The 142,369-nt window shown below is 40.4% G+C and overlaps 14 protein-coding genes and 2 long non-coding RNA genes across 34 annotated transcripts in view; 6 read left to right on the top strand and 10 right to left on the bottom strand.

The window, feature by feature from the left end:
* Positions 1–2,093, bottom strand: part of LOC119477437 (leukotriene B4 receptor 1-like) — a 2,651-nt gene extending 558 nt beyond the window's left edge. The window contains exons 1-2 of the mRNA XM_037751527.1: positions 2,067–2,093; positions 1–1,960 (exon numbers count right to left, since the gene is read on the bottom strand). The exon at positions 1–1,960 is cut by the window's left edge and continues 558 nt beyond it. Of these exons, the coding sequence (XP_037607455.1) occupies positions 956–1,960; positions 2,067–2,093 (1,032 nt within the window). The 3' untranslated portion in view covers positions 1–955. The remainder of the gene's footprint in view (positions 1,961–2,066) is intronic.
* Positions 2,094–2,900: 807 nt separating this feature from the next.
* Positions 2,901–4,330, bottom strand: LOC119477436 (leukotriene B4 receptor 1-like). The gene is made up of 2 exons (XM_037751526.1): positions 4,325–4,330; positions 2,901–4,219 (listed from the first exon to the last, which is right to left on the bottom strand). The coding sequence occupies exons 1-2, from the start codon at positions 4,328–4,330 to the stop codon at positions 3,215–3,217; spliced, it is 1,011 nt and encodes a 336-aa protein (XP_037607454.1). The 3' UTR covers positions 2,901–3,214.
* Positions 4,331–5,198: 868 nt separating this feature from the next.
* On the bottom strand, positions 5,199–6,996 carry LOC119477435 (leukotriene B4 receptor 1-like). Its single transcript, XM_037751525.1, has 2 exons — positions 6,990–6,996; positions 5,199–6,731 (listed from the first exon to the last, which is right to left on the bottom strand). Exons 1-2 carry the CDS (start codon positions 6,994–6,996, stop codon positions 5,752–5,754), a joined length of 987 nt encoding a protein of 328 aa, XP_037607453.1. The 3' UTR covers positions 5,199–5,751.
* A 3,166-nt stretch (positions 6,997–10,162) lies between these two features.
* On the bottom strand, positions 10,163–11,297 carry LOC119477434 (leukotriene B4 receptor 1-like). Its single transcript, XM_037751524.1, has 2 exons — positions 11,271–11,297; positions 10,163–11,164 (listed from the first exon to the last, which is right to left on the bottom strand). Exons 1-2 carry the CDS (start codon positions 11,295–11,297, stop codon positions 10,163–10,165), a joined length of 1,029 nt encoding a protein of 342 aa, XP_037607452.1.
* Positions 11,298–12,021: 724 nt separating this feature from the next.
* On the bottom strand, positions 12,022–13,275 carry LOC119477433 (leukotriene B4 receptor 1-like). Its single transcript, XM_037751523.1, has 2 exons — positions 13,270–13,275; positions 12,022–13,163 (listed from the first exon to the last, which is right to left on the bottom strand). Exons 1-2 carry the CDS (start codon positions 13,273–13,275, stop codon positions 12,162–12,164), a joined length of 1,008 nt encoding a protein of 335 aa, XP_037607451.1. The 3' UTR covers positions 12,022–12,161.
* Positions 13,246–15,396, bottom strand: LOC119477432 (leukotriene B4 receptor 1-like; the record flags this gene model as incomplete). The annotated part of the gene is made up of 1 exon (XM_037751522.1): positions 13,246–15,396. A coding segment is annotated over one exon (996 nt), but the record flags the coding sequence as incomplete, so codon positions are not given.
* On the bottom strand, positions 15,346–17,732 carry LOC119477431 (leukotriene B4 receptor 1-like). The gene has a single exon (XM_037751520.1). The coding sequence runs from the start codon at positions 17,730–17,732 to the stop codon at positions 16,620–16,622; it is 1,113 nt and encodes a 370-aa protein (XP_037607448.1). The 3' UTR covers positions 15,346–16,619.
* Positions 17,733–19,521: 1,789 nt separating this feature from the next.
* Positions 19,522–22,290, top strand: LOC119476971 (serine protease 23-like). 3 transcript variants are annotated; one of them, XM_037750702.1, is made up of 2 exons: positions 19,522–19,708; positions 20,276–22,290. In XM_037750702.1, exon 2 carries the CDS (start codon positions 20,287–20,289, stop codon positions 21,709–21,711), a length of 1,425 nt encoding a protein of 474 aa, XP_037606630.1. In that variant the 5' UTR covers positions 19,522–19,708; positions 20,276–20,286; the 3' UTR covers positions 21,712–22,290. The 3 variants fall into 3 exon arrangements, with proteins under 3 accessions (XP_037606630.1, XP_037606631.1, XP_037606629.1); XM_037750703.1 differs by having other exon boundaries at positions 19,522–19,712; positions 20,283–22,290; XM_037750701.1 differs by having other exon boundaries at positions 19,522–19,716; positions 20,283–22,290.
* A 1,626-nt stretch (positions 22,291–23,916) lies between these two features.
* LOC119476969 (clathrin coat assembly protein AP180-like) lies at positions 23,917–57,529 on the bottom strand. 13 transcript variants are annotated; one of them, XM_037750687.1, is made up of 25 exons: positions 56,905–57,527; positions 56,500–56,790; positions 47,158–47,300; positions 46,599–46,674; positions 45,119–45,221; positions 44,866–44,959; positions 44,650–44,761; positions 44,456–44,562; positions 43,772–43,813; positions 43,205–43,278; positions 42,989–42,994; positions 42,449–42,461; positions 42,222–42,349; positions 40,785–40,858; positions 40,630–40,644; positions 39,872–40,042; positions 37,496–37,606; positions 35,715–35,789; positions 33,834–33,899; positions 30,178–30,264; positions 29,248–29,309; positions 28,370–28,423; positions 28,124–28,201; positions 27,904–28,016; positions 23,917–25,407 (listed from the first exon to the last, which is right to left on the bottom strand). In XM_037750687.1, exons 2-24 carry the CDS (start codon positions 56,627–56,629, stop codon positions 27,930–27,932), a joined length of 1,908 nt encoding a protein of 635 aa, XP_037606615.1. In that variant the 5' UTR covers positions 56,630–56,790; positions 56,905–57,527; the 3' UTR covers positions 23,917–25,407; positions 27,904–27,929. The 13 variants fall into 13 exon arrangements, with proteins under 13 accessions (XP_037606615.1, XP_037606617.1, XP_037606619.1 ...); XM_037750689.1 differs by having other exon boundaries at positions 30,178–30,249; XM_037750691.1 differs by having other exon boundaries at positions 29,278–29,309; positions 30,178–30,249.
* LOC119476972 lies at positions 40,049–46,704 on the top strand. Its single transcript, XR_005204140.1, has 4 exons — positions 40,049–40,417; positions 40,752–40,918; positions 45,381–45,446; positions 46,578–46,704. It is a non-coding gene; the product is annotated as an uncharacterized LOC119476972 (long non-coding RNA).
* A 987-nt stretch (positions 57,530–58,516) lies between the features above and the next one.
* pgm3 (phosphoglucomutase 3) lies at positions 58,517–70,624 on the top strand. 3 transcript variants are annotated; one of them, XM_037750580.1, is made up of 14 exons: positions 61,347–61,448; positions 62,803–63,011; positions 64,079–64,263; positions 64,443–64,510; positions 64,634–64,767; positions 64,895–65,090; positions 65,655–65,812; positions 65,890–65,973; positions 66,058–66,156; positions 66,345–66,464; positions 67,489–67,611; positions 68,136–68,309; positions 68,394–68,521; positions 70,606–70,624. In XM_037750580.1, the coding sequence occupies exons 1-13, from the start codon at positions 61,421–61,423 to the stop codon at positions 68,481–68,483; spliced, it is 1,668 nt and encodes a 555-aa protein (XP_037606508.1). In that variant the 5' UTR covers positions 61,347–61,420; the 3' UTR covers positions 68,484–68,521; positions 70,606–70,624. The 3 variants fall into 3 exon arrangements, with proteins under 3 accessions (XP_037606509.1, XP_037606508.1, XP_037606507.1); XM_037750581.1 differs by lacking the exons at positions 61,347–61,448; positions 70,606–70,624 and adding an exon at positions 58,517–58,659 and having other exon boundaries at positions 68,394–69,099; XM_037750579.1 differs by lacking the exon at positions 70,606–70,624 and having other exon boundaries at positions 68,394–69,099.
* ngs (notochord granular surface) lies at positions 69,131–75,154 on the bottom strand. Of its 3 annotated transcripts, none has more exons than XM_037750583.1 (11): positions 74,860–75,154; positions 73,417–73,579; positions 72,983–73,132; positions 72,734–72,853; positions 72,009–72,104; positions 71,427–71,561; positions 70,691–70,801; positions 70,489–70,599; positions 70,092–70,216; positions 69,662–69,961; positions 69,131–69,557 (listed from the first exon to the last, which is right to left on the bottom strand). In XM_037750583.1, exons 1-11 carry the CDS (start codon positions 75,054–75,056, stop codon positions 69,461–69,463), a joined length of 1,605 nt encoding a protein of 534 aa, XP_037606511.1. In that variant the 5' UTR covers positions 75,057–75,154; the 3' UTR covers positions 69,131–69,460. The 3 variants fall into 3 exon arrangements, with proteins under 3 accessions (XP_037606511.1, XP_037606510.1, XP_037606512.1); XM_037750582.1 differs by having other exon boundaries at positions 73,417–73,582; positions 74,860–75,152; XM_037750584.1 differs by having other exon boundaries at positions 69,131–69,552; positions 73,417–73,582; positions 74,860–75,150.
* Positions 75,155–75,932: 778 nt separating this feature from the next.
* On the top strand, positions 75,933–84,652 carry ccnc (cyclin C). The gene is made up of 12 exons (XM_037750587.1): positions 75,933–76,121; positions 76,329–76,435; positions 77,819–77,903; positions 78,538–78,607; positions 78,710–78,761; positions 78,864–78,919; positions 80,646–80,681; positions 80,766–80,857; positions 80,950–81,017; positions 81,125–81,204; positions 82,404–82,522; positions 82,828–84,652. Exons 1-12 carry the CDS (start codon positions 76,090–76,092, stop codon positions 82,880–82,882), a joined length of 852 nt encoding a protein of 283 aa, XP_037606515.1. The 5' UTR covers positions 75,933–76,089; the 3' UTR covers positions 82,883–84,652.
* A 1,320-nt stretch (positions 84,653–85,972) lies between these two features.
* Positions 85,973–97,944, top strand: faxca (failed axon connections homolog, metaxin like GST domain containing a). Its single transcript, XM_037750585.1, has 6 exons — positions 85,973–86,490; positions 89,994–90,129; positions 90,450–90,646; positions 90,930–91,147; positions 92,616–92,732; positions 93,659–97,944. Exons 1-6 carry the CDS (start codon positions 86,204–86,206, stop codon positions 93,949–93,951), a joined length of 1,248 nt encoding a protein of 415 aa, XP_037606513.1. The 5' UTR covers positions 85,973–86,203; the 3' UTR covers positions 93,952–97,944.
* An 8,053-nt stretch (positions 97,945–105,997) lies between these two features.
* Positions 105,998–109,677, bottom strand: pou3f2a (POU class 3 homeobox 2a). Its single transcript, XM_037749973.1, has one exon. The coding sequence runs from the start codon at positions 109,099–109,101 to the stop codon at positions 107,851–107,853; it is 1,251 nt and encodes a 416-aa protein (XP_037605901.1). The 5' UTR covers positions 109,102–109,677; the 3' UTR covers positions 105,998–107,850.
* Positions 109,678–112,651: 2,974 nt separating this feature from the next.
* LOC119476671 lies at positions 112,652–116,965 on the top strand. Its single transcript, XR_005204065.1, has 2 exons — positions 112,652–115,539; positions 115,938–116,965. It is a non-coding gene; the product is annotated as an uncharacterized LOC119476671 (long non-coding RNA).
* The last annotated feature ends 25,404 nt before the right edge of the window (positions 116,966–142,369 follow it).

Below are 142,369 nucleotides of genomic sequence, written 5' to 3'. Positions count from 1 at the left end.
CAACCAACGACATTAAAAAACTGCTTATCATTTATGCATCAGTAACAGTTACTTCAAGATATAATATATAATCATATACTGTAACAGTCACAGGGGCATTTTTCTGCATTTTTTCATAGTTGAAGTGTATTTTGCTGATAATACTTCTGTACTACTAATATGTGTATTTGCTTTCTTGCCGAGAGTTAGACGAGAACATTCTCATCCAACAAAATGTCAAACTTTTCCTTTACGTATCATTTTCAATGCATAACTTTTACTTGGAGTATTTTTACAGTGTGGTATTATTGCTGATAATAACACTTTTGACCGTGAAATTACAAAAGCCCATTTATCATAAAGCAATATAAGATATACATTATATCTTTCTTTTTTAATAATGTTAATGTGTTGTAATTTGCATATGTTTAAAGTGACATGTTGCAATGTCTCATCACAGTTTACTGGAGGCAAAAATATATACAATATACAAAAAAAAATATTACAGAGGTAAAATAGTCTGCCTGAAAATGTTTCTAGACTCCAGTGGTCACAAACAAAATATAGAAGAATAAATTAATGAATGATTTTACACATCTGCTTGGATTATCCGTCCAGCACACTCTCCCTCTCTCTTGTCTGTCTATGTCTCTCTGTTGCTAAACATTGGAGACAAACATTTTTCTATTATATCTATTTGTACAGCTCTGGCTGAAGACCAGTTATAATCAGCACACAGTTGAATTTGAGGGGAGACTTTGCATAACCTCAAAAATCACCATTAAACCACAAATCTTGTGCAGCTCTCTGTGACAAATGAAAGAACCACACCCTCAAAGTGCGTATCAGCGTGAGATCTTTGACTAAAAACACCTTTTTGTTCCACAAGAACAAAAATGATTTTTTTCTAAGCGTATCATCATCGAGGTTCTTCACTCTTTGGTGTTTTTTTTATCGATCATACTATATCAAATGATTAGACTTCCTGCAACTGCTCTTCTGCATTAACAGTATGTTCCCTTTTTCGGCAAAAAGTGCACATGTTTCTAGAAGCAAACGCATAGAGGAGTGGATTCAGGCAGCTATTCAAAAATATCAGTGTTCCAACAATGTTCCAGCTGGCCATGCAGAACTTCAACAGGCCGTCATTTTTGAGCAAAATTGCTGCCACATTGAGCACATTTGTGATATGATATGGTACCCATAGGATGAAGAACGTCACGATGATACTTGTCACCAGCCGGGTCGTCTGTGGGTTGCTGAAGAAAACCGCCTGGTTCACTTTTCTGTGGAGGCCGCTGTATGCAATTATCACGACAATAATTGAAACAAATCCCGGCAGAGACTCTGCCAGCAGGACGGCTATCTGCTGGGCCGGGGAAGAGTAGTGAGATTGGCAGATTGTCCAGTTCTGGTATGTGGTCAGCTGTTGAACCACTAAAGGAGGAATGGACAGGATCATCGCAACCAGCCAGAGCCGAACCAGCAGCCTCCTCTTTCCTACCTGACTGTAGCCCCTCTGTGGGTACACCACCTGCAGGTAGCGCTGGACACTCAGCGCCGTCACAGTCAGCAGGCTACTGTAAATGCTGCAGTACGTGAGATACTTCATGAGCTTACAGGTCACCAGGCCGAGGGTCCAGCTGTGCAGTAAAATGTAAATCAACAGCGGCAGGGTGAGCAGGCAGAGCAGGTCTGATATGGCCAAATTCAGCATCAAACTCTGGCTCGGAGTGGACAGGTGCTGCCAGTTTGGTCTGAGGATGATCACAGCGATGTTTCCAGGAACTCCCAGCAGGATGCAGAAGGACAGCACTATCGCAGGGATGAGACCCCTGGACACCCAGTAGGCAGGAGATGGATGTCCAGGAGAGGATGTGATGTTAGAAGGGACAACAGAGGAGTTGAGTTGTTCCATGCTGCAAACTTGCTGGTACACAAGCTCAATGTTTAGCGCTGAGTGAGTGAAGATGGAGACAGTCTGTCAGAGTACCAAAGATGACTCCACTATGATGCGTTAAAAGAGGAACGAATTACAAATGAACTGATAAATGACAATGAACTGAAGTCCTGTCTGGATATCACACTTCCTTCATAGCTGGCTGGTTTTGCATAGCTTCATATTCTGAGGCATTTTTCCATATTCTGTTTCCTGCACAGGGAGCTTTCACCACAACACCTCCAGTGAAGAAAAAAATACAACCTGAACACTACTTTTCATATCTAGATATACCGCAACAGTGACGACTCTACATATTCTTGGACATGATGTCAAAGCAAAAGCATTTTCCACACAATAATCCCAATGTGTTTCCCATCCAACATCTCTCATCATGTATATTTATCATCAAACAGTAGTGGATGTAAAACAACAAATGCTTTCTTCCTACATGCTACATATCCATTTTTTGGAAATATTGTTTAACTTGATATTTACAAGTGAAATAAAACTATTTTAATAAAACCTTGCATGTTTCTAGACTCCAGTTTTCCCAAACAAAATATAGAAGAATAAATGAATGAATGATTTTACACATCTGCTTGGATTATCCGTCCAGCACACTCTCCCTCTCTCTTGTCTGTATGTCTCTCTGTTGCTAAACATTGGAGACAAACTGTCATTCCTCTTGTTGGATGCACTCCAACACAAACATTTATTAAATCTTTTCTGTTGTTTCCTGGGACTGGATCTCTCCCTTAAAAGCTAAGATGCTTAGATAGACAATGCCATTATCAGAGAGAGAAGTGCTGGATAAAGCTTGTTTACAGTCTTACTACACACACATCCACATTAAAAAAAAAAAATACATTTATGATGAAGTAGAAGAAAAATATTTCTGGAGATTATGATTTAAATTCACTAAAAATAAATTGTATCGTAAACGCAATAGAATCTATTATTTCCATGTTGAATTTTTAGACTCTTTGTCTGATTAATTTTTCTATTACATCTACTTTTACAGCTCTGGCTGAGGACCAGTTATAATAAGCACACAGCTGAATTTCAGAGGAGACTTTGCATAACCTCAAAAAGTATCATTAAACCACAAATCTTGTGCAGCTCTCTGTGATAAATGAAAGAACCACACCCTCAAAGTGCGTATCAGCGTGAGATCTTTTGACTAAAAACACCTTTTTGTTCCACAAAAACAAAAATGATTATTTTCTAAGCGTATCATCATCGAGGTTCTTCACTCTTTGTTGTTTTTTTTATCGATCATACTATATCAAATGATTAGACTTCCTGCAACTGCGCTTCTGCATTAACAGTATGTTCCCTTTTTCGGCACACAGTGCACATGTTTCTAGAAGCAAACGCATAGAGGAGTGGATTCAGGCAGCTATTCACAAATATCAGTGCTTCAACAATGTTCCAGATGTCCACGCAGAACTTCAACAGACTGTCGTTTGTGAGTGAAATTGCTGCCACAGCGAGCACATTTGTGATATGATATGGCAACCACAGGACAAAAACTACCACAATGATACTTGTGACCAGTCGGGTCGTCTGTGGGTTGTTGAAGAAAGCCGCCTGGTTCACTTTTCTGTGGAGGCCGCTGTATGCAAATACCACGACAATAAATAAAACAAATCCCGTCAGAGACTCTGCCAGCAGGACGGACATCTGCTGAGTCGGAGAAGAGTAGTGAGGTTTGCAGGTTGTCCAGTTCTGGTATGTGGTCAGCTGTCGAACCACTAAAGTAGGAATGGACAGGATCATCGCAACCAGCCAGAGCAGAACCAGCAGCCTCCTCCTTCCTACCTGATTGAAGCACCTCTGCGGGTGAACCACCAGTAGGTAGCGCTGGACACTCAGCGCCGTCACAGTCAGCAGGCTACTGTAAACGCTGCAGTAAATGAGATACACCAGGATCTTACAGGTCACCAGGCCGAGGGTCCAGCTGTACAGTAAAGTGTAAATCAACAGCGGCAGGGTGAGCAGGCAGAGCAGGTCTGATATGGCCAAATTCAGCATCAAACGCTGGCTCAGAGTGGACAGGTGCTGCCAGTTTGGTCTGAGGATGATCACAGCGATGTTTCCAGGAACTCCCAGCAGGAAGCAGAAGGACATCACCATCGCAGGGATGAGACCCCTGGAGACCCAGGAGGCAGGATATGGATGTCCAGGAGAGGAGGAGATGTTAGAAGGGACAACAGAGGAGTTGAGTTGTTCCATGCTGCAAACTTGCTGGCAGACAAGCTGAATATTAAGCGCTGAGTGAGTGAAGATTGAGACAGTCTGTCAGAGTACCGAAGATGTTCCCCTTTGATGTGTTAAAAGAGGAACGAATTACAAATGAACTGATTAATGCTAATTTACTGAAGTCTTGTCTGGATATCACACTTCCATCATAGCTGGGCCCTACTTCTCATAACTAGATATACTGCAACAGTGACGACTCTATTCTTCGACATGATGTCAAAGCGAAAGCATTTTCCACACAATAATCCCAATTTGTTCCCCAAATGACATGTTTTTTTTGTGGGCACTTTAAGGACTAATTGTCCATGTTGGCTTAAAATGTGAGATTCAGAGTTCACTTTTGATCTTAGAAACAGCAGCTGACAAAAGACTTGTTGTGACTTTTGGCGTTTCCTCGGCCTCTGAGGGCACGACCAACAGAGTTACTACAGGAGAGAGAAAAAGCCCCTCTTCTCAGCCACTCACACACTGGAAGACCCCCCCTAGACCTGCTGGTTCACCAAACATATCAAAGTGTCAGTTCCAGTCCCGCCGGAAATTAATGAAAAGGAAGCACTAAAGGTGACGGCCGGAGAGAGTGTAAAGGAAAGGAGAACAAAAAGATGCAGTAATGGATGTAGCCAGCTATCACAAGACACATCAGTAGAAGAACAACAAAGAGCTTTATTGAGAATTATTTGTACAGAGACTAAGCGTAGTCACAGAGGTCGTAAAGACAATTAAGTGAAACATTTTACAATAACAGAGAAATTGTCTGGAAGTTATCTTTGGAAGCACACTGCTACTGTGCGGGAGCACTGTTCATATACCTTTAAGAAGACATTACAATAGCCATGTTTGCATTCAACCTTTAAGCAAATTTTAAGGGAAATTTTGAAATGTCACAAAAAAGATATGCAAATTAGTCGCATTTTACAGGTTTGGAGTGAATAAACTCTGCTACAGTGTAGTTTGTACAGAAGTTGGAGCTATAGGTGACGCATGGCTGTAATCCGCCAATAAGAAGAAATAGAGGTTGCGAACTGGAAACGAAACAAGTCAGCCTTCCGTCTAACCATCTACGAGAGAAAAATGGAGAGAGGTCTTCAGGAATTTGTTTCAATTGGTCAAGTTTTAATTGTTCTTTCATGTCAGCTAGTATTGATCATGTTTCATGTTGTCTGGAGACGAAGACAAGCATTGACACATTATTGGAATATCTGAGAAGGCGCCGACAGCGGAAACAGCTGATCAGTCATGTGAGTTAAATGTTCGCTACGTCAGAATTTATTTGGCAAAGGTGTTTCCATAATCCATTTAGAGCATCAACTCTTTTTTGATAATCTTTCTATTATATCTATTTTTACAGCTCTGGCTGAGGACCAGTTATAATCAGCACACAGTTGAATTTGAGGGGAGACTTTGCATAACCTCATAAATCACCATTAAACTGCAAATCTTGTGCAGCTCTCTGTGACAAATCAAAGAACCACACCCTCAAAGTGCTTATCAGCATGAGATCTTTGACTAAAAACACAATTTTGTTCCACAAGAACAAAAATCATCATCGATCATACTATATCAAATGATTAGACTTCCTGCAACTGCGCTTCTGCATTAACAGTATGTTCCCTTTTTCGGCACACAGTGCACATGTTTCTAGAAGCAAACGCATAAAGGAGTGGATTCAGGCAGCTATTCACAAATATCAGTGCTCCAACAATGTTCCAGCTGGCCATGCAGAACTTCAACAGGCCGTCGTTTTTGAGCGAGATTGCTGCCACACCAAGAACATTTACGATATGATATGGCACCCACAGGACAAAAAATACCACGACGATACGTGTGACCAGCCGGGTCGTCTGTGGGTTGTTGAAGAAAACCGCCTGGTTCACTTTTCTGTGGAGGCCGCTGTATGCAAATACCACGACAATAATTGAAACAAATCCCGGCAGAGTCTCTGCCAATAGGACGGATATCTGCTGGCCCGGGGAAGAGAAGTGAGGTTTATAGGATGTCCAGTTCTGGTATGTGGTCAGCTGTCGAACCACTAAAGCTGGGATGGACAGGATCATCGCAACCAGCCAGAGCAGAACCAGCAGTCTCCTCCTTCCTACCTGACTGAAGCACCTCTGTGGGTACACCACCTGTAGGTAGCGCTGGACACTCAGCGCCGTCACAGTCAGCAGGCTACTGTAAACGCTGCAGTAAATGAGATACGCCAGGAGCTTACAGGTCACCAGGCCGAGGGTCCAGCTGTACAGTAAAGTGTAAATCCACAGCGGCAGGGTGAGCAGGCAGAGCAGGTCTGATATGGCCAAATTCAGCATCAAACGCTGGCTCAGAGTGGACAGGTGCTGCCAGTTTGGTCTGAGGATGATCACAGCGATGTTTCCAGGAAATCCCAGCAGGAAGCAGAGTAACAGCACCATTGCAGGGATGAGACCCCTGGAGACCCAGGAGACAGGATATGGATGTCCAGGAGAGGAGGAGATGTTAGAAAGGACAACAGAAGAGTTGAGTTGTTCCATGCTGCAAACTTGCTGGCAGACGAGCTTAATGTTTTGCGCTGAGTGAGTGAAGATGGAGACAGTCTGTCAGAGTACCGAAGATGTTCCCCTTTGATGTGTTAAAAGAGGAACGAATTACAAATGAACTGATTAATGACAATGAACTGAAGTCCTGTCTGGATATCACAAGTTCGATCATAGCTGGGTGGTTTTGCATGGCTTCATTATCTGATGCATTTTTCCATATTCTGTTTCCTGCACAGGGAGCTTTCACAACAACACCTCCAGGGAAGAAAACAATACAACCTGAGCCTTACTTTTCATATCTAGATATACTGCAACAGTGACGACTCTACATATTCTTTGACATGATGTCTAAGCAAAAGCATTTTCTACACAATAATCCCAATTTGTTTCCCATCCAACATCTCTCATCATATATATTTATCATTAAACAGTAGTGGATGTAAAACAACAAATACTTTCCATTTTTGGAAATATTGTTTAACTTGATATTTACAATTGATATTCAAATATTTTTTTTTTTTTTTTTTTATTTTTTGGGGTGATTTTTAAGCATTTATTGATAGGACAGTGGATAGAGTGTTGGAAAGGGGGAGAGAGAGAAATGACATGCGGAAAGGACCATAGGCCGGATTCGAACCCAGGTCCACCGCTGCTAGGACTGAGCCTTGGCGATACATTGGCGCTCGCTCTACCGACTGAGCTAACCAGCCGCCCAATATTCAAATATTTTAATAAAACCTTGCATGTTTCGACAAAATAATCTCCCCTCATGGTCCTTTTAGTAGCTGTTTAGTAGCCGTTCTAAAGCCTTCAGTCACATCATATGATCTTTTTTAGTTTTGACACTTGTCATGGAAATGTTCAAATTACATTTTTTTTTTGTGGGCACTTTAAGGACTAATTGTCCATGTTGGCTTCAAATGTGAAGTTCACTTTTGACCTTAGAAACAGCCGCTGACAAAAGACTTGTTGTGACTTTTGGCGTTTCCTTGGCCTCTCAGGGCACGACCAACAGAGTTACTACAGGAGAGAAAGCCCCTCTTCTCAGCCACACACATACTGGAAGACCCCCCCTAGACCTGCTGGTTCACCAAACATATCAAAGTGTCAGTTCCAGTCCCGCCGGAAATGAATGAAAAGGAAGCACTAAAGGTGACGGCCGGAGAGAGTGTAAAGGAAAGGAGAATAAAAAGATGCAGTAATGGATGTAGCCAGCTATCACAAGACACATCAGTAGAAGAACAACAAAGAGCTTTATTGAGAATTATTTGTACAGAGACTAAGCGTAGTCACAGAGGTCGTAAAGACAATTAAGTGAAACATTTTACAATAACAGAGAAATTGTCTGGAAGTTATCTTTGGAAGCACACTGCTACTGTGCGGGAGCACTGTTCATATACCTTTAAGAAGACATTACAATAGCCGTGTTGGCATTCAACTGTTGAGCGAATTTTAAGGGAAATTTTGAAATGTCACAAAAAAAGATATGCGAATTAGTCGCATTTTACAGGTTTGGAGTGAATAAACTCTGCTACAGTGTAGTTTGGTCAGAAGTTGGTGCTATAGGCGTAATAAGAAGAAGAAATAGAGGTTGCGAACTGGAAACAAAACAAGTCAGCTTTCCGTCTAACCATCTACGAGAGAAAAATGGAGAAAGGTCTTCAGGAATTTTTTTCAATTGGGCAAATTTTAATTGTTCTTTCATGTCAGCTAGTATTGATCATGTTTCATGTTGTCTGGAGACGAAGACAAGCATTGACACATTATGGGAATATCTGAGAAGGCGCCGACAGCGGAAACAGCTGATCAGTCATGTGAGTTAAATGTTTGCTACGTCAGAATTTATTCGGCAAAGGCGTTTACATAATCCATTTAGAGCATCAACTCTTTTTTGACAAATGCAAAAACCAGCTCAAGCGAGCGTCAACATTTTTTTTTCCGAAGATGAGGAAGTTTTATTGAATTATGGCGTTTTCATACAGCTTTTCTAATGCAATATTTCAAAATGGGAATAAATATATGTGAATGGCAACACAGCTAATGACCAACATAATATGAGCACAGTCATACTAAGAGTGGATAAGAAACATTGAGCTTATAAAAATATGTTATATGGTTATAGATTGAACAACAGCAACAGCAAACTAGTTAAACATTAGATCCACCTCAACCAACGACATTAAAAAAACTGCTTATCATTTATGCATCAGTAACAGTTACTTCAAGATATAATATATAATCATATACTGTAACAGTCACAGGGGCATTTTTCTTAGGGGCATTTTTCTCATTTTTTCATAGTTGAAGTGTATTTTGCTGATAATACTTCTGTACTACTAATATGTGTATTTGCTTTCTTGCCGAGAGTTAGACGAGAACTTTCTCATCCAACAAAATGTCAAACTTTTCCTTTACGTATCATTTTCAATGCAGAACTTTTACTTGGAGTATTTTTACAGTGTGGTATTATTGCTGATAATTACACTTTTGACCGTGAAATTACAAAAGCCCATTTATCATAAAGCAATATAAGATATACATTATATCTTTCTTTTTTAATCATGTTAATGTGTTGTAATTTGCATATGTTTAAAGTGACATGTTACAATGTCTCAACACAGTTTACTGGAGGAAAAATTATATAAAATATACAACAACAAAAAAAGTTACAGAGGTGAAATAGTCTGCCTGAAAATGATTCTAGACTCCAGTGGTCCCAAACAAAATATAGAAGAATAAATGAATGAATGATTTTACACATCTGCTTGGATTATCCGTCCAGCACACTCTCCCTCTCTCTTGTCTGTCTATGTCTCTCTGTTGCTAAACATTGGAGACAAACTGTCATTCCTCTTGTTGGATGCACTCCAACACAAACATTTATTAAATCTTTTCTGTTGTTTCCTGGGACTGGATCTCTCCCTTAAAAGCTGAGATGCTTAAATAGACAATGCCATTATCAGAGAGAGAAGTGCTGGATAAAGCTTGTTTACAGTCTTACCACACACATCCACATTAATAAAAATAAATACATTTATGATGAAGTAGAAGAAAAATATTTCTGGAGATTATGATCTAAATTCACAAAAAGGAAACTGTATTGTAAACGCAATAGAATCTATGATTTCCATGTTGATTTTTAGACTCTTTGTCTGATTCATTTTTCTATTATATCTACTTTTACAGCTCTGGCTGAGGACCAGTTATAATCAGCACACAGTTGAATTTCAGAGGAGACTTTGCATAAACTAAAAAATTATCATTAAACCACAAATCTTCTGCAGCTCTCTGTGACAAATGAAAGAACCACACCCTCAAAGTGCGTATCAGCGTGAGATCTTTTGACTAAAAAAACCTTTTTGTTCCACAAAAACAAAAATGATTATTTTCTAAGCGTATCATCATCGAGGCTCTTCACTCTTTGGTGTTTTTTTTATCTATCTTACTATTTTATATCAAATGATTAGACTTCCTGCAACTGCGCTTCTGCATTAACAGTATGTTCCCTTTTTCGGCACACAGTGCACATGTTTCTAGAAGCAAACGCATAGAGGAGTGGATTCAGGCAGCTATTCACAAATACCAGTGCTCCAACACTTCTCCGGCTGTCCATGCAGAATTTTAACAGGCCGTCGTTTTTGAGCAAGATAGCTATCACACCGAGCACATTTGTGATATGATATGGCACGCATAGGATGAAGAACATCACGATGATACTTGTGACGAGCCGGTTCGTCTGTGGGTTGTTGAAGAAAGCCGACTGGTTCACTTTTCTGTGGAGGTCGATGTATGCAAATACCACGACAATAATTGAAACAAATCCCAGCAGAGACTCTGCCAGCATGACGGCTATCTGCTGGGCCGGGGAAGAGAAGTGAGCTTTGCAGGTTGTCCAGTTCTGGTCTGTGGTCAGCTGTTGAACCACTAAAGTAGGGATGGACAGTATCATCGCAACCAGCCATAGCAGAACCAGCAGCCTCCTCCTTCCTACCTGATTGAAGCACCTCTGTGGGTACACCACCTGTAGGTAGCGCTGGACACTCAGCGCCGTCACAGTCAGCAGGCTACTGCAAATGCTGCAGTATGTGAGATACTTCATGAGCTTACAGGTCACCAGGCCGAGGGTCCAGCTGTGCAGTACAATGTAAATCAACAGCGGCAGGGTGAGCAGGCAGAGCAGGTCTGATATGGCCAAATTCAGCATCAAACTCTGGCTCAGAGTGGACAGGTGCTGCCAGTTTGGTCTGATGATGATTACAGCGATGTTTCCAGGAACTCCCAGCAGGAAGCAGAAGGACAGCACTATTGCAGGGATGAGACGTCTGGAGTCCCAGTAGGCAGGAGATGGATGTCCAGGAGAGGAGATGTTAGAAGGGACAACAGAGGAGTTGAGTTGTTCCATACTGCAAACTTGATGGCAGACAAGCTCAATGTTTAGCGCTGAGTGAGTGAAGATGGAGACAGTCTGTCAGAATACCAAAGATGACTCCACTATGATGCGTTAAAAGAGGAACGAATTACAAATGAACTGATTAATGACAATGAACTGAAGTCCTGTCTGGATATCACACTTCCTTCATAGCTGGCTGGTTTTGCATGGCTTCATTCTCTGAGGCATTTTTCCATATTCTGTTTCCTGCACAGGGAGCTTTCACCACAACACCTCCGGTGAAGAAAAAAATACAACCTGAACACTACTTTTCATATCTAGATATACCGCAACAGTGATGACTCTACATATTCTTGGACATGATGTCAAAGCAAAAGCATTTTCCACACAATAATCCCAATGTGTTTCCCATCCAACATCTCTCATCATGTATATTTATCATCAAACAGTAGTGGATGTAAAACAACAAATGCTTTCTTCCTACATGCTACATATCCATTTTTTTGGAAATATTGTTTAACTTGATATTTACAAGTGAAATAAAACTATTTTAATAAAACCTTGCATGTTTCTAGACTCCAGTTTTCCCAAACAAAATATAGAAGAATAAATGAATGAATGATTTTACACATCTGCTTGGATTATCCGTCCAGCACACTCTCCCTCTCTCTTGTCTGTCTATGTCTCTCTGTTGCTAAACATTGGAGACAAACTGTCATTCCTCTTGTTGGATGCACTCCAACACAAACATTTATTAAATCTTTTCTGTTGTTTCCTGGGACTGGATCTCTCCCTTAAAAGCTAAGATGCTTAAATAGACAATGCCATTATCAGAGAGAGAAGTGCTGGATAAAGCTTGTTTACAGTCTTACTACACACACATCCACATTAAAAAAAGCTCTCTGTGACAAATGAAAGAACCACACCCTCAAAGTGCGTATCAGCGTGAGATCTTTTGACTAAAAACACCTTTTTGTTCCACGAGAACAAAAATGATTTTTTTCTAAGCGTATCATCATTGAGGCTCTTCACTCTTTGGTGTTTTTTTTATCGATCATACTATATCAAATGATTAGACTTCCTGCAACTGTGCTTCTGCATTAACAGTATGTTCCCTTTTTTGGCACACAGTGCACATGTTTCTAGAAGCAAACGCATAAAGGAGTGGATTCAGGCAGCTATTCACAAATACCAGTGCTACAACAATGTTCCGGATGTCCATGAAGAGCTTCAACAGGCTGTCGTTTTTGAGCAAAACTGCTGCAACTTCGAGCACATTTGTGATATGATATGGTACCCATAGGATGAAGAATGTCACGATGATACTTGTCACCAGCCGGGTCGTCTGTGGGTTGCTGAAGAAAACCGCCTGGTTCACTTTTCTGTGGAGGCCGCTGTATGCAATTATCACGACAATAATTGAAACAAATCCCGGCAGAGACTCTGCCAGCAGGACGGCTATCTGCTGGGCCGGGGAAGAGTAGTGAGATTGGCAGGTTGTCCAGTTCTGGTCTGTGGTCAGCTGTTGAACCACTAAAGCAGGGATGGACAGGATCATCGCAACCAGCCAGAGCAGAACCAGCAGCCTCCTCCTTCCTACCTGATTGAAGCACCTCTGCGGGTGCACCACCTGTAGGTAGCGCTGGACACTCAGCATCGTCACAGTCAGCAGGCTACCATAAACGCAGCAGTAAATGAGATACTTCATGAGCTTACAGGTCACCAGGCCGATGGTCCAGCTGTGCAGTAAAATGTAAATCACCAGCGGCAGGGTGAGCAGGCAGAGCAAGTCTGATATGGCCAAATTCAGCATCAAACTCTGGCTCAGAGTGGACAGGTGCTGCCAGTTTGGTTTGAGGATGATCACAGCGATGTTTCCAGGAACTCCCAGCAGGAGGCAGAAGGACAGCACTATCGCAGGGATGAGACCGGTGGAGACCCAGGAGGCAGGAGATGGATGTCCAGGAGAGGAGATGTTGGAAGGGACAACAGAGGAGTTGAGTTGTTCCATGCTGCAAACTTGCTGGCAGACAAGCTCAATGTTTAGCGCTGAGTGAGTGATGATGGAAACAGTCTGTCAGAGTACCGAAGATGACTCCACTATGATGTGTTAAAAGAGGAACGAATTACAGAGGAACTGATTAATGGCAATGAACTGAAGTCCTGTCTGGATATCACACTTCCATCATAGCTGGGCCCTACTTCTCATAACTAGATATACTGCAACAGTGACGACTCTATTCTTTGACATGATGTCAAAGCGAAAGCATTTTCCACACAATAATCCCAGTTTGTTCCCCAAATGACATGTTTTTTTTGTGGGCACTTTAAGGACTAATTGTCCATGTTGGCTTAAAATGTGAGATTCAGAGTTCACTTTTGACCTTAGAAACAGCAGCTGACAAAAGACTTGTGACTTTTGGCGTTTCCTTGGCCTCTGAGGGCACGACCAACAGAGTTACTACAGGAGAGAAAGCCCCTCTTCTCAGCCACTCACACACTGGAAGACCCCCCCTAGACCTGCTGGTTCACCAAACATATCAAAGTGTCAGTTCCAGTCCCGCCGGAAATTAATGAAAAGAAAGCACTAAAGGTGACGGCCGGAGAGAGTGTAAAGGAAAGGAGAACAAAAAGATGCAGTAATGGATGTAGCCAGCTATCACAAGACACATCAGTAGAAGAACAACAAAGAGCTTTATTGAGAATTATTTGTACAGAGACTAAGCGTAGTCACAGAGGTCGTAAAGACAATTAAGTGAAACATTTTACAATATCAGAGAAATTGTCTGGAAGTTATCTTTGGAAGCACACTGCTACTGTGCGGGAGCACTGTTCTTATACCTTTAAGAAGACATTACAATAGCCATGTTTCCATTCAACGTTTAAGAAAATTTTAAGGGAAATTTTGAAATGTCACAAAAAAGATATGCAAATTAGTCGCATTTTACAGGTTTGGAGTGAATAAACTCTGCTACAGTGTAGTTTGGTCAGAAGTTGGAGCTATAGGTGACGCATGGCTGTAATCCGCCAATAAGAAGAAATAGAGGTTGCGAACTGGAAACAAAACAAGTCTGCTTTCCGTCTAACCATCTACGAGAGAAAAATGGAGAGAGGTCTTCAGGAATTTGTTTCAATTGGTCAAGTTTTAATTGTTCTTTCATGTCAGCTAGTATTGATCATGTTTCATGTTGTCTGGAGACGAAGACTAGCATTGACACATTATGAGAATATCTGAGAAGGCGCCGACAGCGGAAACAGCTGATCAGTCATGTGAGTTAAATGTATTGTGAATCAAATGATTAGACTTCCTGCTACTGCGCTTCTGCATTAACAGTATGTTCCCTTTTTCGGCACACAGTGCACATGTTTCTAGAAGCAAACGCATAAAGGAGTGGATTCAGGCTGCTATTCACAAATACCAGTGCTTCAACAATGTTCCGGCTGTCCACGCAGAACTTCAACAGGCCGTCGTTTTTGAGCGAGTTAGCTGCCACACCGAGCACATTTACGATATGATATGGCACCCACAGGACAAAAAATACCACGATGATACTTGTGACCAGCCGGGTCGTCTGTGGGTTGCTGAAGAAAACCGCCTGGTTCACTTTTCTGTGGAGGCCATTGTATGCAAATACCACGACAATAATTGAAACAAATCCCGGCAGAGTCTCTGCCAGCAGGACGGCTATCTGCTGGGCCGGGGAAGAGAAATGAGCTTGGCAGATTGTCCAGTTCTGGTATGTGGTCAGCTGTCGAAACACTAAAGCTGGGATGGACAGGATCATCGCAACCAGCCAGAGCAGAACCAGCAGCCTCCTCCTTCCTACCTGACTGAAGCACCTCTGTGGGTGCACCACCTGTAGGTAGCGCTGGACACTCAGCATCGTCACAGTCAGCAGGCTACCATAAAGGCCACAGTAAACGAGATACGCCAGGATCTTACAGGTCACCAGGCCGATGGTCCAGCTTTGCAGCAAAGTGTAAATCCACAGCGGCAGGGTGAACAGGCAGAGCAGGTCTGATATGGCCAAATTCAGCATCAAACGCTGGCTCAGAATGGACAGGTGCTGCCAGTTTGGTCTGAGGATGATCACAGCGATGTTTCCAGGAACTCCCAGCAGGAAGCAGAGTAACAGCACCATTGCAGGGATGAGACCCCTGGAGACCCAGGAGGCAGGAGATGGATGTCCAGGAGAGGAGGAGATGTTAGAAGGGACAACAGAGGAGTTGAGTTGTTCCATGCTGCAAACTTGCTGGCAGACAAGCTGAATATTTAGCGCTGAGTGAGTGAAGATGGAAACAGTCTGTCAGTGTACCGAAGGTGTTCCCATTTGATGTGTTAAAAGAGGAACGAATTACAGAGGAACTGATAAATGCTAATTTACTGAAGTCTTGTTTCGATATGACACTTCCATCATAGCTGAGCCTTACTTTTCACATCTTGATATACCGCAACAGTGACGACTCTACATATTCTTAGACATGATGTCAAAGCAAAAGCATTTTCCACACAATAATCTCAATTTGTTTCCCATCCAACATCACTCATCATATATATTTATCCTTAAACAGTAATGGATGTAAAACAACAAATGCTTTCTTCCTACATGCTACATATCCATTTTTTTGGAAATATTGTTTAATTGGATATTTACAATAAAAAAATATATATTTTAATAAAACCTTGCATGTTTCGGCAAAATAATCTCCCCTCATGGTCCATTTAGTAGCTGTTTAGTAGCCGTTCTAGAGCCTTCAGTCATATCATATGATCTTTTTTAGTTTTGCCACTTGTCATGGAAAAGTTCAAATTACATGTTTTTTTTGTGTGGGCACATTAAGGACTAATTGTCCATGTTGGCTTAAAATGTGAGATTCAGAGTTCACTTTTGACCTCAGAAACAGCAGCTGACAAAAGACTTGTGACTTTTGAGAAGCCCTTAAACTGGTCAGGAAAATGCAAAGCAGCAACGGGGCAACCTCCATCTGCTGATGAAGATCATGTGATCCAATCGAAAGCGCTCAAAATGCTGTACCCAAGGCCAAGGATGAACATTGAACCTCAACTTGCTTAGCTTATTTGCAATAGAAACCTGTCGGTGATTTACTCTAATGAATCCTGCCATCCACAAACATCATCTATTAGTATGATAACAGTAGTAGTTGAGCCTATGAATGATGTGTGTGTGCTGGTATCATTTCCACATTTTGACTATTTGCCTGATTCATTCAAACCTCTATTTTTACAACTCTGGCTGAGGACCAGTTGTAATCAGCTCACAGTTGGTTTGAGGGGAGATGTTGCTTAACCTCAAAATCATCATTAAACCACAAATCAAGCACATCTCTCTGTGACAAATGAGAGAACAACACCCTAGGACTGTGTGTCAGCATGAGATCATTCATCTAAAAACACCTTTTTTCAGTTCAACAAGAACAAAAATCATTTCTATAGTATCTTTTATCATCATCATTGAGGTTCTTCACTGATATTTGGTGTTTTTTTCATCGATCATACTATATCAAATGATTAAACTTCCTGCAACGGCCCCTCTGCATTAACAGTATGTTCCCTTTTTCGGCATAAAGTGCACATGTTTCTAGAAGCAAATGCATAAAGGAGTGGATTCAGGCAGCTATTCACAAATACCAGTGCTCCAACAATGCTCCAGCTGTCCTCGCAAAACTTCAACAGGCCGTCATTTTTGAGTGAAATTGCTGCCACAGCGAGCACATTTGTGATATGATATGGCACCCATAGGACAAAGAACGTCACGATGATACTTGTGACCAGTCGGGTCGTCTGTGGGTTGTTGAAGAAAGCCGCCTGGTTCACTTTTCTGTGGAGGGTGATGTATGCAAATACCACGACAATAATTGAGACAAATCCCGGCAGAGACTCTGCCAGCAGCACGGCCATCTGCTGGGCCGGGGAAGAGAATTGAGCTTGGCAGGTTGTCCAGTTCTGGTCTGTGGTCAGCTGTCGAACCACTAAAGCAGGGACGGACAGGATCATCGCAACCAGCCAGAGCAGAACCAGCAGCCTCCTCCTTCCTACCTGATTGAAGCACCTCTGTGGGTACACCACCAGTAGGTAGCGCTGGACACTCAGCGCCGTCACAGTCATCAGGCTACTATAAAGGCAGCAGTAAATGAGATACGCCAGGATCTTACAGGTCACCAGGCCGATGGTCCAGCTTTGCAGCAACGTGTAAATCCACAGCGGCAGGGTGAGCAGGCAGAGCAGGTCTGATATGGCCAAATTCAGCATCAAACGCTGGCTCAGAATCGACAGGTGCTGCCAGTTTGGTCTGATGATGACCACAGCGATGTTTCCAGGAACTCCCAGCAGGAAGCAAAGGACCAGCACCATCGCAGGGATGAGACCGGTGGAAACCCAGGAGGCAGGATATGGATGTCCAGGAGATGAGGAGATGTTAGAAGGGACAACAGAGGAGTTGAGTTGTTCCATGCTGCAAACCTGCTGGCAGACAAGCTGAATGTTCGCTGAGCGAGTGATGATGGAAATTGCGCAGTCATTCAGAGGAACAAGATGTTCCCCTTTGTTGTGTTCAAAGAGGAACGAATAACACAGAAACTGTTTGATGCCAATGAAATCTTTCCAAATGTCACGTTTCATCATGACGACATGGTTTTGCAAGTCTTCATTAACTCCTTCTGTTCACATCTTACCTCAAGGGCCGCACTTCTGTGTCTGAACCTTGTAGCCTCAGTACTGGGGTCCCTCAGGGTTTTGTTTTGGGTCCCCTGCCCTTTTCTCTTTACACCAAGTGACTTGGCTCTGTTATTCATATACATGGCTTTTTCCTATATGCAGATGATACGCATGAATTTTTGCGTATCTGGCTGACATCTCTCTGTTCTGTGGAAGTCTGCACACAATCTGAAGCTCAACTTTGACAAGACCGAGCTGCTCTTGCTTCCACAGAGGTTATCTCCTGTCTATGACCTCTGCATCAACATTGAGAACTCTGTGGTGTCCCCGGTTTGGACCCCAAGGAACTGGGTGTGACACTAAATGACCAGCTGACAACCCGCTCTTGCAGATTCATTTTCCACAGCATCAGGAGGATATGTTCTGTCCTCACCCAGGAGGTGACGCAGAGACACCGAGATACCTGAACTCCCTCGCTTGGGGCAGAAACTCACTCCCAACCCGGTGGGCGCAATCCACCGTTCTCCAGCAGAGAACCATAGCCTCAGACGGGGAAAGCAGGGCTTGGCTCAGGCTGTGTTCAGCAGGGGAGGAGAACTGTGGACCCGGACTGGGGATATTGTCAAACGGTGGAAAGAGCCTACACCCGAACGACACGTCCGAAAGCTCTGAACATTGTTTAGTTGTCTTGGCTGACATGCCTCTTTAGTGTCGCGTGGAGGTCGGGGACAATGCCTGTGGAGTTGCAGACCAGAAATAAAGTTTATTCTAGGGTGCTGAAAAGGAGGCTCCAACCGATTGTCGAACCTCAGATCCAGGAAGAGTAATGTGGATAACGTCCTGGCCATGGAATATATATATATATATATATATATATATATTCTTACTTTAAGGACTTCTTGTACATGTTGACCAAAAATTTGAGGTTCAGAGTTCGCTCTTCACCTTGGAAACAGCTGTTGACAAAGGACTTCTTGTGACTTTTGAGAATCCGTAAAAGTTCTCTGAAAAACGCCAAGTGACAACGGGTCAAACTCCATCTGCTGATGAAGATCATGTGATAAGATCGAAAGCTCCAGAAAGCTCTCAGAATGCCGTTTCCAAAGCCAAGGATGAACTTTGCATCTCTTATCGAATCTCATATTATATAAACTTCACTCTAACTAAACCCTGCTATCTTTGCAAATGCAAAAACATCATCTGTCAGTCTAACAGTAATAATTGAGCCTTTGATTGATGTGTGTGTGCCTGTAGGTGCATGTGTGTGTGTGTGTGTTGGTGTTACAACATCTTATCAAGGAGGAAGGAGGAGTTTCTGCTCTGAATGAACTCTTGTTGCACCAGGCGGAGAAACACTTGTCAAAATAAACCAACAGGGGTTAATATACAGGCTCCCCAGATCTGAGAGGTGTAGAGCCGTGTGTGTGTGCGTGTGTGTATGACACCTGGCATAAATCTAATCTTACATTTTTACCGCAAAAGCACCAAATAAACACATGCTCAAAGGCAACATTTTGTCAGTTGATCTCTCTGTAAATAGCTTTACATCTATATTAATTTCCTTCTATTGAAAGCATCACTGTTCTGTGCGTATTTCCGACGTAATCAAAATATTTGCGGAATCTGAGAAAAATACCCCAAATTCTCTCCACACGGCTCAACTCCTGACCCAGAATGTCATGTCATCACATGTTCAAAACCTTCATTCATGCTTGCCCCCTCCTGGCTGACTCCCCCCTTTCTGCCTGTTCGCTTTTTTTTTTCTGCATCAGAGTGGGATGTAGATTTCTATGAGGATCTTCTTGCACACAGCTTCTCCTCACGCTCCAGTCCTTTTTTAACCCAGTAAATGATGGAAGTCAGTCAGCTGGAAGCCGTTTCGATGGAGAGGATTTTTTATTGCTGAGACGGAGAACAATCACTGGACGATTTGGGGGTGTTTTTTTTGTAGGTAGGAATGGTTTCTTGACAATCTTTTCAAAATAAAATCACCATCAATCCTCTTGATATTGTTAACAAAAGCTATGTTTTCTCTGTTTCTTCTTTTTGATTTTAACCACTACTGTTTCCTAATTATCTTGGGTTTCAGACTGGCTTACTTCTTTTCTAAGATGCATAATATAGTATAACTCTTTGAATAAGCTAATAGAATAATATCAGACTTCTAAACTTTATTAATATCAGAAAATAGTTATGTCAAAAATGTTTTTGTGTCACTAAATATATGTTGCATGTAAAAGCGATAGCATTATCTTCATTTTGAATTATGTATACTCTGTTGCAGTTAATTTAAAATAAGATATCACAGTTCCACTTTGCTGCTGAGTGGTGTATTGTTCAGAAATTGAGCTTGTGTGCCCTCTGCTGGCCATATAACATATAAAAGCAACATCAGTGCTACTAGTATGAGCTGTGACAACATGCATAGGATTTTTCTCTTGGGCTGATTAAAAGTTAATATACGTTAAGAGGCTTGGATCCATGGTATTTCTCTCTAACACCTTGGTTTCTTTTCAGTGGGATGGGACTCAATCACTTCCTGTGTCTGCTGCTCTGTGCAGCAGCCCTGACAGTTTCTGGAGTTTTTGGTAAAGATGAGAACAGCGAGGCTCACAGGTGGACCAGACAGAGCCTCCCGGTGCTGCTGGACACACACACCGAGCCCCTAAACACGCCTTTGTTCAGAGGGCAGGAGGAGGATGAAGAAGAGAGAGGAGGGACAAAGACACTCTGCGGAATCGAGTGTCAAAGCAGCCTCCCACTTATTGACCACACTGAGCAAGAGAGGATTCTGGGATATGAGACAATGTATGAGAATGGCACTCGCACGCATACAGATATCAGTTTGCAGGGTTTCAACAAGACGTCTGCGGGAACACCAACCCACTCACCGGCTCGCACCCGCAGAAAACGACAGGTTTACGGAGCAGATGGACGCTTTGTGATCTCAGATTCTCATTTCGTCACCAACTATCCTTTCTCCACCGCTGTTCGTCTCTCCTCCGGCTGCTCCGGAGTCCTAGTATCTCAGAAACACGTGCTAACAGCGGCACACTGCATCCATGATGGGAGGGACTACCTGGAGAGTGCCAGAAGGCTGAGAGTAGGGGTGTTGCAGCTCAAGACTAAAAGAAGAGGGGGCAGGAGGAGAGGAGGGTGGCAGAGGGGTGGGAGGAAAGGAGACAGGGAGAAAGGTGAGGAGCAGATCATGGAGGAAGGTGAGGAGCAGAATAGTATAGATGGAGATGTAATTCGAGGGAGAAAGGGAGGCAAAGGCAGGAGGCGCAGAGGAAGAAAAGAGGGTGTAGCTGATTATGGGAATATAGGTGAGTTGGAGAGAGGAGGAGGAGGGAAACAAAGAAGTCTCAGCCGTATACGACGTAGTGCTGAACCCAGGAAGCAGCCCGTCTTTCGTTGGACACGAGTCAAACAAACTAGAATCCCTCAAGGATGGATCCAAACCAAGAGCTCCACCAGCTCAGTGTCCCCCGACTACGATTACGCCCTCCTGGAGCTGAAGCGACCCCTCAAACAAAAGTACATGGAGCTGGGAGTGGCGCCCTCCTCCACTCCCCTGGCACGGATCCACTTCTCAGGCTATGACTCTGACAAAAGCCTGCTGGACGGGCGCGGAAACGAGAAGGTGGTTTACCGGTTTTGTTCGGTGACAAACGAGTCTGACGATTTGATGTACCAGCACTGCGATGCGCAGCCGGGTGCCACGGGTGCAGGTGTTTACGTTCGTCTGAGACAGGGAGTGGGAGACGCAGACAGGAAAGGGAAGTGGAGGCGGAGGGTGATTGGGGTGTTTTCAGGCCATCAGTGGGTGGAGGTGGAGGGAGGTGAGCAGAGGGACTTTAATGTTGCAGTGCGGATTACTCCACCCAAATATGCCCAGATCTGTCACTGGATTCATGGAGATCCAAGTCTCTGTAAAGAGGTTTGACTGCAAAGCGATGGATCTAGAAAAATATCTGTTGAAACTTATAAGGAGACTCAAAGATCTGGGTCTGTGTGTATAAAACTTTTTTTAAAAAGACTTTTGAATGGTCCTAAACTTTGACTTATGAGTTGAATTTATTTCAGTAAAAAGTAGGACTTAGAAGCTTTGTACAAAGAATCTAACTTTTAGTGAATCTTAAATGCAGACTGCAGTGTTGTCAATTAAGGACTACAATCATGTCTACCCAAAATGCACTTCCTCAAGCACTAAAACAGCCAATAGCACGCCTCCAAAGGTTATGTTAGGTTATGTTATGGGTCATGGCTGCATCACAGCTTAAAGTTTATAGAAGATATTTCCCCAACAGCTATAATGACAATATTAATATGTAAATATTAAATAAGGTAAAAAAGGATATCGTAACCATTTTAAGAGATACTCATCAGTGGAGGTCCCATAAAAAAAGTTTTTATGTGAATTAAAGGTGCTATTGATAACATTGATAACATTCAGCCACTAGATGTTGCATTCTCTCTCCCTCGTTCCATTGCATTTACTTCACAACAGGTCGTTGCCAGACACTTACCGTCAATTTCAGCCATTTATTTGTTTTTTCCTCACTAACTTGACGACCCAGAGATACCACGTGATACCAGCGTTGTTTTACTGTTGACTCACAAGCCTTGTTAGAAGTGAGAATCGAACATTATCCTCCACAGAGATAAACAAAACATTCATTTTGGACCTGCCAAATTTTTTAAAATGATTAATTCACAATCATAATAATTTTCAGGAATAGCAATACTTTTATTCGACACCTTTCGAAAGGCTCCGTGGATGTATTTTTTTTTAATATATATATATATATATATATATTTCAACATAAAAATCAATAAGACCTTTAAGTACATATTTAATTGTTTATTTTTCCCCAAATCAAACAGCACATTTTCACCATCATATCACAAGCTTTTTCATGTTGTATGAGTTGTATTAGGACAGATGCATCTTAATTTATCACCATACATTTCCAAAATATGGAAAGTGTGTAGCCACTGCCTCTGCTGGTCACTCTTAACTAATGTAGCAGGGACCTCTGGAGAACCGGGACCAAGTCTTAACACGTAATATTGTTTATGCATGACACTTATTCTTAACTGTAAGAAGTAAGAGCTAATTTACTGTAGCCTATGTCATTTTTGACACATTTAAGACCAAAATTTAACTCTGAGCAGCTTCAGGGCCATAAGGGGGTAAAAAGGGGAAATATATGCAAGCAATGAAAAACAAATTTTATTCTGAACCAAAATATTCACCATTACTTATTAAAACAACAAAAAATATGTTTTTATTATTGCTTTAATGTAGCCTGTTTCATAATGAAAACCCCTTCTTCTGAAAATGGTATGAGTCTTTCTTTTAAAAATTTGTACACAACCCGTTGCGAAAAACAACAACAAAAAAAAACACGTCACGGCCGGTCACCTGAGAAATTTACTGATCTGAACTATTAGCTAATTTATAAAGCAGATTTGGGGAGGGGCCATTCACTGGACCTTCTCAGGGGCCCAGACATTTCTGTAGGTGGGCCTGAGCAGCTTTATACATACCGGCCCAGGAATGCTGATCTGAAACCAGCTCATCTCTTCAGTGACAGAGTCAGGCACATCTATAATCCAGGAATACTGTACATGTCCCTGGTTCTGGATCTGTGGCCTATTCAGCCATTTTTCATTTAATTAGAGTCTGTAGGAGTCAAAAAGGGCTAAAACATGACAAAGTATTTAAATTTGACATTAGTTTGGTTCTTCAGTTTGTGAGAGAAATTCATTGTTACCTTTTTCTGAACACAACATTTGTTTCTCTCTGAAACACCTAACTTATGTCACTTTGAAACTGTAATTATGTAAAGGAAAATCCTATGTTTCGCACAATGTAAACATTTTGCTTTGTTTACTTTTGTTTAGTAAGTAAGTAAATAAGTAAAACCTGTTGGTCCTCATTTCACTTCATGTTAAAGGGTCTACACAACATATGTATTTCCTGATGTTTCAAATATCTTGTATTGTACTTTTCTTGTCTGTTATTGAACAGAAATGTTCATGCCACAAACACATTTTTTTTGTCAAACCAAAGAATTCATGCCGATAACAAATAAAAGACAAAAACAAAAGCAGAACAGAGATAAGTGATGAGTCGTGACGGTAGTTTGGATCAGTGTATTTGTCTTTTATTGCATCTCATTTGGACTCACATGCAGGTGGGGGTGAGGGAGAAAGAACGATGCCATCCATAATAACCTCCAAAAAAAACAAACAACACAGCCTTCATTTGAATACTTAGCAAACATCATGTATCCACATTCTTTTTGTTTTTTTTTATGTGTCATAGTCATCTTTATTTTTCTTTCAACACTTTGTTAATGCCACAATGGATTAAGTTACAGTCACTTTTGGAAATAAACAACACACAGAACATCCAGCGTATACTTGAGTGCTTTACAGTGAGAGTCCTTGAGACTTCCAGCGGCGGCACGTGACCAAATGTACCGACCGCTGCTGACGTCACTCAAAGAAGACTGAGGCCACATCCCAATCACATACACAAATGCTTCCTTGTCCCTTTTGATTTCCACCATGTCATCTTGTGTGGAGACCGGGACAAGGAAAGGAGCTCTCTGAGAGTATTAGAATGCATCCCAGATTGACCTGTGTCGCATGCTACGATGCAGTACCACTCCACACCAGCTGAGGGCGCAACAGTAAACACTCGGGGCAAAGTTTCCATTCAATACTGCCTCTAATTACAGATTGAGAGGTATGTACAAAGAAGGCGGGAATTTTTTTTTTTAAGTCTACTTGCCTTATTTTCAACCATATCATTTGACGTAACTAAAAATATATGATACATTTTTTTCTCTCAAAATAAAGATTAAAGAAAATATGTAGAATCTATCATTTAAAATAGTCTAAAATGCATATGTCAATTTGAACACAGTTCACAAATTTTTTGCATGTTTCATACGATCTTGAAAAAGAAAAAAGAAAAAAGCTGAACACAATTTGTGATAAGTCCAGATTTGCAGTGCAAGTTGTTTTCAGGTATATTTTGAATTCTCCCAAAAACTTGAAAGTAGACATGTGGGAGGATGGACGGCCAAGCAGATATAGGTACAACCAAGTTTTTAATGACATAAACATAGCTCAGTATTAGTTTGGACAACAGGGGTAGAGGAGTGGGGGTTGGCCAGTGAAGTTACATACACCGAACACAGTCCACATTTAACAACACAGTCCTCGTCTGGGAGATGCGCAAAGAAACCAACATTTATCCACCATTCCAAGTCAGCTGATATGCGGAAATCCAGAATGAATCTAAATACACAATAATTATTTTTTTTTGTTCATTTTTCCATAGTATATTAAGTAAAGGTTAACACTGAATTACACGCACACCCACACACACATAAACAGAGTTTTGTTTTTCTGTATCTAGGGTTCACATTCACAGTTGTGCTACAACATTAGATAAGGAGGGCAGGTTTTTTTTTTATAGGGGTCGCGGCTGGTAGGAGGTCAGAGGGCAAAGATCGTAGATGTAATGGCTGGTTGGCTGAAGGGGCAGGGGCATGACTGAGGGGAAGGCAGTGGGGGAAGTGCAGACATCCACATCCACAGAGTTCCAGACACAATGACAAACCTACAGACGAGGGAGAGAAAAGGAGGCTTGATTAAAACAAGTGCTCTCGATAGAAATAGGTGAAATCTAATTATGTGTGCTCTGATAAGACACACGGAGAAGGAGATTCAGAAACGTGGAGACAAAAACTATGTTCAGACTGGCAGCACCAAGTCAGATTCCTGGCACATGTAAGAGATAGAGGGAATGGTGACGAGAGATATCCTGACTTTTAGTCAGTAGTGTGGGTTCTGAAAAGTGAAGCCAATACTGAAGTGCCTTAAACTTGTATTCTTTCTAATAGCCAACAGGGGGCGACAAAAAGAAGTCTGATTGTATAGAAGTCTATGAGAAAATGGCCCTACTTCTCACTGGATTTATTACCTCAGTAAACATTGTAAACATGAGTTTATTGTCTCAATTGCTAGTTTCAAGTCTTCTTCAATACAGCATGATGTTCATTTAGTAAATGATGGTCCCATTTATAGTAAAAATAGACCATAAAGCAGGGTATGCTTTAGGGCGTGGCCGTGGTCGCTACCACGGCGCTGTCTGGGAGTTGTCCGTGTATTTTGTCTTAGAACTTTAAATGTGCTCTATATGATATTCAGAGCATTAATATAGCATCAAACAACTATTTGCTATGTAAATATATAGTGGAGTAATGTCTAGCTGAGCAGAGAATGAAGTCACTCTCCATGTGTGTGTTGTAATCTGAGCTTCTCCATGCTTTATTGATATAGCCGGGCAAGCCATGCTTGCTTTTAGTGCATGTTTGTGCAGGTGAGAACCCTCCGGTTCCCTCCAGTTAAACACTTTTAGCTCTGTCCGCAGTGTTGCCTTTGTTTATACTGTTAGCACTGTTAGCACCGTTAGCTACGAGCCACCAAGTCAGCTGTCGCCATGTTGAGACGATAAATATGCTCCCAATCAATTAACACTTTTAACCCTTTCACAGTGTATTTTCAGTTCATGAAAGTTAACTGTAACATCTTGGTCGCCTAAAAAGGTCAGCGTTGGGTTGTACTTAGCTCCACCCTCTTGTGTCATTTCTGGTTCTAAAAAAATAAGATGGTGATGGCCAAAATGCCGAACTCGAGGCTTCAAGATCGTAGTCCACAAACCAATGGGTGACATCACAGTGACTACGTTCACTTCAGTCTATGGTGAAGCTGGATCTTATATTTCCTGTAATGCAATCAATCGTATCTTTTCATTGGAACCTCCCAGCCTGGTAAATTCATATCTTTCCACACCTCTAGTTTGCAACGCCAGCTTCTTGTTATAAATCTGTAGTCTCCGAGGCCAAGCCGAGATAACCCAGATGACAGCGCTATGATTATCCTCTCAGACCTGACAAAGCTCCCTCCAGAGCCACAGAATACATCATACAACTGTTTTCACAGGTGGAGTAGTACTCCTTATGACCTTTATAAGTTCCCCATTAAAACAAGATGATGTCTACTTGTGATCTCTTGTCACAGGTTGTGTCTTTAGTGCAGACATGGGTTGTGTGCAGTTCAACTAAAAAATACTTTTTCCTACTGTCTCATTTGTAGTATTTTTAAAGGCCTGAAGAGGTGAAAGTATCCAGTATTTCATAAGAAATAAAGGAGAATTGTCACACGCTTAAATCATCTTGGGACAGTTCAGATTCTTCTTGGAGAGTCACATTCAGGACGCATTAACCTTGTTAGTTAGCCAAGACTGCAGGATGTTCTCATACATTGTTTGTAGCTATACCTACGAAAAATAAAGCACTGTATTTTGTATTTATTCCACAAAGTCTTATTCCACGTGATCGTAAACCAGGAAGTATAAAGAGCGACAAATGCTGCATAGGGAGGAGATCGGGGTGGATGGGTGGGTCAAGAAACACCAGACTTTTGCCCAGGAGACCCTGTTTGTATCCCCTGGGAAACCAAAGTCAACGTTGATTTATTTGTCACGTAACTCCCGTACTTAACTTACGCCACTTCCATAGTTATTTTAACTCAAACGTTGACTTATTTTTCAAGTAACTTCCATAGTTATTTTAACCCAAACCACAGTCTTTTTCTAAACCTAACCAAATAGTTTTGGGTCACGTCTAGAGGGTAATACGCAAATTGCGAATTTTTCGCGAGACGGTTAAGGTTGGGCAATGACCTTGAATGTGAGACCTCACTAATTGTGCAAGATTTTGCAAGTTTTTGCAATTTGCGTGTTACCTTCTAGACACGACTGTAGTTTTGTTCCCTAAGTTGTTTCCTGTGAAGACAGAAGTTTATCTTGAAAAGACTGTAGGCATGTAACGAGAAGAAATTTGACACATGTTGCTAGACATTCGTAGGAAAACGCACAAAAAATGAGCAATAACTTTTCTTAAGATATCGTACGAACCGTTGCATGAGGATATGTTGTTCGGATATTGTCTGATGCAACAGAGGATTCTGCTCCATAACCTTTGCTTTGACATGAAAACAAATACATCTCAATTCTTTAAGTAGCAGCTTTCTATTTTCTGTTTCTATATACCTTGGGGGGTTTACAGGTCAGTCAGTCTACATGAAGTCCTTAATGTTGAGGTCATCCAGAGCGTTCCTCGGGGGTGGAGGCTTCCTGGGGCTCTGGGCTGCTCCAGGAGACATCTGCACACACATTTTAGCACTTAAACTCCTTTTGTCATAGCAGCTGTAACCCTTATGTATGAAATTGTCATGAGCGTGTATAATCCATTTAAGAGTGAGCGTGTTACCGGTGCTCCGGGGGCTGCTCCGGTGGCGGGGAAGCTTGGCCTCACCATCGGCATCATGGGAGCTCCTTGTGCCCCGGGCTTACACAGAGACAGACGGAAGGAAAAAGAGACAGTAAGACACAATGTCGGCCATCAGGGTGGGTGCGGAGGCCAACCGAAAGGGGTAATTGTCCTTCAATGCCCAGTAATGTCCAGACTGGTTAAGGGACATTACTAACTAGACCATTACTGGACTGGTGGTCTTACCATGCTGAAGTTGGGGTGAATCCCCATAAAAGGAGGAACACCCATGGGTACGGTCTAAAAGTGTGGAGGGGAGGGAGAGGAGGAGTTGGGATGTTACTACACTACATATAAAACAGACACACACACCACAAACCAATGCACAGACAAAACTTTCAAAATAAATGACACAATGTGTAAAGGATTTCTAAGTGATAGTGAAGACAGACGGACTGACACGTCAAACCTCAACAAAAAAACAACACAACAAGAGCCCTAACTTAACCTAGTAGGCCTTGATTTACACATGCACAAGAGTTTAGAGAGCAGAGAGGAAGCTTTTTGCAGGTAGCTTTCAGATGAGAGTGTCATTTCTGTTGTTGCCAAAAAGACAACGGAAATATCCAGAATGAAGCAAATGTGTCGATGAAGGTGTGAGTTCAGCTATGAACTTGACTCTAAAAGAAAAATATAAACTTAAGAGAAGAAGAAGAAGCTGTTTCCAAGCAACAACTTCTTAATTTGGCACTATTGTTTGCCACTTCATCACTCTCCAGTAGATATTCCAGAAATATACATACAGTACTATCTTGAAACCTGCTTAAATTGCAGCCTTTGATTTGGGCCATTTTCTAAACATGTACGATTAGTGCATGTGCTCCGTTAGAGCTTCTTTTAAATAAAATAACCACCAGTAGCTTTAGTTTAATAACTAGTTTGCTATAGGTTGCTATAAGACTAGTTTATTTTCTTCACTGCCACGCCTCTCAGTTTCCTGGGTCTATGGTCTATGATTGGAACCTGGAGAGCCTGATGAAGGCAATGCTCGTGATTGCTGCTATGCCCTGTCTGTCGCTGCCATGCGGCTCCACTCCATGCTATAAGACACAGACAACATTTACCATGGGAGCACCCCAACAGGGGGGAGCTACCTGAGGTGCCGCTGGGGTCCCCATTGTGAGATCTGAGAGAAGGACAGAAAGAGAGAGAGGAGCTGCAAAATTACTGTTTTCATTTACTGACATTATAATGACCACATAGGATGAATAAAGGGGTTACTAAAGCTGAATCAATACAATAGTTAGAAATACCCTTACTAGCTTTTTTTTTTAATGAGAAGATCGATACCACGCCATAAATAGTGAATTGTCATCTTTACACTTTGGTTATTGTACTGATAAACAAGCAATATATAATGTATTAAAGAGGACCTATTATGCTTTTGTGCTTTTCCCTTTCCTTTAGTGTATTATATAGTTTTTCTGTGCATGTTAAAGGTCTGCAAAGTTACAAAGTCCACGCCAAAGAGAGTTACACTGCTCCTGAACTGCCTGAAACGCCTCGCTTCAAGTTCTGCCTTTTCTTCTGTAACGTGGTGATGTCACCAAGTAACACATTAGCATAATACCTGCCCAGCAGCTTGTTTGTCACACCCTCAAACAAAGATAGTTAGAGCGGAGCTGGAGCGGAGTCCGAAGAGTTTGGGTCGATTGACCAATCGGAGCAGACGTGTCAGGACGTGTGACAGTGAAAAGAGGTGCTGCAGCACAGTCAAATAAAATGTTTTTTTGAACATTTAAGCATGTAAACATGTTCTAGTAGAAACCCTAAAATACAAGAATGCAGCTGAAAATGAGCATAATAGGTCCTCTTTCATTAATGAGCTTTATATGTGCTAGTAGGCAGATTTTGTCACAGTTGACAGAACCAGGCTAGCTGTTTTCTCACTAACGGAGGGAAGTGAGAAAACAGCTAGCAATCTTCTCATCTAACTCTCAGCAAATAAGCGTATTTCCCAAAGTATTTAAATCAACATCTAAATGACTACTTACTACTCGCCATGTTAGCCATGGAGGTGTCAACATCCCCCGTCTGAGGGGTCAAAGTGGGCTTCATTACATCCCCTAGTCCGTCAAATACTACAGGAAGGAGGGAAGGGAAGGGAGAAGGAGACAAGGAGTGGAGAGTGAGGGAGATATTAGCGTCCTACAATGCAAGCGATCCTCACACTAGCAGTCCTCCTTACTACTGGGGATTACCATGACAACCGATAGATGTCTCCATGACAACAGGGAGGAGAGAGGGGCATTGGAATGTGAGCTAGAGAGCCGGTTAATATCGTTTAATAATAAGAAAGTAAATAACATCTTCGGCAAATAGTAAAATTCAGTGTATGAAGATGATGATAACTGGTTTGTCATTTAGTGCAGCCTGTGTGTAACATACAGGAGACATCTGTCAGGTCAGCTTCTTACTACTATGGTAATTTGCAATATGGGCATAGGAAATAAGAACTAGTCCAACTTTAAAAATATGTATGTGGGATGAATATAAAGCAGAATTTGTGACCATATATGTGACAAATGTTACTGCATCATACCGTCATAACAACATGCACAGTGTCAAGAGTACATTTCCAGTGCTTGTTGGGGAATTTTAGTTATTCGGAGGCTTTTATTGTACGTGTGTGATTGCTGCAGAAATTATGATGAAGGCAAAAGCACTGCAGCTACAATGAAGCCGGGTTAAATGCTAAAGAAGCACTAAATAATACGGCTACTTCACACACACTCTCTGTAACCGTCAAGCATCTCGTGGTGGAGGGGACAGTGCAGCTGAGCTTGCCTTGCACCTCACCACTGCAATGCAGCAGTGCACTGTGGGAAATTAGCGTGTTAAAGAGCAAGGAAACTCACCCAATCAAATGGCAGGAAGCAAGCAATGAGCCAGCCCAAGAGCCAGATGGAGAGGGAGAGTGAGGAAAAGAGAAAAAGAGAGAGAGAGAGAGGGAGAGGAAAGTAAAAAAGCACAGATGCCAGAGAAAGAGAGAGAGAGAGAAAATGCAGTGAGGTTTTAAAGGAGCGGGTGACAGTGAAACCATTAGAGTTTATTGCATGAATGATAGAAAGAGAGGGGGAAGAAAGAGTTAAGCCTTAAAGCAGTAGTATTGCAGACCGTCAGTTATATAACATGAAGACCAATGGCACAGGACGGGAGATGACTGGGAACCAGGTGAGCAGGGTTCATGTTGCCATGGTAACAGTTACCACGGTTGCCAGTGAAAGGTGGCAAAGATCGGAGGAATTCCCCTGAAACTAATGAACCACAGTAGTACTATGCAAATGAGGTGATGCGACGATGGCGTCAATATATAACCATATATGGACATAGCTTGAATCTGTAGGACTTTGAACCGATGACAAGCAGTCGAAAAAAAATCACACCCAAGCTTTTAACCGAATAACAATTTGGTATTCAGTGTGATAATCAGCAAATAATGCAAAAATGCAGATTAGCTAACAGAAAACTATTTCATTAACCGTTACCAAAGTTAATAGAAACAGTGACTGATTGACAAAACACAAAACATTTTGCAGGCTACCACTGTTGTAAACGATTGAAAGGAAGATGGCAATAAAGTGGCTCTAAAGTACACAATATAATAAGGGCAATAACAAGGCGTCATGCAATTAGCCTATTAATGAATTACCAATAGCTACAGTCATGGATGGATTAAGAGGCAAAAATACATGTAAAAGGCCCCCCACCCATCCTGCATAGGAGCAAGCACAGCACTGTTATCAGGCCATTAAATAGGCGTTACCAGTCACTATAAGCACCATAGATGTGGGTCATTAGGGGCCTACTACGCCTACTACGTTCTAAAAGTGAAAGTGAAACTTTCTAACACGTTCTAACATGTTGTAAAACTGAATGATACGTTATGTTTTGAACACAAAAAAGGGCGTCTTTAAGTTTAGGCAACAAAAACATTGTGTTTTGGTTTAAAATAGCATACGATACAAAGGGAAAGTGAAACTTTCAACAACAACTACACGTTGTTGGTTTCGGTCGGGATGCGAACCCCAGCGTCATCGCCCAAGACCTCCACCCCATATGGATTGTCTATACCAAAGTGCCTCACTTCCGCTTCAACTCCTGTCATAATTACTACGGTCGCTAGAGGTCGCTGTCGTCTTCTTTTATACCTTCTTTCGGTGATAGACCATGATAATAGATGATAAAACCTATTATTGGGTGTAGCAGAGCCACACTGACCCACATCTATGGGATTTATAATCACCGATAACGCCTTTTTAATGGCCTGATAACAGTTTAATCAGCTGGAGCAAGACACCCAGACTGAAAGACAACAAACAATGCTGTGTCTCAACAACATTTTGCAGGTGAACCAGTGCTTTCAGGTTCTGCTTTGGGTTGAAAAACTGCAACTGAATTTCAGTATTCAGTTCACACTGGAGATGAAGTAGCACTAAATATAGGAAACCATCAAAGAAAGTCTGAGATACAGGTTCTATTTTCTTAAATAAATTGATTTTTAATAGCTTTACTAATGTGACTGTATTTTAATTAAATGTCACCGTAGCCTCAGAATACTGTACAAAGAAACTAAAAAACAAAAACAAATATTGGAGTTGTATACTGGATTTGGCTTACAGATACTCGATATAAAAAGACTCTCAGAATCAGAAGCAAAAAAACACAATCAGGGCATCTCTGACAGGAAACAACAGTCACGTCATGCAGAGGCTCTGGCCCAGGGGCTCCTGTAATCCATCCATGGCCACAGCACAGTGTGACAGGGAATACCAATATGTTGCAGACATTTCACAAAAATGCAGTGGTGGAGAAAGTATTCAGATCTCTACTTAAGTAAGCACTGTAAAAATACTCGACTACAAGTGAAAGTCATTGAGAATGTTGAGTAAAAGTATGTAAGTATAATCCGGAAAATGTACTTTAAGTATTAAAAGTAAAAGGAGTCAATGCAGAGAAATGTCCCCTGTTCTACTATTATATATTCTATCATTAGATTATTATTACTAATGCATTAATGAAAAGGCAGGATTTTACTGTTGTAGTTGGTTGAGGTGGAGTTCATTTTGAACTATTAACTAATGATTATTTTCAGTATGGATTAATCTGCTGATTATTTTCTCCATTAATCGACTGATTGTTTGGTTTGTAAAAATAGTGAGAAATGGCGTCACAATTACATTTATGAATTTGGAACCATGAAATGTTTTTATATGAAAATGACTCAAACGATCAATATAATTGGCAATTAATTTCCTGTCAACCGACTAATCGATTAATCAATCAATCATTTCAGCTGTACTTACAGCTTTACATACTGTTAATTCATAACAAAATATCATACTTTAAAAAACCTCATATATGTTTTGTATGCAAAAATCTTAATTTGTAAAGTAACTACTAACTAAAAGGGTAAAACGTACAATATTTCCCTCTGAAATGTAGTGGAGTATAATATAAAGTAACATAAAAAGAACTTACTCAAGTAAAGTACAAATTTGTACTTAAGTACAGTACTTTAGTAAATGTACTTAGTTACATTCCACCACTGCAGAAATAGTTAAATGTCTGCAACATGTTTTGTTCCCTCATTGTACACATTATACATGCAGACTGACATTTCAAATTTGAATTTCTTTTTTGTTTTTACCTGACATGAGCTCAGCGCCGGGGGCAGCAGGAGCAGCAGCGGCTGTGGCGTCTCCTCCTGTGGATTCTGGCAGGTCAAACCCAAAATATACCAAACCATGCCATGCCAGGCCAAAGTAGAGCCGTTCCCATCGCAGCATAAGGGCAAAGAAGGGGTAATAGTCAGCCTTCGGCTTCACGCTGGTAATGCCAAACAAAGTATTTAGAGTTAGATAGGAAGGCTGAACACACAATTACATGTATATTTAAATAAACCAGGAAACATTGCTTTTAGAAAACACACACACTCATACACACACATACACACGTCAGCATAGTGCCATTCTCATTTGACAGTCGCGGTAAAGCGTCCACGTGCATTTTTCAAAGAGGCCAGGAAAAAAGAGGAAAGTAAAAAACCCTGAAAGTCTGAAGTCGTAGCTTGCAGTTCATAAATAATTTGACTATTTCAACGTGATCAAGTTCATCTCAGGTATCTGCGACCCACAAAGAAATAATTCCCATTGTTACAAGATATCGATGAGTTTCAACACAAAAGTACAATATGCAACAAAATAAAGACCCAGTATTTATGACCACTGATAAAATCAATATTAGTTGTTTAATTTGATGTTTCCCAGATTCTACTCCTCTTCTCTGACGATGCATTCATGAACAGGTTAAGCAGAGTGAGGGCACCCTTACCAAAAAGAAGTTTATTCAAGTGTGCTATTAGTATACTTCTTTTAAACCTAAAATAAGAGAGTATGCTTTCAGTTTACTTTTTATGTACTTATTTGAGATATGCTTAAAAAAATTATACTTAAGTAAACTTGGCTCATACTGAAAAGTATACAGGGAAGTCTAAATATACTTGGCTTACACATACTTTTTGATAGAGTAGCCTATTCGAGTGTGTGAGTTTGTAAATGAATGTTTTGATGTGAATTTACTTCAATTTATCAAGAATTTTCTACATTTTTGCATTCTCCGTTCACCGTGGAGGCATGCAAGAAAAACGTATGTTATTTATTTTTTTAAATCTCATCACAAAACATCAAGTCAAATATCAAAAGGAGAAAGTCTCTTTATAATTATAAATACTGTATATACTAAATATCTCTTTATAGTATACTTTAAAGTGTACTTTCATAGTGGGCTACAAGTATATAACTGTAGTAAACTAGCAGTACACCTATAAGTTCACTTGTAGTATAGTTGCAGTACAAAATACACCTTAGATGTAAAACAGTTGTGTTCTCAAAGTTTACAATTCTTACACTTAAAGTAGGCTTAAAAGTATACTTTTATAAACTAAAATGTGGGCCAATTTAGTCCCAAGAAGTGTTGAAGTAGTACACTACTAGTACATTGATATTAGTATACTTACTACATAAAGTATTCCTGGGAAATACACTTGAACTTTACTTCAGTTTACTTAATAAAATAAACTTGAAGTATACTACTTTTTCGTAAGGGCAGGCAGTCATGTGAGTTACCCACCACCAAACAGGTTCATGATGGCCCCGCTGTCAATTTTGGGTGGGGATGCGGAGGAGAGGATGGGGGCGGGGGAGCTGAACACATCCGCTGGGGAGGGCAAGGTGGAGATGGTGTTTAGAGCCCAAACACACTCACAAATACACACAAACTATTGACTGTGATTCATCATGATGCACATTTATCAATTGCAGTTGCAGTGCACGCAGTACATGCTGGAATGGGAAAGTAGGTGAGAATGATGTTGTAAACGTTTCAGACAGCTCAAGAGCCTTCAGCTGACCCATAAGAGAGCAATCTCATTTCCTTTCCTTCCCTGATCAAAGCCAAGGACAAAACAGACACGGCAAGACAGGATATGAGAGCGAGAGTGCACAGGAGTATATAGGTGCAATAGGGGTACCTGCTGTAAACAAGTCAACACTGGGAGCGAGGTCTGCTTTGGTGAAGCTCGTGTCTGGCATGGAATCAAAGAGATCTACGAACACATGCGCACCCACAGACAGGAATATTAAAACACTTTAAAATGGTGAGGATGCTCTGACTCACACACAGCAGCCGACTGACAAAAAAGGCCTTCAATATGTGCACATTAGTCTTGATGATACCAATGAAGAACAAAAGAGAGGAGAGGATGACAAGCAGCATCAGATGGGGGAAATCATTAGGATGCTAATCAATAGATGGAAGAGCACAAGCCTCTTAAAGATTGATACCAGACCACACACATCTCTTTACCGCTGAAAAGGTCAGTCGCAGGGTTGTTGGTGGCGCTGGGTGCTGAAATGGTTGCGGTGGTGGTGATGGATGTGGAGGTGAAGAGCGGTGAAGGGGAAGGGGAGGGTGATGGCTGGGGCGCCACAGAACTAAAACAGGCATCCAGCGAACTACCCGGGTTATTATTCTCCACTGTCATCATGCTGAAAAGGTCTAGACCTGAAGGTGCTGCGTTGGTGCTACCATCCGCGGGAGCAAAGGGGTCTTTGGAGAAGGAGTGGAGGATGAGATGTAACACATGAATAGGAAGGGAGGATGTTAGTCAATGAGTTTAACACAACATACAATAGATACGTTTTATGTGACGATGATGAAAATACTGAAAGCTGAGGAGAAAAAGCATCAGAGAGGAATGATAGGAGAGAATGTGCAGAGCTCCAACACACTCCTGCTGTCAGTCGGAACAACTCAAAATAGCATCTGTGATGGAAACATATGACGAACAAATGACGTGAATATAAAACAACTTCACGGTATATAAACTTGAGGAACGAACCACAACCAAAACCAGAGAACTGCCACAGGCAACCTTCTCCATAACAGAAAATGCACAAATCTGCCAATGCCAAAAGATAAGAGACAAGTAAGAGCATTGTCCTCGTCATCGCCATGGTAACAACAATAGTACTGACCAGACACCAGCAGTAATGAACCAAAAAAATCTGTCCCTGCACAAAGCCTTGAGATGAAACCCTGAAATTGAGACCAATCAGGAAGCCACACATTCACACCGACACAAACCTTTACCAGAATGTTTTTACATTCACGTGATGGCACTCAAACCAGTGGTGGAAAACGTTTTCAGATCCTTTACTAAAAGGACCAGTGCGTAGGATTCAGTGGGATTTATTGGCAGAAATGGAATATAATATTCATAACTATGTTTTCGTTAGTGTATAATCACCTGAAACTAAGAACTGTTGTGTTTTTGTTTGCTTAGAATGAGCCATTAGTATTTACATATGGAGCGGGTCCTCTTCACCCCCCTGCAACTCAAAAATGGTTTGTCCTAAAACCATGTGACCAGCATTACAGGATGTCATTTATATAGTGTATATATTACACTGAAGGAATATTTTAACTTAAACTACTGATTGTTTTTTGAGAAAGCACGTTACTTTTGTACTTTTATGTTGATGTGAAATGTGCCCCTAATTATAGAATGATTTTTAAAAATCTTTCCGGCTGACTCGCTTTAAAACGAGGACCCTAAAGTGATCCTAAATATGCATTTGTTGGATGCATAACATGATGTAATGCTATAAGACCAAAGCAGCAGTGTAGAGCTAATTCAGTTGTATGTACTTTGTGTACTCACAGTACACATGTACTTAGGTACTTTCCACCACTGACTCAAACTCACTCACACAAACAGACGCACACACAGACAAACTTTCTGTCACCCACCGGCTCCAGCGTTGGCAGCAGGGGCGGACGTGGCGGCGGCGGCGGCGGCAGCCCCACCTTCAGCGGCTGCTGCAGAGGGCTCAGTGGCAGCAGCAGGTGTTGCAAAGGCATCTGGGGTTCACACAAACCCCAGCAGAGGACAGAGACACCCAGAGAGACAGAGACAGACGAAGAAGTAGAGATGAAAAGAGAAAATCAGGAGTCAAGAAACGTCAGGAGGAAAAGAGAGCATCATGAAAATAAAGGTAAGCTATACGAGCATCATCAGTATTCATCTGTAAAACATGGCAGCTTGCAGCAGGACATTAATGACCGACAGGTGAATGGACAAATGGGAATACAGACAGGAGGCACTACAGCAAGTTAATCTACTGCACAACGAACAGAATAAGCCTGAAATCTACAAGTGTTACAGCTGCCATCTGTAGCTGTAGCCATGTGACAGGGTTTGATAGAATTGCTTTTCACTGAGGTCACAGAAAAGCATGTCGGCCTATCAAACAAGACACATGCGGAGAATGACTGTGGCAGTATGTTTATGTGCAAGCCCAAGGTGAGTGTGTGGCTGTACATAATCACATAATGCAGAAATGTCTGTGAGTATATGGAGTATTTGTGGAGGAATGTTGTATCTGTGTGTGTGTGCAAGAGAGAAAATGAGATTGTGTGTTTCTGTGTATTATCATCCTATTTTGTATGGAGGCCCAAAGTGGTTATATTAAATAAATTAATAATTATGCCAATTTTTTTAAAGTCAGTTTTTTTATTTCATAATGGAATTTTCCCCAATGACACTTCGATGTCATGTCACATTTTATTCCATAATGTCGCTTTTCATGACAGTGGTGTGATCACAAATCACAGCCCTCTCATCTTTTCAGCCAATCACAAGACTTCTGCCTCAAGCTGAACAACTGCTACCAAATTTAGCCAAATGGGTCCATTGTTAGGAGCAGCTAGTTGTTAGTTTCCCAGTTACCTCTGCAGTGTTTTGATTTTAAAGATGTTCTTCAAAGAAAGATACACAACTACAGCATTGAGCAAAAAGATAAACAGCCTATATTTGTGGTCAGTCTTTTCCCTCTGATGCTGAGTAATAATAATCTAAACTCACAACCACTGAGAAGTGATGCCAATGCGGAAAAACCTTAAACTTGCATTCTTTCTAATAGCCAGCAGGGAGCGACTCCTCTGGTTGCAATAAAAGAAGTCTGATTGTATAGAAGTCTATGAGAAAATGAGCCTACTTCTCACTTGATTTATTACCTCAGTAAACATTGTAAACATGAGTTTATGGTCTCAGTCGCTAGTTTCAAGTCTTCTTCAAAACAGCATGATGTTAATTTAGTAAATTATGGTCCCATTTAGAGTCAAATAGATCATAACGCAGGGTATGCTTTAGGACGTGGCTACCTTGTGATTGACAGGTCGCTACCACGGCGTTGTCCGTGTTTTTGTCTTACAACTTTAACCCTTTCACAGTGTGTTTTCAGTTCATGAAAGTTAATTTTAACCTTTTTGGTCGCCTGAATATATCCTATTCAGTGTTTGGTTGTACTTAGCTCCACCCTCTTGTGTAAATTCTGGTTGCAAAAAAACAAGATGGTGACGGCTAAAATGCCGTACTCAAGGCTTCAAAAGGGCAGTCCACTAACCAATCACGCCACTACGTCCACTTCTTACATACAGTCTACAGTATGTTAGGTAGGTGCATGGTAGGTACAGTAGCATGTAAACATGCCCACCTAACAAGTTATTGTGTCTGTGTATTGTTTATTTACGGTAGCAACCTCTAGTTTGTTGATTCAGAATAACTTTGACATTGTTGTTGCTCTGGCTGAGGGAGCTAACGGGCTAGCAGTTAGTTGTAGAGGCTGAAGACATGTGATTGGCTGAAAGGGGAGGAGGCGGTACTGTTGAAAACAACACTGAAATGGGTCATTGGGGAAATGCCATTAGGAAATAAAACACACTTTTGAAAAGGGGTATTTTTAAATGAAAATGTCAATGATGAAATAACAATAAAGTCAATTAAATGACATTTCTATTGAATTGAGTTCTTCAATTATTTTACAATTTACACAATTTTTGTTTCATAATTATTTATCTATTTAATATTGGATGCTTTTGTAGGCACACTAGGCAGTTGATAGCTGAACATGATGGTGGTGTGCATCAATGCATCGCTGTTTTTGATGATGCAACTTCGTTAGCAGAATACAGACAGTATCAGTGATAAATCAGCATAGTTCTGTCTACATACTGTGTGTGTTTGAGCATGCAGTCGTCTTTGTGTGATCATATTTGTGTGATGGTTTTAGGGTTGAGCTTCCCAGAGTGATTCTTTCGTAGAGAATTTTCTGGAAGCCCACTGACCTCCCAACAGATCCATATTGGCGGCGGCAGGGGTAGTGGCGGCTGCTGTGCTAGTGGGAGGAGCTAGAGAGACCACGGGTTCTGCTGCTGCAGGAGTGGGCGTTGCTGCTGCAGAGGAGGGGGCGGGCTCTGCCGTGAGGGTGGGTTCAGATAGCAAGGAATCGCCCATTTCTGCGAGTACCAAAGGGGTGTTTTCGAAATCCCCAAAGAAAGGTACCAAAATAAACCCCAAAAGAGCAACCAAAATAACCAGTTGAGTCACCGTCACAACGGTGAACAAAAGCAAGCCAAAACAAATTCAAATTATAGCAAGTTAAGGAATTTTGGAGTTGACCAAGCAAAGCAAAATTCAAATTTAAACCAAATTAAATTATCCAACACCATCCAGTCATAACCAACAAATAAAAAAAACAACCAACCAAAAAAGCCCCCGTTGTAAACCAAAAACAGACAATGGAGTATGTGGAGGGAAGGGAGAGAGAAGGCAGAGAGAAACAAAGACACTACTCAGACTAAAGAGAACAGCTTGAGGAGACAAACAGGGAGGTAACCACATGACATTTGTACATTACAGTCTATGTTTGATTTGGATTAAAACACTGACATTGTTTCCAGGTCACCTCAATTTCAGATTAAGAGTATGTTTAGAAAGAAAGTCATTGAGTGACATTGAGGTGTCCTGGAAGATGATTTAAGACAGTTACAGTTTACACCAGTCTAGACTAGAGGCTGGAGGTAAAGTGAAGAGTGACACTCACCCGATCCAAGAAGATCTATGGAAGCAGAAAACAAAGAAAATACATGTCAGTTCAAGCCCAAGATGAAACAGTTTTTGACAGTTCACTAAAAGAAAACAGATTAATTATTTGGATTCTTTCAGATGAACCATTTGACAGGAAGGAAGGAGACTTACCTCCCCAAGACGTGGGGGCAGCTGATGGTCCTGAGGGACCCGAGGAGGACAGTGGATCCAGGTCCAACAAGGAACTGGAGAAGGAGGCAGAAACAGAGAGCGATCGACAGTCAGTTCATCATCCTTTGCAGAAGGTAATTATTCTACATTTGCTTGTTGCAGAAAGAAGTAAATATTGTTATCAGCGATAGCCTGAAACAAGACTGTATTTACAGATGTTTTAACATGTTAACATTTGCTAATAAGCAGTTACGCCCAAGAAACGCAGGACGCAATGACCAGCGCGTGCGTCGCAGAACCTCTTGCTTTTTATTTTGGCGCCCATGTTAACACGTTAGAGAAGCCACACAGCCCGCATGAGCAGCACGGCTCAGCTGCGTCTCTTCTTGAGATTAGAGTCTTGCTTATTTGTTTTGCGTGCCGCACGCGGTTCAAAGCATATATAGACAGTGAAAATTATCTTTAGACTGTATATTGACATCATACCAGAAACATTACTACAGTTTCAATGTCTTTATCTGTAGAACATGTCACAGATATGAAAACATGAAGTCAATATCTTTTTTAACTCAATACTTCCTGTTTCTGTTTCAAAATAAAAGCCCTCTAGCATTTTTTTTCTGTGGACAAAATTCCTTCATTTGTTAAAACACTTCTGTTATTCTGAAATAACAGGACAGTGTTGTGGAAGATGCAGTGACTTGCACGGCTCCAAAAATGAATAGAGTAGAGTACCGGCTTTTAATCGTAGATTATTATTATTTACAATTGAGCACAAGCTTCTTAACCTTTTTCTGTCTAAAATAAATATAAATGACATTTATAATTAAATGAAATGGCCATTATGAAAGGCAAACTGTGGCCCGGGTGTTAGCACAAACTACATCTGAGGCCGATGGGAATATCATGAGTTACACATGACATAAAAATATTGGACAAATTCAAATTTTGACACAATGATGGCAATAGATGGTTAAGGGGTCATCAATGTGATTACAATCCATCCTCTATAGGGACCATAAATCAATGTAGTAAATTTCATGGCAATCAGTCCAATAGTTGTCAAGATATTTCACTCAAAACCAAAAATGGCGACCTCATTGCGCTCAAGGAAAAGTCAGGGGATCACCAAAGGCAGTAGGATTTATAATGTCCATTAAACAGTTGTTGAGCTATTTCAGCCTGGACTAAAGCGGTGGACCAACAGACTGACATCCATCCCTAGAGCCACAACGCTACCGTGGCTAAAAATAGTATTGGTACATCCAGAAACTTTTTAGCATTTATCAAATACATTATCAGCAATAAGTCCAAATAATCACTGCAATATGAGCTCTTCAGCATGGTTTACAAAAGTTTCAAGGACCATTTATTGCCAAATGAATCATTGAAAAGCAGAGCAGAGAGGAGGAGGTCACAGAGTTTACAGACACTCACTCTTCAACTGGCTCAGCAGCAGCAGCGGCGGCGGCGGCGCTCTCCCCAGGAGGAGGCTGCAGTGTGGGAACAGCGTTTGAAGATTTGGCCGGAGTTGATGTTGGAGACACGTTGTTCGTCGGAGACCCCTGAAGGATAGACAGAGAAGCCCCGTTTTCAGTGGTGCATCAGACTGGAAGAGCTCAATAAAAAAGAGAAAATAGACTGTTTTGACTTTTGCATCTCACCTTTGTTGGAGACCTGAAAAAGTGAAAGAGCAGAAGGAATTGTTAGTTCTTTTGCTTGAAATAGACAAATCTCCTGGACACAGACTGAACATTATTGGGTGGGTCTATTTTTTAAAGGTTAAATAAACCTCAAGAACAAATATGCAAGACAGATTGCATCATATGTGATCATATGAAGAGTTAATTTCCAAAGCAATATGTTTAAAATACTCTGATTTGGTCAACTAACGTTTTAAATTTTGTGCAACTAAACCATTTAACTTTGGAAAAAAAAACGTCATATACTGATTCACATTGCAATGTCTGGATGTGATAATACACATGAGGTGTTTCTCACATGTAATCACATCATTTTTCACATGACCTAGTTAGTTGTGGTGTAGCTGTATTTCTATTCACATGGATAGATCACCTTCATAATGTAATTCACATGTGAATAATGTGTAAGTAAACCTGGCGGGGAGGGAAATGACAGTAAAATAAATCACAGTTTTCTAAGAGGTTAGTAAACTCCAAACAAAATATACAGTATATGCTCACCCTTCACTGGTGATTCCAAATGAACATAAAGGGGGATAAAAGAGAGGAAGGGTTAAAGGAAATTATAGAAATATAGCACTTGTTAAGGCCTGTTTCTACCAACATTTATCTTGGTTATTCATGGAAAAACAAAGAGGGAGTTTCTCAGATCTCAACTTCTTTTACTTTTGTTGTTCCTAATTCTTTTAATCTGGCTTCACACTGACAATGCCTTACCCCTTCTTTCCACCCTTCACATCCTCCAGACCGTTCATGTGTGTTTCCAGACTCTCCAGGATACTGCTGGGAGCCTGACAAAAAAGAAAAATCGAAAATGGAGCAATCAATAAATAATCCTTTCCGGTTGTCTCCTACATCGCAATGTCAGGCTGTGCAAGTCCAAGAAAAGTGGTACAAATTGAGAGTGACAGGGCTTTGGGAAATCTCACTGCAATACCCCCATGCATGTATAAACACACACACACATGATTTGTGTGTCTGAAATTCAATTAACATGCCGACACTCCATCCTGCAAACAGGCACTCAGCCAGGGCACCCTGTGTTTCTGTTGTTACCGGGTCCTCGAGAGGTGTAAAAGGACAATCTTCGTCGTCTGAGTCTGCTAGATCCACTACCACCCCCGGGTGGAGACACTGGGGTGAGGGGAGATTTAGGGTGGGTGAGTCGTGGGTGTGTGTGCGTGAGGTGGGATGGGTGGTATTCATGTGCATTACTTTCTTGGTTTGCAATCCTTCCAGGAAAAAAAAATATATATATAAGAGCCACGACATGTTTTAACTTACGTAGTTGATGTCAGGAATGTCGTTTTTGTCAACTCCGACTGTCTGTTAAAGGGAAAAAGAGTTTAAAATCTGCTTTGTCATGACGTATATCGGTAACTTTGAGCAAATATGATAAAAGGTTGTTTTTATAAAACGGTCACTATATCCAGACAGTAGTGCGTGAGACAGATAATCCGAAAAACTAATGTTCCTCTGTGTCCTCCTGTGCTCCTTATGGCATTTGCAGGATTTCAACACCCAGAGGGATGTTCAGAAACATCTTGTAGTGTACCGTTTAGCTGTAAAATGAGAAAGTTGAAAGCCATGTTGACATCAGTTGAGGATACCAAGCACCGCCCACCAGTTGGAGCAACTTTCTCATTTTACAGCTAAACAGTACACTACAAGATGTTTCTGAAAACATTTGATATGAGAAATAGGCATTACAGTAACAGAATATTGATTCATAATTGACCAGCGCTGCCTAGTTTTACAGTTTGATCGGAGTTTGCGAGTTTTGCGAGCGGTGATTGACAGCTGCTGTAGAGATTTCTTGGCTCTCATTGGTTGTTTTCTTTCGGGTGCTAGAAGGAGGCAGAGGAACCTGATTTTTTTAGGATAAAGTGACCGTTAAAAAAATATATATTTTTATTATATGCTCAAAGTTACCTTCTGCAGCTTTAAAGACTATTGGTTGCCTCTTACCTCAGCCAGCTTCAGGAATTCCCCAATCTTTGTCACCCTGGTCAGGAACCTTTTGTAGATCTCCAAGGCCTCCTTACAGTCACCCTTCTTCATCTTGAAGTATTTCTCTACGTACGGGAATCAAAAGGTTTTCAGGTTCAGATTCTCTGCAGCGCACGTTTTCATCTATGAGGTACCAAGTGAAATATACCGACCTAATAAGTTGATGACGCCGTCGTTGTAGGACGCGAACAGTTTGACCAGATCCTTGAAGAGAAGCAGGAACGCAGCATTGATGATCCCATTGTTCAGCTCCTTGGGATGAATCTGAGAGGAAGAAGAGAGCATGTGAGAAGTGGAAGATCTGGGAAACCCTCTGTCCTGTGTTGCTGCTCGGTAATGTGCAGATATCGAGCCAAAGTCTGACTCACATCGAACTCCAGGAGTGTGTCAATCTGAGTCTGCAGAACAGGCATGCCTTTCAACAGCTTCTCAGTGGTCATGGTCCTCATCACGCCCTCAGCACTGAGAGAATACAACAGAGTGTTAGATGCTTCACAGGGATGAGAACAGCTATTGGAGATATAAAAAAAAAAGCCGAGACTGTCTAGACGGTAGAAAGTAGAGGTATGAGGAAGCAAAGGCCTAAAAGCACAGCCTCTCTGAACACCATGGTTGACTCACCCTTTCTTGACTCTGGTGAAATCAAAAGCCATCTGGCGGTAGGCGAAGGCTTTTTCGTTCAGGTATCGGCCATATCGTCTGATGAATGTAGACATGTCGTAGCCTAAACAGGATGTCAGAAAGCAGGCAGGGTTCATTATTTATTTATTTTTTTTAATTTTTAGAAATAATCTACAAATCAATTGGTTTTTATTTTCAATATTAAAAAGTTGTTTTTCATTTATAAATAATTAATTAATTTTTCTCCTCACTTTCTCCTAAGCTTTCCTTGCCCAAATGGGACAAAAGTTTTCTACAAACTGGGTTGAACAGTGGCTTCTTGCAGCAGGTAATGTAACACTTTTTGACACCATGGGGAGATAAAATCTGAGTAAAACAATTATTTTCATCGTAGATTAATCTGTTGATTATTTTCTTGATTAATCGATTAGTTGTTTGGTCTATAAAATGTCAGAAAATGGTGAAACATGTCGTTCAGTGTTTCCCAAAGTCCAAGATGACGTCCTCAAATATCTTGTTTTGTCCACAACTCAAATATATTTAGTTTACTGTCATAGAGGAGTAAAGAAACCAGAAAATATTCACATTTAGGAAGCTGGAATCAGAGAATTTAGACTTTGAAAATTGCTCAAACTGATGAATCAATTATTAAAATAGTTGGCGATTAATTTAATAGTTGACAGCTAATCGATTAATCGTTGCAGATCTACTTTCAATTAATCAGTTCCTTTGTTTCAAGAGAAAACCATAAAAAAACAATGAGCTTTAAAAACTGGGCTTAAAAGTAATACTACACATGCATCCCAAAGTTTGTGAAATTCAGCAGAAACCATTAAGAACTGCAGATTTGGCATTTGTGACAACCATTATTACATCGATAAGTTATTTGGCGGTAACAGTTATCTCCACAAAATGCTGAGAAAATACACACTGCTGTCTTGTTAACAATTTCTTCTTTTATCCCACATGGACATGACGATATTTGTTTATTTATTTTTTTTTTAAGATTTTTATTTATTTTTTTGATCGAGATTGCGGTAATGACTCAGCCTTAGTACATGGGGCACTTGCTCTACCAGGTGAGCAATCAGGGCACCCCGACATGATAATATTTCAAACACAAATGATAATTTTTGGGATAAACCAAGCCTTTCATTATTTTCTTTAACATCTACATTGTGGTTGTAGATTAATTTTCTCATATATTTGAAAAAGAAAAAAGCACAAAAAAACAGAGCAACCTAATACGGCTTGACTAAGAATGTAACCCCCCACCCCCCTGTAGTAATAATATGTATGAATATGAGACAGAAATTGCAGCATCTGTTTGCATGCATGTGTGAATGTGCATGAGTGTGTACAATTACATATACAGTATGTGATCACATCCAGTCCTTCCTACATATTTGCCAGATGGCTCTCGTGTTGATCTCTTCCTGTTTCTTTTTTTTTGCCACAGATACTGTGATATAGTTCTTACCGTGAGAGCCGGTTTTGTCGATAAAGTTGCTGAGGTTGAACAGGGAGGTCCTGGAAGCCAAGTACTGAATGAACCTCTGAGGAAGAGAAAGGGAAACACAATAAACATTATACCTATCACAGGCAATGGAGGAAAGAACGAAAGTTAAAGGTAAACACTACAACAAAACACTTGTTATTATAACTTTTTGAACAGTATTTCAGTCCATCACATAGCGGCATTTACAGATCTGATTGCGTGGATGACTGCTCACACTCTGAACCCACAGGACTCATTTCATTACTTTGAGGAATTGTGGTCAAAGCCTTTATTTATCTAGCTCCCCTCAGCACCACACACAACCCTCAAAGCACTCAAAAGATCAATTTCAGCTCTCCAAAGTGATAACCTCGCAAGTTAATTATCAAGACATTTACAGATTGGGTGATAATTTAGCAAAAAAAAAAAAAAAAATCCTCAAACAATTAAATCAATCCTTTGTATTTATCTCTTATCTCTAAAATAAAACTGGACTCGAGCTTGAACTGAATTACGCCAGATGTGATTGGGTCCCACTGACCTCGTTGCCGTGGACACACATGTGATGACTGGTGACAAGGGCCTTGAAGACGACCACCCAGCTGGCGTTGGTGGCTCGCTCAAACAGCGTGTCAGCCATCTGAGGGATGTTCACGTTGGTGGTGTTGGTGGCTGACACCAGGTCTGCAACAAAGATACATCATCATTAACATTATGATGACATGAAGTAGTTTTCTAGAAGGGGAAATTTCACACGAGTTGGTATGTAAGAGGAGAGTCTCGGTTAGTTTAGTCTTAGACAAATGCCTGCATAATTTGAACAGCTCTGATTAAACTTTAAGTGGGCAGGCTCGGTGTTCGCTGCAGAGCTGCTCTAGACACCCATGAGAATATTAAGCCAAGACGAAGACCTGATGTACATACGGAATGATGTTGGTGCACGAGCCAACGCACACACACACATATGCAGGTACATACACGCACGCTGACAATGCAAAAAGACAGAATAATGCTTCGTCAGCTCTCCTCCCGGGGTGCCAGACAGACAGAGAGGTGTCCAGCAGTGAGTGTCATCAGGACAAGGTGGAATATAAGTGAAGTAAAGTGTGGTGCATTTACAGTAATTTCTTAATCCATTTCAGGCACAATTCCTTTTAGTTCACTCACACATACATCTGCAATATTTTCTGCCAAACTCTTCCTCCTCTAGTAGCCATATCTCCTTCTGTTAGTCAAACAAGCCACTGCTACTTAGACGAAATACTAACAGTTAGCCAGTGACTAGAAAACCTCTCTCAGTCCTTTCCTACTGAGAACATTCATATTTAAGTTTATTAGACAAATATTATTTTTATGTATAACATACTTTGGTAACACTTTATTTTACAGGTCCGCAAATTTCATGGTGATTAGGTGATAATTAGCAAGTAACCTATTTGAAATTTCTTTGGAATTACTGTCAAATTACCCCAATATTTACCTGCAAATTTATTAAAAACATAGCATGTAATCGTTAAAATAGGGCCCTTAGGATTGAGAAGCGACTGTGCGCTGCTCTTCATCAGAGGTGGAAAACTAATAGAAGACACTTATGATCAGGCACAAATCTCACCATTGTGTGACTTATTGTCTACACAAATGTAACCTGGTAGCTAATGTAATGATTATGGGAGTTTTTTAAGAAATTTAAAATAAGTTATTAGCTAATTATTATTTATTTATCAGCAGATATTTGCTCTTCTGCCTGCCTGCCTGCCTTCAGTCACACACCGCGCGCGTTCTCGCTATTTCGCTCCACTCTAACGTGCATGCGCGCACACTACACACTGCAGAAGAGTTAGTAGCTCTGAGAATATCCAGTGAATGTACAGTGGACGTTTGTGCAGAAATAAATGCTGCAGCTCCTCCAGACCAACAGAGGTTTCCCGTGTCTTGTGAAGTGACGGGGCTCTGCAGCGAGAAACGTTATCGTCTCTGACCAAAACTCCGGCATTTCTGATTCTTACAAACAGTCCCTTTAACTACTTGAATAATTGACTAATTGTTTCAGCTCTATACTACAGTATATACACAGTTTTGCGTACCTTTGGGTCCGCCAGGTACCCAGTTTGCAACATGCAAGCTGCGATTTGCAACATGAAATAATTTTTTCTTTTTCATTTTGACACAAACATCATACATAAATTTATCAGGCATTTGTGACCAATGATCATTTTTGAAAAATGATGCTGCAACCATTTGCAATCTGCATGTAAGCAGGCCCCTGACTTCAATAGATAATCAACATATCTAACATTTTATTCATTCTTTGGGAGTTTCTTCTTAGATAAAAAGAGAGAGTCAGGGAGGCGGACGGCCACAGAAACGGTCATGCAGATATAAAAAAGAGGGGGAGAGGATTTGGTCAGGCAAGTAGGAGGTAACTCTTAAAAAAAAAAAACATAGATGGCATTTTACTAATGAGGTATATTGCAGAATGTTTGCAAATCATGCAGCACTACTAGAGGCCCTAAAAGATGTTTGACATACCTGACATAAATGGATACAGAGGCACATATTGCATTTTTTTAGGTAGAAAAAGAACAGAATAATGATATTTTGTTAGTCCGTCCCCCTGACATTGACAGCTGACCAACAAGGGCAGGACTGAGTGTATCCACACAGAGTGCAGAGAGGAATGCAGCAGATATTGGCAGGCACCTCTGATAATGGAGGGAGAGGAAGGCCGTTATATCGAACAGGCCTTGGCCTTGCCTTGAGCAGGTAGACACCAAACTGTAGACCAAAAATAGAGAGCGAGGGAGGGGCAAAAAGAGAGAGACCCTCAAGAGAAACAGCAGGGAGTCTGTCGAGAAGCACTGATGTAGACATGAATGTGTAAGAAATGACTGAGACGTGACTGGTGGAAAGTAAGTACATTTACTCATGTACTGTACTTAAGTACAATTTTGAGGTACTTGTATTTTACTTGAGTATTTACATTTTATGCTACTTCTTCTACTTCTACTCTACACCTCAGAGGGAAATATTGTACTTTTCACTCCACTACATTTATTTGATAACTTGATTTACTTTGCCAGATTGATAATAAAAAATATAATCAACTAATAAATGATGTTGTAATATTAGATCATATTAGTAAAATATCCCCAAAATATTAGTAAAATATCCAAAAATCATAAGTAAAATAGCTGAAAAAAAGTAAAAGTATAAGACATAAATTTGTAAAATGTCCAAAATACTATCAGTAAAATATCCAAAAAGATATTAGAAAAATATACAAAAAAACATTAGGAAAATATGCAAAAAAACCTTAGTAAAATAGCAGAAAAATATTAGTTAAGTATCAGACATAAATTTGTAAAATATCCAAAATAATGTCAGTAAAATATACAAAAATATATTAGAAAAATATACAAAAAAAACATTAGGAAAATATGCAAAAAACATTAGTAAAATAGCAGAAAAATATTAGTTAAGTATCAGACATAAATTTGTAAAATATCCCAAATATCAGTAAAATATATAAAAAGATATTAGTAAAATATCCAAAATAATATCAGTAAAATATCCAAAAAAGAAATTAGCAAAATATCCAAAAAATATTAGTAAAGTATCAGTCATGAATTTGTAAAATATACCAAATAATATCAGTAAAATATCCAAAAAGATATTAGTAAAATATCCAAAACACATTAGCAAAATATCCCAAAAATATTAGTAAAATATGAGAAAGTTATTAATAATTTATCAGCCAAAAATCATAAAAAATATCCAAAAAATAGTTAAAAGGAGCTCCACCTTTACCAGCTGCAACATTAAGGTGATGAACACATTAATGCATCAATAAAAATTATAATAAAATAATATAATATATATTATTATGCATAATGACTATTTTTATTTTTGTTACTTTAAATATTTTTTCATGCTAATACTTTTTTTTTTACTTTTACTTAAGTAAGATTTGGAATGCAGGATTTTTACTTGTAACAGAGTATTTTTACACTGTGGTATTGTTACTTTTACTGAAGTACAAGTACATGTCAGTACTTCTTCCACCTCATGCTGAGATATGAGAGGTGAGAGCTGTGAGGCTGTTCAAGGTCATAACAGGGCTGGACAGAAGGGTTAGGAGGTTAAGGGGAGTCTGGGGGGGGGTTGTAAACAGATTATTACTAATCACTGGTCCTGGTCCTGGTCTTCCTGTGGTGGCTGCCTCACTGCCCATCCCCCCTGTACAGCACACATACATGCACACCTATCTTGGCACCACCTGTTTCACACCATGCTCACCATCTAACACATCTCAGCTCTTTGTCACCAGTGCTGTCAGCCAGAATAATGATTCAGATTTATTTCAATATCTTCCTAGCACACAATGGAATAGACAATATCAGCTTGAAGATCCCCACATTAGCGTTTTATTACATCCTCTATTTTTTGGATTTTTCTCTTCTTTTTTTTTTGCCATTCCTCATTTAGCTTCACTTCTCTGTGAAATGGCTGAAGATTACACTCCCCTGCAGCCTTTTTCAGATGACACACACACACAGAGACATGGCCCACAATGGCTGAAATGTGATTATGTAACATTATCATGTCACTGGCACAGCTACAAGTTAATATTCATACTAGCACGATGAGCGCAGCGCTATCCACGGCCATTCTCAGACTTCCAGCTCATAATACCCCAATAATAACTGTGTATGCAGATGTGTTATTATATCTGTTTACCGGTGTCTAACGGGCCATATTGTGGGATATAATCCATGCTTTCTGTTGTGGTATCATAACCTGAAATAAACACACACTGACACGCGTGTGTGTGTCTAATGAGGATTGGCTGAGCTAAATAAAGACTGTACACGGTAATCCACGGCCCACAGGAGAGCTCTAAGAATGAACTGAGGCTTCACACTGTGTGAGTCTAGCCTGCGTTTGTGTGTGACAAAGTGTGTCTTTATCTAGTCTGTGTGTGCTGTGATTGTATTTTATAGTTACACAACAAAACCTCTCTGGTAGTAGCCAGAACATTCCAGATGAAATTAGACAGTACGCACACGTTAACATCGTGTTGATGTGTAGATTCATCCAGATAGCCTCATTCCTGTCAGCAGTGCCAACAGTGCCATCCTGACAGCCCTTCTCAGATGGTTTCACACCAAGTCACTCCCTCGTTGACTCATTCACTACTTCCTATATAATAGACACTCAGCAGTTTACTCTATAGTAAACAGTAAATTGACATTTTGAACACTTGCACAGGTGTAGAGTTGTACACCTGCTAATCTTAACATCTACAAAATGTAAGGAATTGCATTGTGGGATTGTTAGCGCAATACTAACATTTCATTTAGTATTAGTAGCATCGGTTTGTATTGCGGTTTTGGGGTCACGGTTTTCGGTTTGTTTTGCACATTTGGGAGAAAAAATAAATAAACATTTCCATTGTGTTTGAACTCCAAAATATATAAATTGATTGATTGGTTGATTGATTGATATTTCTATATTATATGAACACTGATTTTACACATGAAATAAGGCAGGCTACCTAATGGTCAAGTAGGCCTATGTTCAGATAATTGCCTCTTCTATGTCTCTGGCACCTCATCAAATAATTAGCAGGCCTGTATTTAATAGCCCACGGTTCGATTTGTACAGTCATTGAACGTTTCGGGTTGTTTCAGACAGAAATATAAGGCTACACCCAGCAGCCGGTTAGCTTAGCTTAGGATAAACACTGTAAACGAGGGGAAACAGCTAGCCTGGCTCTGTCTGAAGGCGATAAAATTTACCAACCAGCCTCAGAGTGATGACAAGACTTCAGGATGTTACTGCTCCCTGCCATAGAAATAGTCCAGCACATAAAACAGCAGCTTGTTGTTTTTACAACCGGCTGCTGGCTGTAGCTTCATATTTACCGGACAGATATGAGAGCGGTATCAATCTACTCATCTCGCAGCAAGAAAGCGAATAAGAGTAATTTCCCAAAAAGTAAAAGTATTCCTTTAACCCCTTAAAAACCCACCTGCCTGCCAGCGGGTTAAGGTTAGAATTTAGAGTTGGATGATTGTCAACAATGTTTTGAATGATGGTAAAAGGTTTTTATAGTCAACAAAATGCAGTATGTGCCGATTGATTTTACCCACTTCTGTGATACTGGAAAACATACTGAAGCATTTTGATGACTATTAAACCTTTTACCATCTTTCAAAACATTGTTGATCATCATCTAATTCTAACCTGCCGGCGGGCAGGTGGGTTTTAAAGTGGTCAGCCCTGCAACTAGTTTAATTTCAACTAGACATCCAGAGATGTTAGCTGTGGCTCCAGCAAAAGTGACTCACACCGGACTATAGACTGGACACATAATCTAACTCATGTACATGTGGTCACCAAGCTTCCTGTTCAGGTCGACACATTGATTCCACTCCTCAAAAAATAGCTATTTCTACACCCAGCGTATCTTCAACATGACCTCAGATGAATTTAAACCTACTGCCTTTGGTGTGAACTCCTCTCTTTTGACCTTGCATGGACCACATGTTCTCTAGAAATTTGTAACACGTGCCCTCCGGTGTTCCTTTCACTATATCTACTGTGTCTATATATACAGTACACGACTAAACAAACAGGAATATGACATTCAATAGCAAGAAATAACACACCTTTGACTCTGGAGTTTCATTCCCTGCACTGTGGGCCTCATTTAGCAAGAAACCAAAAATGCAGGCATCAACGCCAAAAGAAAATGAAATGTTTGCTCTCCATATGGAGGAAAGTCCTGCACACATATATTACCTTTCAGCTTTTATTTTGTAGTTGAATCACGGGTCAAAAAGGCACTTGTGACACACCCGCATTCACACCAACCACATCAGGCTTGTTCATCGTTTACATTTTGCCATGTACAATCAGAAGAGAGTATAAGGGCCATAAAGTGCATTAGTGTAAATGTTTAGTCAGCTACCCAGCACTGAAACACCATTACAAACACAGTGTATTGGTTCCAGTTAAAGACATATACAATCATTATGATTGTCTCTGCACTCTAAAGAGATGACCGGCCTGTCATTTGTCCTCTTCCTTCTCACAATCGCCCTCTGTCATTACAGTGCCATCCCCCTGACACTCTCAATCTGTTGCCATGGCAACTGCACTGCACCACCGCCGCCACCAACACACCCACGCCCACCCCAAGGGTCACTGATTGTGTCACTGTGACAAAGGAATAAATACGACCCATCGGCTTTTATATATATACATATATCATCAAAATACTGTCATCCATCAAACATACTGAAACATAGCGAATTATTTAGGTGGCCTTTACTTGTACATTTCGATGATTACTTTGCAGTTACTTCCTATTTTTTAGCCCTAAACGATATCAAGACATACAAAATTAATCAACATTGAGGTTTTTTGAGGTTAGGAATTTCCTCCAGCACAACAACACACATGCAAGGGAAGCACAGTGGCCTACATACAGGAAGCTTGTTGAATTGCCCCAGAAATGGATACAGCATAACCTCGTAGGCTAAAAACCCTCATGGAAGACAACATAGCTTGCTGAATCGTCTCCTAAATAAAGTGTATGAGGATATTTCTGGAGTGTTTGTGGTCTCAAGAGGTCAATAGAAGCGGTCTCATGGTTTGTACCAGTGGCAGTTTGCTCAACAGTCCCAAGTGTGTCCAGTCTAAAGTTAAAGACACACAGACACAGCAGAGAGCGAGGAAGCTAATGGTCCCTGGTGAATCGCTAGCATCTAGCATTGTCACCTTTGGCTGTGTAAATAATGCAAGGCAGTCATTGGCTGATTATTCAATTATTCAGCAGGGGAGCGGATCACAAGATATAAGGTCCTAGAGCCCAAGACACCAGACGGACCAGACCTGCCCAGAGACCACACACACACAGACATAAAAAGAAAAAAGACATGAAGAGAGCCAATGGGACCATCTGTATGCAGCGCCACACCACGCCACTGCTTTGGTCTGACTCACTATTTGTGGTAGATGACAGCGTTTAATCACGATTTGTCATAAGGTGGCCCCTGCTGTCATCTGGAGATGTGTCAATAAAGCTGTGAGGTTTGATAATGTTATTCCGGCTGTGACTTTATGGCCTTTCACCGGCCCTAAACTCACTCATATGTGACACCCAAATATAGGTGTCTTTGCACGTTAGATTGGATACTTTATTATCCAGACTTGCAGGCCTTGAGCAGTGGAGATTCAATGTGAAGTTAAGGGAAGTGGCTTTGCAAGGAGGACAAATTAAAATACTCTTGTTCTGAGGATGGCTTGTCAGTTTGCTTTAAAATATGACCTTTTCTCCCTCCCTCTCTCCTATACTCTCCCTTTCTCTCTCTCTCTCTCTCTCTCTCTCTGTGGGTTTCCATCATCTTAACTGGAGGCAAAGGGGTCACCAGATGGGGTCATCACCGATTGGCTGCATCAATTCATTATGGCACCACACCCCATTCAAGCTATATCCTCCTGGGAACCGAGTTAAAAAAAAGTGTCTTTCAATTACTTTTTTTGTGATTTCCTTCCTATTTAGGGTTAAAAGAAAATCTTAACAATTTAGGCTTGTTAAACTTTATTTTTATTGTCCACTGTATAGTGGACTACAGGACTATTTCAGTGTGAAAAGACTAAACAAAATGAACAGATTATGGCTGTAGAGTTATATTAAACCAAGAATACATTCAGATTGATAAAATAAAAAAAAAACACATGCCATATTGACTGGAAAGCCTAGGATGTCCTCTTTACAATACACCAGGGGTTGATAGAGTAATTCAAAAGAGTAAGAGGATATGCATGTGGACAAAATGTCCACTACAGAGGACACATGTGCTGGGTCTCAGGAGGATATGGGAATTAGGAAATGACATGGTCATAACTGTATAATGGCATGTGGATGCAGCCTGTTAAAGCTATATAGGCCCTCCTGCCTGCGTGCAGTATATAGGGAAAGAGGGCAGACTTACACTCCAGGTGCTTTTTTTTGGGCGCCATCACTTCATGAGTGGTGTCTTTGCACGTTGTCCAGACAGCATTAGATTGGATACTTTATTATCCAGACTTGCAGGCCTTCAGCAGTGAAGATTTAATGTGAAGTCACAGGAAGTGGCTTTGCAAGGAGCACAAATTAAAACGCTCTTGTTCTGAGGATTCAATTCAATTCAATTCAATTTATTTTTATATAGCGTCAAATCATGACAGAAGTTATCTCGAGACGCTTTATATATAGAGAGAGCAGGTCTTAGACCATACACCATAGTTTAAAGACCCAACAAGATCCAAGACTGACAAGAGGATGACTTGTCAGTCTGCTTTAAAATATGACCTTTTCTCCCTCTCTCTCTCTCTCTCTCTCCTATACTCTCCCTTTCTCTCTCTCTCTGGGTTTCCATCATCTTTACTGGAGGCAAAGGGGTCACCAGATGGGGTCATCACCATCAATTCATTATGGCACCACACCCCATTTAAGCTTTATGGGAATTAAAGAAATTACTGGTCATAATGGCATGTGGATGCAGCCTGTTTAAGATATATATGGGAATTAAGAAATGACTGGTCATAACTGTATAATGGCATGTGGATGCAGCCTGTTTAAGCTGTATATGGGAATTAAGAAATGACTGGTCATAACTGTATAATGGCATGTGGATGCAGCCTGTTTAAGATATATATGGGAATTAAGAAATGACTGGTCATAACTGTATAATGGCATGTGGATGCACATGTTAAAGCTATATATGGGAATTAAGAAATGACTGGTCACAATGGCATGTGGATGCAGCCTGTTAAAGCCACATAGGCCCTGCTGCCTGCGTGCAGTATATATAGGAAATAATGGAAGACTTACACTCCAGGTGCTTTTTCTTGGGCGCCATCACTTCATGAGTGGTGGCTTTGCAGACAGCCCGGGCCATGTCTGATCCCGTTAGCTGGTACTGCGCAGCGGCGATGCGATCCGTGAGCGTTTGCCCCGACATTTTCTCCTCTCTCCGTTGAATCAACCACCTTTCAGGGATGTATTTCACCAAACGATGAATAAAAATGTGTGAATATAAAACCCTGCAAGCTGGCTCAGTGTGCGGCGGATCCTTTCCTCCTCTTCTTCTCCTCCACGATTGATTGATAGGCCTGTGACCTTCTGTGTGGGCGGAAAGAAAAAAGCGCACAAAATGAGCACATAAAACGTTATTTTTTTTGCATCAAATCGTGCAGCTCACGTTGATAATACGCGTGGTTGCATGAGGAGACTTACGCAAGGTTGTGAATTCCCCCTCCTCGGCTCGTCCCTGTTATTAGAGGCTTCAGTTCAGCACCTTGGACAGCTCTAATGCCACTCCGGTTATGTAACACTAAAACTGGCAATGAAAGGCTATTTTTTTTATCACCCCTGCAGCAATTTATTATTATTAAAAAAAAATAGGCCAATGATAAAAAAAGAAAAATGTGGTGCAAAGAGAGGCTCCTCTAGTGTCCCTAGAATAAAATGTATCCTAAGGAATTGTAAATCAGCACTCCATAGGTCGGTGAGATATCCAGTTTGGAGGGGGCATCAGTGTTCGGCTGTGTTTCCTCCCTGCTTCAGTGCATTAAAAAAAAATCCTTTCAAAATAAGAGAAGAAGAAGCCTTTATTTCCTCCTCGGGTGGTCAGATTTCCTGTCCGTTTCGGCTCCAGAAAACGCGCTCCTCAGATGTGCTGTGAAAATGCGCACCGCTCCTCTGGTGGTGGTGTCGCCAACGTTAACACTGCGCAGCGCAAAGATGCTCAGGAAGAAGAAGAAGAAGGGAATTTCCTTTTTCCTCTTTACCACTCACCTCCTTGTCGTTTGTGTATTTATTTGGCCTATCTATACGTCCATCTCCTCCTCCCCCCTACGGGTGCTTGGACAGGGTTGGATGACACACTGTCGCATCTCTTAAAGGGGAGTCACTATATATAAGAAACTCAGATCACTGCGCCAAAAGGGTTAATACGAGCGTGACTGTGTGCTTGTGTGCTGCTGCATATAGGCTATATGTATCACACAGGTTTACACGCACAGCATGCAGATGATGGAGGTGTAACAGTTTTTGGTAGATATAAGACTATAACTGCCCAATGTATGCCATGACATGTTTAGATTTGTGGTTATAGATCCGGGTTATATCTCAGAATCAGAATCAGAATCAGAATCGTGTTTATTGCCAGGTGTAAAAGGTATACACTAGGAATTTGCTTTGGTTTTGTTGGTGCAAGTAAACAGTATAATAACAAAAGAATAGATAAAAACGTTAGAATAAAATAAGAATAAATTTTTTTTAATTTCTACCAATATACAATATACAAAATATCTTGGCCTACACAGACAAGAACAATATTCCATATTAATGCTGGGTTACATAGGCCAAAATTAGCGTCTAAATGCTTTTCTTGGAGATATTCTGCATAAAATTGGTCTAAAATGCACTAAAAGCACAGCATGCAGATTGACAGATGATGGAGGTGAAACAGTTTTTGGTGGATAAGACTTAACTGCCCAAGTATGCCATGACATGTTTAGATTTGTTGTTATAGATCCCGGTTATATCTTGCCCCACATAGACAAGAACAAACAGAGCAGATTTAAATGTGTGCATATTCCATATTGTATGCTGGGTTATTATATTGGCCAAAAATAATGCTTTTCTTGGAGATATTCTGCATAAAATTGGTCTAAAAATGCACTAAAAAGCAAGCAGATTTTTGTTTTTTTATCAACATGCATTGAAAAAATAAATTAATTAATTAAAATAAACAATTGCATAGAGATTTGGCTTGGTTGTATTGTTCAGGGCGTTCCCTGCAGATCAGAGCACTTTAAGAGAAGAGAAGGCACGCTGTCTGTGCGTAATTGCGTCACTAATTGCGTGATATACGCGGAAGTAGCCACGTCCTCAGTCTTTAAAAAAAACCATGTGACAAACCCGGAAGCGTTTCAATGAATTTACTACAGTCACGACTTCACTGCTGAAAAGCCAGAAAACAACACAGTAAGTTGAATTAAAAACCATTTAATGCGCTTACAGTTATATCTTGGGTTTGTCTCTAACGTTCAGCGCTGGAAACACTAGTTTTTGCTGTGTTATAATGTGTTTTCAGTCAGTTTAATGTAAGTTTAAGGACGTTGCTCTGTCATTTAATTGATGTGATTCAGTTTATTGCTTTGTTTATCTATTCAGTTACCCGTAATGTTCTGCAAACTTTGCCCTCTTCTTGTCCTTTGACGTGTTATATAAAAGCCTGGTATAGGCGTTGTTTCCAGTCAGCGTTTTAAAAATGTTTATTATGTTTTAATTCATCTAGAAGAAGCTCAAAAGATTTCTCAGTATGTTATCTATATAAAACAGTATGTTATCTATATAAAACAGTATGTTATCTATATAAAACAGTATGTTATCTATATAAAATAGTATGTTATCTATATAAAACAGTATGTTATCTATATAAAACAGTATGTTATCTATATAAAACAGTATGTTATCTATATAAAACAGTATGTTATCTATATAAAATAGTTCAAATTCATTTAATTTAAAAATTTATTTCGAACATGTAGAATACAAAAGAATAAAAAAAATAAAGAAAATAAAGAAAAAGAATGATCATACCAACAAGTGGACAGTCAGAAACAAGTACATACAATGAAAAGCATAAGAAAAATAAATTGTCAAACACTTGATGCCTTGATTTACATATTAGAAAAGGAGTGAGAAGAAGTATAAACTTATTTAATCCTACCCCTTCTCCATAAGTCAATTATTAATTATTAACCAGCTTCCTTATTGAGCCATACATATACTGTAATTAAGTTTTCCTAAGATTTGTCTAACTATAATTATTATTATTTATAATTATTCTAACTATAATTATTACCTTTCATCTGTGTCATACAGAAATATAAATTAGTTACTGATATAATTATCCTTATCAAAATATAAATGTGTTATCAATCCAGAATACCAATTGATTACTTACATATTTAACTAAATCATATTGACTATTTTTTATCTTTTCTTATATGCACAAATTATTATTTATAATATACAATTTATAATATACAATATGCACATGCAATTCAACATGCAATATATACATGCACACACACATACACATTCGCACAGCCTCAATCACATACAACATCAAAACACTTCTTTGTGTGCTAATAATAGTGGTATAACTACTTAATTTCATATAAAAGCACTTAAAGGGTAGTAAAAAAACCATGGTAGATTGTTGTTTGCAGACCTGTAAACCTCAACACCATACAGCCTCACCTGCTGGTGCAGAAACTTAAAGTGCGTTGTGTTGGACTCTAACATTGTGGGATGGATTTTGGACTTCCTCACTAACAGGACTCAGAGCGTGAGAGTGAATAAACATCTATTTCAATCAAATATTGAAAATTTAAAAGATCTATTTCAATCAAATTTCAATCAAATATCAGTCGTACAGCTAAGAATCTTGGTATCATATTTGAACGGAATATGACTTTTGACCATCATGTCACTAAACTTGTCCAGACCTGCTTTCTCCAGTAAAGAATCATTGCAAAAATCAGATGCATCTTGTCCTCCACGGATCTTGAGCTTTTAATTCACATGTTCATATTCTCCCGTCTAGACTATTGTAATTCCCTCTACACCTGCCTCAGTCAATCTGCTTTAAATCGCCTTCAGGTGGTTCAAAATGCAGCGGCCAGGTTATTAACCAGAACTAGCCGTCGGTCTCACATCACCCCTGTTCAGGCATCCCTCCATTGGCTCCCTGTAAAATTCAGAATCAACTTTAAGATCTTGCTATTTACATATAAGGCACTGCATGACCTCACCCCCAGTTACATTGCTGATCTCCTTGTTCCATATTCAACCTGTCGAACACTTCGATCCTTTAACTTCGGCCTTTTATCCATCCCCTGCTCAAACTGCAAAACAAAAGGTGATCAGACCTTTTCTGTCTTAGCCCCAACTCTCTGGAATCACCTCCCTCCCAATCTATTAGAGCTGCTGAATCTCTGGACTGTTTTAAGCAGCTTCTAAAAACCCATCTCTATAGGCAAGCCTTTCTATAGGCCTCATCCACATGTGTGTTTGTTTTTGTTTGATCTGTTTCTCATTGTTTCTGGGTGTCATATTGTAATTCTTCCTTGTTTTTTTCATTGTTTGATGTTTCTTCTTGTGTGTGAAGCACTTTGTAACGGTGTGTTTTAAAAGGTGCTATATAAATAAAACTTTACTTACTTACTTACTATTTGGATTACCCATAACATCAACTGGCTCCCCCCCAACGCTGCGTCCTCTCTTGTATATTATGTGCACTAATGATTGACGTAGGGAGTTTGATAACCAGCACATTGTGAAGTTTGCTGATGACACAGTTATTGTGTGCCTGCTGAACAATGCTGAAGTGTCTCATGGTACTGCTTTTTACCATTTTTTAAACTGGTGAAATTAAGTTTTTTAGGATTGAATGTGACAAAAACTAAGGACGTGTATTGATTTCAGACGTCAACATTTGGGCATCATAATTGCCAATAAGTTCACCTTGAAAGGAACACAGATATGCTGAGTAAGAAAAGCCAGCAGCGACACTTTTGTCTGAGGAAGCTAGCCAATTTCAAGGTTGCCAAATCCCTGATGACATTGTTTTATAAATCTTTTATAAATCTTTTATTTGCTAGTAATCATCCCTCAACTAAGGTGACCAGATCCCAACAAACCAAATGTGGGACAAAGAGTTTGTTTGTGTGGGACAATGTGGGACACGTTACCAAAGCCGAGAGGTAGTCTACAATTTTGATATAATGTCTATCTAACTTGAATAATAAATATTCCTATTCTGCCCCTTATCTTGTAACATCTCTATGCTTTGCCTGAATGCATCCATAGATCGGCACATCTCTTTTTGAGCCGCACATTTCTTGTGAGACTCACATGAACTGTGTCGCTTCATGTCGTATTACCTCTGTATGAAATTGACAAAATAACTCACAAAAAACTCTGACAATCGCCTTCCACCGGCTTATAAATGCTTATAAGTAGTTTCACAGTCTTTGTTGTAGCTGCTCTTCCTTTTCTTTGTGGTAGTTTCCATCATATTCCGTCTAAATCTGCATAGCTTGTGACTCGCAATTTTCCCTGTTGGGCGTAGTGTAGCAAAGACGGTGACAGGTCAACCTGCACTTGACCCAGGTGTGCGCAGTTTGATTGACTGCAAACACAGCGCCGTGATAACAGTCTTCCCTGCTTTCTTCACAGCCATTGGATGAGAGCCAGATTTTAGAAAAGCGTCTGTCCTGCAGTGGTTTGACTTTTGAAAACTAGAGCCAATGAAAATGCGGGATACCATCTCAATATGTGGGACATGGGACAAAGGATAAAAATGCTGTGCAGTCCCTCGTAAAGTGGGACACCTACTCAGCCTACTTTCAACCTCAAACAGAAAAGCTAATTTAAACGAAATGAACAAGGGTGATTAAAATCAGCAGCAAAATCATTGGCGCCCAGCAGAAATGTCAACCTGAACTGTACAACAAGCTGCTGATAAGGAAAGCAGTAATCATTATCTCGGACAGTCAACCCCCCCCCCCCCCCCCGATTCCCGTCTCAGGCAACCATCAGTCAAAACTATTAGATATAAAATCTCTTTGATACCTACCCTCTGCCATTTCACTGCTTAGCTCCATAAAGTACAGGTAACATCACGCACATGCCTGTTGTTTTCACGAACTAATATATTGTAACATTTTTGTACCTCAAGGTTTCACCTTTTTTACCCCTGTATTTGAGTGTTTTTAAGTGTTTTTTTAGTATGTGGTGATGTATGTGTACGTATATTGTATTATGTGATGAGCTGTTGTTGTTGTTATTACTTCTGTGGCAAAGCCAATTGCCCCTCAGAGACAAATAAATGTCTTGAACTTGAACCTATAAAGTAATGATAAACCTCTAACATGATGATATAACTGTGACAGGGATCATTCTACGGCACAACAAGTATACCTTTGATACTATAAGTACATTTTTGTAATAATACCTCTGTACTTTTGTATTTAATTTTTGCACTGTTGTGTTTGACATTAATACTTTTTCCATCACTAACTGGTCTGTTTGTTATGTCTTTATAATGTGTGTCAGAGATGGCCCAGTTTCAGGAAGTATCAAAGCAGTCCGGTCTGCATCCCAAGCCTGCAGGGTTGCTTTCGCAGTATGGTACCGCTGGTTTCAGGACCAAAGCCGAACTGCTGGACCACGTCATGTTCCGATCGGGACTGCTGGCCACTATCCGCTCCAAAAAGACCAAAGCCACCATCGGAGTCATGGTCACCGCATCGCACAACCCTGAGGTGAGAAAGGCATTCGCAAATATTAACGTCTCTTTGCATCTCGCCATAGATCTATGATATAGTTTTTATTCTGTGTGGATATTTTCTAGATTATTGGTTTTATTTTGGCATTCACGGTTAATCTTTCCAGTCAAAGCTTTTTGTTATTTGACCCCATAACGTTGTGGGGCTGCACGATTATGGCCAAAATGATAATCCCAATTATTTTTTATCAATATTGAGATCACGATTATTTATCACGATTATTCATTGATTTTAGGGAGAAAATATTTTTATTGCAGTTTCATATTTAAATAAATTCACTTCCATGTTGTGTTCATGCTCATGTACTAAGATTTAAAATAAGGTTCTTCTTCACCTGAATTCAGTGCATTTTCATTTTGCCCGTCTCCTCTCTGTTGAATATTACTCTTCTGCTCTGGACTCGCAGCTGCAACATTCAGGAGTTTTTCAAGGGCTGTCGCTGTAGGGTATGTGCTAGTGATATGTGGGTCGACCCACAACCTGTCGGGCAGGTTTGGGTGAGCCTACTAGAAAGTATCGTGGGTTTGGCTGGGCGGGTAAAATGTGACAAAGCAGCGTAAGTTATAAATAACTTACAGAAACATTGTGTGCAATAGTCCACATCCTCGTCCTCTCTCTGTCTCCCTCTCTCTCAAACACACAGACACCAGCCGTGGTGGCGGCATGTCATTTTAACACACTCCGTGCCACCACCATGTAATGCGCTGTCAAGAGGTTGTGCTCATTTCACGTATTTCTGAGAGATCACGTTGTTTAGGAAGCGCTTAATTTGATATGCAGCAGAGTTTTCTATGAGCGGACACACATTTTCAATATCGGAGTCGATCACGTTCATTTGATTGTGGGAAGACCGAAATCGTGATCGCGATTAATATTCCGTTAAGTGTGCAGCCCCGTAATGTTTTCTTTTCATATTCTTAATAGAAAATGTACAGGTTCCACCTCTGCCTTTCCCATGGCTAATATTATGTGATCCTACTGGTTTAAACAATCCTATAAATGCATCATAATCCTCTTCCTGTCTGTCTCTTTATATTATGTAGGAGGACAACGGGGTGAAGCTGGTGGACCCCATGGGGGAGATGCTGACTGAGACATGGGAGGTCTACGCCACCCAGCTGGCCAACGCTGAGCAGGAAGATTTGCTCGCTGCTCTGAAGGACATTATAGAGAAGGAGGCCGTAAACATGAGCCAGGAAGCTAACGTGTTTGTGGGCAAAGACACCAGGTATGTGATCTTGAGTAATCTCTTGTTTGGATTTCATAGATACACGTGGGCCGAAGGGTAAACTACACACACTTTTACCAGACTTTTTACGCCTTTTAGTAATTATTAATTCTCGCTGTGGTAGCTAATTATTTCACTCTACAAAAGACTGTAAAAACACACGTGTCCTCCAACTATAGAAGCAGCAGCGCCAGCCTTTCACAGGCAGTATTGGATGGAGTATCGGCACTTGGTGGTCACAGCAAAGGTTGGGTTAATTAAACTTGTGTACTCATATTTTAAACTAATTTGTTTAATTACTTAGTTTCATTACTTTCTGTACCTTTTTGTCTTCTCGTCTTGCTCTTTATCTGCCCTCTGACTCCATCAGACTATGGTTTGGTGACCACCCCACAGCTCCACTACATGGTTTGCTGTCAGAACACACAGGGTAAATATGGAGAAGCCACAGTGGAAGGATACTACAAGAAACTCTCCCAAGCTTTCATTCAGCTCTCAAAGAATGTAAGAGTGTCATGTGTTCTTGTGACTCTATTCAAAACTTGTACATTTGGGTGTGTTTTTGCAACAATATCCAGTCCATCCAGGAATCACTCCTTTCTCCTTCCCTCCATCTTTTTCTCTCTGGCAGGCCTCCAATTGCACAGACGACCAGAAGCACCTCTCTGTGGACGGCGCTAATGGAGTCGGGGCTCTAAAGGTCCGTGAGATGGAGAGTCACCTGAAGGGGGAGCTGCATATATCGCTGTTCAACGACGGCAGTAAAGGAAAGCTCAACCACGAGTGCGGGGCTGACTTTGTCAAAGTGCAGCAAAAACCTCCAACAGGTGCGACCATGCTTTCTGAACACATGTTGTGATGCAGATGGAAATGATGTGTCTCAAAAGGAAAATCCTTTTTATCCACTTACTAAGTATAGTATCATATAGAGTGACTGACATCAAAACAGTAGATACGATATATGAAATCACAGATGCAGTGTTTGACCACAAGATGGAGACTGTTTATCAGCTAATAATACACATAATATACTCACTTTATATGACATCTGTGCCGATTTCTGTGTCCCTATAAATGTAGCTTTTGTTAGAGAAGTCCAATTTATTTATAAAGCATATATAAAAACAACAAATGTTGACCAAAGTGCTGTACAATCAAAATATGGCAAAAACCATAAAAACAACACAGTAAAAAACACAAAAGACATGTGGACAATAATACAGAGAGGCAACTCTCTTAGTGAGTTAAAAGCCAGAGAATAAAAATATGTTTTAAGATGGGAGTGCCAAATGAACGTATACGACCAAGAGAAAATTTGAACATTACAAAGATAGATGCTGTTTTTAATTTACCACTTCCATCTCTCTCTCCTCTTCTGTCTCTGTGTGAAGGCGTTAAGTTGAATCCAGGGGAGCGTTGCTGTTCCTATGACGGTGACGCTGACCGAATAGTTTATTACTACGCCGACGCTGGAGGAAAGTTTCACCTGCTGGATGGAGATAAAATCGCTACTCTCATCAGCACTTACCTTAAAGAGCTGCTCACACAGGTATACTCTCAAATATAAACACGACAACAATACATGTACACAAACCTTTAGTAAATAGTTTGTTTCTGTTCATACAGGCTGGTCTAGACTTGGAGATAGCAGTGGTGCAAACTGCTTATGCTAACGGGAGCTCAACAAACTATTTGAAAGACACTATGAAGGTGAGAAAACACAAGGGCATTTCTTTTGTTTCTTTTTTATTTTTTTTAAATATTAATAACTTCACACATTTTCATGTGCTTCAGGTGATAGTGAGGTGTACTAAAACCGGAGTGAAGCATCTTCATCACGCAGCTCAGGAGTTTGATATCGGTGTGTACTTCGAGGCCAACGGTCATGGCACTGTGAGTAGATCAGACACACTTAAACACATCACATAAAGCACCAATCTAGCACAATAATAAGAGTGATTATTATTTTCTGTGTCAATGTTGTAATACATCTGGTGTCATTAATGAATAAGTACTATAAATCTTAACATTATGTGACGTGTTGAGGCGTGTGTCACGACGTGTTTGTGTTGCGGTTGCAGGTGTTGTTCAGCAAGGCAGCTGAAGAGAAGCTCCAGCAGCTGGCTGAGGACTCCAGCACCAACGACGAGAGGAAGAGAGCAGCTGTCCTGCTGCGGAACACCATCAACGTCATCACCCAGGTGGACATGCACACACTAACACATTTCAGACGAGGACATGCATATATGAGCACGCTTCATACAGTAACCTGTACGAGTACTAGTCAATCATTTCAAACATCATCCCGATTGTGATCCTGACGCCATTATAGAGCGTCAGCGTCTGGTTTTCTGCTCGCTGTTCAAACAGGAAACAACATGGTGGCCTGCTCATAAACTTTCAGTTTTTTCATCTAAACAATCCACCAAAGTCTATTTCTGAAAACCTTTGGGACGAAAAATAGGCAATGCCACTGCTGAATCTTGTTTCATTTTAGAACTTTATCACCTAATTTGACCATTTTGGTCCAAGTTTTGTGAGTCAGACACGTCGCGCTGGACGGGATCATTTTGCATAAAGTTGAGATTTTTCAACTTCATGCAAATACAGACTCCCTCCAACTCGGTGCAACACTCCCACCATGCACTGCTTTCCATAGGAAATGAATGGAAAGTGTTGAGAGGCCCTCCGTCACCGGAACTGGTGGAAATACGCTGATAGAGAGATGGAGAGAAAGTGTTACTGGTAGTTTAGCCTCCTGCTAGCCGCAGCCATCTCTGAAATGCTTTGCTGATATTGTCATTTTCGGACTCTCTTTTTGACAAGTCCGTCTCCCTTTTTTGGGTTGCTTTGCAGTGTAGGCAGTTGTTGCCAATGCTGGAATAGCAACTTTTCCTTTAGAATATTCCACTGTTGAATCAGGCTTTCACCATCTAAAGGGACATGCGCGTGCATCTGCATTTGTAGAACAGCCAATAGGAACGCTCTCTCTCTCTGAAATGACCTGTGAGTGGCCATAGATTTTTTTAAAGAATGAAAACAGCCATGAGGAGGTTTTCTTTCGGACCACTTGAATTACAATATGTTGAAAGGCTAATATGGAATTTTTGCCCAAAGATGCCAAACATATACTACCTGCCTACCCCGGCTTTAACGCAAACACAGCAGTATCATTAAAGTCATTGGCAGTTCTGACCATTCACTTTGTGTTTTTATCCTCTAAAGGCTGTAGGTGATTCCATTTCTGACATGCTGCTGATCGAAGCCATATTAGCCATCAAGGGGATGACTATCCAGCAGTGGGACGCCATCTACAGTGACCTGCCAAACAGGCAGCTCAAAGTCAAGGTACTCATTAATTTATGTATTATAATGTATAATATTTCTGATAGTTAATCCTGTGAAATTGTTTTTCTTTGCCCCTCTATGATTGCAGAGGCTGCTACAAAACAGGCCTCGGAAGTCCTTGAATTTTAGGGAAATGTGTAGTTTAAAAAATGAATGGATATGTTATACTGTATAAAAAAATATTGTACCTACAGTATGCCTCAGTTCTCTCTCCATCATTGTATCAACACTTCTGATAGATATTTTTTTTTATATAATAGCAGTTTTAAAATGACAGCTTTGTTGTGATTTCTTAACTTGACAAGTTAATCTGATATACCTGTGACTGCAGTAACCCTAGACCTGGTAGGGTGTCAGTGTCTTGCTCAAGAACACGTTCAAAGACTCTCAGGAGAGTAGAGATGTTACCTTAAATTGACCTCTTTTGCTGTTTTGTACATAATCTGTACTCCCATCACTGCCACTGCCACACAAATATATTGTGCATATAAGCAGTTATAGACAGCTTGATTTTGTTTCTGTAGGTGGCGGACCGCAGGGTGATAGACACAACAGACGCAGAGAGACAGGCAGTGAGCCCAGCAGGACTGCAGGAGGCCATCAACAGCTTAGTGAAGAAGTACAGACAGGCACGCTCCTTCGTGAGACCCTCCGGCACCGAGGACGTGGTGAGAGTTTACGCCGAGGCAGAAACGCAGGTGAGAATTTCTTTTTTTGGTCCTCTTTTGGACATTTTCTTGTCAATTTTGCTTTTATTCTTTGATACATATTTGTGTTTTTAGGAGAGCGCTGATGCCCTGGCACATGAAGTCAGCCTCGCGGTTTATCGTCTCGCTGGAGGAGTGGGGGGTGAACCCAAACCATTGCACTAGAAACACACACACACACACACACACACACACAATCACACAATGCTGACTAGTCAATCGGTGCTTTTTGAATGCAATCCCAACTGACAACATTATTTTCTAAAGTTATAATCTATCAAAATTGCTCCTTTTCGGAGAAAAAAAAATATTTTGTACTGTTGATTGCACTTGGTACTTCACTCTAGCTCTCTATTTCTTTGTATTTGTCTGTCATTGTGAAGATATGGGAGAAAATGAAGGGTTTTTATGATACTTTAAGTAATGCTACTCATAACGGTTATTGTGTCTCAAACGGGCTACTATGTGTCTCTAAATCATGTTTTTTTTAATGTAAAATAAATGAACTACTTTCCTGTATATATTCCATAATTAAAACATAAATTGTCTTCACACACAAATTAAGAAGGTTTTGATGGTTTCAATTAACTTTCAGTTATTATGTAACTTCCTACTAAATGGAATCTTTTTCACCGGGTACTGTATGTAATTTCTTTTTTGTTTTTTTTTAAACGGTTAAATCACAAGTTTACATGAGGAAAGTCATAGCAATTGTTCTTCCCCTGAATGTCTGTAGGAAAGCCTTTGCGGCTTTGATTTGAATAAATAATGGAAAAGAAAACGTCTCTTTTGATTTAAATGAAAACCAAAACTATGATTGCTTGCTTTTTTATTTTGTTACTTTTAAAAGACACGTTCCCGACACACAGGAGGTTTAAAATAGCAGAAAAGCATTGTGAGTTAGTTGCAGGCAGAGCAGAGTGACTGGACACAGTGTGTAGCTTTCTTAATGTAAAGTCTCCATGGAGGATAAACACAATCCTTGAAATGGGCTGCTTGAGTACAAGTTGTGTGTTTTTTTCCCAATACAATATTGAATTCTAGGATTTTTTAAAGCATTGGAAAAAAACAGAATAACATGACATTTGCACAGCATATAGTTAGCATGGGTCGCTCAGTGAGATTTGGGGTCGATAAACGGTTTATTCTTCTTCATCGGTGTCGTCGGCTGCTCCAGAAATGGTGATGGTGCGCTCCTGTGTGTCGCTCTCATAAGTGTCCTCATCTGTCTTAACTGTTCTGGGAAAAAAGGGGTGGAAAAATAAGAAGTTTTACATTATCAGCAAGAGATTCTGATTGAAATCATAAACGTTATACGACAGAAATTCTGTGCCACCGTCTACCTGATTAGGACAGTCTTCCTCTCAGACGTCTCCGTTGCCTGCTCCTCTAAGTTACCATCTGTCTGGGTGTCTGATGAGGACACCTCCACTCTGGGAGCACCCGCAGCTTTCTCAGCACCGCTACTGCTCGTGCCACTGGGGTTTCCGCCTGGCTTTGAAGTGGCTGAGCTATCAGAGACTGAAGAAGCTGAGGCTGAGGCAGCACGCATGCTTACACTAGAAGTGAGATGCGAGCCTCCAGTTATGCACAGGTTTTGGACCATGGTGCCAAGACGGCTGTCCTCCCCCTCGATCAGCTTCCTGAGAAATAAACAGAGGGGAGTGAAGTTAGAATGAATGCTGCATACGTAACTGTGTGTCTTACATTTTCTACTAAATGTAAAACAGGTTTACATTCTGTAGAAATGGCATGAGGTTATGTTTTGTTCACCTGTAGGTGGTGATCTCAATCTCCAGAGCCATCTTTACATTTAGCAGGTCCTGGTATTCCCGCAGCAGCAGGCCGATCTTCTCCTTGGTTATCTTCAGATCCAGTTTAATCGCCTCTATACGCTCCTGGTAAAATACAATACAACAAAATAGAATTTATTTTAAGGAGTTTCGGGTCAGAGGATGACTAGAAAAAGGTCTTTATTAGGGCTTTCAATCAATTAAAATATTTAATTGTGATATTTAATTGTGAAAATGTACCTTAAAGGGAGATTTGTCAAGTATGTAATACTCTTATGAACATGGGAGTGGGCAAATATTCTTGCTTTATGCAAATGTATGTACAGTATATATTCATTACAATGTCTCATATGCATCCTGCAAATTATGTCAGTAACCTGCAAGTCCTCCTCCTCCTTCTTGTATTTTTCCACCGCATCGCGAATCTGAGCCTCCAAATACTCGTTCCTCGTCTTCAGCGCCTCCAACTCACGTTCCTTGCTAAGAAGCTATATACACACACATACACACACAGCTGTTACTATATGCTAAGAAGTGGTAGTATAGTAACCATAAACAAGAACAGGAAATCATACTCACATCCTTCTTATAGCCTGCGATTTCCTCTCTCACACTTCGAGTGCTTTGAACGTGTTTGCTGGTGGCACTGCTCAGGTCCTGAAACTTTGTCTTGTACCAAGTGTCCATTTCCTGGAGAACAACAAGTATTTATTTTTTAAACTTAATTATGAAAATATAGTCAGACATCATTGACTAAAAAAATAGAACGCATTTTAAAATTGTATACTAGACATATCACCAAATAATTGGTTATAATTATGTATAGTAGACACACTTTTCTTATTATTTACATGTTTCAGAGACTGCATTAAAATGATAAAATCTATTTAAAAAAATGTTAAATAGGGGGAAGACTTGGCAAATTTAGATTTGTGTGTATGAAATTTTACAAGCAGGATCATGAGATGTATCATAAAATTCAATTAATTGTGTCCAGTGTTCCTTAAAATGTATATTTCCATATCTGTCCAAAATTGAATAGAATGAACAAATGTGTCAGCGTTTCAGGTTCACTATTGCAAAATGTAAGAAATACAGAATTTGAAGGTACAAAGCCTTCCGCCACTCAGTGTCAGATATTTGTGAGTTCCAATATGATTTCCCTCTTGGTCATTAACAGTGTTTATAACCCAAACACACTAATGATCGTATGTCAGTAATGCACACCAGTATTTGTCACAGTTCCTTCATGGCGGTTGAAGACTGTTGTGCATTAAAGGAGTTGAAGTGAACATGATTCATTGTTGCACCCTACCTGCAGGTTCTTAGCGGCGATGCTGTCATACTGAGACTGAATCTGCTTGAGAGCAGAGGAGAGGTCCGGGAGGCCAAAGGTCATGTCCACCTTGGCGGTTGATGAATAGATCTGCTGCACCAGCTCCTCAATTTCCTTTCAGTGGATCACAAACAACCAGAGTTAGAAGAATAGCGATAGACGCAGCATTAAAACAGTGTGGCCTGTATCTAAAATTAAGTTTAAAATACATTACTTTTATAAGATAACTAAGATTTTAGAAATACATGGAAACAGTATTTGACCTGGGTAAGTAACATGGAAACATTTATTTATGTTGTTAAGGAGCTCCACCGCTCTGCTCCACACGTTAGTCACAGCTTTCCCCTTTAGCTTCCTCTGAGCCCTTCACACCACGCTGATAATTACCACGTTTACTCACTCTATCCATCAACCAGGTCTCCGTTTAACTATAACCTGTCAGTGCAATAATTACCAGCCCATTAAACCGTTAATGATAAAATGAACGGCATCCCATCCAAAAGCTACTGACTCATATACGGTACATAGTATGCAGTGAATGGAGAGACCAGCAGGCTTTACCTCTTTTTGAACTCTCTGCAGGAAGACCAGCTCCACCTCCAGGTTTTCCAGCTGTTTCTCCAGCTTAATCCGGGCTGAGGTTGCTTTATCCACATCCTGGGACATTTGAACCACATGAGGTTTGAATGATTTGGTAAAATAAAAGTTTTGTTCACAAACCTTTTATTAAAGAGGACCTATTATGCTTTTATGCTTTTTCCCTTTCCTTTAGTTTTTTTGTGCATGTAAAAGGTCTGCAAAGTCCAAAGTCCAGGCTAAACGGAGTTACTCTCCCCCATAGAAACACTGCACCTGAACTGCCTGAAACGCCTTGATTCAAGTCCTGCTTTTCCTTCCGTAACGTGGTGATGTCACCAAGTAACACATTTGCATAATACCTGCTTAGCGGCTTTTTGACACGTCCTCAAACAAAGCTAGTTAGAGTGGAGCGGAGTCCAAAGAGTTTGGTTTGGTTGAACAATCACAACAGAGTGGGCCAGCTGACCAATCAGAGCAGGTCGTGGCTTTTCAGGGGGCGCAGGAGCTCAAACAGAGTGTTTCAGACAGAGGGTGAAAAGAGTTGCTGCAGCACAGCTGGTATGAGAAAAATAAAGTGTTTTTTGAACATTAAAGCATGTCAACATGTTCCAGTAGAAACCCAAAATACAAGTATGCACCTGAAAATAAGCATAATAGGTCCTCTTTAACTTCTAGTTGTGAAAAAAAGACTTTCCACTGTTTCTTACCGGACGGAGATTCTCAATGTCATGCTCCGTCTTTTTGCGGGCATCCACGGCCTCCTCGTATTTGGCCTTCAGCATGTCCAACTGGCCCAGCATCGCTTCCTTGGCTGCCAAAGACATATCCTGCACAGAACAGATGATCAAGCAGTTGTTAAATGGAAAAAATGCAGCAGATAAATGGGATGAAAAGGAGTCACAAGAAACCATGATCTAAATATGTTGCTGCCTGCCATGAGATATGACCTCCCTCACCCGCTGGACTCTCATTCTCTCTGCGTCCCTGTTGAGCTCCTTCAGCTGAACCTCGTACAGCTGCCTGAGGCCTGATGGTCTGACATGGCGGCTCTTCAGGGCCTCAATCTCAACCTCCAGCAGCTTGTTTTTTGACTCCAGGGTTCGCACCTACAAGAAGAAATGCAAGACGTAGACATGATGATTACAAGTTGAAAGTACAAAAACAAAGTAATTACAGTATATGGTTTTATACATGTTTTGCTTTTTTGTTATAATGCTTTATAAAGGAATAATTAAAGAAAAAGTTATGGGCTAAAGACCCAAAGAGTTCAGGGTGGAAAAAGCTAATAAAGAGGTCAGATTGCAAAGTTCAGATGTCAAGAATTTGAAAGATGATGATTTGTGTGAGTGAAACGTGCAAATGTGTGTCAGGGTGTGGCCGGTCCTCTTGCCTTTTCAATATACGCTGCCAGGCGGTCGTTGAGGTCTACCATCTCCTTCCTCTCAGTGGTGCGAGTCATCATAAAGGCCTGGTTCTCTGCTGCTGCTGCATCCAGGTCCAGTTTGGGCCCGAGCCCCATGGACATACCAAAGCACAGAGCTCCCATACTCACACTGCTGTAGACGGGAAAGAGTTCCCATTAGATTACTCATTGTCTTTTCATTTTATGGATTTTTTTTTCTTTTCATTTTGACACATTTACACCTATTGCTTATTATGCACGCATACTGTAATAATTATTCTTTTTTTTTTTTAAGATTATTCTTTTTTTGGGCTTTTTGCCTTTATTTGATAGTGACAGTGATAGTTAAAAAAAAAAAGGAGAGAGAGGGGCAAGAGGGTCGGTTTCAAACACCGGGCTGCTGCGCTAAGGACTCAGCCTTGGTACATGCAACACTGCAATAATTATGGGATTTAATCTCTCATTAAAGCTGCATTGTGAGCATGAAAACATAAGATTATAGTGATTTAGAATTAAGTATTTAATTTTGCTGCACACTCTATATTCCACTACATTTCAGAGGGAAATATTGTATGTTTTTACTCCACTACATTTATTTGATACATTTAGTTATTTGCAGATTCTAATTATTAATATACGAAATATAATCAACAAATGATGATGTATTATTATGGATAAAGATAATAAAATACTTTATTGATCCCTTGGTGAAATTCACAGTAAGAAATAATCCCCACCTTTACCAGCTATATATACATTAATGCACCAATACTTCCAATTCAATAATATATAATTTATAATAATATGCATTATTCTGAAATGGACCACTTTGCATACTGAGACTTTTACTATGGGTACTTTAAGAATATTTTACAATAGAATAGAATAGAACGCTTCATTGTCATCGTATTAAATACAACGAGATTCACAGTTGCCACTTCTGGTCAGTGCTTTAAAACAAATACTTGACAAGACTAAACGAGGCAGATAAAACATATAACAGGTAAAACACACACACAGTTATAAAGCAAATAAAACAGGTAAAGTAGAAGTAATAAATAAATATGAACAGAAGTGTTACACTAGAAGTATAAAATATAAAAATAGATGTAATGTAAACAGAGGTAATTGCACTAGTAAAATAGGTAGGGTGGATGTAATAAATAAAATGTAAACAAAGTTACACTTGAGGTGTATATTGCATCAAGGATATATTGCACACATAAATGTATTTCACATTCAGTGTATTAATATTGCACAGATGTATTGTTTGTTCAGTGTCCCTATGGCCCACATACTTGTACTTTTACTTGTTAAAGTTTCATTTTGCATGCATGACTTTTACTTGTAACTTGTATTTCTACACTGTGGTTTTGCTACTTCTACTTCAGTAAAAGGTCTGTGTATTCTTCCACCCTGCAGGTGACTCACCTGGTCATGCGAGCCTTGTTGGAGATGGCCCTCCGCCCCATCGAGCCTCCGCTCCGGGTGAAGCTGACCGACCGGTGGCGAGTGTCCCTGCGGCTGGGAGAGGGACTGGACACCCGGAGCTGGTAGGCAGGAGGGGCGGCCCAGGCGCCCTCGAAGTGCCGGCGGTATGAGGACATCCTCTCTGGACTGCGGCTCATGTTGACGCTCCTGTCACTTCTGCAACTTCAACTGGGGACTGGAGAAACTGATGGTCTCTTGCACCCTTTTAGTCAATGTTGGGGTCTTTATAGGCCTCCTCTCAGCCCTTCCCTAAAACACTACACAGGAATGTTGAACCTTCCCAACCCAGAGGTGAATGTCCCTACAAACATGTGTCAAGGTTGCGCCAATTAACTTATTATAGGCGGCTGACAGAATCTTATAATGATGACATCATCTCTTGACTTACCTGCATAGGAATATACTGTACTGTACATTTATTCATCATGATGCGTTAGAAGTTCTGCTCATAGTAAATATATAAAATCATATTTTTTTATTTTTCATATTACCATGAATTTGTCAACCCACACACCCAACAACCCTTCCATCCATTCACTCCATAATTTTCATATTTTTTCTAACTGAAATAATGCAAACGTGTATTACGCAATTTAATAAGAAAACATACATATATAGGCAAGCCTATAAACTTGTTGAATAAAAAAAAATCGTTTTTTTTTTTTTATTACATTTATCCTTTGATATTGCAATATATTGTTATTAATTGTTTTTTATTTGTTTGTTTGTTTTATCGACACAACAAACATTTATTACTTCTTCATTGTTTTCTTCCATTTACATGCATGTTCTTTTTAATTATCTATATATTGTAATTTGCTTAATGAATTGTACATATGTATATATATGATTTTGTTTTTATTTATTTATTTATTTAATTTATTATTGAATTGACGCTTTGGCAATATTGTTCACCTGACAGTCATGCCAATAAAGCAAATTGAATTGAATTGAATTGAAAACAAAACATTTGACGTTTTTAAGTGCGGAACTAAAATTCCGGAACCATTCCTTTTTTGTTCTCTCTCCTTCTCCGGGGACGATTTTGACGTGACTCCAGTGTCTAGGTTTAGCACAGCTACTTTGCCTGTGCTAACTGTGCTAACCTGCTTCTTTGTAGTAAAGTTTTACTAATAAAAAAGTGTCTTTCTCTACCTCAACTACTACGAGATGGCGGGAAACTTCTGGCAAAGTTCTCATTAGTAAGTTTTAATAAAAAAATGGAGTTAATACGTGTTTATTTAGTAAAGGACCGTGTTGTGTTGAGAGGCCTGCTGCTAGCTGTAGAAGGATAACTGGTTTATAGTGATGCTGTTGTTGCTACCCGCTAGCCTGGTTGGTAACTATGGTTGGTAACTATAGTAACTATGGAGTTCTATTGAATTAATGTATGTTTTCTTTTGTGAAAGTCTGCAGTGGGTTCTGGACAAGCAGGACCTGATGAAGGAGCGACAGAAGGATCTGAAGTTTCTCTCAGAAGAGGAGTACTGGAAGCTGCAGATCTTCTTTGCCAATGGTGTTTGTTCAATTTATATTTCATAGTGTGAGATCTGCACTCATTTAACTCCTTAGAATACACTAAATAACACAGCATCATATGTAGATAGATAGATAGATAGTTAGTAACTTTATTGATCTTGAGGGAAATTCAAGTTTCCAGCATCACAGCTCCATAGTGCAAACCATGTTAAAAAAGTTAGTAGTAAAAAGTAAAAAAAAATATATATATGTATACCAGATATAAAAATACAAGGAGATGAAGAAAACTGTTAAAACTGAATATAGTGCAGGTTAACAGCTGTGATACATGACTATGAAAAAGTGCAGAAGAGACTGTTAAAAATGAGCATCATATGTATGTTACTTGCACTGAAATTCATTTTGTATCCATAGGCAGCTCAGTTTGAGACAAAAGTACACACACAATAGACATACTGTTACCATAGACGGACATACAAGTAAGACCCATCAGACAAAAAACAAAACACATCACAATTATTCATACATAACCCATTACAAAATTACCATCTGTCCTCTGGATTTGCATGTCTTTAGCAGCACATTAATTATTATTTAGCAACTAGATGGACTGATGGACAAAAAGCCTTCTTCAGCCTGATGCGATATACAGTCCAACTGAAATATATTGGATTGTATTTTGTACTTTAAAGGCAAGGCAGCTTTATTTGTATAGCATTTGAGCAACAGGGCAATTCAAAGTGCTTTACGTAAACATTCAAGAACATTGCGACAAAGTGCAAAAGAACATTAAGACATAATTAAAACAGTAATAAAAACATTAAATATTAGAAAATAAAAACAAGCTACAAATAATAGCTAGGATCAAAGCTAAAATAGAATATAATACACAAGAGTAAAAGCTCTAGTGCAGTATATAAGATCATTATCTGGTTTAATAAAAGGCAGCAGCAAACAAGAAAGTTTTAAGCTTTGATTTAAAATAACTCAGAGTTGGAGTTGGTCCTGCAGTTTTCTGGGAGCTTGTTCCAAATAGTTGGTGCATAAAAACTGAACGCTGCTTCTGCATGTTTAGTTTTGACTCTGGGGACACTAAGCAGACCTGATCCAGATGACCTGAGAGGTCTGGATGGTTCATAACATAAGCAGAAGTTCAGAAATGTATTTTGGCCCTAAACCATTTAGTGCTTTGTAAACCAGCAGGAGTATTTTGAAATCAATTCTCTGAGAGACAGGGAGCCAGTGTAGAGACCTCAGAACTGGACTGATAGGCAACTACAATCGTCATATATAGATATGACGATTGTAGTTGCCTTTCAAAAATTCTGTAATTCTCAACCCAACGAGTATTTTTAACTAGATAATGAAGTCAGACTATTTTACTTTTAAGTTATTGAATGTTTAATTCTGTCTCTTTCAGTGATCCAGGCTTTGGGGGAACACTTGAAGCTGCGGCAGCAGGTCATTGCTACTGCAACTGTTTACTTCAAACGCTTCTATGCCAGGTAAGGAAGAGGTATCAATACTGATGAAGTGAATCTGATGAAGCCACGTGCGAAATGCGTACTCTAGTTCGCTCTTTCTTGTTTTTAAATGTAATTTTCCAATAAAATTGGGTCTATGCCAGTCCCCTGGTGTGCACTGGAATTTAGATTTCCATCCATCTAGTGATATTAGAATACACAATCAACTGGGACTTTGGTTGTAGTAATGTGGTTGTACAACTTAAATGCTGTTCTGCCATTACAGCTGGCACACTTACTGTATCTGACACTTTTATCTGTATAGGTGAATATGTCTGTCTGCTTGGCCATCATACCCACATTACTAATGCTATTGTTTTCTCTGAAACCATATCACCCACCTCTAGTTTAGATTAGAATATCATATAGATACATTATTATCATTGTCCAAAATATATTACATTATTTTTATTTAAACTAGGGAGGCAATGATGTTATATTTGATACTGTCAATAATACATAGCCTGAGATAAAACCTTTCCTTTATCCCTTAATTTATAATACATACTGTTGCTCAGAGCAGTGTAGTATGATCTTCATCATCACCTACTCTCCACTGCATTTTTTTTTGCTACTCTTACATACATTATACATCTTTATCTCCTCTTGTTTGCAGGTATTCCCTGAAAAGTATAGATCCGGTGCTCATGGCTCCTACCTGTGTTTTCCTGGCTTCTAAAGTTGAGGTATGGAAGTTTCTGTGGTACCAGTAATACAAGAAGTTTACACTGGTAAAGTATTTGTGCTCTGTTTATCTGTTCTGAGCTCAATTATGTATGTCCTTTCAGGAATTTGGAGTTGTGTCCAATACCAGGCTGATCTCTGCAGCAACATCTGTGTGTAAGTAATGTATTTCCTAAATTGAAAATAGTACAAATCTCTCAAATTGTGTTTCTTCTGCAGTGAAGATGGTATAATCATGTTTTGTTTTCCATAAAACAGTGAAAACAAGATTTTCTTATGCCTTCCCAAAGGAGTTCCCTTACAGAATGAACCATGTAAGTAAATTGTCTGTGCATTTTAGGCATTTAGATGCTGTTATCCAGAGCGACATACTCTAAGTGCAACATCAAAATTATTATTTGAAACAACAATCATTAAACAGTAAATGCAGCAACGTAATGAAGCAAAGTAAAGTTATAACCCTGTCGTCAATCTAATAACACAGTGACAAAGACAAATGACTAATTAGAGTGTTCAAATGTGTGTTTGTGTTAAAGGGTTGCACATGACACTGACAAAGTTTGAGCAAGGGTCAGACTTGAAAGGAGGGCTTTAGAGCTGCAATGATTGATCGATTAGTTGTCAACTATTAAATTAATCGCCAACTATTTTGATAATCGATTAATCGGTTTGAATAATTAAGAATTTTTTCATGAAAAAAAGGGAAAATTCTCTGATTCCAGCTTCTTAAATGTGAATATTTTCTGGTTTCTTTACTCCTCTATGACAGTAAACTGAATATCTTTGAGTTGTGGACAGAATGAGACATTTGAAGACGTCATCGTGGGCTTTGGGAAACACTGATCGACATTTTTCACCATTTTATAGACCAAACAACTAATCGATTAATCGAGAAAATAATCGACAGATTAATCAACAATGAGAATAATCGTTAGTTGCAGCCCTAGTGGGCTTGAGAAGAGCGGGGGCAATGCAGAGTTGAAAGCAATGTGTTTCGGCTTGATCCTGAAAACAGACGGACTGTAGTTCAACCTTAAGAGTAGTGCGCCCATCCTAATACAGAGCAAAACAAAGGTCGATATAATTCACCAGTTTAAACCTCTCAAATAACCGTATGCTAGTGGATCAGCAGCAGCCATGAATCAACCACCTGATTGTTTTCCTGCTTCCTCTGCAAAGTTATTTATGCACTGCCGTGCTACATTACAGCATACCAAGAGCCCTTTACAGCGTATCATAGTGTTGCCACGTCGGTGTCTATCACCACGTGAGATTCCACAACTAATGTTCGCAAACCTCCGGTAAAAATCTTGTTGCTGTGGGACATGGCTTCGACCACGGCGACCCGTGAGCACGCATTCGCTCCGCGCAGCATTTCTCTCTGCGGTGTTAAGTGGTGTCCACCGTCAGTATTTTATTTATCCAGCATCTCCACCCAGTTGCCAGGACGTCACCGGGGCTGTTCTGACACGCTGCCTGTCTGAAAGCTGTGTAAACTATTATTTATAGTGAGCCACCACGGAGCGATAAAAGGAGGGTGTGGTTCACACAGCGGAGAATGAGTTAGCGGGCTGCTGCAACTCCTACACATTAATTTTCATATCCAACCTGCAGACATCGTTTTAGTGATGATGGCATGGGGACAAATGGGGGTAATATAAATGTAACAGTTGTAGTATTGTTGAGGGTAATAAAAAAGTTTGTGTTATCGTTTTTCCTTTTATCTGGCAATGTATAAAGTAATTAAAAGCAAAATATAGATTTTGCTGGATATTCGGCCCGAATGAAATGATTGAGCAGACTACCTACCTATTTGCCTGCGCGCACTCTGCCCGCGCACTCATTGCGCGTCACCGGAGTCTTCCACAAGCAGCGTGTACTAACAATAGCCATGTTAGCCATTCAAGTTCATTATGATATGTTCATGTTTCTGTTGATAATTGTGGGGGTACGGTACTCTTGCTAGTTTCTCAAGATCACCGACCCTGCCTTTAACTGGTCTGATATGTTGAATACAATTTAAATGTGTGTCTTTTACAGATATTAGAATGTGAGTTCTACCTTCTGGAGTTGATGGTGAGTGGAGAGAGAGCTTTGTGTCATTGCCACTGTACCTGCCCTTTGCGCGATTGGATAACTTATTGTTTATCTTTTTTTCAGGACTGCTGCCTGATAGTGTACCACCCATACAGACCACTGTTACAGTATGTACAGGATATGGGACAGGAAGACATGCTGCTGCCCCTGGCCTGGTACGATACTGTCTTTTTTTTGACATCCTTGAATACTAGATTTAGCTGTTGTTGGTCGGCTTACTAAGTGGTGTTATCTATATCTGAACCAGGCGAATAGTGAATGACACCTACAGGACGGATCTGTGTCTGCTCTACCCTCCCTTCATGATTGCCTTGGGTAAAAATTTGTCCCCATGCATTTCTCATCGCAGCTATTTAATGCAGTTAACTGACTTGAAATAAGATTCATTAGATGTAACCTGATGAGCTCTCTTCCTCCCACAGCCTGTCTGCATGTCGCCTGTGTGGTCCAGCAGAAAGATGCCCGGCAGTGGTTTTCAGAGCTTTCCGTTGACATGGACAAAGTAAGAACAGTTGTATTCTCAAAAATCCTTTTTTTTTTAAAAACATTTTTTTAAATGTGTTGTAGAATCTGAACTTATTGAGACACATTCACATTCATCCTTGACACATACAGAAATGTTTCTCACAATGTTGTATTTGTCTGGTGAAAAAGAAATAAATATCCAGAATCAAGAGCTGTACAACTCTGTGTATCTATCTTATCTCTCTGAGTAGCTTGGCGTTGAATGGGCCGTTTAAGTGACACTTCCACACCGTCGCACAACTCTGCGCAAATCGCCGCAACGCCTGATTCGGTGTGAATGCAGCCTTAGTCGTCTCCTAGTTCCCCAGTTGATCATCTTCATGGGATGTCTGCCTCAAGCTGGCAGCCCAAAAATCACCACAGTTGTTGTAAAAAAGCAGACGAGGAATGCAGGCAGTCTGTGTTTTATAAAAATAGCTGATGTTCATCTCTTTTTTTGTAATGGGTTTGCACATTTAGCTTCATTGTTTTTATTACAACATTGGCCACTGTTGTTTTTGGCATGCCTTTGGGCATTGCGTGGCCACAGTCTGGTTTCCTGCTGTCGGTGTGTTTGTCATGAGGCTTACAAACACAGTTAATTGCGTTGTCCCAAAAAGCAAAAAATAAATAAATAAATTGCCAGATTCAATGGGGATTTAGGCATTTACCATATAGAGTCAGACGGACACAGACTGATCATACACTGTATAATATATCCACTTCATGTATAAATATTTTAACATCAGAAACGTTGTATAATGTTTGAAATCTAAGAACATCTGACTATGACTGGTTGATTCACTGGTCACTATTTCTGGGAATGTCCTGTTTGAGCAATGAAACAATGAAAGCCATGTTTGTAATCCATCTGAAGGGGCTTAGTAGGCACAATATTATGCCTATTATAATAATAATAATTATTATTATTAGGCTTATTGGGAACTAGAGCATGGCCTTGTAAGACTTCATTAAATAAGGATGTATAATAAATTATATAAACCTTTTTAGATCATCAAAAAATGGTCTGACTTTGCCGCTCTGAACTTAAGACTTGAACTACAGTAGCGGTTTTATAAACATCATTGGACAATATATATACAGGAAGAGAACCCATTTTACTTTTTGACTATTTTGTATTGAACAGCTGTGGATCCACATAAGTTTAACTTCTGTTTTTGTGTGTTTTCTGTCAAGATCCTGGAGATCATCCGTGTCATTCTGAAGCTCTATGACCAGTGGAAAAACTTTGATGACAGAAAGGAGATAGCTGCCGTGCTCAACAAGATGCCTAAGCCCAAACCTCCTCCTAACAGGTAAACCTGACTCGGTTCTGTGTGTAGCCCTGCCGTCATATACACTACATACTAGGGCTGCACAATAAATCGCGATGTCAACTTGCGCGATAAACACATAAGAGACTGCGATATTCCCTGATCGCTTTTTCAAGTAAAATATACAGTAAGTAAAGAATAGGTAATTGTTTGAACCATACATAACAGCACAAAACTGCATTTAGTTAGTGTCATTTTCACATAACTATACTGCGTATTGGCAAACCAGACACCTCGTACTATATCTCAATGAGTTGTATGTAATTATATCTTCCATGTGTCTGCAGTGAGAGTGACCAGAGCTCCAACGGGAACCAAAGCAACTCCTACAGCCAGTCCTAGCGTGGCGTCTACATTTCTGTGGTAATCCATGTAGAGAGAGGGGTGGATCTTTTTTTAAAATGTCACACAACACCACCTTTGTGATGTTAGCTGAAAAAAAAAAAAAATCACATTTCAGCAAACCCAAGATGTCCCCTCATCTACGACCAAAACCCCCCAACAAACACTGAGAGCCACGTCTTCTCTTTTCCCTCCTCTGATCACTGTGGGTTTATGGATTGAGCGAGCAGCCACTGAAATGTCTCGATGAGGCTCTGTACTCTGTGCTCCAGACTTGAAATGAACTAAAAAAACTGAGGAACATTTGGAGGTAAGGTGGTGCAGAGAGGGGAGCTGGGAATGTGGTGGGAAAACAGATGTGATGGTTCAGTAGAAACCTGCTTTAATGTCATTGTGATTATCCTGACATCCTTGAACAGCCCAGAGGAGCGAGTCCCGAGCGCTCCGAGGGATTCGAGAAAACTTGATCACAAGTACTGTGTGTGTGTGTGTGTGCGTGTGTGTGAGTGTGTACAATGTGAGTAGCCAGTCTGGGTTGGGTTTTCATTCCTCAGGGAGTATAGTAGTCTTCTCTGTAAAATGATTTGATCCTGTGTGGATCTGATTGGATACCCCGACCCTGTGAGGTGTCTGCTGGTTGATCATGAACCATGGCAGGTAAAATCCCAAGAGAGGCTCCTCGCTATGGTAGAAATTAACTCTTTGAATACAATAATTTACTGTTTTAGAATCATGACAACTCCACCTCCTCCATCCCATTCCCTCTTTGCTTTTGTAAATATCCTTATAATTTTATTCATTTATTTTATCTTTCAAGTTTTTTGGCTTAATTAATGAAACTTAAATCAAAAATCATGAGCTGTTTTTAGCTTTGTGCTTCAGATAAAAAGGGCCCCCGTTTGTTTGTTTCACCGTCATGATTCTGTCGGCTGCAAATCTTATTCATTTTATTGTAATTATTTTTTTTTTCCATTTATTCTGCTTTAGTTGTAGAATAATGTGTTGCTTAAAAAGCTGTATTTGGTTGTTTTTAATTTGTCAAAAAAATTGCTTTTTTTGGACTAAACGCAAATTACAATCGTTCTAGATTTGTCTGCACACTTTTGGTTGTACATTCTTCTTATTTACCGCCATCTATTTAATCGCTGAATTGTGGCAACGTATGTGTGCATATACCTGTCATATCGATGTCTATATTTTTGTGATGTAATTACAGTGGGAGCTGTGTGTGTGTGGCTGTGCTCAAAACAAGGTGCTTGAAAGCCTTACAAAATGAAAGCTGCTGGTTACAGAGAAAACCCTTCATAAAAGCACACTGTCCCTTTCAGGCGAACTGTAAAATGCATTTTTAGGGCTGAATGTTGTCGCATTGCTGGGATGCATCTTCATTTTTTTTTTCCTCAGTGGCTTCCTGTACACATCAATTTTGTCACTATCGGTACAAAAACATGGTGTTTGAACGCCACTAGCCCGTCACTTTCTCATACTGAGTGAAAGAGACAGAAGCCACTGAGGCAAGTTGGATGCAGCCTTGTTCTGCTTCGCCTTCTGTCATTTTTTCCTGCCCTTCAGCAGTCTCCATCTGCTGTACGACAGTTCACATGAATGGGTGTGGAAATTTAAAGGGCTTCACCCCGCCTAAATAATTCTACTAGTTCTGGTAAAAAAAAAAACACATGGCCCAAAATTGTTTTATTACTTGAAAGTCTTTGTTTTTTAATTTTGGAGGATGAATTATGGTAATAAAAATGTATGGTGTGCATAACAAAAGTAGTTCACTGCTGTTATTCAAGCTGGTCTTTTGGGAATCTTCCAGCATGTTACAAAAGTCTTATTCAGTCCCATTACCTAACTTCAATGTCAACACAATGGCTGTGGTAGGACCCCTAGTGGCAGAAACAAAGAATATGTAATATATTACATATCAGTTTTGACATTAATAAAAGTATATATTTTAGTAACAGAGGGGTTGGAGTGAAGTGGGTATAGTACACACAATACATTATATTTTCCCCCTGTTTGTGGTTTAAAAAAAGAAAGAAAGTTAATTCATTGAATAGTATCAGAGGATGTGTTTACCTGTAGTTGCCTCTAGTCTAGGAGATGGTACCATGGGGAACAGTCAGTCCCCGTGACGTCACTTTAGCTGCTTGAAGCCAGCAGAGAAACACGTTACGGGAAGCTGGAGCATTTCCCCTTCAAAATAAAACCATCTAATTTGTTTTACTTCAGGGGAGAACAATATAAAGTAACAAAACCAGTAGAATTATCAGATTGAACAGTGAAACGGTGGCAATAAACTGGTAGACCTTATTCATGGAGTTCAGTTTGACATGTTGCAGTTGCAAATAATACAATGACAGCATGATGCAATGCGATATGGGTGAATTTAAAGCAAATTAATATTGGAACAATTGTGCCACAGTGATGGGATAACGGATAACATTTATTCACATTTCCAGAACCCAACAAAAGTAAACCTATAGGACTTTTGTGGCACCTGTGATGTCTGGGGCCCCTCCAGGAGTCCAGGGTTCAGGTTTGTCTTGTTAGCAATTCAGCCATGCCCATTCAAGATTCAAGATGTTTATTGTCACGCTGGTTATACAAGTACAATCGAGTGAAATGCTTTTCAAAATAATATGTTATATTACAATTATAAAAGGAAATACTTTGTTCAAGGCATATTAAGAACATTTACAGGCATATTAAGAACATATACAGTATATACAGAATAAGATATATGATTGAGGTATTGCACTTGTTTATTGCACTTTTTGTGTGAGAAGGTGTCGTATGAATTATCTATCTAAAAGTCTGATGGCCTGGGGGAAAAAACTGTTCCTCAGTCTGCTGGTGAGAGTCCTGGGGGTCCTGTATCTTCTACCAGAGGACAGGAGGGAGAACAGGCTGTATATCTAATACAAACTGTGTTATGCAGGATGCAGGAAGGAAACTGTATTTACATTCTGATTTATATTTTCTCTTGAGTTTTTGATTTCGGTCTACTCCTATAGAATGTTGCAACACACATCCACTGATCAACTTTTATTCTGAAAGGCAAACCGGAAGCGCTGTTTTCTTAGTGTTGACTTGACAGTGAGAAGGAGGGAGAGGCTACAGCCATCCAGCGAGCTCCGAGCGGGCTGCGGAAGGATGTGGACCCCGCTGCGGGGACCAGCTCCGGGCGGGACGCTTCTTGTTATCCTCGCCCCATCATCCCTCACCTGCAGCCCTCTGCTCCCATGAAGCCCCCTCTGATGAAGCCCCGTGCAGCCAGAGAGAGGCGGAAAGTGGCTGCAGACGACAGCAGCAGAGAGCATGATGTACTGGCGCGTCGGCTTCGCCTGGACGCGGTCGTGTGTGGTTGATCTTGGCAACCAGAACCAGAGCTGCTGGAGCTGCTTCTCCTCCTCCTCCGGCCTGCTGGGCTCCGATGAGCAGCTCTCGTTTTATGGGTACATCATCGCCTGCCCACTGCAGCAGGACTACGGCGGGATCATGTCAGCTCTGGGCTCGGACTCCTGGTGGAGGAAGACGCTGTATTTGACTGGAGGAGCTCTGCTGGCTGCTGCTGCTTATCTGCTGCACGAATTGCTGGCCATCAGGTATATATATACCAACAACACCAGAGAGGCTGGCAGAGGAGATGCATCACCTTCCAGGCCTCTATAGGGCCAGATCAATGTGGAAAAAAACACTGTTCATGTTTTAACTCCAAAATCTCCTGTATTTTTCTCTGAGGTTTGACTTGATATTGTGAGGCTTGGTGGGGTAAGAGCAGAGAGTCAGTGGAGAATAAGAAATCGTGAGTGGGAGGATTGTGATGTAACTGAACCCTCCACCCCCCCCCCCCCCCCCCATACTCCATCCTCACAAACACACACACATTATAGGACATTATTGGCTTATTATTGTGGATTGGTCATGGTTTGTATAGCCTATATTTCAGACTTCAGTTCATTGAACAATATGATTACAAAAGGCTCATTTCTAATGTTGTTTTTGTTAGAGAGGTTAGTGTGTTATATAGGCCTATTTTCAAACAGCTCTCTCCTTTCATATGAATTGACATTATAGGACATTATCTTTATTGGCTTATTATTATGGATTAATGGTATGATGATGGTCATTGAACAATGATTACAAAAGGATAAAGGCTCATTTCTAATGTTTGTTAGAGAGGTTAGTGTGTCTATATAGGCCTATTTTTATACAGCTTTCCAGTCATATGCATTGACATTATAGGACATTATCTTTATTGACTTATTATTGTGGATTGGTCATGGTTTGTATAGCCTATATATTTCAGACTTGGTCATTGAACAATGATTACAAAAGGCTCATTTCTAGTGTTGTTTGTTAGAGGTTAGTGTCTTATATATATATATATATATATATATATATATATATATATATATATAGGCCTATTTTTATATAGCTCTCCTGTCATATGCATAGACATTAAAGGACTATGACAGCGGGTCACTTTCATTTGTCTATATCTCAAGGACGAGGCGATGTGATGTATAGGTTCATCTTGTGTTTGCTTTATTGTGATCCCCCCACCTCCTGTCCTCTGCTCCACACATGTTCCGGTGTTTGGTTTCAGTCTATAAAGCACTGCAGTTATGTGGAAAAAAAGGCTTATAATGTAAACAGTCTAACCCAAAAAGCCCCAAACATACTAGGTTATTTAGAACTGACAGGCGAGGCTGTTGATAGATATGATAGATAATAATATATTCCTTATTATTGATTATTCATTGGCAGGAAATAAGGGTTTTGAGTCTGTTATATACAGTATATATCTCGGGTTACCTGCAGGCCAGGCCCATTGTTGTTGACGAATCACAGGCAATACAGCTATACAACGCAATATCTCTCAACTTAATATTAAAATGATGTTTAAGTGATCTCTGGTGTGTAGGCCCAACATACATTATACTGGGCATATAGCTGCCATAAATGCAGGGTCGATTTTTATACTGAAATAAAGGCTGTTTGTTGTTGCAGTTAAATGCTCATTTGGATGGAGTTCATCCAGACTGGCTGACCAGCTTTCGGGACATGTTGTTCCTCTCAAGCAGTTGTTTCTGACGTTAAATGTTACACCTATATATATGTCTCTGGCTGTATGCTATAGGCTTCATTGTACCGGTACACTCATCAGGTTATTGCACCAAAAGCAGCCTATTTAAGAGCGAGCGGTCATTTCAGCACCACACTGAAGTGGACAGCTCCTCCACTGTGAGGCTGCTTGTTTTGGGGTTTTTAACGTTTCAGCACTTTTTACAGTGGACAGCTTCCTTTAATTCTGCATTGTATACCCATTTGATGCCATGTAGCAGGGCCTGTCCTTGTCTGTGAAGTATAGCCTCCAACAGCATCCATGTGAATGCACCATAATCTTTCACAAGGGTGTGATTCGTTATTTTGACATTGCAGCTTTTTTCCCCCCTCTTTGCTGGTTATAAATGGCCCAGGGATGACAATCACTCAGGGTCGGTCATTTGATTTGTTCAATGGTATGATAGCCCGTTCCTCCCACTTAGCTTAGCATAAAGACTGGAAACAGGGGGAAACAGCTAGCCTGGCTCTGTGAGGTTTGCAGAGGCTCCTGGAAGTCACCAGCTAAGAAATACTCTGACCCTCATCCACAATTTGTCATTTTTACACTTGGAGTTTTGCACAGTTTTATACAAGTGAGATATAATGTGTTGAAGGTCCCATATATATATATATATATATATAGATAGATAGATAGTAACTTTATTGATCCCAAGGGAAATTAAAGTTTCCAGCATCACAGTTCCATAGTGCAAAATATGTTAGTAAAAAGGCAGTAAAAAAGTTAGTAGTGCAAAGTACAAAAAATATACCAGATATAAAAATACAAGGAGATGAAGAAAACTGTTAAAACTGAATATAGTGCAGGCTAACAGCTGTGATACAGGACTATTAAAACAGTGAATATAGTGCAGAAGAGACTGTTAAAAATTAATATAGTGCAGTCCAGTAGCTTAGTCTATGAAAGTACACTGTGTGCATTATTATCTCTCCTGCAGACCGTAATGTAAAAAGTGAGATTTTCATGTCTTTTTTTTAATTATAAAGTAGGCCCCAGTTAAATTTACGGTTGCAGTGTATGTGAATGACATCAGCTGATAGGAAGTAAACATGGACCCAAGCTGTTGCCTGCAGCAGATAGTATGAGGAAAATAAATTCCTTTTTTTTTTTAACATTACAGCATGTAAACATGTTCTAGTAGAAACACAAAATACAAGTATAAACCTGAAAGCGAGCATGATATGGGATCTTTAATTAGTGAGCTTTAGAGGTACTAGGTGGATTTGTTACCAGGTTTGATGTACCATGTGTGAACCCAATATAAACGGAAATAATGAAGCTCTCAAAACTAGATTTTGACTAAGATCCCCTCTACAAGACAGGGCCAAAAAAAAATATGAGCAGATTATTTAATAATGGTGGACCTGCTTAAATTGATATTATACTTAAGTGTTTTTGCAATTCACTAATTTATCAAACCCAATTGTCTTGTAGTGCACTCGGAGCGTTTTGGGGCCCCTCGGGCTCCGTGGTTAGGGCAGTTGCCTGGATTGCCTGGTTGGTAATCTAGCCTAGTTTAACTTTAGCCATTACTAGAGGTGAAATGATTAGTCAAATTACAAGTCAATGGACATAACATCAATCTATATCTATTAATCTAACTATTTGGATAATTGATTAATCGTTTTCAGTCATTTTCAGCTGTGATGGACTTTTTTTCACTATTTTGTGACATTTATTTCCTCCAAACGATTAATCGAAAAAATAATTGGAATATTATTTGGTATTGAAAAGAATAATTCCCTGCAGTCCTAACCATTACTACTAGAAACTTAACCCAATACCCAACCCAAGAATCTAATTTTCAATGTTGTGGGGACCTGCTTTTTGTCCCCAAATGAGAGGCAAGTCCCCTTAATGTGACTGTGAAAAGAATTATGTTCCTGCAACGTGATAAGTATAAATACACACACACACATTTGTTTGTTGTTGTTTTTTTCAAGTCTCTCCTTCAGCTCTGTCATTCTGTCCTCCACACAGAAAGGAGGAAGAGCTGGACTCTAAAGATGCCATCATACTCCACCAGTTCTCCAGGCCCAAAACTGGCGTCCCATCCCTGTCCCCTTTCTGCCTTAAGATGGAGACCTACCTCCGCATGGTTGACCTGCCCTACCAGGTACAGCAGTGTGATTATGTGTCTGCACTACTACGTCATCTCTTCGTCTTTTGTTCTCCTAGGTTGACTCTGTAACAGTGTGTGTTTACAATTGAGTGTGAGGATGTTTTAATCCCCACTTCTTCTTAGTTTGTTCTTTTATTGTGATTAATTAGTTGTCCAACACAGAGTCTCTGTTGCTACCGGGGACTCACTAAGGAATAATTAAATGTTTTGTCTTGATCCAATTCCAATGTAATTCACTTAATCACCAATTACTTTCTCTATTCTGTATTTCTTTCTGTATTTTCTTTCCTGAATCCCCTCTCTCTCTCTCGCAGAACTACTTTGATGGGAAGCTTTCGCCGCAGGGGAAGATGCCGTGGATCGAATACAACCAGGAGCAGGTGTGTGGTACCGAGTTCATCATCGACTTCCTGGAGGAGAGGCTGGGCGCAAGCCTCAACGAGAGCCTGACGCCGCAGGAGAAGGCCATTTCTCGGGCTATCACCAAAATGGTGGAAGAGCATTTCTACTGGTGAGGAACCAGTGAGGTTAAAACTGCATATTTTGTCGTCTTAGAACAATGGAGTTTACTTATAAGGAGCAGGAGTGGGAACTATAACTCATCAACTCTTTTTTTTTTATAGACGATTCTTAAAACCTATTTTTGTGGAATTTAACTAACTTGTGGCCTATTTTTTCCAACAGGATCATATCATATTTTTTTGTTTTATTCTAGTAGTAGTACCACTAGAATATTCATCCTGAGATGTGTATGTGTCTATATACAAATGCAGATGTGTGTGTTTGTGTTGCAGGACCATAGCTTACTGTCAGTGGGTGGACAACCTGGAGGAGACCCAGAAGATGCTGTCAGTGAGCGGGCCGCTGAGTGACCTGCTCAAGTGGATCCTGAGTCACCTGACCGGCGGGATTGTCAAGAGGGAGATGTATGGGCACGGGATCGGACGCTTTTCTGAGGAGGAGGTTTACGCCCTGATGGAGAAGGACATGCGCACCCTGGCCACTCTACTAGGTGAGAACCCTGAAAATATATATTTAAGTTATAAATACTGATGGAAGATTAGAATATAACATAATATATTTGTGGGAATTATTGTGATCGACTGAGGGATGTTTTTGCAGAAAAGATTATGGGTTAACCCACACAACCCAGTCTTCTTAAATGTGGCAATGTGAAAGCCTTCATTACAGCACAATTCGTTTTCCTTTAGCATTTATGACTTTACTCTGTATCCAAAGAGATTTAAGGATGTTAACTTTGTAATTGTGAGACTTTGTCATAAATTTGAGTCACCTGGGCATTCACCTAATTTACCCTGGAAGCAGATCAACAGCTTTATTGGCAAAGTAGAACCACTGCAATGGCTTTTCAATGAGAACTATAAGCAGCCACATCATGTTTGTAGTTGTCAAATACTAGCACAATACTGACCTCCTGTGGTGAAAAGGTAGTATAGAATCAATACATAACCTCTTGCAGTTTATGGTAGGAGATGTATAGTCTAGTATAGTAAACCATAAAAACTGTCATAAAAAACTCATAGTATAGTATGGCATTAAAAAGTCATATTAAAGTACGTCATAAAACATTTCATAAAAATGTCATAGTGTACTAACTTGTCATAAAAAGTCATAGTATAGTGTGTCATAAAAAATCCCCCAAAAAGTAATATCATAGTACTTCATCAATCGTCAACAATCATAAAAGTCATAGTATAGTATGTTATAAAAAGGTCATTAAAAAGGCATAGTATAGTATGTCATGAAAAAATATGAAAAGTCATTATAGTATGTCATAAAACATTTCATAAAAAAGTCATAGTATAGTATGTCATAGAAAAATACATACACATTTCATAGTTTAGTATTTCATAAAAAATATAAAATGTCATAGTGTAGTACATCATAAAAAAAAATCATAAAAAAGTCATAGTATAGTATGTCATAAAAAAGTCATAGTTTAGTATGTCATAAAAGAAAAAAATGTCATAGTATACTATGTCATTAAAAACAAGCATACAAATTCACAGTATGGTATAAAAAAGTATACTAAGAGAGAAAGATATGAGTGCATGTAGTAGAGCTGTGGTGGGAAGTGTTACATTACCTATGGTGCTCACTATGGTTAACGTTTCATGACCCTAAAGACATCACTCTCTGATCTCTGATCACTTTGTGGCCAGAAGTGATTCTTTCAGTTTCCTCTCGTATACATTTTCTGTACAAATGTATGTATGGACAGAGCTAGGCTAGCTGTTTCCCCCTGTTTCCAGTATTTATGCTAAGCTAAGCTAGATATATTTACCACACAGACACGAGAGTGGTCGTTATCAATCCTCTTATCTCAATCTCGGCAAGAAAGTAAATAGGTCAATTTTCCCAAAAGGTTGAACTATTCCTTTTAGAGGAAAAGAACGTCTACACATGGATGGTATTTGTGTTTTGTTATTTGAAATATCTTTTTTTCTGTCCTGTCTAAGGTGACAAGAAGTATCTTATGGGCTCAAAGCTTTCAACAGTAGACGCTGCAGTGTTCAGTCACCTCGCCCCTGCTATGTGGACGCTACCAGGAACACGGCCCGAGCAGCTGATCAAAGGTGAGTTCACCCAAACAGGAATCTACAAAATCTGTGGACTTTTAGAGTGTATACACTTTAAGGTCAACAACATTAAAAAAACATCAAGTAAAATTGTAACTCTTGCATAATGTATTATATAATGCAAGTATTATATTTTATATGTATACTAAAACAGTCAAACACAACTACTATATTTTTTTGATTTTATTGATATCTTTATCAATATCTTAATACAAGCAGAGAACTCCAATCACAACTCTAAACTTAAAGACAATCCGTTAAGTATCACATAAGAGAAGAAGCAAATCTCCACAATTCAGAGGTTGCCAGATAACGATTGGTATTTTTGCTTGAAAAATTGCTAGAATTATTAATTGATTATCAAAATCATTGTCAACTAACAAATCATTTTAGCTCTAATGTTAGTGGTGTTTTATTTATAGAGAGCACGTAATCTCTATAAACAGATTAGGCAACGGGTCAAGATTTTGACATCGGAAGCTCTCTGTGTTTATGTTTTTAGTCCGAGTAGTATTGACCAATCACGTTCGAGCAGACTTTGGTTGAATGCAGGTAAACAGTCCGTGTGAAGAGCAAAAGAGGCGGAACGCAATGCAATCTCGGAACCCACCGGCTATCGTCTGATGATGATTTAGCTTTTAAGTGGTTTAAAATTAGCTTGTAAACTGGCTACTTGTGAAACAATCCAGTCGTACACGTCGTCTCTCAACTCCAGTCTCGCATTTCAAGTTGCTCATCGGATTGAAAACGATGAGCAGCACATGGAAAAGGAAGTCTTGGCCCGGATATCTGCTGGCTACACCGGAACACCAGAAATATAGTCCCTTTGCCCCACATTGGCTTATCGGTAGTCAGACCGGAAGCCGATGGGAGATCCGAGATTGCAGAGCAACTCACCCACTTGTCTATCTCTCCTCCTCCAGGTGAGCTGATCAACCTGGCTATGTACTGCGAGCGCATCCGCCGGCGATTCTGGCCCGAGTGGTTCGTGGATCTGGAGGACTTTTGCTACAGCGACACCACAGAGGACTCGCCCTCTAAACTCCACGATCTGGGCCTCTACTCCCGCACGGACACCTTCCAGGACGATACACCCTCATCAAACACTCACACACCAAAGGACCCTCTGTCGCCCGACAGCGACCCTACAGGCCAATCGCTGTATGACTCTGACATGGACACGGAGTGCTCTGAAATCGACCAGCTCAAGTGTTGACGAAACATGCACGTGTAGTACACGCCACCACATATAACGCACACCACAGGAGGGAGCTGCATCCCACCTGTACACACATGCCCCCCCTACCTCTTTGAACAGAACATAACTGGGGAGTGATGTTGGTGTCTCCTGTGTCAGTGGAGAAGTTGAGGACGTTGAGGTCTAACACTTGAACACTGTAGTGGAGGAATGACTGCAGTCGAGGGAAAGAGAGTGAAACATGGGTCAAAAGGAAAAAAAGTGGCAGATGGAGAGAAAAAGAAAGCAGAAAAGTTGCAGTGGAGGGAAAGAGAGAAAAGAGAGGCAGAACAAGAGTGAAATCCAGGAGTAAATGACGCCAGTGCTGAGAAACTCCTCCACGCGGTCGACGTCATCTGCAGTCCCAACTTCTGTCGCCACGTTGCCGCAACCACGGCAACTAAGTGTGTGCGTGACCCCCCCCTCCGTTGTCCCTCGTAGCAACTCGCGCCACCCAGCCTTGTGTGTGTTTTGACTAACGTCTTGGCTTAACTTGACTTAACGCCTTGTATTGATATGACATCGACACGTAGGGAACTGTACAGGGATTCATGTGAATGAACACAATACAGTGTAAATATATAAATGGATCAGGTTTAATAGATAGAATATTTGAATATATATATATGAGTATAAATAGTATAGATAGCCTGCGAATATAGAATCATCCCCTCTGTCATATGGTGTAAATACTGTAGGTGTTTCTCGTTTGTGTTGGACACAATGAGTCAAATCGTCTTGTGGTAGTCTCCATGAATACCCACTCTGCTGGTCTATAGGATCAGTGTGAGGAGCTCTATGACCTCCTGTACTGTGTACATCAGACCGGCAATACGTCATCCAGAGTAGGCTCGCATGACCACGCCCCTTTTAGGGGGAAAACAATCCCACGTCCCTCATAGACGGTAAACAGGAGAAGTTGAAACATATCTCCAAACTTCTACTTTAAACATACCGGTAATAATAATATTCACTGTCAGTTTGCTTGAGTGGGAGGCTGCTGCAGCAATACAGTCATACATTAACGTTATAACAGCATCAGACTGTCATTTCCAACTAAATCTCAGCCTATAGATCAAACAGTTGTCTGTCAACATGTTGGTTATTTATAGACAACACTTAGCCTAACGTGCTTCAATCAAATATGTATAGATGTCTGGATAAGCAATATGAGAAACTCCACTGTGTTGGATGGGCAAAGACTGAAGGGGACATGACAGCAATCAACCTTAATCTCTTAAGATATCGCGAATGCACAGGTTCAGGCAAGATCGCAAAAATAATTATTAGACATGTGTATAAAACATTTGTATAACAAGAGATGAATGCATAGAAATTTGTCAAAAAATGACAATCCATACATATGTCAAATTGCATTGAAGTCTATGGGATCTTTGGGGTTTCTTTCCCCCAAAAGGGGGCACGGCCTTGACTTTTTGCGAAGAATGTGCCGCATGTGCCGGTCTGATGTTCAGTATGTATCTGTCTACACAACTGGGATATTACAGTAATGCCTGCTGTCCTTATTTGAATAGTGCGGTAAAAAGTTCATGGAAGATGATGGATCGTAAACTGCCATAAGCACTTTGAAACTATCTTTTGTCTTATTAAGACAATTATTTTGCCAAAAAAATAATAATTTTTTCCCCACATTAGAAGCATAATGTGACAACATACATTGTCAGGCGCCTGTGTTGTTTGGATTGTCATTGAGGACAGTAGCTTTAGGTCAAATAGACATTTTACATGCAAGCATTGAGAGTGAGTCAAACAATCATGTAGAAATAGATGAGATAGATATATATATAGTCTGAATGAAAGTGCATGGCTGGTACGTGCCAATGAAAATCTCCCTTTACACTTGACATAGATAATGTTATCTACATTTGTTTGCTGGCTTATTCGTTAAGTTTGATGATGCAGTTTGTTTTGGCGGTGCTTCTGGCCAAATCAGCCACACGAAGATGTAGCCAATTGATCCCGAAAAAGGACTTTTCCTTTCAGCAGTTTTTGTGACGGACACTATGATTATAAATGATGATTAGAAAATGTTATGTGAAGCAATAGCAGAGCAGACGCAGGTCGATGTTACGCTAGGCTGCGTGGTGTTTTGGGTGTGTGATGGTTCGGTGCTGGTTTTTATGTGTGTTTGTCACTCAGCAAATGCACATACCAGCACATTGTGTTCAGTTAGGTGGTTACTTCGCAAGTGGATCCATTGGAATGAATTGAAGACACTGCAAAATGTTGCCCCTTTAAATGCTAGTAGTGTGACATACGGTATTTGTATTGGCATAATATGTATCAAGAAAGTGTGCCAAAAATATGTTTGAGGTCATTTAGAAACCGTGTCTCCATTACGTCGTTTGGCCACTAGAGAGCACTGATAAGTTTATTTCAACTGCAAAATGTCACATGCTTAGTACACATCTTTCAAATCTTTTATAACCAAATTAAGGAATTATGATCCAAAATATTAATTTATGTGTTTTAAAAAAAATTGTATTGGCCAGATAATTGTTTTTTAAACTTTAAATTCCAGCATCAGTCAGGCTCTCCTTGTGAAGACGCTGCACAAAAATGAAATTTATAATGAAAGAAATAGTAGCATTAATATGTAGCAGTATATTGTTAAATAAGTAAGACATTATGGTGTCATTTGTTTAAGTAAGACCACGGCGTCGATGATGACAGTGGCATGATGGATAAAGAATATAATGATGTTTTAATGACAGCAAAGATCACCATTTTCCTCTGTGTGGCTCCTTCACTTTAAGGCTTTCTGGGTTCTCTGTTTAACCAAATAATGTCAAAAACATCGATACATTGGGCGTTGAATCAAAGCCTTTAGTAAGGAGACGATAAAGCCTTTATGTGTGCGTGCTGCAGATGAATTTCAATACAACAATATAGTCTGAAACTGACAAATTGTGTCTTAAAACCCTTCGCCTGCATGTTCTTGCCTTCTCTCATCATCAGTCAGATTATGGAAACTGACTCTAAAACTGTTTACTTTATATTAGTGCCAGCAAATGACTTATGTTTTTATATGTCATATTAATTTATTTAATTATTTCACATTGTTTGTATTTATTGATTTTGATCGTGGATGTCCTTGAATTTAAGAAATAACAATATTTATATTGTTAATTATTTTGCACTTTTCTTCTTCTTCTGTTTACATGTTTTTCTTCTATGGCAGAGAGTCAATCAAGTGTATTGATCAGTGTATTAGTGCAATACTGTAGTTTCTCCGACTTCAACTGCATATTTTCACGTTGCCAGTCATTGCCGTAATCGCATGTATGTCCATGTGTTGAGATGTCATGTGGTGTATGTTATAGTCATATCATAATATCGATGTCATTGTGTTTAAATATTACAGTCCCGTCATCTGCTGCAGATTCTGTCAAAAATAGAAAATTTTACCTGGCAGAGCTTCATGTCCAGTTAAAATCATAAAACAACAAAATATTGAGGTGAAATACCAAATACTGTCTGCTAGAGCTCAGATCAGCATGGTGAGGTCAGCCATCTCGCTGATCAGCTGATGATCAGTATCCCTCTTGTGAGATCACCCATTACAGGAAAAACTGTCCATGCTGAATAATGTCTGTGAGCAACTTCATCTGTCTCAGTGTTCCTCAGCAGCTAGAGGTCAGGGGTCGGGGTTTAGCCCTGCAGTGTGTGTCGCTCTCCATCGAGATTTCTGCTTGTAGACTGTAGAAGCCATATTGTCTCTTTGGTGTTGTGTGTGTTGAAACACTTGTGGAATCTCATCAAACTGTAAATAAGAGAGCCAGGGGGGAAAAAAAGACTCAAATTAATAGGCGAACATGATCTAAAAGAAATCGCTCTGTACTCATTAAAAAAAAAGATTCTTATGAATGTATCATACCTAGAGATAAAAAGCTGTATAACAATGGACTACTCATAATATTTCATTAAATATAGCTGTGGTATTTTCCTCTTGATTTTGTTTCATTTATTATGTTTGTTGTTGAAATGTGCATGAAAAAAACAATCTACCTAAGGGAAAGAAACTACACTCCTTCGCAATATGGAAAAGTATGGAATTTGATGTTTAGTAATTTCCAGGACTGGATAAGTATGGAAAAAAGAACAGAGTATGGAAAAACATACAGACTTTTTTTGATGGCATGCTAGATTGTGACTTTTTTTCAGGACTTTTTTAAACAGTCTATACTATAACTTTTTTTTATTTTTGAGACATACTATACTATGACTTTTTTTCGACATATAATATGATTTTTTTTCGACATACTATACCATGACTTTTTTTTGACATACTATACTAGGACTTTTTTTCGACATACTTAACTAGTTTGTCGAAAAATTCCATCAAAAAAAGTCATGTATGTCGAAAAATGTCACCGATAAAAGTCATCGTATAGTATGTGGAAAAATTTAATAAAAAAAATTCTTAGTATAGTATGTAAAAAAATGTCATCAAAAAAAGTCAAAATATAGCTTGTCGAAAAATTTCACCAATAAATGTCAAAGTATAGTATGTTATTGTATAGTATGTCGAGAAATGTCATTATAAAAGTCAAAAACTTTCACCATTTTCACCATCCCACAACAACGTGTGACCAGGTTGGTGACCAGCATGAGGAGGAGGTGCCAGGCTGTTGTGGCTGCGTATGGATCTTCCACCCGCTACTGAGGCTCCTGACAGTGTATTAAATGAATAGAGTGTAAAATTGCCAATATGTCTTGCTTGTTCCTTGTTACTGATAGAGAGTTCAATCACACAATCCACCAAACAACTCAAAACAGGAGTCAATACCAACAGGAGAATACACTGTTTACAATTGACAGAGCATTTTGGCAAATTTTTCTTGGGCGCTACCCAAATAATCAGCTGTGCAGCTCATCCCACAAATGCATGATCCTTACAAGTTGGACATCATTGTAAAGGTAAATAAACAGGCTTTCCAACGATGTAAAATACAATGACAATTAGCATTGCAACAACAGAGAAATAATTGACCAAACACAAATTTCCAAACTTTTTTTCCAGAGTTTATTATATAGGTTAGGGTCAGGATCATATATTATATAGGTTAGGGTTAGGATTACATAGTATATAGGTTAGGGTTAGAAATTATATATTATATAGGTTAGGGTTAGGATTACATATTATATAGGGTTAGGGTTAGAAATTATATATTATATATTCTATAGGTTAGGGTTAGGATTATATATTATATAGGTTAGGGTTAGAAATTACATAGTATATAGGTTAGGGTTAGAAATTACATAGGTTAAAGTTATATTTTCTAAAAATTCTGTTACAACATTTGGTTTTCTGTTGCATAACCCCCCCAGTTGTATCTCTCTGAAACCCTGGGAGGAGACGCTCATCTCACTCCACTGTCGGGCACCGGGCATCGATGTGAGGGTGGGGATTGAACCCTGCGCTGCTGCAGCCAGAACCGGGAACTTAGCAACCAAGCCACCAATGCCACACGCACAGAGGACTGTTCTCTTCGTATATTTGACTTCGTCATTAGAAGTTAGACCTGAAAACAGACTGTGCCACATAAGGATCGAACCCACAACTTCCAGTACTCTAATGTGATGTCTACCCCACTGAGCTATCTGACCAGATACATCTAGCTTGTATTTAATTTTGTATTTGACTTCTTCATTTGAAATTAGCCCTTAAACTCACTGTGTCACATAAGGATAGAACTCACAACCTCCAGTATCCCAACCAGATATCTACCACCCTGAGCTATTTCACAAATCAAATATAGCATATAAAAAAGGAGTACAAAAAAGTCATAGTATAATGTGTCGAAAGAAAAGTCACAGTATACTATGTCAAAAAAAGTCACAGTATAGTATGTCGAAAAAAGATGTTCAAAAGGTCATAGTAGAGTATGTCGAAAAAAAGTCACAGTATAGTATGTCAAAAAAAAGTCATAGTATAGTATGTTGAAAAAAAAGTCATAGTATAGTATGTCGAAAAAAGATGTTCAAAAGGTCATAGTAGAGTATGTCGAAAAAAAGTCACAGTATAGTATGTCAAAAAAAAGTCATAGTATAGTATGTCGAAAAAAGATGTTCAAAAGGTCATAGTAGAGTATGTCGAAAAAAAGTCACAGTATAGTATGTCAAAAAAAGTCACAGTATAGTATGTCAAAAAAAAGTCATAGTATAGTATGTTGAAAAAAAAGTCACAGTATAGTATGTCAAAAAAAGTCACAGTATAGTATGTCAAAAAAAAGTCATAGTATAGTATGTCGAAAAAAGATGTTCAAAAGGTCATAGTAGAGTATGTCGAAAAAAAGTCACAGTATAGTATGTCAAAAAAAGTCACAGTATAGTATGTCAAAAAAAAGTCATAGTATAGTATGTTGAAAAAAAAGTCACAGTATAGTATGTCAAAAAAAGTCACAGTATAGTATGTCAAAAAAAGTCACAGTATAGTATGTCAAAAAAAAGTCATAGTATAGTATGTCGAAAAAAGATGTTCAAAAGGTCATAGTAGAGTATGTCGAAAAAAAGTCACAGTATAGTATGTCAAAAAAAGTCACAGTATAGTATGTCAAAAAAAAGTCATAGTATAGTATGTTGAAAAAAAAGTCACAGTATAGTATGTCGAAAAAAGATGTTCAAAAGGTCATAGTAGAGTATGTCGAAAAAAAGTCACAGTATAGCATGTTGAAAAAAAAGTCATAGTATAGTATGTCGAAAAAAGATTTTTAAAAAGTCATAGTATAGTACGTCGAAAAAAGTTTTTTAAAAAGTCATAGTATAGTATGTCGAAAAAAAGTCATAGTATAGTACGTCGAAATAAAAGTCGTAGTATAATATATCGAAAAAGAAAGTCATAGTATAGTTTGTCGAAAAACAATCATAGTATAGTACGTCAAAAAAATAAAAAAGTCATAGTATAGTATGACAAATAAAAGTCATAGTATAGTATATTGGAAAAATAAAGTCATAGTATAGTATGTCGAAAAAGTCACAAAAAAGTCATAGTATAGTATGTCGAAAAAAAGTAATGAAAAAGCGATAGCATAGTATGTCAAAAAAAGTAATATTATAGTATGTCGAAAAAAAAGTCATAGTATGAAAAAAAAAGTCATATTATAGTATGTTGAAAAGAGATTTTTAAAAGGATATAGTATAGTATGTCGAAAAAACTCATAGTATAGTATGTCGAAAGAAAAGTCATAGTATAGTATTTCGAAAAAATTAATAAAGTCATAGTATAGTATGTCGAAAAATAAAAAGTTGTAGTATAGTGTGTAGAAAAAGGTCGTTATTTTGTAATTTGGACAATCTAACCTGTGACAACACATTAGTTAGGGTTGTAAGGACTATGACTACTAGTAGTTGATTTTGTTTAAATATGCCGAATTGTAATTTTATGGGTTATCGTTGTTAGAACAATTAATCTAAACCAGCTAATACATACTAATGTCAGCTGTCATGTGTTACCGTATAAACAGTAAACATTCACGAGGGTGCAAATGGCATGTAAATAGAGTGCAGAATCAAGCTACATTGTAAATACAGATCAGGATTCATTATATTTAGCACAAGATTTATGATTTTAGTAGTTAGGAAACCCAGTAAACCTATAGAAAATAATTAATTTAATTTGTTATACTTACCATTTACTGTAATCTTTGAGTTTTTATAAAAAATATATAAGTATTACAACAACAAACACTTAGAAAAATCTGCATAAAAAAAAAATCTTCCAACTGTTTTCACACAGAGGCAAACTTACAAAAGTCTGCCTAAATTGTTTTTTTTGTTTTGTTTTTTACCTGTTTAGAAATATTATCCTGGTCACCTGTTCTTAAGTCTTAAACACAGGAGAGAAAATAATCTATCTCAGAAAAAAAACATATTTTGCCTTTCAGGGCTTCCGTATAGTATTGTATGTCGACAAATGACATTTTATGGCATACTATACTATGCCCTTTATGGCATACTTAATCCCCATAAACAGATTCTGCATTCACATGTAGAATCTGTAGGCAACTGCACAAGATTTTGGTATCGGAAGCATTTTGTTTTCTCGTTGTAGTCCGAGTAGTATTGACCAATCACATTTCAGCAAGCTTTGGTTGAATGCAGGTAAACAGTCTGTGTGGAGAGCAAAAGAGGCGGAATGCATTGGCCGAAATGCAGTCTCAGAACCCCCTCGGCTATTGTCTCACAATGATTTTGTTTTTAATTGGTTTAAAATTAGCTTGTAAACTGGTGAAACAACACGGTCGTACACGTCGTGTCTCAAGTTGCTAATCAGACTGTAAAAAATGAGCAGCACATGGAAAAGGAAGCCTTGGCCAGGATATCCGCTGGCTACACCGGAAACTCAAAAATATAGCCCCTTGACCTAGAGGCTTATCCATCGTCAGACATGGAAGCCTATGGGTTTCGAGATTGTGGCATACTATAGTATGATTTTTTTATGACTTTATTTTTTATTACTTGAATGGAATTTGATTTTAGTAATTTCCAAGTCTGAATAAGTAATGCAACAAATAAAAGAAAGTATTAAAAAACATTCATGTTTTCAGACTACTACCCCTGTATTTTTTTTATTATGATTTTCATGGCATACTATACTATGACCTTTTATGATATTTTTAAGGCACACTATACTGTGACCTTTTTATGACTTTTTATGATTTTATTATGGCATACTATACTATAACTTTGAATGACTTTTTAATTTATACTATACTATGACTTTTTTTTATGATATTTGTTATGGTATACTATACTACAACATGTTTTATGACATTTTTATGGCATACTATACTATGCCCTTTTTTTATGACATTTTCCTGACATTTCAAATTTTCAGTAATTTCCAAGTCTGGATAAGTATGTAAAAAAAGAAAAGAGACTATGGAAAAGCATTTGTGTTTCCAGACTATTGCCCTTGTCCTGTTCTCTAAGATATACAATTCAGAATGAAAAGATGATACAAGCAGGAGAGAGTTTTTCATGGCGTTTGGAGCAGGCAGCCAGTGCAGTCAAACTGTGTGAGAGAGTGCGGTCCATAGCGAGCTTGATGTCGTTGAAAGCAAGGCAAGAAGTAGGCTATGGTGTGTGTGACTGAACGCACATTCCTACGCAGAGCTGCCACTGCAAGATGTTTAACAATGGAATGTCGTCCAACTTTGTGCTCAGGGCGGTGGATTGAACGGCCACAATGGGTAAATGCAAGTTTTTTCTGAGGGCTGGCTTGACAATCCCAAATATAAAGCCTGGTTGGTTAAGGATTCCAAATGGGAAAAGAAAGAACAACTTTGTGTTAAGTCGTTCGACATCTCCAACATGGGGGAGGCGGCAATTGTAAGCCATATGCAAGGGTGAAAGCACTGCAACCAGAGTCACAAAGTCAAATGTGGTCTGAAAAATGTACCAAGAAGTCTGGAAATTTGACTTCCGAAATGTATGGAATTTTGAAAAGAAAACTGTGTGTTGGAGGTGGGTCTGCTCTAGCATATATCTGTCTCATAATCCCTCTCCCTCTGTGCCTGCTACCATATGACGATACAAAGCCCACCCAACAATGCCGAAGAATTAGCTCTCTGCCCTTTTCTTTGTGCTTGTGCTGGAGCTCTGGAGAAACGGAGAGAGAAAAAGGAGGGCAGAGAAAGAGAAAGTCGTGGGTGCACCGCTATAGAGACGGAGCGAGGGCTCGGGTGAGGAAAAGGGCATGAAAAGGGAAAGAGACAAACAGTCGAATGATATTTGATGAGTTTGGCTGGTTGCATTTCTGTGGCCATTGTGCAGAATCCCTGGGAGATCTCTTTCCACACAAGACAGAGGAGACAATTCAGAACTGACAATGACACCAGAGTATAAACCATCTCTGGTGAGTCAGAGATGGCGTACAGTGTCAGAGGTAGCAGCTGTGTGAGTGTGTGTGGGTCTAGCTGGCTGTCTAACACGTGGCTGTGTGCATGATGTGTGAGGTGGGATGTTGTGTGCAGGGAGGAGTGAATGTGCCTTTGTGTGTGTGTGTGTGTGTGTGTGTGTGTGTGTAAAAAATATGAATAATGCAGAGGATGCCTGTACGAACGTGAGGGCCGGGAGGAGGGCAGATGGTCGCCTGCTGATAGGACAGAATCCAGGCAACAGGGTCCTCCAGAGAGCTGGGTTTAGACCTGGTTAAAACACACACACACGGTTATACATACGCATAGACACCCACGATACACAAATATTAATTCCTTTAAAAAAAAAAAAAAAATCTTGCATCTCTCTTTTTGCCCTAAAATTGCACATTTTGTCTCAGATTTCAAAATAAAAGCATGGATATTATATACTATGAAATAACACAGTTCCAAATTGAACTAAACTGAAGTCTGTCATCACCTAATTTCTTTGTAGTTGTTTAGAAATGGATTGGAAATGAATTAAATACATAGAGATAGACATTTTTCATTCGCACTGGTGTTGTTAGATATCATTCCCATTATTCTTAAATGTGTTTATTATTATCATTATTTTGTACAGACTGTAAAGCCCAGTGAACCAAATGTGTTATTTGTGATATTGGGTTATATAAATAAAATTGTCTTTACTTATAAGAGTCATGAGTCACAAGCAAGGCCGTCCACCCACAAACACACTCCCCAAAGAAAAATAATTTAATTATTATTTATAATTTACTAAAAATTAATAATTTTATTTCAATGGAGCAGCTATTTCAAAGAAATTCCTCTAAAATCCATCAACTGCTTTTAAATTCAACGCAACTAAATAACCTCAAACCAAATAACTGTTTCTTTGAACTTTGCCTCTATTTTCCCTTTACTTAGATTACATATCAAACTTCCTGTGAAGTGATTAGTATATAACAAGATCTGTAAAATAGAGCGTTTCATCTCCCAACACAAGTTCTAAATACTTCAAAGTTTCACAGCCCTCCACACACACTGCCAATAATTCAATTCTGGTGAAGAATTGTGATGGAAAAATACTGGAATCAGCCTAAAAAGTGTGCACATTTTTAACGTGTAGAGTGTAGCTCCCATCGTGTTGATAAGCCCCTTAACATCCCAGAATAAAATGAGTCAAACTCAGTGTCCTAAATTGTAGCTATGGCTCTGATAATAAGTTATAATTTAGAAAGGAGCAAAAAAACATTCACTGATGATGAAGCAAACCACCCTCCATCAACCCAAGCCTGCTTTGAACCACTAACATCCACTAGGTGGCATCAGCAGACTGTTTCTGATTTGGCCACCAATCAGCCCTATAAGCATGTAATAAATATTAGACATGGGGGTGAAAGCAACCATAAGGAAGGAGATGTGTTGAATAATATGAAAGCTTATTTCTTACAGGTCAAATTACACCATAAATCCTGCTGCAACAAAATACTGAAAAAATGTCTAAAAACAAGAGTGAGGTTCAATATTAACTCTTGTAAATGTACACTGCTGTCACAGATTTTAATTTACAATATTTCAGTGTGTTATGTGTTATTTAGTATTTTTACAATTATTCAAATTATTTTACATCAATATACATATAATTATTTTAGTATGTATAATGAAAGCACATGATACAGTAATAAATCTAGTTTATAATGAATCACCTTACACCTGTAGTTAGGCCTATACACTATGTTGTTTTGTAGAGGCAGTGTAACAACAGAAAAGCTTCAATTGTTTTTGATATTCTAAATTACGTCTCGTCATAATTGTCAATTAGTTTCCATATTTATCCTGATGGAAATATTAATTAACGCTATACGGAGTGTTTCAATTTCAGGCCATTGACCGTCTCTCTGAGCATCTTCACAGATATTCTCTCCTTTAACAACAGCATCAGTGCAGATCAGCGGTAGTAAACAATTTACCGAAACAGCTGAAGGACAATTTTAAGCAACCGAGACGGATTGATAATAAAAATCCATAATTATAATGCAAGGCCGCGTGCAAGAAGAGATACAAAAAAAAAAAAAGCATACGACTTTTCCTGAGCATCAAGAAACGTGCAAAGACTGCAGTTTTTTTTTTATAGAAAACAAATACGATTTAATGACAAAAAAGCATATAGAAATTGTGCAATCGTTTGATTTCTTTTTCATCTTCATTTGATCACAGATTTCAGGTCGATGCTATTTTGTTTTGGTTTTGATTTTTTTTTTTTTTTCCACCTCAGAAACTCAAATTCAACTGAAGAATTTACTTGTGATGTAGTCAGAATTATTATTTTTAAATTACAGTATTATTTAAATTAAGGGCGAATTATTATGTATATACCCTTTATAATAAAGACCTGGTGGGCGTATTACAAAACAATGCGTAAAATATTGCTATGCTTCACTTTTATTGATTTTGCAATGAAATAATAATAAAAAAGGGACTCTGGCATTGTAAACATGGGCCTAATACATTCATCGTTTTTGAAATGTAAAAACGTCTCATAGAAATTGTCTAAAATTCATATTATGGGTTATTAAAAATATTGCATTTTCTCCCCTATGTCATCTACATCCTTCAGTTGGATTTGAGTTTCTGAATTTCTAGATTTTCTTCAGATTTCAGTCAGAGAAATTCATCCCCAACTAATTTCCCCTCAATAATAACCTCCCACTATATCAGATCAGGTTATTAATCACAGGATTTAAGTGGCACAAGAACACGTGTCTGTGTTTGTGCTTTGGCACAGACTGACAGAGAGAAAAACTGAGCAAACAAACAAACAAACATACAAACAAACAAACAAACAAACAAACAAACGAAGCCATACAAAAAAAAATTGAGATACATCCCACAAATAGTCTTCTCTCAGTGGATGAATGAGTCACACAGTAGTAGTAGTAGTAGTAGTATAGCCACTGCGGCCAGAGCTGGTACCAGGATATATTCAGTGTTTTTTTTATCTTCTTAGTAAAAGGAAGGCAAAATGGGCTGGATTTGCTTTGAGTGTTTCCAGCCAAGACAGTCTCGGTCTTTCTCTTCACAGCATTTTGGAAAAAGTACAGAAATAACAAACAGCAAAAAACACACTGTAAACAGGCGCACAGAAAAATGTCTGCACATGAAAGAAAAAGCATTAAAGTGAACCAATACTCAGTCTCTATGGTATAACATTAATATTATCATTATTATTATTATAAGAAATTTTAAAGCAAGGGGAGGAATTTTTTTTAATAAATTATGGATGCAGCTGAGAATCAATAGGCCACACCACTTTAAATTTATCCTCAGAATTATATAATAATAAAAATAATAATAATACTAGTAAAAGCTGGTATTGGCTTGAATTTTGAACATTTTACAGCAGGTGCCTGCCATTTCAACCCCTCTCTCTTTCTCTCTTTCTTTACCACAAGCTGCGATGAAACCCCTGTTGCTTTTGTTATGATGGAAAGATGGCGTTTATTTACGCACACTGAACTGACTGCACTGACTTCTCATCTCGCCCTGAAGCCTTGTTTTTATATTTTACCCCCTGCGGACACCTCGTGTCCAACATCAACACTCTGCCTTTCTTTAATGACACATTACATAACGACACATTTTGGGCGCCTCGGTAGAAGGTATAGAAAAAGCAATTTTTCGTATCAATGTTGTTGTTTTTTTTTCTTTCTTTTTTTTTTTGGTTAGCACACACCAACACACCAACCATTTGGTATCCCCAAATATGCATGGCGTGAAACCTCTCCATACTCTCTCTGCTATGCGTATTTTTAGTGCTTGATGTATTTCCACCACTATGTGTGTGTCCAACATTTTAAAAACTGGCTCAGGTCCAGTTTCCAAGCGGTCCAGCACAAGAGAATCAAACAAATAAAAGGAGGCATCCTTATTATAAGGGGTCCTGCGTTTTTGCTCAGAATAACACACTGAAGTGTCACTGCACAGGAGTTTGTCCTCCTCCATGATGAGGAGGGGTGTCTCCATACATGTCCTCTCCTCCTGCTATCTGTCCCCCAGCGGGTGTCATCCTCTTCTCCTTCTGCCGCCTGTTACAAAACCAAACCCTCACCACCTCCTTCTCCAGCTGCAGGCTGTCCGCCAGGGAGGTGATCTCCGCCGCTCCAGGTTTTGGACATTTGAGAAAATGGCTCTCCAGAGCCCCTTTAACGCCCACCTCGATGGAGGTCCTCTTTTTCCTTTTCCTCCCCTGTGCTGCGATTTTATCCAGACTCGTAGGGCTCCCCGACGTGGAGTCCGCCTCCTCCAGCCACTTGTTCAACAGGGGCTTGAGTTTACACATGTTTTTGAAGCTGAGCTGCAGCGCCTCGAACCTGCAGATGGTGGTCTGAGAAAAAACGTTTCCATAAAGAGTCCCAAGAGCTAAACCCACGTCCGCCTGGGTGAAACCCAGCTTGATGCGTCGCTGCTTGAACTGCTTTGCAAACTGCTCCAACTCGTCCGACGTCGGCGTGTCCTCGTCCGAGTGGTCCTGGTGGCCCCCGTGGTGCTGGTGCTGCTGCTGGTGGTGTGAGAGAGACTGCTGGTGCTGGTGCTGGTGCTGGTGGGCCCCTCCGTGCTCACTGAGGTGCGGGCTGTGGCTGTGGTGGTCCTCGTCTCGCAGCGATGGGTGGTGGTGCATCCCACCTTGTTGCTCCAGACCGAAACCGGACTGTGAATACACTAAACTCTGGCCTTCAGACGTCGCCATACCGGGGATAATGTGCGTGGTGGCTGTGCTGGTGCGCCATGCTCGTGATGCGTCGTGATGCGCCTGCTGCTGCTGCTGCTGCTGCTGGTGCGCGAGGTGAGGGTGTCGCTGTTGCTGCTGCTGCTGCAGACTGCTGGAGGAGTTCTGCAGCTCCTCTCGGTCACTGTCGTGCAGCACCGTGGGCTTCACGTCCTGCTGCTCTCCGAGGGGACTAGATGATGACCAAGGTGCCACGCTGTCTCCACCGCCACCGTGAGACAGCGCCGTTATCCACTGGTGCGCGTGGCTGAGCGGATGCCCTACACCGCCACCGGAGCCCGGTAACGTGCCGTAGTCGCTCTGGAGCAAAGTGTGCGCGTCCCTGTACGCTGCCGCCTGCTGCATGCTCCCGGACTCCGAGTGAGGCTGCGACGGCGGCGCGCTGCTGGGGGTGCTGCTGAGGACGCTGTAGTGGTTGTTGGATGTTGCGGTCGCCATAACTATCGGAGAGCAGAGTGATAGTTAAAAAAGGAGTACACTGACAGTAACTCTTTTTTTTTTTGCGCCACGGGGGCAAGCTTCTTTAGGCGTCTCTCTTCTCCAGCATCTCTACCCGGGCGCTGTGCCAAGGGGACGCAGAAGAGGCGCGCACCTGTGGTCCGCCTCGCTCCGCTCTTTATTGGCCAAGAACTGGTTGACAGATGTGGTTACCCCTGACAGCACCCCGCTCATTGGTCACGGGAGATTGTACAGAAAAAAAACCCAATCACTCTAGTGCCCCAACAATACTAAAGCAGTCCTGCAGCATGCATGAGTACAAAGTGGAGAGGGAGAGAGAAAGCGAGAAGTGTAAACACAGAAAAAGACTTAACTTGAGGGGGAAAAAAAGTCTTTATTTTGAAAGTTCTTTCATCTGGGTCAGTGGGTCACGTTTATTGGGTTCGTGCGTCAAATCGGTGCGTAAAATGAGGACTTTAAGAACTTTAAACGCACTATATCTGCAACCATCTTGGACTCTATAACCACTGGCACACTTTACACTTACTTTACACTATACATTCTATATACCACTTACTTTACACTATACATCCTATATACCACTTTATAGACTGCACATATGTACACATTACATGTATTTATTGACGGACTGTGTTCACCCATTCACTCTGTATCTTTTATATTCATTTTTTGTATACCTTTACCTCTCCTGTGTTTCACTCTGTTTGCTGATGTTGCTGCTTTGACACCTGAATTTCCCTCCGGGGATTAATAAAGGTTCATCTTATCTTATCTTATTAAATGTTGTAAATATGTTACTACACATGTTACTTACTTTACACTATACATCTTATATATCACTTGATAGACTGCACATATGTATATATTACATTTATTTATTGTACATACATTTATTTATTGACAGACTGCACACACTATGTTCACCCATTCACTCTGTATCTTTTATATCTCTATTTATTGTTTTTATCATTTTTGTATACCTTTACCTCTCCTGTGTTTCACTCTGTTTTGCTGATGTTTGCTGATGTTAAAATAAGATAAGATAAGATAAGATGAACCTTTATTAATCCCCGGAGGGGAAATTCAGGTGTCAAAGCAGCAACATCAGCAAACAGATTGAAACACAAAAATACAAAAAATATAAAAACAATAATAGAGTTATAAAAGATACAGAGTGAATGGGTGAACATAGTGTGTACAGTCCGTCAATAAATAAATGTAGTATGTGCAATAAATAAATGTCATATGTGCATATGTGCAGTCTATAAAGTGGTATATAGGATGTATAGTGTAAAGTAAGTGTAAAGTGCGCCAGTGGTTAGAGTCCAAGATGGTTGCAGATATAGTGCATGTTTAAAGGCAGATAGTGCATGTTTAAAGTTCTTAAAGTCCTAATAATGTTGCTGCTTTGACACCTGAATTTTCCTCCGGGGATTAATAAAGGTTCATCTAATTTTATCTTATCTTATCTTATCTTAAAAGTTGCATACGATGTACAGAATTTGCATATGAATTGATACAGTGGCCACTTTACGCGTTCCAGAATAGAACTTTCCGATTCCAAACATTCCAAAATCTCAATTTGAATCAAATGTTCATGTTTTTTGTTTAAGTAGAATATTTGGGATGTTTTTTGCGCCATGAAGCAGTATATAGGCAGTGATCACAGAGGAGTAAACTTCCAGCTGCCTCTCCCTCTCTGCCCTCAGGACGCTGTCCAGAGAGATGGGGCTGCCGCGTGCTTCCAGGGCCTCGGCCCCGTTGCCATGGCGAAACGCGGTGAATGGAACAACAACGCCCACGTCACAGCTGCAATTCTGCTCCTTCTCTTTTCGTTCCGTTCCAAAGGGCTCATTTGGGGGCCGCGCGCTCCGTCGTCGGGACAAATAATGGGGGGCGAGCGGAGAGGGCAGCTCGGGGCCAAAGAGAGGAGGGCTGCAAGAATGAAACCTCAGCTCTGCTCTGCAACGTTCCACCTGCTTGTTGGGTAAACTTTGGGATGGATGCACACACACAGTGGCACGCGAGGCTCGGCTTTGCCAAAGCCTCCTATATAAAACAGAAACAGGCCTTGAGTTTCAATATTTTGAAGAGGAAAAAATATCCTCTATTGCACAAAAATAGACTAACAAGTCTCCCAATGCTTCACAAATATCTGCCACAAGTAGCCTATTTCCATTTAATTCTACTTTATACTCCTATTCCACTATGTACTTTTTATTCCACTACATATACTTTCATTGAGTAGCCTATTTCCATTTTATTCTACTTTATACTCCTACTCCACTATGTACTTTTTATTCCACTACATATACTTTCATTGAGTAGCACTACATTTATTTGACAGCTCTATTTATTAGTTAGCCTACTTTGAAGATTAAGCTGTTACAGTATAGGCTACAAATGAAATGATGACCTCATAGGATATGATGTATTATCTTCAATTAAACTACCCAAAGTAAAGTAGCAACAATTAGCCTCACCCTACACCATTAAAAATGCTGCATACTTGGTAATGCATCTGAAATAATAATCCAGAAACAGGCCTTGAGTTTCAATATTTTGAAGAGGAAAAAAAAAATCTCTACCCTCTATTGCACAAATACAGACTAACAAGGGCTCCTAATGCTTCACAAATATCTGCCTCATAAAACAGTGGAAAGTAACTATACACAAGTATTGAAACGCAAATACAATACTTTCATTGAGTTTCCATTTTATTCTACTTTATACTCCTACTTCACTACATCCATATTGTACTTTTTATTCCACTACATTTATTTGACAGCTCTATTTACTAGTTAGCCTATCTGCAGATTAAGCTGTTACAGTTTAGGCTACAAATTAATTGATGACCTCATAGCTTGTTGGGTAAACTTTGGGATGGATGCACACACACAGTGGCACGCGAGGCTCGGTTTTGCCAAACCCTCCTATACGAAAACAGAAACAGGCCTTGAGTTTCAGTATTTTGAAGAGGAAAAAAATATCTCTACCCTCTATTGCACAACTAACAAGGGCTCCCAATTCTTCACAAATATCTGCCTCATAAAACAGTGGAAAGTAACTAATAAGAAATAAGAAATGCTTCATCCCTGGACATTTTCAAAAAACACCTCAAACACCACCTGTTCATCAAGGCCTATGATCTCAGCTGACTCTTCCTACACATCACTCTTTTAATTACTTAGCTACAGTTTCTCCTCTGTGTTATTTATTAGTATGATTTTTGTGTGTCCCCTTTGTAAAGCGTCCTTGGGTTTCTGAAAGGCGCTATATAAGTCCAATTTATTATTATTATTATTATTAACTATACACAAGTATTGAAACGCAAATACAATACTTTCATTGAGTAACCTTTTTCCATTTCATTCTACTTTATACACCACTACATCCATATTGTACTTTTTATTCCACTACATTTATTTGACAGCTCTATTTACTAGTTAGCCTATTTGGCAGATTAAGCTCATATCCTATGAGGTCATCATTTTATGTGTAGCCTATACTGTATAGGCTACACATAAAATGATGACCTCATAGGATATGATGCATTGTCTTCAATTAAACTACCCAAAGTAAAGTAGCAACAATTAGTTTCACCCTACAACATAAAAAATGCTGCTTACTTGGTAATGCATCTGAAATAATAATCCAGCAATATATATTAATTTTACTCTCTCAAACTGTTCATTCTGTATAATGAGTATCTTATTTCAATACACTGTGGTATTAGTATTTACTCATAGTATCATTGCAACTCCATAAAGGTGTGATGCTCTGATAATACAGTTTTGTCTCTTGGCACTGTGAGAACATAACAGTGGAGCTGGTTAGTGAAAATTCATCAAAGCCTTAATTTTTCACTATCTGCTGGTCCTATCTTTAACTGAATGCACGATATTGAAATTAAACTAATCCCCATTCTGCTGAGCCCCCCCTGAAACCCTTTTAGACCCCTGGGGGGTCCCTGGACCTACTTTGGCAACTACTGGTATTTAGGAGATGTGATTTTATTGGCTCAAAGTGGGACACCGGCTGTAAAACATAACAGCTATTAAGAGGTTAAAGGAGCCTCAAAGGACAAAAAAATATGCAAGTTTCTCCTTCAAGCAGTGCAACATCACGGGCACCAATGGAAATATGCGTGCATTTTTTTTTGCAAATTTAAAGCCATAGCTACACCCAATGCACACAAAGGCAATACAATTCACCTTGTACCGTTAATTAAAGACCATAGTACAATAAAATTCCAAATTGGAAGAGATAGGTTAATTGATAAATACTTTGAATGTAATCAAGCCGAGGATGCGCGGACATAAAGTGACGCACATTGAATTATAGGGATCGAAAGAACACTGGATTATGATTAGGGTGTAATTCTGAGAATTACCAAATGTGTCGCCAGGGGCTCTGGCAAGCCGTGTGTAGAGAGAGGCAAAACATATTACCCTAATCGACTAATATGCAAACTACTGGCTGCCCAATTACAGGACTTAATAACGCATAAACGATGCGAGTCCTGTTCTTACAAGACGAAGGGGTCGCTGTTAATTCAGTCAAAGGGCTGGGTATGCTGTCAACACATGCAGCGGTTCCACACACATACGGTCTGTGTTTCCGTGTCCCTCGTTCTGTATTCAGGAGTGAGAGTTAATGATGAAGAATCTGAGCGTTAAATTAACAGTAATTATATGGCCCCAGTGCTGTAAAGATTCAATTTCTTTGCAAGTCTAATGGGCCTAAGTGTCCCTATGCGCAGGCGGAACTCTCTATGAGATATTTATGATTGAAACGCACAGAGACGGAACAAAAACAAACACACACACACACATTGTATACACCTATAGCATCTGTTGGCTTTCTACATGCTGATTTTAAGAGTGATTTCTTTCTGGTGTAGAAGCGCGGCACTAAAACCGCATTCGAGTTAAAGATTCCAGATGTGAAAAGCTACTTTTTTTGCTCTTGTGTAAACAGTGCCACCCCCTCTCCCACATTAGTTGAAGAAAGCGTGGTTCAAGCGTGAAGTGAAGCCATTTATGCGAGTGAATGTTTGCAAGCGAACCAGTATTCGGGTTGCTTTCACTTTCTCTAGACCAGTGTGTGACCGGCCCATGTCCCTCCCCCTGTGGGAACCCTAACGCAGGGGTAACTGGGGCAGGGGGCTTCTTTATGCTGCCGGACACAGGGAGATAATGGCCATTCCTCCACAGCTGGCCTACACAATCAAAGGGAGAGGGGGCTCGAAGGATTCCAGCTTTAACCAGGCCATTGTCTGGGCTAATTACATCTGAATGCAAGACCCCAAGAACTCACCTCCCCCTGAGCAAAACCTGCACAGAATACCCCAAACAGCCCTTCAGGGATGAGGGAGAGTGCACAGTCACAAGGCACACACACACAGAAATATAGAAACCCTGGACTCCTTCATTACCCCTAAACGTAAGAACACAAGTATACACACACACACACACACTCTGGTCTCGTTCATTACTCTTACACACTCACATCCCCAGCAGGCTCTCATCAAAGTGTTGTGTCTCTCGCACAAACACACTCGCATGTGGCACTCGGCATTAGATCAGATCTCAGCTTGCTGCTCTCAGAAGAGATGAGGAGGTCTTAGAGGACTTAGGTTGAATAGAAAACACACTGAAGAGCCTTTCCCCAATGCACCCCCATAATCCCAATCTATACACTCCCTCTGCACCCCCCCAACCCAACCGCCAGTGCCCGGCTCCATCTGTAGCCTGAACTGTGTAGCCTCAGCTCGGTACAGTGCAGTTTGTGTCTGTGAAAACCGCAGAGCGATGTCAGGGATATCCCGTTTTGGTTGCGCCGTCTTTTTGTTTTTGCAGTCAGAAAATACATCCAGCTAGTTTTCTCACACTCACTGATACATTGATTTCTTCCGATATGATGCGCACTGCGGTGTGTTTGTTGCTGTGCATGTTTGAGAGAGAGAGAGAGTTGTGTGAGACAATCCTAAAGACATACTAGAGAAGACTCAAATTGAATTGTGCTTGGTTACTTTGAAAATTGCAGTTGCAAACAATGTTAAGGGGTTAAAATGTCTTAAAATGCTAATTGTTTGCATCGGAGGTGTTGAACGGGAGTTGCAATTTAAGTTGCAGCACTCAAAGCGGTTGAAGTGTCAGCTGAAGCTGAAGCACTGAAAGGGGTTGAAGTGGCTATTGAAAGTGAAATTGCTGAAATCTAGCTGTGAAAGCAGTTGAACTGTCAGTGTGAAAGATGAAAGCGACTGAAATGTCATTTAAAAAGTAACGAATGCAGTTGAAATTATTATAGAAGTTCAAGAGCCAGAAATAGTTTAAGTGCACTGTGAATAGCTGTCAGTTGGTATGTAAGTAGTGAAAGCAGTTGAAATGTCACTTTGAGTATTTGAGTCGTTAGGTGAAAAAGCGGCCGAAATGGGTTTCCTCAGGAGGGTGGCTGGCGTCTCCCTTAGAGATAGGGTAAGAAGCTCAGTCATCCGTGAGGGACTCGGAGTAGAGTCCTTGCTCCTTTGCGTCGAAAGGAGCCAGTTGAGGTGGTTCGGGCATCTAGCACGGATGCCTCCTGGGCGCCTCCCTTGGGAGGTGTTCCAGGCACGACCAGCTGGGAGGAGACCACGGGGAAGACCCAGGACTAGGTGGAGAGATTATATCTCTACTCTGGCCTGGGAATGCCTCGGGATCCCCCAGTCAGAGCTGGTTAATGTGGCCCGGGAAAGGGAAGTTTGGGGTCCCCTGCTGGAGCTGTTGCCCCCGCGACCCGATCCCGGATAAGCGGTTGAAGATGGATGGATGGAGGTGAAAAAGTACGAATTACTTGAAGTGTCATTTCATGCGTGGAGGCAGAAAGCGGTTTAAATTTTGATTTCAAATCTAAGCCCTGTAGGCAGTTGAATTGGGTGTACATGTATATAAGCACCAAAAGCATGAGCAGTGAAAGCAGTTGAACTGTCATTTAAAGAGTAAGAGATGCAAGCAGTTAAAATGTCAGTTGAAGATGAAACTCCACTGATAGTTTAAGTGCCCTGTGAATATGAAAACATTGTCCTTGTTCATTAATGCTTTAAAGCATATTGAAATTGAATAGTTGAAGTGTCAGATGATATGTAAGGAGTAAAATCAGTTGAAATGTCAATTGAAGAGTAAAAATTAGATAAAGTGTCAAATCTAAGCCCTGTATGCAACTGAATTGTCAGTGTGTATGTAATCACTGAAAGCATGAGCACTGAAAGCAGTTGAACTGTCAGTTGAAGTTGAAGCGTGAGATAATTTAAGTGCCACTGTGAATAGTTGAAGTGTTAGTTAGTATGTAAGGAGTAAAAGCAGTTAAAATGTCAATCGAAGACGAAAAATTAGATGATGTGTCAGTTGTGTAGAGGCTGGGCGCAGTTATAATTCCTGTTAAAGCTGAATTGGTAGTGATAGTTGAAGTGTGTGCACTGTAAATAGAGGAAGTGTCAGTAAGTGCAATACATACCCGTGTAGAAACTACCCAACTAACAACTCGCTTTCTCTCACCTCTCTTAGCTTGTGTGTGTGTGTGAGTTAAGGTTGGTATGGATGTGTGGACTTACACACCATTTTCCCTGGACACGTTTCACATTGTGTGTGTGTGTGTGTGTGTGTGTGCGCGCCTGTGTGCGAGTGTGTGTGTGTGACAGTTTCAGGGTTAGGAGGTCTCACTGGTGCTCAGTTTAGCATTGATTTATTCTCTTTCTCCAATTTATTTCCCCTTCGCCTGATCTGCCTCTGGGAGGACAAATGGAGGAGAAACGCCAAGCACAGTAACCATCCCTCACACACACCTACACACACACACACACACACACACCATAAACACACAATGACAAATGTTTCTAAAAGCAGAAATGCGCTCAAAATTGTATTTCTGCATAGGACTTGCAAGCAACACACATACATACACAAAAAACACACACACACACACACACACACTCAAATACTTGTAAAGCTCAGGTTCTCCATTTCCAGCATTACTGTGCCGGACCAATCAGAGTGGTGACCATTCTGTACAACTATAAATTCACAACACTCCCCAACTCCCAAGGCACCAGCACTCCTATAAGGCTTCCCATGTTGTCCCATATAACTGTCTTCAGAGAACCCATAAAGACATAAAGGGACGCTCCTACCTCTAGGTGAGTGGTCATAATTCACCAGCAGGTATTTTTACCGTGACATTGCTGTCGCGGTGCACAGATTCATCTCGCCTCTTGCTTTATAATGTCCAACACAAACTCCAGATAGGAAAAGCATGAGTGCAGTCATATTTTACAGGCAGCTTGCTGTCACAGCCTACTGTAATGGCTTGGTGTTGGAGGGGAGTGTTGGAAGAGGAGTGTGTGGGCTCGTGGGTACAAGCTTAACACCTCGCCGTCACTTCTGCTTTGGGGTGTAATAACAAACCTCTCCCTTTTTTCTACCCGAGTAGAAAAAAGCGCATCAGAAACAGGGGAGCGAGGGGCGGGAGGAGGGGCAGGTAGGTCGTTAAACCCACTTGAAAGCTCAGCGCCCTGATCGATAGTCTTGGACGAAGCAGGGATTAAAATCAGGCTAAGTCTGTTCCAATCAATACTGATGGCTAACCCTGGGGTTAAAACAGGAGTAAATCTCCATACACGTCCATACACAAGTCGGCACTATGGCCTACAGTACAGATAAATCTACAGCTATCCATGCAAATGGACACACAATGGGTTACCGTGCGAGTGTAGTCGATACGAATGAGTGCTGTATGGGCTTTCAGCAGCGACATATCTAGTTGTATCTATGTGAATATACAATCGGTCTAGTTAGGTGATTGAGGCAGTAAATTTGGACCCATCGATGGGGATGAGCAGAGTGAGTAAAGCTCTCATAAATGTGTTCGAGTATGTGCATGTGTGTGAAAGAGTAAGAAACAAACAAGTCTGCTGTTATCAACACAGCCAAGCAATAATGGAGGAGAGAATGACTTATAGACGGAGAGCTGACACGCATGATTGACTGTTTCACACCCTAATGGAGGACGGACATCGCTGCTCCGATTGATCTTACAAGCACAGGTCTACGTATCAATTACCGATACCGATCAATGTAGCTATATGGACAGACAACAGCAAGGAAAAACTGTTGCACGTCTATATTGTGATCAGCTAATTCTACCAATGCAGAGATTTATGTCTCTTTCTTAAAGGGTTATCTGATTTCTCCTAATCTTTAGGGACAGATTTCTGAGCACAAAACAGCAAAATTGATAATGTCGACATTTTAGGAAATGCACTCATTCGCTTTCATGCTGAGAGTTAGACGAGAAGATCGATTCCACTCTCGTGTCTGTACGCTGAATATGAAGCTACAGCCAGCAGCCGGTTAGCTTAGCTTAGCACAAAGACTGGAAACAGGGGGAAACAGCTAGCATAGCATAAATCCACAACTTGTCGTTTTTACACTTCATACAATAGATTGTATATAAAGATGGACGACATGACGGCTCCCCAAAAGTGAAGCCAAAACATCTTGATTGCCCCCTGGTGGCTGGCTGCAGCATATAGGTCATAAATCCCGCTGCCTCCATGTTGGCAGATGAGACATGGGCCAAACTAAAAAGTCAAACTACACATCAAATAAATTTGTCCCAAAGATGGTTTCTGTCATTTTAGCTAGTTCTTATCACGCTGATGTTTGTTCAAGTGTTAATTTTTCTGATAAATTTGGTTTTAATGAGTTATTTGATGCTATAAAAAAGGGGGCGAGACGTCATGATTGGAAGCTGTGGGTCCAGTTTTGGTGCTAAGCTAAGCTAATTGCACAGACAAGAGTAGCATCGATCGTCTTATCTACTTCTCAGCAAGATAGCCAACGTGTCCTGAAATATTATAGATGTGTCTTATACATCAACAGTGATTTTCACGCTTTGAGTACATTTAAAAGTCAAAGTATTGGTTGTTTGAATACGTTTTCTGTTTGAACTGGATACACGCTGAACACCTGAACCTGAAACACAATGACAAAAACCTGACACCCCCGTCCCAACCCCTTGAAACCAGTTCTCCAAAAATACAGGCACATTTTCCGCTTTTCACTCAGATGCCAATTCTAAATCACACTTTTTTCATATCCCCTGTACACAATTCACCGCGTTTGACACAATCTTCATAACTATAAAGTCTCTTGTGTTCGTTTGGACAGCATTGTCCTTCAAAAATGCTGAAGTGAAATGATCAATTGGCCACACTGATGACTCCCAGGTGCAAACACTATAGTTACTAAATTGGTCAATTACAAATCAGAGCAAGGGGGGCGAAGGTGAGCTCTCCTGTTTGGGAGATGAATGGATGGCAACGATGCAGAGAGATATGGAGGGAGACGGTAAGAAGAGGAAGAGGAGGAGGATGGCAAAAGGAGAGGAAGAGGGAGTTGCATCTTGGATGGAGGTTTGGGTCACTACAGTCGATCACATTTGTGAGAGTGAAGCTGGGCACTTCACTGTCACTCCCATTATTTCTACATTTAAAGAGAGAATATTTAAGTGAGCTACACTTTACTTTCTATGTAATGTGTAATGTATTTGGGATTCTGTGCATTTCTATTTGTGTCAATAGAAATGTGTGAGGATTTCACATCTTGCTTGTTGTATAGTGACCTTTATAGATCAAGATTAAGTAACAAAAACTGCAATATCAAAGCTAAAAATGATGTATACACCTTCTTAAAGGTCTTATTGATACCATTTTTATGTTAACGAATATTAAAAAAAACATCCACAGAGTTTTTAGAAAGGTGCTGAATAAAAGTAGGCTATGGCTTTTCCTGAAAAAAAAAATATGATTGTAAATTAATCATTTTAAAAATGTTGGCGGGTCCAAAATTAATGTTTTGTTTATCTCTTTGGAATTTATCTGACGTTTGGTTCCCACTTCTAACAAGGCTTGTGAGCCAATGACGTTGGTATCACATGTTATCTCTGGGTCGTCAGTTAGTGTGGAAAAAACTAATAAATGACTGAGATTGACAGTAAGTGCCTGGCAACAACTTGTTGTGAAGTAAATGCAATGGAACGGGGGAGTGAGAATGCAACATAGTGGCTGAATGTTATCAGTGTTATCAAAAACACCCTTAAGATGAATAAAGAAACGGTGACTTTAATTTTATTTCTCTAAGTTAAGTTAGTAGATATAATATTTGATTTTTATTTCAGATACCAAATACAATATATTAATGTTTTTTCTAAATTAAAAACAATTTTAACCACGCATTATGCTTACATTGTCACTTGTCATGTGTTTATTCTACATCAACCACACTTGCAGCTTGCTTCTGTGTCCCTCCAACAGAGACCCCAGCTGTCCCTCCATCACACTGCGTCCTACAGGCTGGGGGGCAGGGCAGAGGGAGGCCTCTATTCAATGCACCTCTTACTTTTGTGTCGCCTTTTTAAACACACTCGCAAACACACAGACCCCCACCCCCACCCCCGCCTCCCCCTCCACTGCAACATGCAGCACCCACGCAGGAACAAATTTAAAGTAGGAGTTTGGAGAACGTATATGTTCTCCAGAATTTATACAGAAAGTAAAATTGCAGTTTTGTCCTCATTTCCTGTTAAAATGTGCAGCGTGAATAGTACTAACGAACTGTACTACTCCACATCACATTATTATTAGTTAAAATAACCTGAGCAGGTCACCCTATCTATAATCAATCAACACATTCTCACTCTCAACTTGTCAAATACGCTTGGTCAATGCCCCTCGGCATCGGAGACCGACGCACGGTGTACCTATCTTGCGATCGTTAAATGCATAGTGTCCTTTCAAAATAAGGTTAGGTTTATACAACACAACCACTTAGTTAAGGTTAGGAAACAGTCGTGGTTGACGTTAACTTCACTGACTCACATGACTAGCGACTAATGTGACTAACGACACATGTGACTCATGGGATTGACGATACCAAAGACTCACGTGGCGACTGCCGTGACAAAATAATTCAACGTTACTTTTAGTTTCACACGGGATACGAACACCAGTCTCCTGGTTGAAAGTCTTGTGTTTGTTTGACCCGCCAGCCCTGAGTGGACTCTCACGCTATTAATACTACGTCACTTCCTTTGACCGTCAAATAACGCCACGGTTGGATTTACATTGGAGTAGTTGAAAGCTTTTCACATACTGTCGCTTAACGGTGCCTCCGTGTGTCGGTTTCCGATGGGGCGCTGACCAATCGCCAGTATTTCACAAGTCGGGAGTGAGACCCATTGGATCAATCCCTGTAACATTATTTGAGCACCATATATTGAAATTAATGACTGCCTTTAACATTGTCTAAGGTCAAGATCAAGGTCAAAATATGAGATACAATGAGTCCTTAGGTGACAGTGTAAGGCTTGCCTTAAACCACAACTACATTTAAAGATCTCGTCCTGAAACTGAGCCAAGATGTATGTCCAGGGATCGAACCAAGATGGATAGGGGGAGAGACCTCGGGGAGCAATAATGGTTGTTCTCAGTGTGGTAATCAAACTAATCTCTGTCTTCTTCTCTTACTTGTTTTCTATCTCTACCACACAAGCACAAATAGAGTATATGTCTTTCTTACCCAGGCTTTTCTCCCCTTCTCTAAATGTCTTTATACTTCGCAGTGACAGTTCTCAGGGAATCACATTTCCAAGGTATAGTCCCCGCCGGATTTCCTGTCTCTAGTTACCATGGGATACAGATTTGCTCAAGTTCATTATAGTGTCTCTCAGCATGTGGCATTTGTGTGACTCCTAATGATTATACACACAACCAAGTTCATACAGAATCAAAGCAGTGCAGTATGAGGCTGAGTATTTTGCGTATTCAGGGCTGTACTTCTACATGTTATTAGCCTATATGTTCAGGAAATGTACAACTATGTAACCACTGCTCTCATTATATGAGTGGCAGATGCACAAAAGTGAAGGAACGAAAGCAAACATTGCTTTTTGTGAAGGAACACTGCTTTACACGCTTTTTTTTTTTCTCCCCATGCATATCAAATGTGTTTCAGCAATTGGAAGGCATAATTCAGGGTGGAGGGAAAAACAGAGGAGCTACTCTTGGAGGCAACCTAGCCAATTAATTTGCAGCTCAGATCTCAAAGCCTCACTGGAGAGGTGCTAGGCTACATACTACTCGGCTAATTTGTGTAGCAGGTCCGTATTAAATATATGCATGAGGCTAATTCGGTTAGTGTCGTAGCCCTGTAGCTGTGGTGAGTGCGGCGCTAGCTCCCATTAGCGATGTTTCTGCCTCCAGTGGAAATCAACAGAAGTCGAGGCCGACGCCGCTTTTTTGCATAAAGCAAACAAAATTAAATTTACTTCGCTAAATCAAAGTGTAGTGCCAAATGTGGGACTCTCTCTCTCTCTCTTTCCTTCTGCCCCCGCTGTCTCTCCCTCTCTGTATGTCCGTCTGTCTGTCTCCTTCTCTCTCTGAGGGATAAATTACTCCAGAATCATAAAAGACTAAAAAAAATTACAGAGGGAGAGGAAAAGAGAGATTTCAGTCAAGAGGGATTCCCCCTCCCCAAACAATCCCAGCATGCTCCTGCTTACTGAGATGTTGGCTTATGTGTCTCCAGCGTGTTGTGAGTGTTTCTCTGATTTTGTCTGTCTTTCTGTGCATGTATCTTTGGTTGTACGACGCATGTATTTACAGCGTTCCTGTGTTCCCATCAGCTCGATCTCACAGGAAAAGTCACACTTATTTGTACGAAAAATAAATGTCTGATATGTACAAACACAGAAGCGGACCGCATGGGCTCAACTAGGGTGTTTTATGTAAGTGAAACTATGAACAAAACCTTATCTAGACTTATTCAAAATGACATTAACCAAAATATTTGAATCCAAGTTTAACCTTTAACCTTGAATTTGACTTATTTGACTCGTTCGATACTGACGGTGTTAAAATTAGAGGTGATGGATGCTTGAGAGTCATTTAATTGTGTATTTTTATTGTCAAATTCAGGTGCCAGGGTCTGTGTGTGTAAAAGAAAAGAAAGAGAGAGTGTGTATGTATAGCATTGGTGTGTGTGTGAGAGAGAGAAAGAGAGAGCTCCTTGCAGTATACCGCAGAGCCAGTCTGTAAAAAAAAAAAAAAAAAAAAGGCCGCTTGGCTGTTCCTATTGAACTTGACCCGCGGGCCAGATCAATGTATGTGTGTGTGTGTTTATGTGTGTGAGAGACAACCCCTGTGTGTGAGTGTGTGTGTGTGTGTGTGTGTCCACGAGCGTGAGTGCGCACTGCCAGATCAATGTGTCTCCGTGTGCCACGGAATGAGAGAGCACACTGATTACCCAGGGGTGGCGGGAGGGAGGGATGGTGGTGGTGGTGGAGGAGGAGGAGGGTGAGGGAGGTGGGAGGGATGAGAGGATGGAGGAGGAGGATGATGCTACATAGGGGAAGGAGGGGGGGTGATGAGATTGAGCAGAGGACAGAGCTGAGACCAGGATCAGGAGAGAAGCTCAGCTCATTTCATTTTCATTTTCCCTTCATTTCACTGCGGGCTGAGCCGTGCGTCGGGGCATTCCACATGGATGGGGTGCCAAAAATTTAGATCCGCAGCCAGATGGCATAGATCAGTCGGGAAATAGCAACACAATCTGAATGGAATTGGATGGTTGGGGGGGTGGGTCAGCGATCCATGCTCCTTTCTTTCCTTCTTCCCCCCCTTTTCTTTCTCTAAAGCACCCGAACATTCATAAACCCAAAATGCACACGACCAGAGAGATCCTGGTTTACAAGGTAGACATAAAACCTCGCCAGCCTCAAGGCCGTCAACAGCATTTCTTTATGTGTGTATGAAGACGTTTGCTGTCTGTGTCTTCGCCCATTTGTCTTGTTTTTTTTTTTATGTTTTCATCGTGAAGAGCATGAAGGACTGCGGCCCAATCCTCAGCACTGCAGGGGCTCCTCTCATCTCTCTCGCTCAGCGTAGTTCCCGTCACTAGCAGTTCTGTTTGCAAACCCCTGCCCGAGTCCAATCAGCACGTAGCCAGTGTAAAGTGTATCTGTGTTTGTCTGTGTGTGTGTGGAAGAGAGAGAGAGATGGGGTTTTGAGTGGAGGTGGGAGGTGTTCTGCCTTCCTTTTGAAGGGATATATTTCATCTGTGATGTATTTTGTATTTTGTATGCGTATATACAGTATACAGCCTATGAGAATTGCACAGCACATCCCAAAACGTATACGAATGTAACAGTGTGCATGAAGGAGCCCAGGGACAACTTTTCCCTAAACTTGTGGGAGCAAATGAATTCCCAGATTTTGTGTTTAATTAAAGGTGCAATGTGAAAGCACTACATTTTAAGACCATTATATTCAATGACGAGTGGCTCAGCGCCATCGTTTTTCAACTAAACTGAACTTTGACTTTCCAAGTGCGCTGTCCTTCACGATCACGCCCAATGCCATTGCAGCATTGACAAGTAGAGAAACGCGCAATGGTGCCAATTTTAAAGTAGAGAAGGACGGAGGGAAATTTATTGAATTCTTGACATTAGGTAACTCTGCTCTTTTATTCTCACAGGGACCTCTATAAAGAAAAATATCTCAAGCTTGGAAGAAAAATATCAGAGAAGATAGCAATGCCAGGTTATTGTGGTTGCTTGAATTAAAATGTGGTACTTTGTAGGGACAGGTTATGCTGAATGTAATGCTCACCAACCATTATATTCAATGACGAGTGGCTCAGCGCCATCGTTTTTCAACTAAACTGAACTTTAACTTTCCAAGTGCGCTGTCCTTCACGATCACGCCCAATGCCATTGCAGCATTGACAAGTAGAGAAACGCGCAATGGTGCCAATTTTAAAGTAGAGAAGGACGGAGGGAAATGTATTGAATTCTTGACATTAGGTAACTCTGCTCTTTTATTCTCACAGGGACCTCTATAAAGAAAAATATCTCAAGCTTGGAAGAAAAATATCAGAGAAGATGGCGATGCCAGGTTATTGTGGTTGCTTGAATTAAAATGTGGTACTTTGTAGGGACAAGTTATGCTGAATGTAATGCTCACCAACTATGCATGCTAGTGCATTCACCATAACAGGTTTGGATTCAAGCTGTTCAGGCTTCTTGAGGTGACTTTTTTTTTTTAAACTTTAAAGGTTTTTGTTGTTGTTGAGATTTTCCTTACTTGAATCAAGGGTGTCATATGTTGTGAAAATGTGTGAGCTTGGGTTATATAACTATAGAAAGGAAAAGAAAGAACATTGGACATCCTATGAGCCCAGGTTTTCTTGCTGCACCCGATTCAAATGTTATCAGGCCTCATCATTAAATAGGCGTTATCAGTCACTGTAAGCACCATAGATGTGGGTCATTAGGGGCCTGCTACACCTGCTACGTTGTAAAAGTGAAAATGAAACTTAAAAGCAACATGTTCTAACATGTGAAACTGAATGAAACGCACATTTGAACACAAACAAAAAGGCTTCTTTAGGTTTAGGCAACAAAACACTTAAGTTTAAGGAAAAATATTGTGTTTTTCACCGTCTATTTCTGAAATGTCTCTGTTGTAATATACGTAATCGTGAACCAGGAAGTATAAAGAGCGACAAACGCAGTGTCGGGAGGAGCGTGGGATGGATGGGTTGGTCAAAGAACACAAGATTTTCGATGTTCGTACCCTGTGTGATACCAGAAGTCAACGTTGATCTATTTATCACATGACTCGATTACTTAAGTTACGCCACTTCCGGAGTTATTTTAATCCAAACCACAATCTTTTCCTAAACCTAACTAAGCAGTTTTGTTGCCTAAACCTAACCAACTTGTTTCCTGTGGAGACGGAAGTATATTTTGAAAAGACTGGAGCGGAAATTGACACGTCAGCGTCACGTATTGCTGGACATTCGTAGGAAAACGCATGAAAAATGAGGAATAACTTTTTGAAAGACATCATACGAACCATTGTATGAGGATACATTGTTTTAATGGATTACAAAAATTCGCAAATAAGCAAATGCTCAAGGCTAAATGCTTATAGGCTAATCATAAACACGACTTATGACTACTACAGTGAAATAAATTTGCGGGAACACTGATAGCACTCTGCAATGATCTTAGTTGATGAAACCCCAAAGAAGCTATAAGCCGTAATACATCTCAGAAGAATTATTTTAAGATATGCTCCTTCTACGGAGGATGCAAATGTAACATATGAAAAAACACCATCATCACTGTTGCTCATTGTCATTTGGAGGAGCTTTATTGAGGGTATTACTATGTCTTCCATGTCACACATACACCACGCAGGCCCATACACACATACACACACACACACACACACACACACACACACGTAGGTCCTTTTCCCTCTAACCCCTGTCCGTGTAGCTCTACCGCAGGAGGAAATTGAATTGGAGAGTTGACCCTACCTGACATAAGGCAAGCACCATTGATTTTTATTGAAACATGAGCCATCGATACTGAAATTGCTTTTGATTCCGTGTGTTTGTTTCCCCAGTGAACGGATTTGAGTGTCATTTCAGTCATCTTCTTGTCATAATTTGACTTTTGCAAATAAATCCCACAGCTCATAAATTACTGGAGAAACCATTTATATTCATACAAATTAATATCAGATATTTACAAAATAACATTGGCTAGGGTTCACGTGATGAAGCTGAATGAAAAACAAATTAAATTTGACTTTAATCAAATGACTTAATAGTGATTATTATTATTAATATTTACGGGCCACGTGTAACCATTCATATTAATCGACCTTGGAAACAACAATTTCATCTCAAGGTCCATTTAATAGCTTACTCTGGAGCTTTCAATCATTTCACATGGTCTTCATAAGCATATGGAATTTGCACCATTTGGAAAATTGTAGACATTTAAAATCTTTTTCTTCTGAGCACTAACTTGTTAAAGTGATTAAAAATAAATGACACTGTGCAAATTCCACCTACTGATGAAGAACATGCTGTTCTTGAATGCTGGAGACCATGAAGTGAGATTGTTTTGCCATGAAATCCAAGCAAATATTGTGAAATTGTGTTGATTGAAGTTCATGCTGTTTTGTGAATTTGGTCCTTAATCCTCTCGCTGCTATCAATTCAACAGCACATTCAAATATTTATTTTGTGATTTATTTGAATATGAATATTTACCGTTCCAAAATAATTTGCTTGTTTCACTTTATGTTGAATTTGGTCACCTCTTGCACCTCTTCTACAAACTGTCAAACACTTGCTTGGATCATTTAAACTTGTATGATTGGATTTTTCAATAAATACTGTGATTCAATGTTGACTTGCAAACCCCATTGAATGTGTCTTTGAGTTGTGAACAGTTCCAAAGTGTGATTTTTTTCTTTTAAATATTCTCAGACTGTTTAATTTCTGCAATGCTTAGAGAACAGGGGAAGTTCAATGATTCAGAGCACATCTGTTGTCTCCATACAGCTCTCAACATGGCGACGGGTGGGCACTGCGCTTCCGCGACGACACTGTGGGATGTAACCGCTGTATGAGCACAGTGCAGAGCGGCGGGCGGCCATTCGCTAGCTAGAGAGATTCACATGCACTAAAAACACATGCACAGCCGGCCCGGCTCTGTGAACAAAGGACAGAGAAGCTCAGATTACAACACACACAGAGGGAGAGCGACTTCATTCTCTGCTCAGGTAGACATTACTCCTCTATATCTTTACATTGCAAATAGTTGTTTGCTCTTATATACTAGACTGCTATTACTTTACTGCTATATATACTCTGAATAGAACGTAAACAAACGTATTGAGCCTGTACGTATCCAACATTTCACAAACAAATTCAGAGAATAGTCCCCCAAGAAATATTAATTTGTGCAACCAAACTGTGTTTTTCCTTCTTTGCCGTCCCGTGAATCGTTCTGTGACCCCTCAGATTTATCCTGCGACTCATTGGCAGGGTCCCAACCCTTACATTGGGGAACCACTGACTTACTACTATCATCACTCTCGACAAAGAACCTCACTCTGCCCATTTCAACCTTGGTTGTGGTTACGACCACAAAGTGCTCTGAGTAAATGAGCCGCCTCCATACGAACACGTGCACGGGCACAAACACACAAAACACACACTCCAATGCTTTTACATAAAATAATTACAGACACACAGCTCAGGTACTTACCATAACACACACACACACACACACACACTATCAGCTCAGGTACTTACCATCACACACACATATACACACTCGACTGATGAAATCCAGTGCAGCGAGGCTGTGGCGGTGCATATTGATGCCCAAGCCAAGAGCTCCCCGCTGGGCTTAGCTTGATCCCGATGCGCCCCTGGATGGCTTCGGAGACCTACTCTGTGGTTAACCTGCAACATATATCCACACACACACACACACTCACACATGCAGTGACACACATTTCCCACAGAGCCGTGCAAAGCTTCAGCTCTGGTGTGTTTTATGTGCCTGAATTTGGCTTTCAGCACACAGACACAATTCACTGTCACTAGAAAACAAAGCATGGCGACCTGTATGGGTGTGTGTGCGTCTATGTGTGTGTGAAGCTGTCAGTGCCGGGACTCTCACTCTTTCCCCCTCTAACACATGCTGATAGACACTCATATTTCCTGTGGTAACAAGCGTGAAAATGGCCTCATAAATCCAAAGTGGTTTTACAGAGACCACATCAGCGGCCTAAAGAAGATGTATTATGTAAATAAAACAACAGGCCATCAGTAATGCTGGCTTGTTGCCGCCACCAGATCATAATGACTCAGTGGGAGACTTATAGAGGAATACGGCAACAGTTCGATTAGGTGTGTTGTCGTACATATACGAGTGTGTGCGTGTGCACGCAAGCCCCCACGCAGACACACTCCTCTGCTACATAATTTGATATTTCATCATAAGTCTCCATCCCAGCATGGTGTGGTGCTTTGCAGCCTGCTATGGTCCAACGATCTGTCAGCAGAGCACAGGGAAGGCAGGGCCAATCCACTTCCTTGGTGTCACGCACAAACACACACACAGACACACACAGACACACACACACACACACACACACACACACACACACACACACACACACACACACACACACACACACACACACGCACGCGCGCGCACACACACACACACACACACACACACCGGTCACACTGTTTATTAAAGGTGAAGGGAGCGAGGAAAGGTGTGTGTGTGCGTGTGTGAAAGCTTGCATACAAACATAAAGTGGACTCACGCACAGAGGGTGTTCAGTGTGCACTACAGTGGTACTTTGATACACAAACACAACTCACATATTCATTCACACACACACACACACGCACACACACACACACGCACACACGCACGCGCATGCCCTAACGGTTCGCCTAGCTCCGACCCGTGATGGATTGGCTGCACTCCTGCCGTGACAGACGAGCGATGGATGGAGAGCTGAGAAGATGAAGGGAAGAAAGGGACGGAGAGGGGGGGCGTGCGTGCGTACGTGTGTGTGTGTGTGTGTGTGTGTGTGTGTGTGTGTGTGTGTGTGTGTGTGTGTGTGCGTGTGTGTGTGTATGTGTGTATGTGAGGACGTGTTAGAGGAGAGAAAACAGCTGAGTGCAGTGGTCTTGGTGCCAGGGAGGATCTTACATGGGGCCAAGCAGATCATTTCCTCTTCTGCAGCACGTGTCATTTCCTCTAAACAAACAGCGCTTCTGTGGAAAGGAGAGAGGCTGGAGGCCTGCCTTGTCAATCTCTCTCTCTCTCTCTCTCTCTCTCTTCACCTCGCCCTCTGTCCTTCTCCACCTCCCATGTGTGTATATGCGTGAGTAGGTGTGTGTGGAAACTAAAGTACAGTATCAATACTGTCATTGTCAATCATGTATGGTTCCACAAACATTGGGCTTCATGCAGCAACGTTCTCTTCAATTTTCGAGTCAACTCCAGATGCACAAAACATTCTTAACCATCCAGATGTGCTCTTACCCAGGTGTGCTGAAAATGATGAATCCCACTTGATTGTAAATTGGAGGCATGTGGTTTATTATTAGCATAGATAACGCCACCCAAACACTATAAAAGGGCAGGTATTAGCATAGGTAACGCCCAAGAATTGAAAAAAACATGCAGAAAGAAAGAAAGACTAACAAAATAAGAAAAATGGACAAACAAAAATGAGGAAATGTGTTTGTGTATCACTTCCTGCATGAGGCCTATTGCTTATTTGCAGTGAAATGAATGCAGAAGTCATTGAATGATTGTTTATTGGACAGAAATTACTCAACAAATTTATTAAAGGGGCAATCCACCAACTCTGCACATAAAGATCAGTTACTTATCATGAGGAGTATTACTGCTGTATAATTGTAAGGTTTTGAGGGGGTGGACTCTAACAACCAGGATTGGGGTGTACAGCGAGCGTGGTGGAAAAGTGAGCAGACCAGCCAGGATTTTTCTAGAGCTCTGGTTTTTACTTGTGACAAGTTACAAAAATCACAAAACTCTCACCAGTGGTTAGCAGGCAGATGGACAACAAGAGAGAGGAGCTCCCCAAAATAAAAGCACAACATTTAAACCTGAGCTTCCTGTATTAGTCCGTTTTCTTGAACTTAAAACAGTCAATTCATATGTGTGCGTGTGCGTGTGTGTGTGTGTGTGTGTGTTTCTTTTCATCTTAGTGAGGGGGATTTTTTTTTGTTGGTCTGGAAGGAGCTCTGTAAAGCTCGGAGGCTTGAAATTTGTTACAGCAAACCTGGGTTACTACTGTGGGAAGCATGGAATTTGGGCATTTCCCAGTCATGAAGGGACTAATGAAATACAGAGCTGCATTATGGGTTTTTCACACTACGTCCTAAAAGCCAGGATATCTTAGGTTTGGCATGTCAATTTCTTCTGTTATTATTCTGTCTCAGGCAAGTCTCCCAACTTTCTGTGAAGTGTAAAACTAAATCGCTGGAGCACTCCTTTAATTGTCCAACATTCTGTAACACTACTTTGGATATATGAGGCCATTTAACAAATGCATTGATGCAACAAGTGCCGACACCCTTCATAAAAAAAAATACAAATAAAAAATATTTTCCTGCAAAAAAATTTAACCTGGCGTAAAGCTGGGGTAGGCAATTTTTAGGAGAAGGCAAAAAAACAAAAACAACAGAATTTGTTGATACAGCCGTTTTCCTGCAGCTCTCCCCTCTCTGCCCTAAACCCCTTGCACCAGACGAGCACCGGCATATGCACACACTGCATCCTATAACCTGTACAAGTACTAGTCATTAATTTCAATCATCATCCCGATGCCGTTATATGGCGGCAATTCTCTAAGAATGTTACCGTCCAGTTTACTCTGCAAACTTGTGGGCATGTAAATCCCTTTGAGATGACATACTGTGATTTGAGGCTCTAGCTGGCTACATACACACAAACTTGAATTAGCCGCAGCCATAACCTGTGAGCCTTTGGCTACGGTTAGTGGAAGGCTAAACTATTGGCAACATTTTCTCTATCTCTGAAACGCTTTGCTGATATTGCCGTGTTTTATCACGTTTATTATGTAGACTATCTTTTCGATATGTCCATCTGTGCTTTCGAGTACCCGTACTACCATACTCTTTAGTATGCCAGAAAAGGATTTAGTATATCCCAATACATAATATGTCAAATACAGTATGCCAAAAATACCAGGATGTCCTACTACATCCGGTCGCATTTGCAGTATGCAAGCCCGCATGCCTTTCTGGCTATTCTGACCCACAATCCTCTGCACAGCAGATTTGATATAAGCAAGAGGGTCAAACTTCAAAGCGCAATGTTATGGCGAAGTAGTATGTCCTAATAGCATACCACCTGCAACAGTGCGTACTTTGCAAAGGTAGCTGCAGCACGTACTAAAAGTAAAAAGAAAAAGTATGCGATTTGGAACGGAGCCCATCTTCTTTTTTTGGGGTTGCTTTGCAGTGTAGACAGATCTTGCCAATGCTGGAATAGTAACGTTTTCTGCAGGGTTTCACCGAAGGGACACGCACGCACATCTGCATTTAAGAACAGCCAATAGGAACGCCCTCTCTCTGAAATTACCTGTGATTGGCCAAAGTAATCCTGTCACAGGCTTGATTTTCTGAAGCCTGAAAACAGAGCCAAGGGGAAGTTTTCTTTCAGAACACTTGAATTACAATATGCTGAAGGGTTATTATGGAATTTTTGCCCAATGACACCAAAAAAGAAAAGAAAAAACTGCCTCCCCCAGCTTTAACTTTTGCCGTGAGGAGTCATGCAGAAACAATGCATTGGTGAACTACATTCATGCAAGCCACATTTCTGGTCGATTACCTTCCAACATAACATCCGCATAGGCTAGTATTACAAACTGCTGTGCACAGTTTTCCTAGTCATTTCTATCACAGTTCATCGTCTCACAGGTAACTGAAACTACACGCCCCCATCAAAGCAGCTGTTTACAGTCGGAGCACCCAGTGAGTCATTTATCAAGCAAAAATACCATACATTCACTGGTTCCAGCTTCTCAGTGTGAGGATTTGCTGCCAACATCATTCTAAATTTAATATATTTTGGTATTGTTGTTGGTTGCACAAAACAAGCTATTTAAAGATGTAACCTTGTAACCTTAATTAACAGTCTTGGTGGTTAAGACGCACTTTAAAATCCCCGTTTTGATTCCAGTCCAGCCAGGGACCTCTGTTCCTGTCTATAACGACAAAGTCCGCTATCAAATAAATGCAAAAATGTCCCCAACAAACACATTATTTGATAGTGAAAATAATCTTAATACAAATAAATACTGCATATGCGCCTTTGTATGAATGTGTGAGTATGAGCGAGCGCATATACCACCTGTCGTTGCCGCAGTAAATAGCCATGTTAGGCATTGTGTCAGACATGATTTGTGTTTTCCAACCACGAGAGTGTTGTGTGTGCAAACCACCAATTACATTCGCTCCTAATTACACACTTAAAGACGTAATTAGGCCTGCCTGTTCCATTGCTACACAAAGAGATATCACACAGTGCACCAGGAGGGAGAAGGTTCACACACAGGCGAGCAAACACGCACACACACGTGTTTTAATTAACATATTAATCGTGCACACTTAACATATATGGAAACCAACTTGGAAACAAATATAATAGCTCGTTATTGGTTTTACGTGCTACAGGTTGAGTTTTTACAACGGCCAAGACGAGAGAACTCAATGCGCTGCATCTTAAGAAAATGAATGCAACGCAAAGAAAAACCTCTTCGCTACTTTAACACGTTAGAAAGTCACGTTAGAAAAATATGCTGCAAATATATAAAACACAAGCAAATTAGGAAATGCAATCCCAGAAGTGACAACATCATAAAGAAATGCTAAAAAGAACCACCCACTCATCAGATATTGATAGAAATTGGCTATACCATTTGCTAGTGTGTTTATCATCGGGTTCATAGTGTCCCTCAGAAACTTGTGTGTTGTAACTAATTTCCGTTGTGTTGTGTAGGACTTTCAGCATTTATGTATTTGCTTGCCTTTAAATAAGATGTGTGTATGTGTTGTTTAAAGTAGCAAAGATACTTTCATTCATTTTGGGGGGTTTTCCTAAACCTGCAAAAATTGAGTTCTTGGATATTTGGAGGGCAGCAGAAAAACAACTCTGATATATTACCACATATAAAGTTGTTAGCAAACAGTCGCTTATGGCTGTAAAATCGTTTTAACTCCACTAATTTCTTGAACGCATTAATGCAATCAATCTTTCAGAGGTTGTAGCGGGCTCAGTTTTAAAGCTAAAGTGAAGATACTGGCATCATATGAAACAAGAAAATCAAAGAAATCCATTGGTATCAACGCTACAAATTTAAGTGAAATTTTGGCAAGGAAAAATTGATGACCATTTTCAAAGGGGCCCCTTGACCTCTGACTTCAACATATCTGAATGAAAATGGGTTCTATGGATACCCACGAGTCTCCCCTTTACAGACATGCTCCCTTTATGATAATCACATGCAGTTTTGGACAAGTCATAGTCAAGTCAGCACACTGACACACTGACAGCTGTTGTTGCCTGTTGGGCTTGAGTTTGCCATGTTATGATTTGAGCTTAATTTTTTTACGATAAATGCAGTACCTGTGAGGGTTTCTGGACAATATTTGTCATTGTTTTGTGTTTTTAATTGATTTCCAATAATAAATATATACATCCATTTTCAGAAAGCAGCATATTTGCCCACTCCCATGTTCATAAGAGTATTAAATACTTGACAAATCTCCCTTTAAGGTACATTTTGAACAGATCAAATATATGTGATTAATCATGGACAATCATGCGTTTAATCACAATTAAATATTTTAATCGATTGATAGCCCTAGTATTTACACATCCAGCAGATGTGGAATAACATTTATTCTCTTTTTAGCTCTGTTTTTGGCCTCCACCAACCCCAGAGGGAAATATTTGTCTCTTAAACTGCTAAATGCTCCACTTTGTTCCTCAGATAGCCACTAACATACATTGTCTGTCTGCTGTTTGTTGCTGAACTTTTTTTAAAACAGCTGCCTGCTGCATGTGTAAATGATGCTGATGAGAGCCGTGAGAGTGGACGGTGGGCCATAAAACCAAAAATAATGAGTTGGGAGACGCTAAAATGCTCCGTAGAGTCGGGTTATAATTCTCTGTGGGTTCATCACTACGAGCGACCCCTTTCACATACACATTTCATTCATTTTAAAATATAAAAAATATTGATTGGAGCAACTTTGAAATACGGTGCGTTTAGCTCTCCTGGCCTGCCGTAATTTCGAACAAATTGCATCAGTCAGGATGTCCTTGCATGTACTGAGCTAAAGGCGTACTTTGCGCTTAACGTCCCCCCTTCTTCATCCTCTGTCTGCCTCTGTCTAAACTACACTATCCAATAAAAACGTCACCTCCTTACAAAATAATCCGAAAAGTCAATAAATGTGATCAAAACAAAGATATGACACCCTGGGAAATCACAGACAGAAGCGAGCAAACACACCTAATCGTTACCTCAACAAGCATGCTGGGGCATCCGAGGCAGCGAGCTACAAGAGGAATGAGGCACGAGCCTTCGTCTGAACCTTGAGATATGAGCGGTGTGTGTGTGTGTGTGTGTGTGTGTGTGTGTATTTAGCAGCCCTCACTCTCTAGCTGGCTGCTTAAGAATCCAGTCACATCTCTTGCTAGCAGGCAGGCAGTAAGGCGCTTTCACGCTCACAGGTTTGCTTTGGTTGGGTCTAATACCCCTTTCTCTCTCTGTATGTGTACGTATATGTATGTGTGTGTGTGTGTGTGTGTGTGTGTGTGTGCACATGAGCATATGCCCAAATCTGACTGTATGTGTGTCTTACTCCCCACTTCTTTGTTTCTTTACTTTCTGTTTGTGTGCGACAGTTGTGTGTTCATGTTTCTGCCATGTGTGTGTGTGTGTGTGTGTGCGTGTGTGTGCGTGTGTGTGTGTGTGTGTGTGTGTTGGCTCTCGGCGGCACTGATAAACCCACTTAGACTCTCCCCTGATCTGTTCGCTCTGGGCTGGCAGCCCCCTGTCTTGGCTGACACACACACACACACACACACACACACGCGCACACACACACACGCACAAACACACACACATGCATGCACGCACGCACACACATACGCACGCACACACATACACACACACACACACAGAGCCCTCTGCTTTAGCTGCTAGCTGATCTGTGACGGCCTGCCACTCAAACGCAGCTCCGTTGAGACACTGCACAAAGGAGGAGAGGAGGCTGGGAGTGGAGGGAGGAGAAGAGGAGGAGGTGGTGGTGTGGTAGAGAGAGAGAGAGAGAGAGAGAGAGAGAGAGAGAGAGAGAGAAGAGAGAGAGAGGGGGTATCAGTGTCTTTCTTCCGGGTGCCTGCTAGCTCCCGCTCTCTGGCTGTCTCCTTATCTCACTACTCCTCACTCTCCTCCACCTGACTGGCTTTGGCAGCGGCTCTTCACTCCCCAACTCCCCTCCCCTTTTCTCTCCCTCTATTCCCCCTCTCTTTCTCCCCCCACAATACCCCCCCATCTCTATTTTCCTCCTGTCTTTATTTCCTGACCAAACGCCAGTTCATCTCTCTCATTTACTTCTCAAGATGGGAAGACTCAAAAGATAAAAGACAAAAAAAAAAGCAAAGAGAAAGAAAGAGAGGCAGAGCACATCATTTTGCAAAGAAAAAATGCACTGCATGGAACAGAGGAAAACATGGTCTGACAAGGAAATGTATTGATATACAGAGAGAGAAACAGAGGGAAAGGGATGTGAGGAGAGAGAGGATGAGCAGAGGAAACCTGTAGTTTTTTGTGTCTAGTCTGTATCACTGGAATGTAGCTAACAAGCCATCGCCAGCAGGCTCAAAGCTGGTCGTGCTGAGCAGCTCCCAGGGCTCTCTACAGCAACCCTACTCCCTTACCATAAAGTAACCACACAAATAAATAAAGGTACTGTGCACACAAATTACAAAAATACATATTTTCTCTCTTCTTCTAATGGTATCCAGCCATGCAGATGGTTTTGTTTGTCCAGCTTTTAAGCAACTCGTCCTCCAAATTAAATTACAAAATATCTCATTTAGTAGTGACCTCTAGAACGACACACAGAAGAAGCCTTTTCTGATCTGACCGCCACTATCAGCCGGACATCCTTTGTATGTGTCTTGCAAAACCGTTAAAAAACACTGTGGAAAAATAAATCGGTTTTATGATGTGACGCTATGGTTAAGGTTTGGTTAGGTTTGGGTTGAAATGACTACTTTGTTAAGGGTAGGGGCGCTTTTTTGTCATGGTTACAATGGTAAACGCAAGGTTAAGAACGATCATGATCATGGTCAAGTTACAAAAAAAACATTGATTGTTCCAGTTGGAAATGGGAAATGAACAGCAGTGGCCTGCATTAAAGTCCAATATTTTGCTGATCTATCCATCCACCCTGACCTCCTCCCAATGTGGACTTTGTTGCTCTAGAATCACCTGACTCCTCTGCAGTAATGTTGTTTTGGGGGCATCTGCTAAAACAACTGATGCTGTTTAGTTTTAAGATATCTGCCTCCTTGATTTCTGCTTCCACCACAAGGCAGTGGAAATGTTATTTTCGTTTGTGGGGCCTAAATTCAACCGCAACTCTTTCTAGAAACAGTGTGTTGCCGCTACTCTGGATAATTCGCATAAAACACTGAACAGTTTTCCTAGGGATTATTTCTTTGGTAGAAAGTAGTTCTACTGACAACTGTTGACAGTGACGTCTTTGATTTATCCAGTGTGAGCACCTCAAATGAAATTCCATTCACTTTCACTGTATTAGGGTGGTGGCATATATCTCAAAATATGCTGTTTTTGTCCTCATTAAAGCTGCACTAATCAATATTTTCAATTAATCATGGATCAAATGACTATGTTTAATGGGAAAGGGGGCGCTTGTAGTGCCAAACCCACAAAGAATCATCACCCAAATCTGCTCTTTCCCTGTGTTACAGAGCGTTTAGCGTCTTTCAGCTCATTGTTTTGGCTTTTACGGCCCACAACTTCACTGTTTTGGTTCTTTCTCACCACTCCACAAAAAAGGTAAACACTACCTGTTGACAGACAAAGTTTGCGACTAGCTGGTGAACATAGTGGAGCATTTAGGAGCTAAAGAGTCAAATATTCCCTTCAGGAGTTGGTGGAGACTAAAACAGAGCTAAAAGAAGAGTGAGTATTGGACTTACATTCATCAGGAATAACGTTGCTTTGTGTCTGCTCAGCCCGTTCTCATTCCCAGGGAGTCCAATATCGATGCTTCGTCACGGCCGTCAGCGTTCGATACCACCACACAAGGTACCTTTAGCGCCTGTATGAGACGCACCAGCAACTCATCCAGGAGACCGCTGTTTGTGTCCTATGCGTCACTTTACAATATGCTTTTCGTTTGTGTCCCATGTTCACAATGTCAAGTTACATTTGCACTGTAAAAATGTACTAATTTTAAGCCAACCATGTTTTTTTTTTACCTAAAAGTAACTAAGTGGTTTTGTTGTCTAAACCTAAGCAAGTGTTTTTGTTTAATTCACAACATTAAGCATGTGTGACTGCGACCGAAAAGCGACGTCGAGGGGTCTGACAACGCGTCTGTATATGCCGAGTTGGGATGAGAACGTGTTGGTCTGCTCGATGTGTAAATGTGTTTGCTAACATATTTCGATATAAAAACTTTACAAGGTGATAATATGTCAATGCTGTGTTTACAGCTTGTTGTGCTGCCCCCAAGTGGCCAGAAAAAATCAATTAGTGCAGGTTTAAGGGAATAAAGGAGGTGGTCCCGACAAATCTAGAGTAGGGATTTTCCTCGTCAGCATGTGGCTGGGAAAATCAACACCACAGCAGCTTCTGCCACTGTGTTTCATTAAGGTGAAGATTGTGTGAAAGTGAGAAAACTGCGTGACAAAATAAATCCTGATAGTGGAAGCTTCTATACGTGGCGGACCAGAGGGAGGAAGATAAAGGGAACAGGCACAGAGCAGGGACGCAAAGGACAAATAGAAACAGAAGAAAAAAAACAGGGCAGTGATTCCCAACAAGCTGAGACTGATGACAGCAACAAAGTTGGCGATAAGATTGAGGTGGAGTAAAGAGACAAAGGAAGGAGTTTGTGGTGGAAGAGAAAAAAGAGCGTGCTCAGCAATATGGATCCATAGCCCTGGGTTAGTGAAGACAGAGAGAACTCTTCATCAGCACCTCGACTGCTGCCGATATCGCTGAGTCATCATCGCCGGGATACACAGCTGCAGGATATAAAAAAAAAGAAGAAGAAGAAGCCCCTAACATCATCACCTCCATTATCACTCATCGCCCTCGTCGTCATGACTACACAAGATCAAATCCGTCATGTGTATCACTCGATACGAGAGAAAGCCAACACTTTTAATTCACTTTCTGAATGAACCAAACTGTTGGTGGAGTTCATCCCGTTAACTATTCTTCCTAGTGGGAGACGCCTGGAGCTGTTGGGCATCTTTCCCAGCGCCAGCCTCACACCTGCCCCCGGCAAAAACAAAATAACTATGCAAAAACTCTCCTTCGCTCTTGTGGGCTCTCTCTCTCCTTCCTTGTTTCCTCTTTCCCTCTTTCAGTTTTTAATTAAACAGAAGTAGAGGGCTGAGAAAACCTGCTACTAATTACACAGCCACTGCCTCTCTCTCTCTCTCGCTCTCTCTCTCTTTCTCTTTCTGTTTGCTTGTTTCCCTCCTCTCCTCTCCTCTCCCTTCACTTCTGTCTCTCTCTCTATCTCTATCTTCCCTCCTCTCTGAGCTGGGCTGGAGCTCCGCCAACAGCCTGTGGAATCACTTACCAGCTACCACGACGGGGGAGAGGACGTACACATGTCGACGTGTACACACACACACACACACACACACTAACACACGAATGTGAGAAATCACACGCGCACAGACACTTTGGCCCAAATGCAGACGAACCCGGTTGCAAGTCGAAAAATGTGCAGACCTTGCAAACGCACACACGCAGGTCACACTCGAGACATCCTGACACACTTACCCATTTAGCGCCTTTGCTTTGCCACTGTTGCTGTGTGTGTGTGTGTGTGTGTGTGTGTGTGTGTGTGTGGCAGGCGCGAGGGTGATCAGCTCCCTAATGAGAGAGAACAGTAATCATATTTCACACTGACACAAACACAATCACAACATCTGTATCTACTGTGGCCCGCCCTCTCATTCCTCCCTCCCCTCTCTCCTCTTTCACCTCAATCCCCTGCTTCCTCCTCGCATCCTCTCCATCATCATGCTCTATCACTTCCCTTTCTCTCATCCCTCTCTTTTTTTCTGGAGTGATAAAGCAGACATTGAATATAGAAAGCTTTGAGACTGACACCCCTCTCACCCTATACTCTCCTTTGCTTCATCTCTCCCTCTCTGTCTCCCTTCATCAAACTGTGCATCTCTTTTCTCCTCTTTTTCCTCTTCCTCTCCTTTCCATCTTAATACAGCGCCCTCTTATTTAAGCTTGTGCTTTCAGGGGGGCGGCGGTGGCGACACTGTAATTTAACAGCGGTTCGTCCAATCCATCACACAGACAATGTACACACACACCGCTGCCATGCATCACCTGCAGGCGAGTGTGTGCATTTTTTTCTGGATGTGGTTGTGTTTGAGTAAGAGAGAGCCAAAGAGTGAGGAAGAAAAAGGGTGCAAACAGAGAGAAAGAAGGGGGAGGAAACGATGGCAGAGATAACATGATATATAAAGGCAAGGAGTCCCATCCACAGAGGAAACACACAATAAAGGCTCTGAGCAGTGGCGGACACTAGAGGAGGGAGTGATAAAAACAGGAGTGGTAGCTTGATGATAGGAGGCAGAGAGAGCAGATAGAGACATGCAGCTTTAGCTAAAGTAGCTGGACAGCAGGAGTGGGCGGGACACTGAAGCCCCCCTCTGCCGCAATCAAGCCTCTGTCACCATCTGGACGCCATTTTAAAACCATCAGCTCTGGCTCCCCATGTAAACAAGGGCGCGACCCCAAACATGCTCCCCTCACTAAATGGGCTCTTTCTGGCAGCTGCAGACCCCCAAAATGGCTGACCTTGTGGGGTGCGAATTGGAGCCAGAATGGCTGACTGACTATATTACAGGGGAGGGCGTTGTGTTCTTCATTTACTGCAGCGTTTCTGACTGTGTACAAAAGATGTTGTCATTTATCCAAAATGTGTTGTAGTAGTAGAAGTAGTAGTAGTAGTAGTAGTAGTAGTAGTAGTAGTAGTAGTAGTAGTAGTAGTGAGTGCAGCGCTCAAACACTCCCAGGATGGATGACGGAGGAAAAGTGGTGTCTTGTTCAATTGAATTTTGCATTTGCTACAATCTGGAGACAGATAAGGAAAGATGTGGTGGATTATCAGGACAACTCAATAAATCATTTTTAAATTCAGAACCAAGTAGCTATCTATTTGTATGGACATAATAATCATGGAAATTAAGTTAACATGATTTAAAGGTGCAATCTAATCGCAGATTTTTGTGTAGTATATGAATAATGGTCCAATTACTCCCATTTAGCCAGCAATAACAGTTAACTAACAATCATTTTGCTATAAATTAATCTGCCAACAACTTTCTTGATTTGTTGATAATCAACTGGTCCATAAAATGTCAAGAAATAGTGAAACATACCCATCACAATCACAATTTCTCAAAGCACAATTTGACGTCTTTATATTGCCATTTTTCTCCGACCGTCAGTTAAAAATCCAGATATATTTGATTTGCAATCATAGAAGACTAGGAAAACCATCAAATAATTAATATTTGAGAAGCCAGAACCAATTCATTTTTGGGCATTTTGCTTAAAAAATGACTTCAACGATGAATCGATTACTAAAATAGTTATTAATTAATTTTCTGTCAATCAATTTATTGATATTTTGAATAATTTCTGCTCCAATAACAGTTAAATATGAAGTTAATTTAGTTAACATGAAAGCAAAAATGACAAAAAATGTAAAAAATAGATTCTTGCTATTACAGGGCAGCAAAACAGGTCCACCTCTTTCTCTAAAATCAGCATAGCAATTGTTGCCATTCCACTAACAGGTTAACTTTAATTGGCGTTTAGATTAACACAAACAAATAAGCAAACACGGATCATGAATGGCAGATTATTGAGAATTATGATGTGCTTACATGGGTGTGGGACAGAGATAGAGAGATAGAGTCTATGACAGTGAAAAACAGAGGGAGCGTGTCAGAGGGATGTGTGTATTCCTGTGGGGGATCGTGTGTGTGTATTTGTCCGTGTGTGTATGTGTGTGTGGGTGTGTGGACATGTGTGTTTGAGAGCAACACAAAGAGAAACAGTTGAAGATCTGATGCAAAGTTCAGACACGCGCACACAAGCGTGCACGCACACACACACACACACGTATCGCAGGCACAAGTGTGATAATGACATGGAAATGATATGGTAATGATATGGTAATCTGGCAACATTATTCTGCCCACCAGAGACTAGGAGGGAGAGGAACCTGCCACAAACTGCACACACACACACACACACACACACGTACACACACACACACCAACGCACAGGGTAAGGTGAAATCTATGGACTGACATGGCTGAGGAGAGTCAGACCAGTGTGGGGGAAGGGGTGTGTCGTTGTCAAAATGTTGATGGTGAGAGGAAGTGTCACACATTTCAGCAGTAAACTGTAATTTATCGCAAAGTGTACCACTTATCAAAACTT

Source organism: Sebastes umbrosus, chromosome 18 (genome assembly GCF_015220745.1).
Source record: "Sebastes umbrosus isolate fSebUmb1 chromosome 18, fSebUmb1.pri, whole genome shotgun sequence".
Classification (NCBI taxonomy): Eukaryota; Metazoa; Chordata; class Actinopteri; order Perciformes; family Sebastidae; genus Sebastes; species Sebastes umbrosus.
The sequence above is the reverse complement of the archived record's forward strand: the minus strand, read 5'-3'. Positions and strand labels throughout refer to the sequence as shown.

Excerpts from the sequence above, each read along its gene's own strand:
- pou3f2a (XM_037749973.1), bottom strand. The coding sequence starts at position 109,101 with ATGGCGACCGCAACATCCAACAACCACTACAGCGTCCTCAGCAGCACC.
- ccnc (XM_037750587.1), top strand. The coding sequence starts at position 76,090 with ATGGCGGGAAACTTCTGGCAAAGTTCTCATTA. Across the intron at positions 78,608-78,709 it reads TCCTGGCTTCTAAAGTTGAG|GAATTTGGAGTTGTGTCCAA; the intron begins GTATGGAAGTTT and ends ATGTCCTTTCAG. Across the intron at positions 81,018-81,124 it reads TCCCTTCATGATTGCCTTGG|CCTGTCTGCATGTCGCCTGT; the intron begins GTAAAAATTTGT and ends TTCCTCCCACAG.
- LOC119477431 (XM_037751520.1), bottom strand. The coding sequence starts at position 17,732 with ATGATGAAACGTGACATTTGGAAAGATTTCATTGGCATCAAACAGTTT.
- LOC119476969 (XM_037750687.1), bottom strand. The coding sequence starts at position 56,629 with ATGTCGGGGCAAACGCTCACGGATCGCATCGCCGCTGCGCAGTACCAG. Across the intron at positions 46,675-47,157 it reads TGTGTGTCCACGGCAACGAG|AGGTTCATTCAGTACTTGGC; the intron begins GTCAGTGGGACC and ends TCTCTTCCTCAG. Across the intron at positions 43,279-43,771 it reads ACATTCCTGACATCAACTAC|GCTCCCAGCAGTATCCTGGA; the intron begins GTAAGTTAAAAC and ends CTTTTTTGTCAG.
- LOC119477434 (XM_037751524.1), bottom strand. The coding sequence starts at position 11,297 with ATGCAAAACCAGCCAGCTATGAAGGAA. Across the intron at positions 11,165-11,270 it reads ACCAGCCAGCTATGAAGGAA|ACTGTCTCCATCTTCACTCA; the intron begins GTGTGATATCCA and ends GTATTCTGACAG.
- pgm3 (XM_037750580.1), top strand. The coding sequence starts at position 61,421 with ATGTGGGACACGTTACCAAAGCCGAGAG. Across the intron at positions 65,813-65,889 it reads TTAAAGAGCTGCTCACACAG|GCTGGTCTAGACTTGGAGAT; the intron begins GTATACTCTCAA and ends CTGTTCATACAG. Across the intron at positions 67,612-68,135 it reads ACAGGCAGCTCAAAGTCAAG|GTGGCGGACCGCAGGGTGAT; the intron begins GTACTCATTAAT and ends TTGTTTCTGTAG.
- LOC119476971 (XM_037750702.1), top strand. The coding sequence starts at position 20,287 with ATGGGACTCAATCACTTCCTGTGTCTGCTGCTCTGTGCAGCAGCCCTG.
- ngs (XM_037750582.1), bottom strand. The coding sequence starts at position 75,056 with ATGAGCCGCAGTCCAGAGAGGATGTCCTCATACCGCCGGCACTTCGAG. Across the intron at positions 72,854-72,982 it reads AGAGAATGAGAGTCCAGCGG|GATATGTCTTTGGCAGCCAA; the intron begins GTGAGGGAGGTC and ends TGTTCTGTGCAG. Across the intron at positions 69,558-69,661 it reads AGGAAGACTGTCCTAATCAG|AACAGTTAAGACAGATGAGG; the intron begins GTAGACGGTGGC and ends CTTTTTTCCCAG.
- faxca (XM_037750585.1), top strand. The coding sequence starts at position 86,204 with ATGATGTACTGGCGCGTCGGCTTCGCCTGGACGCGGTCGTGTGTGGTT. Across the intron at positions 86,491-89,993 it reads CACGAATTGCTGGCCATCAG|AAAGGAGGAAGAGCTGGACT; the intron begins GTATATATATAC and ends TCCTCCACACAG. Across the intron at positions 90,647-90,929 it reads GTGGAAGAGCATTTCTACTG|GACCATAGCTTACTGTCAGT; the intron begins GTGAGGAACCAG and ends TTTGTGTTGCAG.